General features: G+C 37.3%; 5 protein-coding genes and 1 long non-coding RNA gene across 11 annotated transcripts; 5 read left to right on the forward strand and 1 right to left on the reverse strand.

The window, feature by feature from the left end:
• The first annotated feature begins 309 nt into the window (after positions 1-309).
• capn7 (calpain 7) lies at positions 310-18080 on the forward strand. Its single transcript, XM_067405185.1, has 21 exons — positions 310-687; positions 902-1010; positions 3758-3915; positions 5702-5769; positions 6069-6275; positions 6529-6615; positions 7291-7417; positions 7610-7695; positions 7934-8027; positions 9112-9258; positions 9866-9972; positions 10253-10373; positions 10469-10613; positions 11135-11234; positions 11737-11872; positions 11962-12037; positions 12121-12266; positions 12354-12416; positions 12523-12653; positions 13351-13443; positions 15274-18080. The coding sequence occupies exons 1-21, from the start codon at positions 586-588 to the stop codon at positions 15416-15418; spliced, it is 2448 nt and encodes an 815-aa protein (XP_067261286.1). The 5' UTR covers positions 310-585; the 3' UTR covers positions 15419-18080.
• Positions 18081-18776: 696 nt separating this feature from the next.
• On the reverse strand, positions 18777-56039 carry sh3bp5b (SH3-domain binding protein 5b (BTK-associated)). 2 transcript variants are annotated; one of them, XM_067405272.1, is made up of 9 exons: positions 55582-56039; positions 36801-36863; positions 34094-34222; positions 25218-25382; positions 25010-25140; positions 22868-22910; positions 22144-22363; positions 21011-21325; positions 18777-20290 (listed from the first exon to the last, which is right to left on the reverse strand). In XM_067405272.1, the coding sequence occupies exons 1-9, from the start codon at positions 55615-55617 to the stop codon at positions 20088-20090; spliced, it is 1305 nt and encodes a 434-aa protein (XP_067261373.1). In that variant the 5' UTR covers positions 55618-56039; the 3' UTR covers positions 18777-20087. The 2 variants fall into 2 exon arrangements, with proteins under 2 accessions (XP_067261373.1, XP_067261365.1); XM_067405264.1 differs by lacking the exon at positions 55582-56039 and adding an exon at positions 37687-37995.
• LOC137026651 (uncharacterized) lies at positions 25742-27345 on the forward strand. Its single transcript, XR_010895899.1, has 3 exons — positions 25742-25857; positions 25947-26021; positions 26215-27345. It is a non-coding gene; the product is annotated as an uncharacterized lncRNA (long non-coding RNA).
• Positions 42204-55565, forward strand: mrps15 (mitochondrial ribosomal protein S15). The gene is made up of 8 exons (XM_067405312.1): positions 42204-42759; positions 48907-48969; positions 51841-51916; positions 52042-52090; positions 52282-52366; positions 52481-52539; positions 54966-55157; positions 55232-55565. The coding sequence occupies exons 1-8, from the start codon at positions 42606-42608 to the stop codon at positions 55343-55345; spliced, it is 792 nt and encodes a 263-aa protein (XP_067261413.1). The 5' UTR covers positions 42204-42605; the 3' UTR covers positions 55346-55565.
• A 24459-nt stretch (positions 56040-80498) lies between the features above and the next one.
• On the forward strand, positions 80499-92105 carry LOC137033139 (protein OSCP1-like). 3 transcript variants are annotated; one of them, XM_067405300.1, is made up of 12 exons: positions 80499-80826; positions 82696-82698; positions 83109-83147; positions 83633-83787; positions 84149-84316; positions 84658-84738; positions 84887-84990; positions 87379-87507; positions 87733-87802; positions 89801-89940; positions 90837-90900; positions 91141-92105. In XM_067405300.1, exons 1-12 carry the CDS (start codon positions 80715-80717, stop codon positions 91258-91260), a joined length of 1185 nt encoding a protein of 394 aa, XP_067261401.1. In that variant the 5' UTR covers positions 80499-80714; the 3' UTR covers positions 91261-92105. The 3 variants fall into 3 exon arrangements, with proteins under 3 accessions (XP_067261401.1, XP_067261384.1, XP_067261392.1); XM_067405283.1 differs by lacking the exons at positions 82696-82698; positions 83109-83147; XM_067405291.1 differs by lacking the exons at positions 82696-82698; positions 83109-83147; positions 89801-89940; positions 90837-90900.
• Positions 92106-94091: 1986 nt separating this feature from the next.
• On the forward strand, positions 94092-111694 carry stk40 (serine/threonine kinase 40). Of its 3 annotated transcripts, XM_067405326.1 has the most exons (12): positions 95142-95356; positions 96391-96423; positions 98025-98151; positions 98507-98592; positions 99965-100108; positions 101414-101638; positions 102634-102686; positions 107018-107133; positions 109271-109415; positions 110113-110232; positions 110491-110575; positions 111103-111694. In XM_067405326.1, exons 2-12 carry the CDS (start codon positions 96418-96420, stop codon positions 111319-111321), a joined length of 1326 nt encoding a protein of 441 aa, XP_067261427.1. In that variant the 5' UTR covers positions 95142-95356; positions 96391-96417; the 3' UTR covers positions 111322-111694. The 3 variants fall into 3 exon arrangements, with proteins under 3 accessions (XP_067261443.1, XP_067261427.1, XP_067261435.1); XM_067405342.1 differs by lacking the exons at positions 95142-95356; positions 96391-96423 and adding an exon at positions 94092-94221; XM_067405334.1 differs by lacking the exon at positions 96391-96423.
• The last annotated feature ends 29346 nt before the right edge of the window (positions 111695-141040 follow it).

Below are 141040 nucleotides of genomic sequence, written 5' to 3' on the forward strand. Positions count from 1 at the left end.
GTTTATTATAAATATTAATTATATTTAGTTTCAAAATGACTTTCTTTTTCAATAATTTTATGTTTAACATTAAAAAAAAAACATAATGTGGCCACTAATTGTAGATCAGTGCATTTGACTTTAATAGAAGTTACGTTTTAGACTAGAACATGTAATATTGGTAGAGGATGTCAGGCACCACGTAATGAATGAAATAAGAACCGGTTCTTTGAAATGAACTATTTGAAGGAACCGATTCGCTGAAGTGATTCGGACGGCGGCCGCTCTGAAAACGAATGACGTGTCGTGACACCAGTAGGACACGCCCATCGCATCCGGAAGTACTGCGGGCTTGAGCATTTGTTTTGCTGTCACGATAGCAAGTTAAAGCGTTGTGTGTTCACACCTTATTTAGAGTAACTAAGTTTGAAAGCTCTTTGAAATCAATATTGTTCAGTCTTGACTCGGAGTTAGAGGTCGGGAAGTTCACGTAACAGGAACAACTCAAGAAAGAATCGCAAATTCTCGGAGGAACAGCTGCTTATAAAGAAGAACAGGTTAAAATGATTTGCCATATACCCAGTTAAACGTCTTTAAACGTCAATCATGGATTGTACAGCTCTTGAGCTCGATGCTGTTAAATTTGCCAATTCAGCTGTACTGCATGATCAGCAGGGAAAATACAATGAAGCTGTTTTCTACTACAAGGTAAGCTACACACTCTGCTTTTTGACATTGATAGCTGATTTAATGTAATATTTACCTTAACCTGACGGAAAAGGCTCTATTATTTAATGGAAATGTCAGCATATTCCACGCTATAGCAATAAAAGCTGTCATTAAACAATTTTCACTTTGAGCTGGATGTATATTTGGATAAAACTCATATTTAATTATGTATTGTATTTTGGGTTCTGATTAGGAGGCTGCCCAGGCTCTCATCTATGCAGGAATGGCTGGATCCAAACTAGAGAACATTCAGGACAAGGTGAACGAGTACCTGGACAGAGTACAGACTCTACTCAGTGCCGGTCAGTTTACATGAACTAATACCAATATGACTTCATCATCTATTGATATTCAGTATCAAGATTTACACCTTTTAAGTTGATTCTCTAGGACTGAATTGTGTCTCTGTGGTCAATGAAAAAGTGAAACCTCCTCCTTCCCATTGCAGAAGGAAGAAATTATGTTCATATTTTCCACGGCCCAACCTTTAGAAAGCTTAGGTCATACCTCATTTGAAAGGGGTGTGACTAATGCAGCAATTGGGAATCACAAATGAATGCTGCCAGGGTTTTTTAATTCGCAGCTAAATGTAAATCTCTTCCTCCTTCTCTTGTGTTATGTAATTTGAGAACAACATAATGTTTGAGTAGTCTACATTAATGCTCTGGCATTAATTACTTACCTTTAGGTTGTCACAAAACTATGACTTTCTTCAGTGGAACAAAAAAAGGATACATTTTGAGGAATTCTACTGGTTGCTCTTTTCTAGTCTATGAATGATGAATGAGCACTGAAGCTTTCAGTCTTCAAATGGATGTAAAATCACAATAAAAGTGTCATGAAAGTGACCTTAACAACATATGTGCTGTATTCCAGGTTTTCAGAAACCTTATATTTGAACATTTAAGAATATCTCAGCCAGTATGAAGGGTCTTTGAATATTTGGAGGGCTTTCAAATCTAAAAGGTTGAGAACCACTGATCTGAATTTTGTTCACATGGAAAATGTAGAGTATAGTGACCTAAATTACTTTTTTTTTTTTTCCTTACACAAAGTTATTGTATAACTTCAGAAGGTTGAAGTCTTATGGATCACTTTTATTACGTTTTTGAATACAAACCCGATTGAATAATTATTGAATAATGCAATAATTTACAAATCTCATAAACTTATATTTTATTCACAATAGAATATAGATAACATATTAAAATGTTGAAAGTGAGACATTTTGAAATGTCATACCAAATATTGGCTCATTCTGGATTTCATGAGAGCTACACATTCCAAAAAAGTTGGGACAGGTAGCAATAAGAGGCTGGAAAAGTTAAATGTACATATAAGGAACAGCTGGAGGACCAATTTGCAACTTATTAGGTCAATTGGCAACATGATCGGGTATAAAAAGAGCCTCTCAGAGTGGCAGTGTCTCTCAGAAGTCAAGATGGGCAGAGGATCACCAATTCCCCTAATGCTGTGGCGAAAAATAGTGGAGCAATATCAGAAAGGAGTTTCTCAGAGAAAAATTGCAAAGAGTTTGAAGTTATCATCATCTACAGTGCATAATATCATCCAAAGATTCAGAGAATCTGGAACAATCTCTGTGCGTAAGGGTCAAGCCATACTGGATGCCCGTGATCTTCGGGCCCTAACACGGCACTGCATCACATACAGGAATGCTACTGTAATGGAAATCACAACATGGGCTCAGGAATACTTCCAGAAAACATTGTTGTGAACACAATCCACTGTGCCATTCGCTGTTGCCGGCTAAAACTCTATAGGTCAAAAAATAAGCCATATCTAAACATGATCCAGAAGTGTAGGCGTTTTCTCTGGGCCAAGGCTCATTTAAAATGGACTGTGGCAAAGTGGAAAACTGTTCTGTGGTCAGACGAATCAAAATTTGAAGTTCTTTTTGGAAAACATGTCATCCGGACTAAAGAGGACAAGGACAACCCAAGTTGTTATCAGTGCTCAGTTCAGAAGCCTGCATCTCTAATGATATGGGGTTGCATGAGTGCGTGTGGTATGGGCAGCTTACACATCTGGAAAGGCACCATCAATGCTGAAAGGTATATCCAAGTTCTAGAACAACATATGCTCCCATCCAGACGTTGTCTCTTTCAGGGATCTATTTTCCAACATGACAATGCCAGACCACATACTGCATCAATTACAACATCATGGCTGCGTAGAAGAAGGATCCGGGTACTGAAATGGCCATCCTGCAGTCCAGATCTTTCACCCATAGAAAACATTTGGTGCATCATAAAGAGGAAGATGCGACAAAGAAGACCTAAGGCAGTTGAACAACTAGAAGCCTGTATTAGACAAGAATGGGACAACATTCCTATTCCTAAACTTGAGCAACTTGTCTCCTCAGTCCCCAGACACTATAAAAAGAAGAGGGGATGCCACACAGTGGTAAACATGGCCTTGTCCCAACTTTTTTGAGATGTGTTGATGCCAAAAAATTTAAAATCATCTTATTTTTCCCTTAAAATTATACATTTTCTCAGTTTAAATGTTGTATTCTGAATATAATTTTGAAATTTGAAACTTCCACATCATTGCATTCTGTTTTTATTCACAATTTGTAGTGTCCCAACTTTTTTGGAATCGGGTTTGTACTTTTTGAAACTTGCAAGCTTGTGTCTATTCCTTATAATTGCTTTGAAAAGACTAGTACAGTTCTTCAAAATTCTTCTTTAGTTTTCTTGTACAAAAAGGAAGTCACATGGGTTTGTAACAACATGAGGTTGAGTAAATAAAGGCACTGATGTTTGGGTGAACTATTCCTGTAAGGCAGGGATGGACAACTCCGGTCCTGGAGGGCCAGTGTCCAGCAGAGTTTAGCTCCAACCCTAATCAAACATTCCTGAACCAGTTAATCAAGGTCTTTAGGATTAGTAGAAAGTTATAGGCAAGTGAGTTTTTATCAGGGATGGAGATAAAGTCTGCAGGACACTGGCCCTTCAGGACCGGAGTTGTCCATCCCTGCTGTAAGGCCTATCTCTGTTAGAACCCCTGACTGAATCTCTATAAACAGTTCAAGCACAGAGCAGTGACCCTCTGAAGAGTAAGCACCAGTTGGATCTGGAGAGGGCGTACTTTCTGGTGACACAGGCTTTTGAAGAGGATGAGAAGGAAAACACAGATGAGGCCATTGAACTCTACACTCAGGCAGTGGAGTTGTGCATTCAAGCGGTGAGTCGTCACATAAGGGGAAAACGCTTACATTAGTGTTCAAAAGTTTGACATTTTAAGAAGCTTAAGGACAAGGACAGCAAGGACACATTCATTTGATTTAAAAAATGACAGTAAAGACATTTATAATGTTACAAAGGATGTTTATTTCAAATAAATGCTGTTTTGAATAGACTTGTGCCGATATTCGGTAATGCGATAAATCGCGATAATGAATATGCACGATATTGTGAAAATCGTGGGCACTTCAGAATACCGTAAATAATAATTTATTACCAATTATTAATTTTTTTATAAAGCAATTAAGAATACTTTACCCATCAATCGTATAAAATGCACAACACCACTGTATTCTGCGTCAAAAGGACACGCGCTCAGATGTAAACAATCCCAACGTGCACGAGAAGCACATGGCGGAACAAGGAGACGAGCTGAATGAAAGTGCGCGTTCACTCTCTGACAGCAGAGGGCGCTGATGGAACAGCAGCGTGCAGCGGTTACCACGGAAACCGTGCAAACAAAGTAACTGCGCTAGTGAAGTTTTTAAAATGCTTCAAACAGCCATTCATTTTTTTGTAAGCTCAGTGTTGTTCATTACAGCACTAAATGCTGAATACTTAAAAAAGACTTAAAAGGATATTTATTTTCAAACCTAAACATTTTTATATTTTAATCTGGACTACAACATGCCCTAATGATTAGAAATGTTCTGATTATTTGTTATTGTTCAGTAAAACTTTGAAAACATACAGCTTCATTAGTTAACATGTTAATTCATTATCACTAAACTGACAATAAAAATTCTTATAAAGTATTAATTATTATTAATTAATGTTAATTTCTTAGTTACTGTTTAATAACATTACTAAAATCAAAATAACTTATTTAATGGACCTGAGATAAAACTAACAATGATCAGTTGTGTTTCTAAACTAACATTAACAAAAAATAACACTTTTTGTAACAAATGTAGCTATTGCTCAATCTTAGTTAATGCATTAAATAGAGTAAAGTGTTATCTGTTGTTCTTTATAGCCTAATCCTTTTGCATTTTAATCTGTTTGAAAATTTCAGTCAGTTGTTTTTGTTTTATTACAAAAAGTTCTTAAACCTGTTAAACTGACAAATTGTTTTGCAACTTATTTTAATATCGTGATAATACCGTATACCGTGATAAAAGCTTCATCAATTAATCGCAACATGAAAATTTGATACCATCACATGCCTAGTTTTGAACTTGAATCTTGAAAAAATGTATCACAATTTCAAAAATATTGGAAAAAACAACCGTTTTTAACATTTATAATGTTAAAAAAGGGCATATTAGAATGATTTCTGAAGGATCATGTGGCAATGAAGAGTAAATTAACTGCTGCTGAAAATTCAGCTTTGACATTACAGAAATAAATTACATTTTAAAATATGTTAAAATACAAAACAGTTGTTTTAAATTGGAATAATATAGTATTAGTAGCATTACTGTTTAGCTGTGTTTTTGATCAAATAAATGCTGTCTTGTTGTTGAGCATAAGAGGCTTCTTTCAAAAACATTAAAAAAAATCAGACCCCAAACTTAGTAGTATAAAGATTGCATTATAACTATACAGTGTTGACTCAGATACTAGCAGCAGTTCTAACGTAATAGTAGTCAGTCTTTGCAACAGGTGGTGGTGTTAAGTTGGTTATTCTGGTTTCATATCTCTGACTGACGCTTATACGGGCTCCTCTGGTAATTAGAAACGGAGCCGCAACACTAATCTTTGAACTCTTTCTCTCTCCCACACAGTCCAATGAGACGTCAGATCAAGCACTACAGGGGAAACTGAAGCAGCTTGCTCGGCAGGCTCTGGACAGGTTCAAATCAATTCAATTCACATTTATTTGTATAGTGCTTTTCACAATAGATATAGTTTCAAAGCAGCTTTACAGAGAATGCAATTCACATTACAACGAATCTGTTATCTGAGGTGACTGTCCAATGTATGTAATTTCAGAAATGTACATACATAATCATGCAGTTAGCTAACAACGTAATAATTTAGGCAATTTAATTTAGGTGCTTCACTGACTCACACATTGAAAATAGAATGATGTACAGTCAGTATGATGCAAAGTCTATAATCCTTTGTTTTCATCTCTTTGTCCTTATCCAGGGCAGAGGGACTGAAAGACTCTCTTAGTAAACCAGCAAACCAGGACAAGCCCGTCTACTCTACATCCAAAGGCCCTGCTCAGGTGAGGCAGTTCTTCCCGCTAGGCCAAGACTTCTCCCTCCACGACAAATCTCAGCCGGTCCGAGCAGTGCAGTCCAGTGAGCCGCAGGGTCAGCGTTACACAGCGGAGGAGATCGAGGTGCTCAGGTAGGCTCAGAGCAAACATGATGTCAGATATGTAATTGTGCATTCATTTAAATGAATATCTGTTTTTTTCATGCTGTACATTTATAATGTTGTAGTGCCTAAATTCACTTTTGGTATTTTGAATGATGTATTTTAGTTTTTAATGACTCATTTTTATTTTATTTGGACAAAATAGTACATACATTTTAGAATTGGATTTATTGGTTAACATGTTATGTTATTTATTTTTTCCCTTTTTTTGTGTGTTTTGTAGAAAGACCTCCAAGATAAATGGAATTGAATATGTTCCATTCATGAGTGTTGACCTGAGAGAACGTTTTGCATTTCCTGTTCCGTTCTCGTGAGTATTTATATTCTTTTGAGTGGAATTTATACAAGTGCAGCTGCTTCGCTCACATACACTGGTATTCTTGTACACTGCAACAGCTGGATTTTCTTTTGCACTTGCATTTACACTACCATTCAAAAATTTGGGGTCAGTAAGATTTTTTTTTTTTTTTGAAAGAAATTGATACTTTTATTCAGAAAGGACACATTTAAATTGATCAGAAGTGACAGTAAATGTATTTAAAATGTTACAGAAGATTTCTATCTCAAAAAAATGCTGTTCTTTTGAACCTTTCTAATTATCAAAGAATGCTATAAAAAATGTATCACAGTTTCCACAAAGATAATAAGATTATCAAATATTTCGTGAGCACCAAATCAGCATATTAGAATGATTTCTGAAGGATCATGTGACACTGAAGATGAGTACCGTAATGATGCTGAAAATTCAGCGTTGCCATCACAGGAATAAGTAACATTCTAAAATACATTCAAATATCAGATATAACAGTTTGTAATAATATTTAACAAAATTACTCTTTTTACTGTATTTTTGATCAAATAAATGCACCCTTGGTAAGCATCTTACTGACCCCAACTTTTGTTTTTAAGAGCAGTAGTCCTATAACGCTGAGTGAAATGTGGCATAGTCAAAAGACCTCAGTGACATGATTGCGTTTACACTTAGGGACAAACGTGGGAAACTGGCTCTGTCACCGAAGCAAAAAGCCATATTCTCACGCTGGGTTCGTCCAGATGACATCTGCAATAACCCCACCATGATCTTCACTGTGTCCAGCTTCAGCATCAAGCAGGTCTCACTTTATGCATCATTGACTAAGTTTGCTTCTCATTAAAACTTTGCCAAACTATTAACTGGAAACAAATGAACCAGTCATAGTAATAGCCTGGTGTTTAAAGCAGTTGTGCCATTCAAAAATCTCTGTGGTTTGCTCATGTAACTTTTAGATTACCGTACATAATGTTTTATTTGATCATGTTTGCAGACGGTTGTGTCAGACTGTTCCTTTGTTGCCTCATTGGCCATCAGTGCAGCATATGAGAGACGCTACAGCAAAAAGTTGATCACAAGGTACAGCTGTGTTAACACTTATAGTTTGACTCACCCTTGGATTATCAGGCTGCTTTTTGGATGGCTCATGGACTGAATCAAGCTTGTGAATGTAAGGTGTCATCAGGCTGAAATGTAAAAAATTCCTGAACAAGCACCTCTAATTTCCTGTAATTTTAATTAGTTATAACAAGACTTATAGGAATCAATGGGAGTTTCCCACAATTATATAAAAATATCTGTTTGTGTTTGTATGTAGCATCATCTACCCACAGAACAGGAAGGGAGAGCCAGAGTATAACCCCTGTGGGAAGTACATGGTGAAGCTGCACATTAATGGTGTCCCGAGAAAGGTACTCAACCTCTCTAAGCCCCGCCTCTTCAAATAACTTGCCTTTCATCTGTTGCCTTCATCATTGTTTGAAGATGAACAGGGGCCCGTTTCAGAAAGGAGGTTCAACCAACTCTTGAGTTAAAACTTGAACTCTGAGTTGACTTACTCTGAGATGGGAATCTCTGAGTTTTCTGTTTCAGAACAGTTGAATTCAGTTAGTTCAGTCGACTCTAAGTAGGTTGACTCTGAGTTAAGCGCGTGCACCACAACTATGAAAAGCCATCATCAATGGAGCTCCGATATTATGATTCACCACAGCAACAGCACGTGACAAAATGACGTCCGCATACTTCTGGGTCAATGCAAGTTTAATTCTTACCACTGTTATAATATCAAAGGTGAAAACTGGCAGAACGGCAAGTTATTGAACTAATATTCATCTTCATGGTATCCCACATGCAAAAAAGGAGAAGAAAATAATAATAATTTTAACAGGATGCAATAATAAGAGTGTAAATTATTTTATTATTATTATTATTATTATACACTTGTTAGGCAATTTACTTCCACTTTTAGAACATTTTCTTCATTTTCATTGAAATTAAATGCCTTTCTGATGTGATATGTGACGGGGAAAAAGGAGAATAGCAAGCTTGGCAGAAGGCAGATTCGAACCCAGTCAATCACATCACAAGTTAATTCTCCGCCCCCAACACACTACTGCCTACACCACTGCAGCCACAGGGACGTATGCCAATTTTAACCTGGTTGGACAATGGTGGGCGGAGCTACTGTAAATTTGTACTTAGACCGAAGGAAACTCTGGGTTTACCGAAGAAAACCTGCTCCTGACCAGCTTAGGTTCACAGAGTAAGTTACCATGGTAACTGACTCTGAGTATAAGTTACCTCTCTTTCAGAAACAGGCTTGACTTACCCTGCTTTCTCGGGTTTGACATACCTCCCATTCTGAAACGGAAAACCCAGAGTTTCCCTCATTTCAGGGTTAACATACTCAGAGTTTTTACTTAACCTCCTTTCTGAAACGGGCCCCAGGTTTTTGAGATTGTATTGTTATAGTTCAGGTATGTGTTTCTCTATCAGGTGATCATTGATGATTTCCTACCCGTGGACCGCAATGGCGAGCTGCTTTGCTCCTATTCCAGTAATCGCAATGAACTTTGGGTGTCGCTCATTGAGAAGGCTTACATGAAGGTCATGGGTGGATATGATTTCCCAGGCTCCAACTCTGTGAGTGGCACTTCAGATTCAGATGCTACTCTAAATAAAATATTTCTGTCATCCTTAAGTCTCTTTTACTCTAGGGCTACATTTATTTGATCAAAAATGCAGTAAAATTGTGAAATATTATTACATCTTATAATAACTATATTCTATTTCCGTAGATTTTAAAAAGTAATTTATTCATGTTACAGCAAAGCTGAATTTTCAGCATACATTACTTGGTGCCCTTATTATTGTCAGTATTGAAAACAGTTGTGCTGCTTAATATATTTGTGGAAATCCCTGCCACATTTCTTTTTTGGATTCTGTGATAAATGTTCAAAAAACATAATTTATTTGAAATAGAAATCTTTTGTGTTATTATTAATGGCTTTACTGTCTCTTTTGATTAGTGTAATGCATCATTGCACATTAAAAGTATTTCTTTCTGTCAAAAAGCAAATCATACTGACCTCAAAGTTTTGAATGGTGGTGTATGCTGTTTTGTATAATTAAACACTAACAACAATTATTTAGACTAAAATTAATAATTTTACATGCTACAAGTGAATTTAGGCAACACCAAAAAAACTGGGTGGGTGACACATGTTTTTTGTGTGTGTTTCATTTGTAGAATATCGATTTGCACGCTCTCACTGGCTGGATCCCAGAGCGTATTGCTATGCACTCAGACAATCAGTCCTTTAACAAAGATGACACTTTCCGCATGCTTTTCCAGAGGTAAGCACACATTCACAGTACACACATCCACTGGTATGTATTGATGTCTGACCACAGTACAGAATCTAAATGAACATGTGACCTTACAATGTAGCTACTTTAGTACTTTACTGGCCTTATTCCACTTGCTTGTCTTGATTGAACGCCAATGAACATTTCTCTTTTCTTTTTTTTTAAGTTTTTGATTTATTAAGTTTTCATCTTTCACCGAAAAAGACCCCAAACATTTTTAATAGTTTCAGATTTAGTTAACAAAAACAATATTGATCTATTCTGGCAGGTTTCACAGAGGAGATGTTCTCATCACCACAGCGACAGGGGTCATGACTGAAGAGGAGGGGGAGAGGTGGGGTTTAGTTCCCACACATGCTTACGCTGTCCTAGACATCAGGGAATACAAGGTGACACACATAACCCCTGGTCTGTGTTAAATATCTTCTGCATAGAGGGGTCTCATAACTGCAAAATCCTCATCATCTAATCCTTGTTCTCACAGGGTAAACGCTTCCTCCAGCTGAAGAACCCTTGGAGCCATCTCAGGTGGAAAGGCCGCTATAGCGAACGTGATGAAAAGAACTGGACACCAGATCTTCTCAAATACCTCAATTTTGACCCCAAAACTGCACAGAAGTTTGACAATGGTAAGCCAGTGATAAATTGACAACGGCCCTGTTTTACACCTGGTATTAAGATGCGTTTTGGTAAATCGGACCACAAATAGAAGAGGGAGACATGTACTGTTTACACCTGTTGTTTTAATCTGTCTCTTTTGTCCACTTTTGACCACTTCTGTCCTGATTTCTTCAAGGGGAGGGTCTACGGGTTGGTAAATGTATGGGTTTTTTTCAGATCTATCAATCTAATGGACAAGATTAGCTTACGCAATTTACAGATGAACGCAAACCGGAGAAAACAGAAAAACATACAGAGATCAGCAACTTTCGTTTGTGCTCTGACAGCCTTAAGACCACGCCGAAAGCTGTGAGTGAGTGTTAAATCAGGAATGGTGAGAGAACATTATGGTGCTTTTCCACTGTGGGGTACGACTCGGCTCGGCTCAGCTCTTTACGATCGACCAAATCGCATCTTAATTCCAGGTGTAAATAGCGCCAGTGACAAATTTTTTAAAAGTTCTTATTCACCTGTGTTTTTTTTCTTTAAGGGGTGTTTTGGATCATCTGGGAAGACTTGTGCCAGTATTACGATGTCATCTACTTGAGCTGGAATCCAGCACTGTTCAAAGAATCCTCTTGTATACATAGGTAACAAGTCTTTGTTGCTATATTATCAATAGAATCCTGTCAATGTCTTTGGTGTCTGATAGGATACGTTTAGACTGTGTGGCCCAATTTTTTTGCTCATATGTGACTCAGACTTTGTTTTTCATAACCATGTAAAACATCACATTTGTGCTCTTCCATATGTGGTCCTAGATCAGATACAGGTCTGATGTTTTGAAATGTGACCTCAGTCTGAACAGTCATGTCGGAATTCATGCGACTTTTAAAATTCTGCGCTGATGGGAGTCACTCCAAAGATTTTACATATCACTAGTTCTTTGGTCACTCAGTAAATATGGAAAACAAGTACTGGGGTTGACAGTGGAGTGACAGTGAGGTGTTAGAACTCACAAGTATTAAAACGGCGAGTTGTAAACAGCAACCACAACAAAAAAATGGATGAGTAATAAATCAAAATTGAAACTAAGACTTAAGTCATCTTATCAGATAATTAAAAAAATATATGTGCATTATGCTATTGCAGTAGCTGGGATGGCAAACAGGGACCTGTGAAGGACGTCTACAGTTTGGCCAATAACCCTCAGTACAAGCTGGAGGTGCAGTGTCCTCAAGGGGGCGCTGCAGTATGGGTGCTGCTCACCAGACACATCACTGACAAGGTAAAACAACAGATTACAGTGCAGTGCACTACAATCAGATTGAGAGTACTAGTTCTTACAATGTTCTTACTTTCTCATTCACTCTCAAGGATGACTTTGCTCAAAATCGGGAGTTTATTACTTTAGTAGTTTACAAGACCGATGGAAAGAAAGTCTATTATCCAGGTAAGATTAGAAATTATGTATATCTGATTTCTTTATGGTTCATTATTTACATTTTGTGTGCACTGGTTTGTGTTTTTCTGAAGCTGAACCTCCTCCCTACATTGATGGCATCAGGATCAATAGCCCTCACTACTTAACTAAGATCAAACTGACTAGTCCTGGAACTCACACCTTTACACTGGTGGTCTCTCAGTATGAGAAACAAAACACCATCAACTACACGCTAAGGGTAAGACACAATCAAGTGTGATTGGTTTTTATTTTCATATTGATGTAATCATATAACAAACTGTTGTCATGAATATGCCTTTTCCAGGTGTACTCGGTATGCAAGTTTAATTTCTCCAAAATCCCAACACCCTTCACCCACACCAAAAGAGTGAGTTCAAACTTCTACTATCACTTTTTATAGTGTCCATGGTTGTGGTTATTGTTCTGTTTCCAGATTGTTTAACATCTCTCTCTTTGTTGCTCCTGATGTATAGATAAATGGCCAGTGGAAGGGGGCCAGTGCAGGAGGTTGTGGAAACTACAGAGATAGCTTCAAGAACAACCCTATATATCAGTTCAACTTGGAGAAAACAGGCCCTCTGCTCATCGAACTTCGCGGCTCCAGGTCATACTGCTTGTTATTTTACTCCACACCATCAGAGGGCACATTTCCCGTGTATATTACATTTCAAAGGTTACAATGGGGGTACCAACAAATAGTAAGAAATGTATACCCTTTGACACCAGAACATCAAAACATTATCTGAAGGCCTTTATCATTTAGGAAAATATGGTATTTTCAAATATGTAATTTTCATAAAGGTTTGCTTTGATTAGGTGTATGTAAACTCAACTCAGACTTTGTTTTTCATATCCGTGTAAACATCACATTTGTGCTTCCATATGTGGTCCCAGATCAAATACAGGTCTGAATGATTCCAATTAAAATGCTGTTTTAGGATGTGATATGTGATTGTATAGTGTATATATTTAAAGTAAAGTAATATTTGATCATAATAAAGTAATTAATTGTTGTGTTTTATAAAATAAAATGACTATAAAGATGATTTGCTATAACATGCCCCAGAAAAGTTGTTTTAGCCATGAAGGGAGTGAGATTTCACAGGCTGTCAGATTTCCCTTAACACCAGGAATGACGCTGACAGGGCCATTCTCTGTAATCACTCCATCCTGGAACAAACACCTACGCACATTCAGAACCCTTCTGTCTCTGAGTGTGAGAGTGGTTTCTCAGTGATGTGAGGATGTATGACTGTGTGTGATATCTGTGAATATAAACGAGTTTGGCTTTCTCACTGCAGGCAGTACAGTGTGGGCTTTGAGGTGGTGACCGTTTCTACTGCAGGGGATTCTGGATCATCAGGCTCTCAAAAGAGGGGCAGTGGAGATTACCGGTAAATAAGTACTCTCTTTGTGGTGAAGAAAACTATATGTCTATTTTATTGCTTTAAAGATAATTACATTTCCATTTCCATTCTACGATTTTAGGCATATTGGCTGTGTTTGAGATAGAATACTAGTGTACTGCTTATTTGCATACTGCGTAGTATATGCTTAAAGGGTTAGTTCACCCAAAAATGAAAATTCTGTCATTAAATGTTGTTCCAAACCCATAAGACCTTTGTTAATCTTCGGAACACAAATTAAAGCATTTTGCAACAAATTTCAATCATTAGTAGGCTAAATGTCATTTCATGACCTCATTACATGCATATTTAAAGTGTCCCTTTTATGTTTTTTTCATAAGTAGTGTAATATAGCTGTTTGTGAATGTAAAAGGTCTGCAAAGTTTCAAAGATCAAAGCAGACAATAAAAAAATACCTGATTCTGAACTGCCTGAAACGAGTCCTCAGTAATTCCAGTCTTACTTCCTGCACGAACCTACTTCGGTTTGTAACAAATTTGCATAATGCCAGCCTATGGTCTTTATTGGCTGCCCAGGAACATCATCTTCTTTGACCCTCAATCACTGTAGTTGAGGCCTGGAAGAGTTTGATTTGTGTCGACATTTCGATAAGACACGGTTTTCTCCGCTGCAAAAGCAAATCCACTTTGCATGCACTTCAAAAAGATGAGGACTCTGCCTCAGATTTATATGGTAAAAACAATGCCATTATTAATGTTCATATTAGTGTGTATGCAAGTGCAAAGAGAGCTGAAATTTAGATATGAAATATTAGATATGACACTCTAAGCGGTAGACCAATCACAAGAGACTGGGTCATCTGACCAATCAGAGCAGAGTAGGCCCTCGGAAAGGCAGGGTTTAGAGAGACCAAATCTTAGTTGTTCTTAGTTGTATAATACACATTTTAGCCAAGGCCCCCAAATATGATTCCTTTTTGAGGAACCTTTTTAACCTTTGAGGTTTGTAAGTTTTTTTTTTTTTTTTTTATTATTATTATTTTTTTTTTAAGATTTTTTTATGCTTACCAAGCCTGCAGTTGTTTAATCAAAAATACAGTAAAAACAGGAATATTTTGAAATATTATAATTATAATATACTTTAAAATGTAAATTATTTCTGTGATGGCAAAGCTGAACTTTCAGTAGCCATTACTCCAGTCACATGATCCTTCAGAAATCATTCTGTTATGTTAACTTTAGGATTCTTTGGTAAATAGAAAGTTTAAAAGAACAGCATTTATTTGAAAAATAACTTTTTGTAACAATGTAAAAGTCTTGCATTCTTGCTGAATAAAAATCTTACTGACCCCAAACTTTTAAACGGTGATGTATACATTTTTCCACACCTATAAAAGACCCTTGACCCATTTGGTACTCCCTTGAAATCCCTTGGTATATATACATAAACTACTGCAGAAATAGCATGCTATTATGAACACAGCCTGGTGTATTTTAATTTTGTTATACTAACAGTCAGCTGGCTTGTGTATATTCATGTACATGCATAGACAAAACTGCAGGGGGCAGATCATTCCACTTTAGCATCAGCATGCAAAAGCTTGAAAAGCACAGCCTTGTCTCACAAAGAAATCTAGGTCCGACATAGTTGATCATTTGTAAAATAGTCATATGACTAAAAAATATGTTTGAAGAAAATAAATATATTTCATGGTTTAGCCACAGTCTCATCTTGATAGCAGTAGCATGGTTGTTAGCTTTGTTGATGGTCTGCATAAAAAGGCGCATTTATAATGTGTACTCTAAAATTGATTCAAAACAGTTGCTATATAACACAATCTGATCTCTTTATCCCCAGATGCGGTTTCTGTTATATGGAGGTTGAGAACTTTCCTGCTGGGATTTACAATGTGATCCCCACTACCTTCCTGCCCAAACAGGAAGGCCCATTCTTCCTGGACTTCAGCAGTGTCACTCCACTGCGCATATCTCAGCTGCAATAACAGCTCTAGATCATTGGCCCACCAGATTGTTCTGCATATATGAGACACTGAAGATGCTTTAGCCAATGCTCATTGCTCCCATATGTCACATTAGCGTGTGATAGATAGCATACAACTGCTCATGACAGTGCCATGCTCAGAGGAAGTGTGTTCAATCAGCCAAAAATGCACTCCTCTTCGTTCTGCAGTCCAAAGTTGCATTCAAAAACGATGATGTGTGTGTACACTTGACCTGAAATGACTGTTTTTTTTTTCACTCAGGAGACTTGCATTAAAGCAGGGATGTATATTAATGATGTCTGAGGACAGATCAGAGGGATCTGTTGCACAGAAATCTGTCTCCATATTAAGGGCTCTTCCTCTGGTCTGTTTGCTGATGTCTTGGTGGAAAGACTCAGTTGCAGGGCTGCTCTCTATAGTGGGCAGAGAATGAGTGCACTTTTATTAGATAGATAGATAGATAGATAGATAGATAGATAGATAGATAGATAGATAGATAGATAGATAGATAGATAGATAGATAGATAGATAGACAGATAGACAGATAGACAGATAGATAGATAGATAGATAGATAGATAGACAGACAGATAGACAGATAGATAGATAGACAGATAGACAGATAGATAGACAGATAGATAGATAGACAGATTTTCCCCCCAAATGTCAACTTAATTTGTTTATCAGTCACTATCTACCAGCACAGTTCTGTACGTTTACAAACATAACAATGACCTGGATGTTCTTACATCATAAAGGGTCATGCATGATTGAAGGTGATGTTCCGTATTGGGTATTGTACAAAAAGTTCTTCCGTCTGACATGCTTTTTGATTTCTGTTCATCTGCTCTGATGTATTTATTTACAGAGATTAAAATTAATGTGTACATGTTATCAGACATTATCACATTTTTATACCTTGGTAATTTTACAAAAACAAGTTATTATAATAACATAAAACTAAAAACTACTAGCATTTGTTAAATCTTGGTTAATTTCTAGATATTTACATTCATCCATTTGGCAGGTGCTTTTATCAAAACAACTCACAATGTATTCAAGGTTTATATATGTGTGTTACCTGGGAATTAAACCCCCTGAAATTGGTAGCGCCATATGGGCTCTACCATAGGCCTACTTGTTAATATATTTATATCTCCACTACCACTACAAAAGGTTGGGGTCAGTATGTGTTTTTTGGGAAGAAGACAATTATTTTATTCAGCATGCATCAAATTGATTAAAACTAACCAGTAAGGACATTTATAATATTGCAAAAGATTTCTATTTCAAATAAATGCTGCTCTTTTTAACTTTCTATTCATCGAAGAAAAAAAACTGAAAAAAACTGAAAAAAAAGTATCATAGTGTCCACAAAAATATTAAGTAGCACAACAGTTTTCATCATTGATAATGTTTCTTGAGCACTAAATCAACATTTTAGAATGATTTCTGAAGGATCACGTGACACTAAAGACTGGAATAATGGCTGCCATCACAGGAATAAACTACATTAAAAATGAGCATAACATTTAAAAAAAAAAAAAAACTTACCAACACCAAACGCTGTTTCAACTACATTATAATGGACATTTATGTCTGTATTAACTTATGTGCTAGCATAGCATACAGATAGCTGATTAGCCATGCATTTGCACTTACCCTATATGTTTTCACAATCAGAGATGGGCAGTATTTTAATTAAATGTATTTAAAATATGTATTTATTTAATTACTTTTGAGTATTAATTTGTATTTTCCTTAAAGAAAAAATCAAATTTAATTTGTAATTAAATACTTTGAGAGAAAGTATTTAGTATTTAAAATACTAAAAATACATTCAAATATTTTATTCTCACATTCAGTAACTTTCATCAACAGGCTTAAAGGTAGGGTAGGTAATTTTCGGAGAGGCTAGCAATAGTGAGCCAGCTTTGAAAGCATAAGATCCCACCCTCCCTTCAGAGCATCTCCGAAGCCACACCTCCTTCAGAACACATGAATGCGCACAGCAGGAAGCAAAGGCATCACGAGAGACGGCATTAAATTACCTCATGTCTCAAAGCACATTACTATAATGATAATAATGAACATAACTTAAAGAGCTCTGACCGGTACCACCTGACTGTTGCAGATTCATTTTGCCGTTGGTAGTGTTGCCACTGAAATGCATAAATTCGAGTCATGGGTTGCGATCTCTTAATTATGGTGTGAGCAGCAGAAAGCTCATTGTTTTGGTTCAGAAGGAACTGTAACGGTGCATACGCCGATCAGTCTGCGCAGTGCCGATGCATCACGAACAAGCATTTTAATTTCTGCCACAAGCAACGTGAGTGAAGCGACCCACAATTCAGTTCGGCAACACATGATGTCACCCATTCAAAGTAAATAAATGAGAAGAGTTAACGTCAATGTCCCGCGTGAATGCACCAGTGGTGTATAAAGTACTCGAAAACCATACTTGAGTAAAAGTAGATATCTTACCAGAAAATGACTTTGGTAGAAGTCAAAGTCACTGTTTAGAATGTTACTTGAGTAAAAGTTTATGTGAGTAAAAGTTTTAAAGTATGTGATATTTTTTGTACTTGAGTTTGAAATGTCTTTTTTTGATATTAAATGTACTTAAGTATTGAAAGTAAAAGTAGAAGTCAATGTAAAATACAAAAGGAGCAAAAAAATATAATTAAAATTGGTTCTATACAGTTTGAGGAGCAAGATTGTGTTCAGTTTTAACTCTCTTACATTTTGTTTCTTTGAATTAAAAAAATGGCTAAATGTTTATTGTAATTTTTAAATATAAAAAATACTAATATATTAATTATACATTGATCGTTCAAGTTATTATGCTGTGTTAACACTATTTTGTGAAGTAGCTTTTCTCTGAGTCATGGTAAAGCATGGCACTCGCAAAAAAAAAAAAAAAAAAAAAATTAGATTTAAACAATGACTAAACGTGTTGAGCTATATAACAATAATTAATGTATATAAATATATCAAAACAGTTGTTCCCTTGCCTATTAAAACATGTGTTTCCATGGTTTCTACAAAATAAAACAGGAAACAAAGGGTAACGCGGGTATGACGCAATTGACAGGCGACTCCATCACACGTTCCGGAGCCTTGGCTAAAATTGCAATTTCCTCACGTTTTACATGAATATTTTTAATTAATATAATTCATATATATTTAGGATAATCATTAACTGGCAGTTTGGGGACACCAGATTTCGAGGGAGGACCCTATTTGTCATGACACCGGTACTCAAATTTAGGTCAGCCAAAGTGGAACGGTGCTACATGTCAGAGCTTTGCACATGCAGTTATCGACTCAGACACGGAAAATGTTTTAGGGCAGAGACTGGACTTAATTGACATAATTATGCAGTAGGTATCATTTTATTTCAGTCTGAAAACAATTACACAAGCTTCGTAAACAAAAGACTAAATGCCATAAATCACTTAAATACTGCTACAAGGTTTCTTTTCTTACCATCGTTGTCAAAACAGAACAAATGGGAGGAGAACATTTGAGAAGGCAAAAAAAAAAAAAAGAGACAAGGTCACACACAAAAAAAAAAAAACACAGCCTAATGACTAGACCTGAAGCTGTGCCATCTGTCTCGAAATCAGTGTTTACTGCACAACACACAACAAGCTGGATGGAGCATTCAGTAATTTTCTTCTTCATCAGTGCGGTGTCCCCACCAAAACCCATCAAATGATTCCCATAACCTTTCTGCCACCCTTCAGAACAGTGCATGTACAGATCCAGATTTTTTTTATGCTACTTTCTGAACCAGTCTTCCACAAAGCCATTGTAAATCACTTTCTATTGCTCTATTCATATTGAAAATTATGATTGTTCTTTACGTAGAGAGAAAAAAAATGTGGCAGCATGCACACTGTCCACCCATGTCGGGAAGCTCACACTTTTGGCTTGTGAAGGAAGGTGAAAGCGACCTGTACGGATCAGCCTGTAGCTGCTGCAGGTCTCCAGATGACATTGAGAAGGTGACCTGCAGCTGGCTGGCTTCACTCTTCCTCAAGAGTCACAATGCAGCGCTGAAGTTCCTCAGAAGATTTTGCATCCTTTTTTAAGAGTTTACGAAGGACATGCAGGTGAGTCTGTTCATGTGCAGACGTCCTAGATATACAGTAACTCAAATGGTTGTAACATTATACTGCCACACAAATAACTCTGTATATTTTCCATGACAGTTACACAGGTTTTTAAAGACAACAAGTGGCAAATCTACAGCATAACTACTCTCTTGTGGATTTCTTAAGTCTAAGGACAAGTACATCTTAATTAACAAGTGCTAACATCATCCTTAAGTGTCTTCAGACTCTTAAGATCTTGACTGGAACATGTGGGAATGTTAATCTCACAATTGATGCATTTTATAGAGAGATTTGTCTTCTTTTCAAAGCTCAACCCAGTCCTATGCCCCTTCAAATGGCAGATTTGTCTCCTCAGCATATCGTGTCAAGGGTTGCTTTTCTCACTCCCGTGAGATTGAGTGAAAGTTCAGTCAGAGATGATGGAACATTCTAGACAGTGAGAGAAATGGGCTGGGATGACACTGAAGTGGAGGATGAGTGGCTGCCAGTGCTCTCGATAGCACACAGAATGTGGATGAATACATCAACGCCGGCGTAGCAGCCATTGTGGTCACATCCCATTGAGCAGGATTGTGGATTGCTGAGTCAAACCCAGGGGGTCTCGGCCAACGTTTTTTCTGCTTTCATTTCGGCCAAGTTTTAGAGATAGCAGGCGGAAACGGCTATCCAGGCCAAAGGTTGTTTTGGTGTTGCTGATGCTATTGTTATTGAGAACGTTGTCCAGTACGGCCTCGGCACCTTCTGCTCTGTCACCTGTACACAATGAAACCAACAGAAATCATAATGATAATTATAATAAATTAAAAAATTATATTACACACACACATATATATATATATATATATATATATATATTATATATATACATACATATACATACATATATATACATATGTATATGTGTATATATGTATGTATATGTGTGTATATGTATGTATATATATATATGTGTGTATATGTATGTATATATACACACACATATATACACACATATATATATACACATACATATATATACATATATATACATATGTACACATATGTACACATATATTATATATATATATATATATATTTTTTTTTTTTTTTTCAATACTTAATACTTTAATACTAAATTCAGTCATGTGAAAAAATAAATATTTTATATTATATAATATTTTATATATTATTTTAAATTTCATAATTATTCTTGATTTTTATATTCATGTGTTAAATTAACAGCCTTAATAAAATATCACATTTTACCTGATAAATTTGTTTTACACTTATTTACACACTGAAAAGCCACCCAGTTATCCATCAGTGAGATTAATGAACCCCTCTAGAGGGCACAGGTGCAAGCAGGCAGAAAACCAAGAAAAATGGCATCGTCTCACAGGAGAAACGAACAATCCTTAATACAATCCCTCACGTGCAAGTGCAGCCTTATTTGGGTCCCATCCATCAACGCTAACACACCTAAGAATATCTCACCTCTCTCTAGGTCGCACTCAGGGGAGGAGGCGCCGCTGCATTCGCTGCGTGGGCCGAGGATGGGAGACATCAGGCTAAAATCAGACAAAGAGATGGTGCTGGGCAGGTCCAGACTGCAGGGGCGAGAGGAGGGGGTGGGGGAGGTGGAGGTTGGAGAGGCAGAGGAAAAGGAGGATGAGGAGGAGGAGAAAGGGCAAGGCAAGTCCAGAGGGCTGTTCGGCCCGGAACTGAAGCTACTGTTGGACTGAGTCTCAGAGTCTTCCTCTGACATGGCACTCGTGCTGCAGTTTTCATCTTCGTAGGACCCAGATGCCACTGCAGGAAGACAGAAAGGAAAAATCAAATTCTGAAACAAATAGATATTTAATTTAGACACTTGTACTTTTTACTAAATGCACTATAATAGAAACAGAAATTAAAAAAGTTAACATCCAAAGGTTTAAGAAATTAATGAACCACATGAAACCATCTTAATCTGAATCAGGTTCGAAAGAAAAAACAACAACTAAAGGTTTTAGAATGACATGACAAAAATGGATTGTATTTGTATCTCATTCAACAGTTTTGGTGAAAAAAATAAATAAATAGACGAAAGAAAAAACAACTCTTGAGTTAAGTTTGAAATAAGAGCCTAAGAAATAGCAAACCACATTAACTGCTGTGCTGAACCTTCCCTTTCACTATCCCAAAAAGATCTATAAAAGATCAATCTCACACAGTATCTCTGCAGTACTGCTAAAGGAATAAGACACTGCAGTGCATCTACTTGTTACACAAAGATTTACACTACATGTAAGTCCTTTGAAAACGGTAGAAAAGACTTAGAATACTGAATTGTCCTCAATAAAAGACAGTCACAATTAATGTATTCCATCAACAACATTTTTAAATTATATTAAAAAAAAAAACTATTTATTGTAATTATCCATCCAAAATTAAATTTATTTCCCTTCACTCTTTCTGGCATCTTGAATGAAATTTGTTGCAAAGCATTCTGGGAATAGGGCCTTATAAATGCCCACAATGATTCTTAAAAGGCAGCATAATTTTACTGTGCTTCTGTGATGCCTAGAGTACTGTCAAGATATGTTGCATAAAGAGTTACTGCGTAATACAAGATAATCTGGACTCACTTGATATTCCATCAGACTCCATTTTGAAGGCAGTTAAGTCTTCACCAATGACACCATCACCCTCTGCACCCACGCCTCTCTCCCGTGGGCCTATGCCGCAGGAACGTCTGCGCTCATGGATCTCATCTGAGATCATCTCCAGGTTCCTGAGGGCTGATTTATATTCCCCTTTAGCCTGCGTCAGCTTGGCCTGGAGATCATCCACATTCTTCTTCAGTTGCTTAAGAGAGGAAGACAAAAAACTGAGTTGACATTAAACAAAATACGGAAGTAACATGGAAGCATGGCCTAAAATAGAAAAGGACAGAAAAATACAGGTAAACAGATTAAATTATTAAAAAAAAAAAATTTATATATATATATATATATATATATATATATATATATATATATATATATATATATATATATATATATATATATATATATATATATATATATATATATATATTCCATATTAATATATATGAGAAGATTTTATTTTTGAATATTTAATATTAAATTTCTTACTCCAATGGCAATGTTTTCCCTTGTTTTAAGCAAAAACCTTACAAAATTTCTTAAAATCGTATTCTTAAAACAAGAATTTTTTTGTCAATGTTAAATGTTAAGTAGATTTTTAGATATTTATATTTTTTAAATATTATAAAATGGCTACAAATGATCTTTTTGCAGTGTGTATTTAGCACTTATAAATGACTTATAGATGTTGCATGATAAGTACCTCAAGCTGCAAGTAATATTTTGCTTTCATTTCAAAGTAGGGCCTGAAAAAGAGTGAGAAAAAAGTGATTAGATCTACTGTACTGTAAAGGCCTATAAATAGCATCTTACATATCACCATGGCAACTGTTCACATATGCAGATACATTAATCAAACGATGAGAGACAAGATTAACAGGGTTCGGTAATAGAGTTGAGCCAGCTGAGTCACCATCACACGTGAGAAACCCACCTAAAAGGCGCCCCCACTGATATTTATGGGTTTAACATGAGTCTAGTCTCACAGACGGCTGACTCTCATCATAAACTAATTACGAGCAAAACCTGCCAACTAAGAAAGAAAGATAGTATCTGACTGACATATAAACTGACTGACCCAGTTTGTTTTTTGTTCTGAGACATTAAGACTATAAACATACTCTACGAAAATAGACAAAATCATAGACGTGAACAATTGGCCAATGCTCTGCAAGTGTGCAGTCACATTTTATCGTTTCATTCTGTGGCAGCGACATTTACGTTACATTTATTGAATCGCTTTTATCCAAAGTGACCTAAAGGGATAGTTCACCCAAAAGAGTTAGTCACCCTCGTGTTGTTCCAAACGCATAAGGCTTTCATTCATCTTCTGAACACAAGTGAAGATATTTTTAATAAAAATCTGAGCCGGTTCTGTACTCTCCATTGACAGTCCACGCAACTACCACTTTGACGCTTCAAAAAGTTCATAAAGAGATCGTAAAACTAATCCATATGAATTGAATGGTTTAGTCCAAAATTTCTGAAGAGACCCAACCGCTTTATATGATGAACAGACTAAATTTAGGCTTTTATTCACATATAAATATTGATCAGCGAACATAAACAGAAGCTCAAACAAACCCGCTTGATGCGCGAGAACAAACCTCTTGCGGAAGCTCAAATGTGCTGCGTAACACACGAGAATGAACCTCACTGGTTCTGGCGTGCTTCAAACATGCTTGAGCTTCTGTTTACCACAACTGATATGTGCATTGAATGTTGTAAGTGAATAAAAGTGGTAGTGCAGGGACAGAAATCGCCCAGATTTTATTAAAAATATATTCATTTTTGTTCCTCAGATGAAAAAAGTCTTACGGGTTTGGAACAACATGAGAGTGAGTATTTAATGACAGAATTTTTATTTCTGGGTGAACTAACCCTTTAAGCTTTCAAGGTTTATGATTTTACATGTGTGTGTGTTCGATGAGCGGAGGCGTAGCTAGGCTAGGGTAAAAACTTAATGGATCCCGGTGCAGTTTGTTGCACAGTACTCATTTGGGAGGGCATGGCCTGTGAATATGAGGCTCTACACGATCCCAGACGAGGAATAATGGTCTTATCTAGTGAAACAATCGGTCATTTTCTAAAAAAATAAAAATTTACACAAATGCTCATCTTGCATTGCTCTGTGATGCGCCACGCATTACGAAATCAAGTTGGAAAGATTGACCGTTACGCAGGCAGAAGTACCACAAAAAACTCCATCTCATTTTCTTCTCAAACTTCAAAATTATCCGACATCGTTGTTTTACCTTTTTTTATAAAGGCCGTTTGACACTTGCTCAGTACTTCCGCCTACGTCACACGCATGACCTTTCCAACATGATTACGTAATGCGTGGTGCACCGCAGAGCTAGTGCAAGACAAGCATTTGTGGTTAAAAAGTATATAATTTTTATTTTTTAGAAAATGGCAGATTGTTTCACTAGATAAGACCGTTATTCCTCATCTGGGATTGTGTAGAGCCCTTTGAAGCTCTTTGGACCTTCAACCTGTTGGTCCCCACTGAAGTCCACTATATTGAGAAAAATCCTGGAATGTTTCTTCAAAAACCTTAATTTCTTTTTAACTGAATAAAGAAAGACATGAACATCTTGGATGACATGGGGCTGAGTAAATTATCAGGTAATTTTAATTCTGAAGTGAACTAATCCTTTAACTATGACAACAAAGTAAAACCTTCAGTCCCCATAAACATACAACATAGCAACAATCCACTGACTGTTTGAGGATTCTCATGCCATTTCTGTGTGCAAGATGCAGACATATTAAGTAAAGACTATTACTAGCCTAAATGGTATCAGTGAATGCTTGTGTGTTTGACAAATTAATTGGTGCATACTTAGACTTGTTGATGGTGCGTTTGAGCTTCTTCTCCAGCTGTTTCATTCGGCTCATGGCGGCAGTGTATTTGGCAGCGGTCTCCTTGTGCAGTAGCTCACTGTGTGTTTTTATCTGCTCTGCCTCCATCACCTATAAACCAAAACAAGGATGTTTGAGTATTTCCTGGTACACCTCATTCTACCATCCGACAACTTCGCATTACTCACTCGCTGTGTTGCGTGATTTAGCATCTCCTGCCAGGCCGAGTCAAACTGCCTCTTGTCATCCTCCAACAGCCTCTGTTCAGCCAGGGCGATGGTCTCTTTGGCCGCCCGCAGTACCTCCGTGGCCCTCTGGAAGTCTTGCGTGGATCTCTGTGCTTCCAGCTGAGTCTAGGGGACAGGCAGAGGGCAATTACATAAACAGTGCACTACCAAAGTAAACAACATTGTGGATTATCCATGAAGCAACAGTACAAGAGATGAAGAAACTTTACTCATGCACAGAACTTCTTGTATGGTGACATATTAAAATCACCCTTGAACTTCCTTTATGGAGAATTAAAGCAAGCCATGCTAAATCGGTCCAAAACATAATCCTTTCCCATTCCTTCACTTTTGAACTCTAATCTCCACGTTACTCCCACTAACAGAAAAAGCCTGCGGAAACCTCTTAATGACTACTTAGCGAAACAAAACGGGATCAGTTTTGCAACCAGCGGCAATGAGGCAGTTTTTCTCTTTGAAGAGAGATTTACAGCATAGAGAGATCAAATAAATTAACTCTGAAATTTATATCATACCAGTATTTCATTCGAAGTTTACATTCTGCATTTAAACAGAATATTGCTTACGCTCTCTATCTATGGTATGTATCTATCAACACACATACACACACAAACATATGTAAAACATTATATGGTGCCCTTTGAAATGACAATTACCTTTATTATACAGGTAAAGAGCAGCGTGAACATTCATGTGACTATCATGATAAAACAACATTCTGGATATGTCTGTCACCCAGTGAAGGTGATTATACATCTCTACTATAAGACCTTGAATGCTACAAGACTCAGAACTGAATGTGCACTGTATCAAACACTGTAAAATGGCAGTCCCTTGGATAATCTTCTACCTTTCCTCCAATCTGTCCTATTATAGTTTTTCATTTGAGACAACTCAATATTTTTTCTTTTTTCTCCATCCCTTCATTCACACACAGGCTATTTTTAGCTCAGGCTTCAAAGTTGACGTGATGCTGCCGCATTGCCATGAAGAGCTGACAGCAGGGGATCACAGCAGATGGCAGGACAGACCTCCAATCCATCCAGGAAAAGACACAGAAGGATGGAAGGACTGGTGTAGCAAGTATAAATAAAATAAAATAAAATAATATTGATGCGTCATCAGCAATTACATTTTAGTGTGTGAACACAAAACATAAAAAGACAACAATCAAGCTATATATTAAAGGGTTAATTCACACAAAAATGAAAATTGTCATTAATTACTTGCCCTCATCCTCAGCTTGTATCAAACTGCCAAAGTCACGCCCCCCAATGGTGAACCACTGAAGTTTCGAAACACTTATGACGTAACAAAGCCTCGTTTACTGAAATCGAAGCTTCGTGAAGCAGCGTTTTGAAATGGCCCATCACTAGATATTGTTGAATAAAGTCATTATTTTGTTTTTTTGGTGCACAAAAAGTACTGGTCACTTCTTAACATTAAGGTTGAACCACTGTAGTCACATAAACTGTTTTAAATGTCTTATCTTTCTGGGCATCTGAAAGAGTTAATTATCTTGCTGTCAAAGCAGGCCTCACTGAGCCATCGTATTTTATCAAAAATATCTTAATTTGTGTTCCGAAGATAAACAATGGGTCTCATGGGTGTGGAACGACATGAGGATGAGTAATAAATGACTTTTCATTTTTAGGTAAACTAACCCTTTAAGGTCACTGAAGATGGCAAGACAGTAAAGGACACGGAAGGATAGAAGGGCTGGTGTAGCAGGTTGTAAAGTAAAGTAAAATAAAATAATCTTGAGGCATTATTAGCGAGTATATTTTAGTGTGAGAACATAAAACAACGATCAAGCTATAAGGTCTTTGAAATGGTCAGTACTCTTAAAAATTCAGCAGAAGTCAAAACTTCAGAAGCTTTCATGTTCATGCAGGGAAAAACTTGTTAAAATATTCATTCAAATTACACTCAGAAGTACTCTGAGGTCAAAAGTTATTTCCTGAGGAGTAGCGTGTTAAAGCTAACTGTTTCAAATCAGTTACGCAGCAAAGTGAGGCAGTGAAATAAACCACATCTAATATTTAACAAGCTGCACAAAAATCATCTGATTTAATCATTTTTGATGTGATTTAAGTTCAGAGAACTTTTACACAGAGAAGCTGATTATTAACATTATTGCAATTAAATAGACAGAAAAAGTACTTGTCTTTGTTTATGGAAAAAAATCCTATTGCATCAAAGCACTCCAGCTTTAATCAAATTCTGACCAAAAATAATGCAGAGACAGCCTCATAATGAGATGTTTTGGGTCCATGGTGACCCAGTTGACATGCTTTTTTGATGTCATTAACCAATTGTACATGTTGTGGCTTAAAAAATAAAGTCTTTTGCAATGCTTTATACATCTCGTTTGACTGGCATAAAAACAAGCTCATTTGTGACTGTTTTTGACATGAAGATAACCCCTCTCAAGACTAATGCTTTTATTGCTTCAATGCACACTGGGCTACTGGGACTTCGAACTTAAATGTGAAACAAAAGGGTTTCTTATCAAACATTTCTGTAGCAGAAAGTAAACCTTGTGAACTGAATTAGGGCCAAAAATACATTTTCTACACAATAAAACCCCCAATACATTCTCGTTAAAAAACAAAGTGTAGCTTAATCTTGTGATAAATATAGCCATTATGAAATTCTCCAAAGCTTATTGACTGAAGGCGGAAGGCAGCATAGGGGTTATGACTCATAAACTGATTTCAATAAATCTGCTTTGGTGCCATGCGGTCACCATTAAACATCTATAGCAGTTTACCACCAAACAAGCACACATACAGTCCAATTCCCAATTCTCCAACAGAGGTCACAAGGGCTCCTGCAAATGGACACAATTTTCACCTCAGTACTCTGGTTTATTACTTCCTACCAACACATATGCCATGTGAGGATGAGTACAGGACAAACAATCAATCAGACAAGAGAGGAAAAGAGGACAGACAGCCGTGAATGTGATAAAAGGCATTAACAACCATCCCTCCTGATTCACAGCCAAACACTGCAGAACATTATCTGAGGGATTTCACTGTTAAGCCTCAGTATGACTCAATGTTTGACTGCCAAAATGATGCAATAAAGCTGACAAACAAATTTTCCCTGTATAACAAGGCAACAGGGAACCACATTTTACACTGTTGCCAACAGCTTTTCAGTTGTTAGAAAGACCAAACCATCCAAGAAAGGCCCGTGGTCTAAGGCAAAGGTCCATTAATGCTACATAAGGATTCAGGATCATTAGGGGAAAGAAATGATAAATGTAATGCTCAGTAAATGTAACACTGGTAATAATTCAAATGTACAATGCATGTGCAATTCAATCCTCTACCCAAAATAATCAAGTTTCAGTAATGACTGACACAGATAAGTAAAAAAAAATAAATAAATAAATAAATAAAAAAGTTGAATCTTACATAAAAAATAAACTTTCTGGCCTGATTTGATAACATTATCATAAACATTTTGCAATGATGCCATTTTTATGAATGCAATGCTTTCCTGTAGTTCAGTCTTTTATTAAAAATGTCTCTTTGGGGTTTTTAGGTTGGGTTATATTAAAAAAGATGCATTTTCAAAAAAAAACCCAGCAAACAGGGGATGTTCTTAGAATTCACCTAACATTCTGGCAAGGTTTCTTTCAAAGTTATGAACAAACAGTTTTCCAATTATGTAAATAGAACATTTGTTCAGAATTATCTGGTCTTTAATAATGTTCTCAAAAATATTTATACATCATTCATTGAATGTTTCTATAGGAAGCAATGTTTAGTTGGATGTTCGTCTAATGTTTTGTAAATGTTACTACTTTTTTTGCAACATTTTGAGAAAATTCAAAAATGACGTTCCTATAATGGTCCCATAACCAAAAACATTTAAAAAAAAAAAAAAAAACTGGACATTTGGAGAACATTCAGAAATGGGAATAATAGCAAAACATTCTTAGAACATATTTTTGTTAGCTGGGAATGCTTCATAATGTCATAATATGCCTAGTGTTTAAGGATGTTTACACATACCATACATAAAATCTTATTATAAAACTTTTTACTTGCCAAGCAACATTGGCCTTTGTGTAGGCCGGCCTACTATTAGTCTAATTGTATCCAACTCAATCAATAAACTTATGTCATGGGTAATAACTGCTAATACGCTCTCAACAACAACAATATTTGAGGCTAAATTTCAAAGCTTTAAACTAAACATTTCATGAACAAATTAACAACATTATTTTTAATTATCCCATGACACCATACAACCAGGAAAAGCACAAACATTGCAATAATACTGGCCTAAGGAAAACACAAGGCCACATTTAGGACATCTGAGGTAGTCATAAAGCTTAAGAATTTATATACAAACTACCCATATTTTTATGAGAAGGCTGCAGTGGCCCTCTGAGAGAGTTCGATGACACCAGCACATAGCTGCAGGTGTTTTAGCTGTGATGAGCGGTTCCCGCTTCTTAAACTGAAGTGCTGAGCGAGACCATTGAAATCATTACTGGACATGACAAATCGCTGGCAGCATAAAGGTCCTTCTCTGTGTTCAAGTGCTCTGAGGACACATCACAGCAAAAAGGTTTCCCTTGTCTTCTAAATCAGAGCAGTTCAGTGTTGGTACTCATTTTCCACGCTCTACATTGCGGTTATATAATGATTACCTAAACATGAGGCTAGCAAATCATTATGCAAGTTATTTACATGCAAAAGTCTCAAAGGTACAATTGCAAAATTCTGTTTAATTCTTATTAGGATCAGAGAAATAAACACACTGGTTTTGCAATTGTACAATTAAGATCTCTATATGTACACTATCATTTGAAAGTTTAGGTTCAGTACATTATTTTTTTTAATTAATGCTTTTATTAGGCAAGTATGCATTACATTTGATCAAAAATGACATTAAAGACTTTTACATCGTTACAAAAATTATATTTAAAATAAATTATGTTCTTTTGAACTTTCATTCATCAAAGAATTTCATTCATCCTAAATCCTGTATCATGGTTTCCACAAAAATATTAAGCAGCACAACTGTTTTCAACATTGAGCAGCAAATCATCATATAGAAGACTTGAGTAATGGCCGCTGAAGATTCAGCTTTGCCATCACAGGAATACATAAAATTTTAAAATATATTCAAATAGAAAAGAGTTCTTTTTAACCATTTCAGAGCATTATTGTTTTTACTGTATTATTCATAAAATAAATGCAGTCTTGGTGAGCATGAGAAAACCATGCCGGCAGTGTAAATGGCCAAAACAACACTGGACCAAATTGACTTTCAAAAAAATAAAATTTGTATTCTGCAGAAAAAAAGTCATAAAGATTTGGAATGAAACAAGGGTGAAAAAATTATGACACTTTTCCTTTCTGTGTGAACTATCCCTTGAATGCAACCAAAATAATTGTGGTAAAATACGCAACTTCATTCATTTAATTCACCTTTTCACGGCTCTTAATAATGAATGATAATGCTGAAGTCTTCATAAATTATATTTTACAAAACATACTGGAAGAGCATTAAACGGAAAACTGATGTATATATGAGTGTATATGAGAATGAGTATGTGTGTGCATTATTCAGAAGAGCTCTTAATGAGAAATGTGTTCTGAATTATTAATATGAGAACAGTTCTGAAAAAAAATTCCATCCTTGAATCAGCAGACCAGTCATACGTGGTTCTTGCATTCATTATACCTTATCACTAATTCCATCTAAACTCCAGAGTCTTCAGAGCTGCCTTCAGAGCTAAAAGATTCTGACAACTGCTGAAGCCTTGTGATCCATGCATTTTGATGGTTGTATAAGTGCAAACTAGACTTTGAAGTGGGCCAATCCAAATGCAGAGTGCAAACAAATAGCACTTGTATGAGAAAATATACTCTCCTGCTAGATGAACAAGATGTTTTAACTTCTTAAAGTTACAGTATGGTTTCATGGTACATCAAACTGACCCCTTTTAAAAACAAGACAAGGCCTTTTATTCAGAAAGACAATGGAAACTTAATGATCTCTCCAGCTGCTTCTCTGAAAATAGCACATATAAATATATAAAGAAAAAAGGATGTTGTCTTGCAGAATTGATTTTTTTAAACAAAGAACAAGCTCAGAAGAAAACAAATTAGCTCTAAATAAGGTAACATTTGAATTTAGGGGGGATTTCCACTGATGCTTACAAAAAATAAAAGTGGCAAAAGAGGTCATAAGTGGTTATTTTGAAATGATTTTCTAAATATACTGGTGGAAATTCAGGGGGAGACTGTCAAGAGACAGTGCAGGGGTGGGGGGAGAGAGACATGGTAAACTGCAGAGATAAGAAACAGTTAAAGCTTCACTGCAGTCAAGTGTTCACTGCAGAGAGAGAGAGAGAGAGAGAAGGCACTGATCATGCAGTGTAAAGCCTGACATCTCTGTTACATATTTGATTGATAACCATAAATGTCAGTCTTGCCCTTCTGGGAATTTGGGTCAAAATATCCTGTCCACATAGACAAAAACAGATATTACATAAAATGGTATATCAAGCAAAGATTAATTATAAATATTATTATTACTAATAGTATTATTATTATTATTATTATTATTATTATTATTATTTCAATAATAAAAAGCATAATTGAGCATTAAGCAAATATTAATATAAGATAATTATGATGATGAATATTAATATTTTAATATTAAATTATTTTAATAATAGGCATATTTGTGCATCAAGCAATGGTTAATAATAATATAAGGCATGCTTGTACATAAGGCAAAGATTCATCATAAATATTAATCATATTTCTAGTAGTAGTAAAAAAAAAAATAATTAAAGGGTTAGTTCATCCAAAAATTTATAAAAATGGTCATCAATTATGAACTCTCATGTCTACGGAAGAGGATTAGGGCCAAGCAATATTAAAAAAAATAAAACCATCTCGAGATTAAAGTTGTTAAATTTCAAGAAAAAACTTGTTAATTTTCGAGAAAGAAGTCGAGATAAAATGTTGAAAATACACTCTAAATACATTACGAGAAAAAAGTTGTTAAATTACGAGAACAAATTCGTTAAATTATGAGAAAAATGTTGTTAAATTTCCAGAAAAAAGTCAAGATAAAATGTTGAGAATAAACTCATTAAATTATGAGAAAAAAGTCGTTAAATTCTGAGAAAAAAAAATCGTAATTTAACGAATTTGTTCTCGTAATTTAACAACTTTTTTCTCGTAATTTAATGACTTTATTCTCAACATTTGATCTCGACTTTTTTCTCGAAATTTAACGACTTTTTTTCCTCATAATTTAACGAATTTGTTCTCATAATCTAACGACTTTTTTCTCGTAATTTAATGACTTTATTCTCAACATTTGATCTCGACTTTTTTCTCGAAATTTAACGACATTTTTCTCATAATTTAACGAAATTTGTTCTCGTAATTTAATGACTTTATTCTCAACATTTTATCTCGACTTTTTTCTTGAAATTTAACGATTTTTTTCTCGAAATTTAACAACTTTAATCTCGAGATGGTTTTATTTTTTTATTATTGCTTGGCCCTAATCCTCTTCCATACATGTCAAACCTGTAAGAGTGTCACTCATCTTTAAGCCTAAATTCAACCTATTCATCATATAAATCAATCGTGCCTCTTCAGAAAATGTTGACTAAACCAGTAGATTAATATGGATTCATTTTACGATCTCTTTATGACCTGAAAGCATCAAAGTGGTAGATAAGTGGTTTAAGTGTCAATGGAGGGACAGAAATCTGTCAGATTTCATCTAAAATATCTTCATTTGTGTTCAGAAGATGATCGAAAGTCTTACGTGTTTGGAACAACATGAGGGTGAGTAATTAATGACAATTTTCATTTTTGGGTGAACTATCCCTTTAATAATAATAATAATAATAATAGCACACTTTTGTTTGTACATTTTGAGGAGTTTTCCCCCAACAGAAGCAGTTTATCATAGACGATGTAGTATAATGCATGACAAAACACTTTTCGCTTAGAGCAACTGGTGTTTCAAATTAGAATAACCTGTCAGTATAAAAGCTCATCCTTCAGAAGAACAAAATGTTTAAATGTTTAGTTTAAATGAATCATCTCCACATTTCTCATTATAAAAGAGCTTGACAACCTAGAAGGGACTGTTTCCATAAAAACACTTCTGTTTGTCCCTGAGGAAAACAATAACTAAGGGCACATCGCTCTCCTTCACCACCAAGAAAACTTCAAGTGCTTTGTCAGTGAAATTAAATAGGCCACTTACAATTCTTCCTTCAAGGAGTGAAAAGCATAACGCTCCTAAACTATATTGCCCCAGTTTCAGAGCAGGTCAACGCTACTGTTGTTACTGATTCAGTCAAATAAAGTTTACCAAGTGTTGTATAAATCTGAAGAACTTTGCCTTTATAAGTCAAAGCAAATGAGACATTTTACACCAACCCCCCAATGCCCCAGCTGCAACGCACTAACCGAGATAAACTGATATCTTCTCTTAGAATAGCACAGGCCTTTGAGAAAAGGGAACCGAGATTTGAGCATTTAAACATTCGCTCTCTCTCAGCAAAGTCTTTTATGCCTCGTTGAATGAAGCCAGCCACCTGTGACAGATCTACAGTTAATGCTTCCATGCCATCTAGCTCATAGCAGATAACAAGCTGATAGCACAAGAGTCTCCAGAGAGGGATAAAAGAAAACACACTGCAGACAAAATGGTGGAGTGCCAACTAAAAACAGATGCTGTGTGGGTAAAGTTGGCTTTAGGAAGATAATATTGGATTCTTGTTTGGAGAGATAATTGATTGGCCTCACCTGCCGTGCCACCCGCCGGGCCTCCCAGTACGGTTTCGATTCCTCCACCGCTTTCCCAATCTTCTTCACCAGTTCGTCCAGCTTTAAAGTGGCTTCCACCAGCACGGAACGAAACTTCTGCCTGGCATCCTAGAGATGGACAAAACATGAACAATAAAATGGATATGTTTAGGGATACACAATATATCGGTACCATTTTGGTAACCAGCAAATATTAGAGACTTTTTTTTTTTTTTTTTTATCGAATCTGTCGGTATTGGATATTTAATTGTAATTCACTAATTTGTCCTATTTGATAACCGTTTTCAACTAAAAACAAAAAACTTTATGCGTTTTGGCCATTCATTTACACGACAGCAACATTTTGGGGGCCTGACGACGCAAACTTTTGAAAAAACGGGTTTAAAAGTGCAAGCTTTTGAAAATGATACTGTTATCTTCTCCGTGTAAACTACAAAAACACAAATCTGTGAAAACGGTGACGTCAACCACATGCGAATAACATGTTCAGTCTATAGGCACGTAGTATTTCTTTACAAAGTGACATCGCCAACTATTGGCCTGGCATGCATAATACAGCGCTTTGATAACACTGTCATCTGTACGTGAAAAACGCAAAGGAAAAACATACATTTTTAGTGCATTATTGTCATGTAACCGTACTCTTAAAATTAATCTTTAAAAACAAATAATTAATTATAAAGATTAAAATATTATTATTAATTATAATAATCAAATGGCATAAAAATTGTACATCAAGCAACACAAAAAATAATAAATAAAATGTAATTGAATGTAATTTTTCTAGCAAAGCTAAAAATTAATATACATTTTTTCTACTGTACATTGGGGCATTTATTTATTTATTTTAAGTTCAGACAAAATATTATTATTTTAATATTGGCCATAACATAAAAAATATGTATTATCTTACTGGTATTGACCAGAATTATAATTTCAATACAGCATTTCTATTCTGAACATTGTTGATCAAAGGTAACACATAATGCATACCAAAATAAACTATATGCAGAGTTCAGATGGCATAAAAATCTTAATAGAAATTACCATATTGATTTATGCTGACAACATCTGAAATCAATTGAGTAATTGGAAACACAAGGAATGTTCCCAACTACATAATTATATTAAGTATATAATAAATGTTAAACATTCTAAGAATTGTACAGTGAAATGACTTTCATTTCAACTTGTCATGGCATTTGGGTCAACTACTTTGCACATCAAAAGTGCTATACATAAAAGGGGAGTAAAATCAGTTTATCTGTAATCAGATTTGCAAGAAGATCTGTGACTGTGAAGATGTCTAAAGCACATGGAAAAATACGCTTTTCTCTTGAGTTGTAAACAAGCTTTCTCATAAATGTAATTCAATCGTTATTTTCCATTTATTGCCCATGGCAAAGCAATTAGATTAAATCCCATTCGTCAACACACAGATTATTTGCAACAGACTCCAATACCAGGAAAAAGAGAACACCAAGAGTTAAATCTTAAGTCCCCGTTGAAGTGCAACATGGACAGTGACGCAAAAGCAACACTAATTTGGTTTACAGCCAAATAGCTCAATTATGGGATTCTTAGAACAATCATCAGAGTTGGAATGGGTCAAGAAAGTCTGCATAAACATTGACAACTATTGCTACTGCATGCACAACTTTTTGTTAGTACAAAACAATCCAGAAGCTTTCAATTGTGTTTTATGAAGTTTAGAGAAACACTAATCAATCTATAAAAATCTTCATTCCTCTTCCAACTCTTAAATTCCAATATAGTTAGCGCGTGCCCTTCTTTATTCATTTCATCTGCAGGAAACAACTTGCTAATTTGTTCAGTAAGGAAGACTGTGTTTTTTTTGCTTCAGGAGCTGGACTGCCAGAGAAATTGGCAAACAGGCAGTTTTGAGAAGCTTTGAGAAAGTATTTCTCCTTCGCCTCTGACTAGCGAAGTCATTTTATTTAATTATTACATTACAGGACATGCCCAAACAATGAACTCAATGGCATCGGGACAATTCAGTGTGACCAAAGTGACCACATGACTGAGTCTGACCAGCTGAGTGTGTTTTTGTCTAAACATGTCCTTGTTTACGGCATGCTGTATCTCTGAGATCCGCACTTGACTCTGCTAAAAAAAAATAAAAAATGCTCTGCTTAAAAAAAATTTAAAGTATATGAATGCCAAATATCATATTCCTTGTCATTGGATTTTGTTGCATAAAATAAAATGATCCAAACATAAGGTCTTTCATCAGTTTTTTTAAGTTTACTTTTTCAATGTGTGAAGCACAGAATTCACTTACTGATTTTACTGGATACAAGTTCCAGTCATTTATGGTGCTCAAGGAACACTTGATCTATTGCATAATCCTGACATTACACACATTCTGTTCCTTGGTGTGCTGTGGTACAAAATCCAAACTTAAGACAGGTGATTTCTATTAACAATTTACCAACATATATGATATTTTAAGAAGTGTGAAATCCTGGCAAAAAGAAAATACACATATTTTATATAATATGTGTGTGTATATATATGCATAGAAATGGAAAATTACCACTATCAATAAGCAGTCCAAATTGAAAAGGCATTCATTTATTAATCAAATATATTATATTTATTGCATAACTTTCATTTCACCATTCATTCAGTTGAAACTTTTGGATGTTGGTTTGTTCAGTCATACCTCAAGCTCAGTTTCACATCTATTGATGTCATCTGTGGACTGATTCAGCTTCTCCAGCTCTCCCTGTGAAGAAAACTCAAGAGTCAGAAATGTTAAATGGACATATCCCATTGAGGGATTCATTTTCATTTGTATCTCATAAACTGCAGTAGCGCAAAGAAGTGAGAGAAAACTTGGTTGATGCTACATATGCAAATATATTTAGATCTGTGAGACCTCTAATAAGCAGCAGGGCTCTAAAAGGCAACAACTGATGCCGTGTTGCCATTTCCGCTTTTTATAATCAACTATACAAATCATAAAGTCGATAAAATATGGACAGTGTCGGTTTGCGATTATTATTAGGCTATTACTTCTTCATTACTGAGAGTTCTTGGCATCCAAAGCATAATGAAGCATGATAAACCAGCAATAGCAGTTGTCACTTTATATTCGCTAGGCTAGTTTGTTTACTCAAGTGTAGAGTCTTTTCCCAGACATTCTTCAAATTGTGCATTTCAAGTTTATGCTACAATACATCAAATCGATTAAATCAGGATATTCTCTTGGCGATAAAAAAAAAAAAAAAACTGGCGTCGCTTCTTTCAGGCATATTTGTGTGTTTTGTCAGAGCAGGTGGCTTGTTTTTCCAACGACATCTGGCAACACTGAATTGGGGCACCAGTGCCGCAGACGAGCCGTCAATAAAAAGCAAGTTGCGGCGAATTAATCAATAATTTCCTCTCAGTGTCAAGAAGTCAATAATAGGATTAACATGCAGTGTCGCCGATAAGGAAAATGTGATATAAAACCCTTCAATGTGTAAATGAATAAGTGTAGGCTATTTGAAACCATCTCATTTGATACACTGACATCCATTTAAGAAAAAATATCAAGGACAATCTACCTGAATTCTCGGGTCTACCTCCTCTTCTTCAGGTGATTCAAATTCTTCATCCGACCTGTTCTCCTTGTCTGAGCTATCCATTTTATTTTATTATCTTGCAAAAAATTAATCAGATGCCCTCCTGTGAGGTGATTTCTAAGTATATGCGTCCGTTAGAGACTAATACACATCAATCGCAAATATCATTTCCCGACACTGTCCGGATTCCTGATTTAAAGAAAGAAATGAAAAGACCCACGCGCGTGTCTGAATGCCCGCACACACAGCTGTGCTGTATGGGAGCCGTGAAGACAAGGTGAAGTCTGTCCCCGCCCACTTCGCTTTTCACACTGACTCTCTCCAGCTCAACACGTAGCGGCAATGAGTGCCAAATTGTTGGCAATGACAAAAACAAAGAGCGCTAGGCTTCAAGTGTTGAACCTGAAAAGTGTACATGTGTCATTCCATTCATGTTGTGTGCATCATGCATATAAAAACGGAATATAAATATGAATAGCATTAGGCTATGTCTTTAGGCATTTTCCTGCAGATTAGAAAAAAAAAGGGGGGGGAATCCAACTTTAATTTATTTGTTTTCTTTCTTCATGAGGATGTATCCGATCAATGTCCAGAAGATGTCCAAGTTTTGATATAAAAATAAAAAATAAAATCTGGTATTTTTTTAAATGTATAATGTTTCTCTATATTTTTTTTTTTTTTAATTTCAATTATTATTGTCCCCATGTGTCCAACCATGTTATCATCATAACTCCACATTATTAAAATGATAGCCTATCACAATTTTTTTTTTAATTATATGTAAAAGTATCATAATGACATTATCTTATCTCATTTTTTATTACTTTAAAATCAGTCTGGGACCTTAAAATGTCACTATACAAAGATTTTGTACAGTAAACATCTGATTATTAAAACCAGGATATAGGAATTTCAGCATTAAAATCTCTAATCCCCATGTAGCCTCTTGTCCTTGAGGAAAAATCTAAATGTCAACCTTGTTAGTTTTTTAAGGCACAAATCCAACATACTCAATTTATTAGCACTTGAAGTCCTCAAGGCCTTTAAAAATATGAGGCACCCATTGTGTGGAATGATTTGAGAATGTTTTCCAAAAACATTCATCATTATCTTCATTGTATTATATCTCCAATGCCAAAATGTTCTCAAGGCTGTGGGTTAAATGACCAGTATTTGAGATAACATATGGCAGACAGATCTGTTAACCTTCCCAAAACTGACTGACTCACAACATCAAAATATATCATTAAAAAGGCACAGGATGGTTTGACTCGTGATTAAAGGTTAACTGAACTTTATTGGTAAAAAACACTTCAGGTCTTGATATAGTGTGATATCTAGTTTTGTGACATGAAATTTGTGACATGAAACTGTTTTACACCACAAGAGGGCAGCTGATGACGCAGTGATTGCTGCTTATATACACTCTTAATGATGATTGACAGGACTGAATGTTAAGGCTCCTCCCAAACCTAGGTTTGGAACTACATTGGGGTGCGTTTCCCAAAGAGAACTATGGTTGCAAGTTCCATCGTTACCAATAGAGTTCAATGGGATTTAGGACCATAGTTGGCTAACGATGCTTTCAGGAAACTCACCCCTGATCAGGCATAACATTATGAGCACTGACGGGTGGAGTGAACAAAATGTTCACTTGCTGCCTAATAAATCCCACTAACAGGTGCCATCACGGCACCTGTTAGTGGGATTTATTAGGCAGCAAGTGAACATTTTGTCCTCAAAGTTGATGTGTTAGAAGCAGGAAAAATGGGCAAGCGTAAGGATTTGAGCGAGTTTGGCAAGGGCCAAATTGTGATGGCTAGACGACTGGGTCAGATCATCTCCAAAACTGCAGCTCTTGTGGGGTGATCCCAGACTGCAGTGGTCAGTATCTATCAAAAGTGGTCCAAGGAAGAAACAGTGGTGAACCAGCGACAGGGTCATGGGTGGCCAAGGCTCATTGATGCACGTTGGGAGCGAAGGCTGGCCTGTGTGGTCCGATCCAACAGACGAGCTCCTGTAGCTCAAATTGCTCAAGAAGTTAATGCTGGTTCTGATAGAAAGGTGTCAGAAAGCACCAACAGTGGGCACGGGAGCATCAGAACTGGACTGCGGAGCAATGGAAGAAGGCGCCTGGTCTGATGAATGACGTCACATGGATAGCCGGGTGCATGTGCGTCACTTACCTCGGGAACACATGGCACCAGGATGCACTATGGGAAGAAGGCAAGCCAGCGGAGGCAGTGTGATGCTTTGGGCAATGTTCTGCAGGGAAACTTTCCTGCCATCCATGTGGATGTAAGCATTGTTGCAGACCATGAACACCCTTTCATGGAAACAGTATTCCCTGGTGGCTGTGGCCTCTTTCAGCAGGATAATGCGTCCTGCCACAAAGCAAAAATGATTCAGGAATGGTTTGAGGAGCACAACAATGAGTTTGAGGTGTTGACTTGGCCTCCAAATTCCCAAGATCTCAATCCAATCAAGCATCTGTGGGATGTGCTGAACTAACAAGTCCGATCCATGGAGGCCCCAGCTCACAACTTACAGGACTTAAAGGATCTGCTGCTAACATCTTAGTGCCGGATACCACAGCACACCTTCAGGAGTCTAGTGGAGTCCATGCCTCGATGGGTCAGAGCTGTTTTGGCAGCAAAAGGGGACCAATACAATATTAGGAAGGTGGTCATAATGTTATGCCTGATCAATGTGAATATCCCTATTATATGCTTAATTTCATATTATCATAAATAATTAACACTATTACACTTCTGTTGGTTTGCATATATTCAGTGCTTATTTTAGGAAGGAAATCACAAGTTTGTTTTCCTGAAATATTTGGCTTCTGCCAAAGATTTGTTGTTCATAAATTGACACTAATGGATGTTGAGACAGACAGATGTGCTTGTGCTTTAATAATTTCATTATTCAGATGGATTACTGATAATATCCATCATGCTCTTAAAGACACATAAACTAGTGTTATTTTGAATGATCCACTATCCTATGCTTACATAATTTGCTTTAAATGTCATGCCATAACAAAGAGTGTTCTGAAAGACGTTCTGATCTGCATGTTGTTTGGGGACTGAGAGGACCCTAGGCCTTTTAATAGCTGAAAAAAAAACAAACATAAAACCCCAATTCCAGAAAAGTTGTGACATTTTGTAAAATGCAATAAAATCAAGAATCTGTGATTTTGTTAATTCTCTTTCAAATTAATTTAACTGACAAAAGTACAACAAAAAGATTTTCACAGTTTTCACTGACCAACTTAAGTGTATTTTGTAAATATAAACAAATTTAAATTTTGATGACTGCAACACTTTTAAATGTTCATTTAAATGTTTGGAAATTGTTGAAGTTTTGCAAGAGGAATTTTTGCCCAATCTTGTCTGATACAAGACAGCTGCTCAGCAGTCTGTGGTCGTCGTCTGATTTTCCTTTTCATGATGGGCCATAAGAGACAGATCTGGACTGCAGACAGGTCAGTCAAGCACATCCCTTCTACAGTGCAGAGTGTCTAGAAACCACTCTGTTGTATCACGTGCAGAATGAGGCCTGGCACTGTCTTGCTTCCCAGGAAAGTTGTCATCTTGATGTCTATGTACAATCCCAATATACACCTCCACGTCAGTGTTACCTTCACACATATGCAAGTCAGATATGCAAGTTTGCACTGATGCACCTCCATACCATGACAGGTGTTTGCTTTTGTACCTGTCACTGATAAAAGTCTGGATGGTCCTCAAAGTAATAGATGAAACATGGATTCATCTGACCACAGCACACATTTCCACTGTCTTTGAGACCATCTGAGATGAGCTCCGGCCCAGAGAACTTGACGACATCTCTGCATTAAACAGATAGCTTTCTCCTTGGGTAACAGAGATTCAAGTTGCATTTCTTGATGCAGCAGAAGACAACAGTTTTCCAATGTACTCCAGAGCTCATGTGGCTGTATTTAACACAGTAGCATGACTGTTTCACATTTAATGCCATCTGAGGGCTCAAAGGTGACGCACGTTCAACAGAGGTCTTTTGCCTTTCCCTACACGGACTGAGATTTCTCTGGATTCACAATATTATGTATGGTATAGATACTGAAAGACCTAAATATTTGATGAGTCACACACACCAAGTCTTTGGAGGATGCTCCTTTTTTACCCAAACACGATACCCTCACATATTACCAGTTCACCTGCTAATTGTGGACTAAAAGAGTTTAACTTCGATATTCTATAATCTTTTCACTTTTATTTTGCCTCTGTCCCATCTTTTTGGAGTGTGTTGTAGTCATAAAAATCAAAATTTGTTTATATTTACAAAGAACAATTAATTTGGCCATGGAAACCATTGGAATATTTATGTATGTATGTATTTATCGGTCTATTTATCTATTGCTTACAATGTATTTTTTGCTAGGGTCAAAGGACAAACAAAGTTACAGAAACGTGAGCAAAGTAAATTTTAATATTAATAGAATTTGAAGTGGCAATATACAGCAAGAAAATCAGTTTCAACAGAACATTAAGGTTAAAAAACAAATTATGTCTCTGAAAGGACAAGAGCAGGGTGTCCTGGCCGTCACATGACAGAAGGCCAGCCAGATAATAGTAGATAATGAAAGTACAGTCATTGAACTGTTCTCTTTCTGTCATAAACAAAACGTATCAACATGAACTCAAATGATCACAAAACAATGCCTTAGGAAACAAAGGCCACATCGATTCAATCGTCACTCGATTGCTTGAATTTACATCATATACTTTACATAGAATTTTCTGCGCAGATTACTAATGTCTGTTTAAAGATGGCGACTTACTTGAACTGAAGGGGCAAATGCGTTCTGCAAGAGCATAAAGCTTACGAACTAAAGGCGATTTCTTTACATAAACAGAATGGTTTTAAAAAACGTTTTTCGATCTACGGCGTTGGGGTTACAGACATGGAGTGTATTTTCAGGCGCGAGGCAGAGCAGTATTGCCTTACCTGCTTTCAGGCAGTCTAAATGCAGCTCTTTTTCGAACTGGACGTTAACACGTAATTGTAAAGGTAAGTATGTTTACCAAGTCCAAGTCAATGACTAATGCACGGCTTCAACGAGCTGTCGTAGACGCATTCATAAACACTGTTATAGTGATTTTGATATTGATGGGTCATCAATAACTTAACCGGTTTTACGGTTGTAACGTACACATTAAGCATTTTGAGGTGGAGTTTTATTTATATTACCCTGGATGGGTGTCTTATTATGGTTGTATGTTTAATTTTGTACATTTTAGTTGTTTGGTAACATTTTAATGGAAGCGTTGCAGTTACAGTATTAACCTCTAGGGGGCTCTAAAATCTCATTCACTGAATTTCCTTACTGAATAGGCAACAAACCATCAGCGTTTTGTCATATGACCTTGATGTTTAGTCATGTCCACATAGGTTTAAGCTCTGGACCTGTATCCTATAATAATATCTTCATTTGGCTTCATTCACCGTTGCAAATAGCAAACCATGTTGTTTTGGAAAATCACTTTTAATATAGACTTTGTGAGGATAGTAATATATCACTATTTGCAATTAGTATAAACAAGATTTTAATGTTTGTAAAGACAAAATAAACAAATAAAGCCTTAATCCTATTGTACCACCTCACACTTGTGGTCCTCAGCAGTCAAAAGAGACAGAAGACTGTAATCGTAACATTTTATCTTTTTTTTTAATCAAATGAATGCACTATATTTTAGTTCAGTATATTTTCTAAATATTAATTTTAAAATATTATGAAATCAAATAATATTATTAAATAAAATGATTATTATTAAATTGTCATTAATAAACATTACTAATAAATATATCAATTATTTTATGGTACAAAACAATATTCACCTTTAGATTATACACAATATTTTTCTACATAAAATATTTTTAAAAACATTTTATGCCATTTTTCAATTTTAGACTTTTTTCTTTTTAAAACAGAGTATTGAATGGAGGCAGATTAGTGCCATCTTGTGGAAAAAATAAATAAAATCATATGTAATGCCAAGGTGTAACCTAGATGCCTGTATATAGCCCTATATATAAATGTATGTGTGTGTGTGTGTGTGTGTGTGTGTGTGTGTGTGTGTGTGTGTAGGCCACGTTCACACAGCAGCGGAATACGGTTGTCAATCCTGTATTTGAGTCCTTAATACGGTTGCGTTCAAACACAGTTCAGTTATTTACGGGAGTGACAACCGCATTCTATAACCGAACTCACACCTGTACATTTTACACACTTGCGCTGTGTGAGCAGAACCGGACTGGACATCTAGTTGTCTTTCACGTCATACAGTGCGAAAGATCCTCTCTGCGCTGCACAAACACGTGTCTACTGTGAGTTGCAGGTTTTCATGTGTCGTTTCAATAGCTTACAACGATGGAGATATGAGCTCATCTGAAGGTTCTAGATCCGGTCACTGTTCTCCACCGGTCCAGAGATGTGTTTGACTCAAATGCTCCGCATTATCCTGCTGAAAGAGGCCACTTCCACCAGGGAACACCAGTGTCATGAAAGGGTGCACCTGGTCTGTAACAATGTTTAGGTATAGGTGGCAAGTGTCAAATTTACCTCCACATGAATAGCTGGACCCAGTGTCTCCCAGCAGAACATTGCCAAGGGCATCACACTCCCTCCACTGGCTTGTCATCTTCCCACAGTGCGTCCTGGTTTCCATTCAAAAGGACTCATCAGACCAGGGGCCAGTTCTGACGCTCGCTTGCCTATTGTAGGCGCTTTCGACGGTAGACAGGGTGATGCACTGTGTGTTGTGACGCATTCCTCCCATAACAATCGTTAAAACTTTCTGTGACATAAAGAACACAAATGTGACTTTAAGACCACATTGCCTCTTGAATCATGTCCATTTTTGGTGTGTTCACATAGCAAGTCTCACCAAATGTCAAACCATTCAATGATGTGATACATTTTGTAAATTTCAAAAGGTAAAATTTTTCATTCTGAAACGACTGAAGACCACCGGAGGGTTAAAATAATAAAACGGTGACTGAGAAAAAGAGAGTGAGGTGAGAAAATAAGATGGTTGTTGTTTATGTATGTGTGAGTGAGTAGTGATATGACTAAGTGTGAATTGTCATGTCTCAGCAATGTGTGAAAATTAATGGTCGTGGGTCTAATTTGATGTTGCAGACTTGTTAGGGGGGCTGGTGTAAATTTGCTGTCTGAGTTATGGTTTGGTTCTCCCCCACATTAATATTATAATATTATCATCACAGTATGCTTCTAATAGATTAAGAATTGTTTCTCTTATTCTTCAGAAAAGCACTACTATTACTTACAGTGGCCTCCACAATTATTGACACCCTTAGTAAATATGAGCAAAGGTGGATGTGAAAATAAATCTGCATTGTTTATTCTTTTGATCTTTTATTCAAAAAATTCACAAAATTCCAACCTTTCATTGAAGGAAAACAGTTGAAAGTGGGGGGAAACTCACATTATGAAATAAATGTTTTTCTCCAATACATGTTTGCCACAATTATTGGCACCCCTAGAAATTCTTATGAGTAAAATATCTCTGAAGTATATTCACATTCATATTTACATTTTTTTAGCACACCAGGGTGACTAGGAGCATGAAATTGTTCAGCCTGTTCCACAGGAGTATAAACATGAGGAAACACAAAGGCCAAATTCCCGTAATCATTCATCACAATGAGAAAAACCAAAGAATATAGTTCTGATGTGCAGCAAAAGATTGTTGGGCTTCACAAAATAGAAAACGGCTGTAAGAAAAAAGCTAAAGCATTGAAAATCCCCATTTCCACTATCAGGGCAATAATTAAGAAGTACCAATCAACTAAAGATGTTACAAATCTGCCTGGAAGAGGACGTGTGTCTAAATCGTCCTAATGCGCGGTGAGGAGGAAAGTTTGAGTGGACAAAGAATCTCCAAGGATCACAGCTGGAGAATTGCAGAGATTAGTCGAGTCTTGAGTCTCAGAAAGCCTAAAAAAAATTATCAAACAGCACCTACATCCCCACAAGTTGTTCGGGAGGGTTTCCAGAAAAATCCTCTGCACTCATCCAGAAACAACCTCCAGCATATTCAGTTGTCAGACAAGACTGGAACTTCAAACGGGACCGGCTTGTATGGTCAGATGAAACTAAAAAAATAGCTTTTTGGCAGCTAACCCACCAGATGGGTTTGGTGCACACATGGATAAAAAGTACCCCATGCCCACGGTTAAATATACTGTTGCATCTTTAATGTTGTGGGCCTATTTTTCTACTGGAGGTTCTGGACAGCTTGTTCAGATACATGGCATCATGGATTCTATCAAATAACAACAGATAAAAAATCAAAACCTGACCACTTCTGCTGGAAATCTTATAAGATATATAATGGGCTGTGGTTGGATCTTCCATCAGGACAATGATCCAAAACAAACATCAAAACCAACACAAAAATGTGTCACTGAGCACAAAATGAAGCTTCTGCCATGGCCATCTCAGTCCTCTGACCTGAACCCTAAAGAAAATGAGTGAAGTGAACTGAAGAGAAGAAGCACCAACATGGAGCTGGGAATCTGAAGGATCTGGAGAGATTCTGTATGGAGGAATGGCCTCTGATCTCTTCTCAGGTGTTCTTCAAACTCATCGGGCATTATAGAAGAAGACTCAGAGCTGTTATCTTGGGAAAAGGAGGTTGCAAAAAGTTTTGAATAAAGGGTGCCAATAATTGTGGCCAACGTGTTTTGGAGAAAAACATTTATTTCCTTATAAATAAAAGGATAAAATTTGTTACATTTTCATTTGATTACATTTTAAAACATTACTTAAATTATTTTTTTCAGAATCCAGGAAAATTTAAACAAACCAAAATTTCTGAATAAAATAAATTTCATAGGACTTTATTATTCTAAAAGGTTTTAATAAATTACTGTTAATGAAAAGTTGTTAATCTAATCAAAATGAATTGATTAGACATTCTTTTTGTTTATTGAAAAGAAGTTTGTTGTAATAATGCATTTGTTCAACTAAAAAACCCTATCTGTTTTCATTCATTTAAGGGTCATTGTAACTAATAATTAATAATAATAGTAATAATTGATTGTTTAATACTGTGAATCCGTGATATTTTCTGAGACGGTTATCATACTGTGAAAATCTCATACTGTTACAACCCTGGTTTCGTGCTAGTGCTTGTGTTATTTGCTGACTTAGCTAGTTGTTGTCTCAAAAAGTTTACTTACAGTTTACATCCTTCAAGGCAGCATGTATTGTGTGGGATGCCAGACGGGTTATGAAGTAGCCATAATATTTATAGATCTCGATCTATATTTATGTTGTAGGTTGTTACTATTAATTGTCCTTTGCTTTCTTATTCAAAGTGACTTACAGTACTCTTACTACAGGGAAAGTCCCTCTGGAGTAAACGGGGATTACTGAGGAATGATGTTTCATGAATTATTCTCTTCCTGTGATTTAAACCTGTAACATGTTACCAGCCACACCACTTACAAACTCTTTTACACAATTAAGAAAGTAAATTACTGTTCAAAAGTTTGGGATTAGTAAATTTGAGTTTATTAGAACTTTCTAATCCATTGATAATAAGAAATCTTTCTTGAGCTCCCAAATCGGCATATTAGAATGATTTCTGAAGGATCATGTGACACTGAAGACTGGATTAATGATGCACATTAAAATAATTTAAATACATTAAAATAAAAAAGTTATTTTAAATTGTAACAATATTTATTCACAATATTTTTGATCAATGCAGCCTAATATATAGATAAATGCAGTCTTGTTGAGCATAAGAGACATGAGTAAAATCTTACCAAACCCAAACTTTTTAACGATAGTTGTAAGTTATTTATCAGATGCTTTTATCAAAGCAACTTGCAGTACAGGGACAGTCCCTCAGAATATGTGGGTACATCGTTCATGGCCCATTTTTTGTTGCAGCCTTCCTACTTGACCTGAGCTTTACAAGTTGCTACCCTTACATTTTTACTTGCACTTCTGTTCTCAGACATGTTTTCTTGTTCTTGGGGCAAAAAATAATGTGTGGGGGAAAAGTGTTGAATTACTAGTTCCCGCAAGGCTTGTGAACTTTTGAAAGAGTAGGTGTATTGGTTATTTAAAAAGAAAACATTTATTAGGCTTTTTTTGTGAAGCCATACTTTTGACATTTTCTCAAGTATTGAAGTTAAAACTCAAAACTCACATTTGCATAGTCATACTACAACAACAGATGTCTTAAGCATCAGCAAAATGCTTACCAGTTTTCTGGAAGTATTTTTCTTAGTAATCAACGATAACTAGGTCACTGGTATAGCCATCTTTAGCACATTATAAATTTCCTTCAGATATCCAGTACAATGCTTAATGGAATAGTTCACCCAAAAGATGAAGATTCTGTTATTTACTCACCCTCATGTTGTTCCAAACCTCTATGACTTTTTTCAATGGTAACCAAAACTGTTTGGTTACCAACATTCTACAAAATATCTTCTTTTGTGTTCCACAGAAGAAAGAAAGTCATCCAGGTTTGGAACGAAATGAGGGTGAGTAAATGATGACAGGATGTTTTTATTTTTTAACTCAAATTTATTTGCTTAAAAGATTCAATAAACGTAAAACTGTGTCCCAGTTTGAATCCAGTGTCTGACATTCTAAAGTTAAATGATCTGACACAATGCAACAGCTAAAAGTAAATTGCGTAAAAACACTGAAGTTACCTGGCTGTGATGATGGCTCTCTCTCTCTCTTTTTTTTTTTTTTTTTTTTTTTTTTGACGGGAGGTATCATGACAGTCTCACAGACGTGTCTTTTCCTTGAGTGGGTGTGCGGGAAGGATGTGGCGAGCCAAATCACCCCCACCCTTTGTGACACTTTATCACCATTGACGTGTCTCAAATAGTTTTGAGCTTCAGAGGAGAGTGAAAAGCTTTGTGACTTACAAATACTTTTAAATGTCTCATTAAAAGGGTTTGCATCATGAATAATTACAATTACTAAAGTAGGCCTGCAGTAATACAACAGACACCAAATGAAAACAGACTTGTCCTACTTGGTTCATATGTTTTTATAAATAAATCTGTAGTTTCTGCAGTTGTGCATTATTAATGTTTTTTTTTTTGTAAGCAATTTTAAAGTGACTTAGGCAGTACATATGACTTTATGGTTTGTTTCAGGTGATGAAACCCTTCAAAACCAACCAGTGAGGCAGTATGCACGACCCTCTAGAAAGAAACAAGGTAAGAAACAATTGGGCCACTACATACCAAGGGTCAGATTCACTAACAGCTTGCACCAGCACAAACCCTCTTTTGGCATTACATTACTGTCAGGATTTACTAAAGACACGCAGTGAGAGGCATGGACACAGTCGTTTTTGCGCCTGACCTTATTGCATATGCATGTGTGTGTGTGTTTTTTTTTCTTTTCTGTCAGACTGCTAAATTTATGGGTGGAGAATATTTAAGCGAATCATGTAATGTTATTTACTTTGCGGTAGTTTTTAGTGGTATTTGAGGCATTATTTAACACCCCCCAAAAAAACATGCCTTAACTGATTTTTGCACCTGACATTGTGAATTTGTGCATTCTCAGTAGATCACCCGCAGAATGGCACAGAGGAACGATATTGTTTAAATCACTTTCAGAACATAGACTGTACAAAAATATTGGATGTAATGTCCGTGACGTCACCCGTAGGTTTCTGAAGAGCATTTTTGAAGCCTTAAGTGTTTCGCCATGTGTCACTCCCAGATAACTAAAAATGGGCAAAGGGGGGGACGGGGTTGGAACTGAGGTCAAAGGCCCTTTTAAGGAAAGTCTGTTCACTTGGCGGCCATATTTGCAATGCCTCCGGGCAGCTATTTCGGGCATCCAAGACCAAGTCCTATTGATTTGAATGGGGGAATCCTGAAATCTCAAAAAATGCTTGGCAAACTCAAAATTAAATAACATATTTCAAATCAACTACAAAAATCTGACATGAACTGTCCCGTTAAAGTTGTTTCCTATGCTCAAAAATAACGTTAAAAAAGCTTATTTTTCAGGCTAGATGAGCCAATGCGTATGTGCAGTCATAAGCACGAGTCTCAGGCCTCTATTGGAACTGGAGCTTCTAACGGCAGCTGCAGTGATGCAATGACTTGATCAATCAGCAATTGGCTCTTTTACTTAGGAGGCGGGATGTATTCCGCCATATTGCGCGTTGCAGTTTCTCATAATTATAAATAATAGGAGTGAACTGACTATATCTATAGTCTTTTCTGAGGTGCCTGGTTGGTGAAACCATGCCCGCCTAGCTCGACGTGACCAAGTTAGCTCAGGCTAAGGTGCTATCTATCTATCTTAGATACAATCTAAAATATTAAGATAAGTTATATCATTTGAAATTTATAAAGGTTTACTGTCAATCTACGGTGTCTGTTTTACGATACAGATGCTTCAGCAACAGTAATATTGTCATTTGTGTCGGGTGTGCAAATGACAACATGCAAAATCTAAATGGGACTTCATACCATTAACTGCACAGCAAGCCATATTTTTTGATAATTGTATAATAATCACAAAAAAAGCACAAACACAGATGCCAAGTTCAGTGGCTGGAATTAGCTGAGGTGACAGACAGCAGACAAACGGCTAGTGACAGCAGTGACAATCCACCTGTCACTCAAGTGGCCACGCCCCTTAATTATGCAGAACTTTAAGGCTTAATATAATTTAACTGGATGAGTTATAAAAAAAAATTCACCCCCCTCACAGTTGTCATGAAGCAAAATTAGCTGTATAGACCAAAACCACAATTTGTGCCAGGCTGCAAATGTTTTTTTTTTTTTTTCTGCTGTAAAGTTGAGCATTTTAACATGGAGTTCAATGAGATTCTGCTCTCTTTTGGAGCCTGTCCCTAGTGGCCAGTCGATGAATTTGCAGTGTGAGTCACTTCCATATTGGCTTTAAAGGGTTAGTTCACTAAAAAATAAAAATTCTGTCATTTATTACTCACCCTCATGCCGTTCCACACCCGTAAGACCTTCGTTAATCTTTGGAACGCAAATTAAGATTTTTTAGATGAAATCCGATGGCTCAGTGAGGCCTCCATAGGGAGCAATGACATTTCCTCTCTCAAGATCCATTAATGTACTAAAAACTTTAAATCGGTTCATGTGAGTACAGTGGTTGAATATTAATATTATAAAGCCACGAGAATATTTTTGGTGCGCCAAAAAACAAACAAAATAACGACTTATTTAGTGATGGCCGATTTCAAAACAATGCTTTATGAAGCATCGGAGCGTTATGAATCAGTGTATCGAATCATGATTCAGATCATGTGTCAAACTGCCAACGGCTGAAATCATGTGACTTTGGCGCTCCGAACAGCAGATTTGATACACGGATTCATAATGCTCCGATGCTTCCTGAAGCAGTGTTTTGAAATCGACCATTACTAAATAAGTCCTTATTTAGTAATACGTCACTCCAAAAATATTCTCGTCGCTTCATAATATTAATATTGAACCACTGTACTCACATGAACCGATTTAAATGTTATTTGTACCTTTATGGATCTTGAGAGAGGAAATGTCATTGCTCCCTATGAAGGCCTCACGGAGCCATCAGATTTCAACTAAAATATCTTAATTTGTGTTCCGAAGATTAACGAAGGTCTTACGGGTGTGGAATGGCATGAGGGTAAGTAATAAATGACAGAATTTTTATTTTTGGGTGAACTAACCCTTCAAGAGAAACTAGAGGAGGTTGCTGCTTGTTTCAGATTCAGAATGTGTTTTTATTTTATTTTTTTTGAGCTGACGAATGATGAAAACACTGACAGCCAATCAGATTCCAACCTGTTCTAAGAGCTTGAGCATTTAAAGTGGCAGACGATATAACTGCAGCGCGGGCCTATAATAAACAGAAAGATATTGTGTGTTGGGTGTTGACACTAATGAAGTTATTGTTATAGTTATCTGTATAGTTATCGTTCTTGGTGTGAATGGGCCTTAATACTGAAGGGCCTTGATTTTAAAATGATGTAAGTCAGTGTGATAGCCTGCCAGTTTGACATCAGTTTTAATAGGACTCATTGGCTCTTTGCTTTATTTTCTTCCCAGAATTCCCAAGTCAGCTTCAAGACCTGCATCCATCCATGCTGAAGCATGAATATGCATCTGTCCCACTTGCTCAATCGTATGTTTTTTTTTTTACACTGTGATTTTATATTTATTATATATTGCATATAATTGTATGTATAAAAAAAGTACATGCTTTCTTCAGACTTCCTTTAGTAGCAGTATTATGTCATATCTTTGCAGGATTGACGATGTGGTGAAGAAACTGCTTACACTGGAGTTTGCAAATCATGTACGAGTTTTTGTTTTCTTTCCTAGTTCTTTATTGGATATTTTCATATTTCAAAATAGTCGGAGGAGTAACCTCAGTGGGCTAACATTTTAACCTATGTGGTTACTTTTTATTCCCTCACTTACTAAGGAACTATAAAAGGTGTTAAATCATATTTTAACTCAAATATCTGTCACAATGTCTTTCCTCAGAGTGAGAAAATGCGTTTGAAAGAGGAACAGCTTATTGCCAAAGTTCAGAGGGATGAGAATGACCGCAGCTCGACAGAAGTCAAAGGCAAGTTCCCTTTTTTCTTTCTTTCTTTAAACACTTGACAAAGCCACTGCTTTAACCATACTGGAATCTCAGAACATGACTCAATCATTCAGAATGTCCTTTTTTGTGTTACAGTGGCGATTATGACAGCACGTATTCGCAACATCCAGGAGCACTTGCACAAACACCCCAAGGTAAGCACAATGTTTCAATAGCATGACTTCTTCTTGGCCTTCAGTAAAGGTGTTAGAACATTTGTTCCCACTCCTTTTGATTAACACCCACAGAGAAACAGGATATCCTGTGCATACGCTCATGTGTTCAGTAGTAATGAAAACATATACACTACCGTTCAAAAGTTTGGGATGAATATGACTTTATTTTTTAAAGAAATTAATACTTGTATTCAACATGGATGCATTAAATTGATCAAAAGTGACAGTAAACACTTATATTGTTACAATAAATTATTTCAAATAAATGCTTTTTAATCTTCTATTCATCAAAAAATCCTGAAAAAAAAGTATATCACAGTTTTCACAGAAATATTAAGCAGCACAACTTTTCAACATTGATCATATAGATTTCTTGTCCAGCAAATGAACTCTGAAAGACCATGTGATACTGAAGACTGGAGAAATGGCTGCTGAAAATTCAGCTGTGGCATCACAGTAATAAATTACATTTTAAAATATACTAAATAGAAAACATTTTTTTTTAATTGTAATAATATTTCACAATATTACTGTTTTTACTTATTTTCCATCAAATAAATGCACCCTTGTTGAGCATAAGACTTCTTTCAAAAACATTAATAATCGTATTGGTAGTGTAGTGAGCTCAAAAAGTATCTGGACACTTATTATACACTAAAAATGTCTAAATGTATTTGCAATAGATAATAAAAAATATTATTACCATTGGCATTTACTAGGGGAAAAAAAGCACACTTTTTAAACATAACATTTCACAAAAAAAGAAGCATGTTATATATTATTCAAAATAAAGATAAAAATGATTTGGACTCCTCCTGGTTGTCTCTTTTTAGTGAAAATGTTCATAGTTAATCTGACAAACTGCCCTGTGGTTAAACTGTGTACTTGAGAGGAAATTACTTAATACCTCTGCTCACTTTTTACCAGGGTTAAACACTATTGCAAACAAGCCTGAAATAAGGAAGTTAATTGTGGGAAAAGCTCTAGAATTTATATAATAAATTTACATCATTTCTATTCCCACTTCTGTTATTTAAAGGGATAGTTCACCAAAGTTAACCTTCATGTTTTTCTAAACCCATAAGACTTTTGTTCACTTTCAAACAAAAAGAAGATATTATTAATATTCTCTCATCATACTTGTCCATCCATTGAAAGTCCATGCAACCAAAACTTCATCATTTGAAGCAATCACGTCTCTTCAGAAGACTTCCATATGGATTACTTTTACACTGACTTTTTGCACTTTTTAAAGCGTGAAAGTGGACTTATTTAAATATTATTTAAATATTTAAAATATCTTCATTTGTGTTCCAAAGATGAATGGAAATATCATGGGTTTGGAACAACATTTTCATTTTAGGGTGAACTATGCCTTTAAGAAAATAAAGGTATAACAATTGCTGCATCCCAATTTGCACACTATCCATCCTAAATAGTATTTGAAATTCTAATTTGAAAGAATTAGTGTGTCCTAAATCGTAGTATGTTGAAATGAGTATTTACCCAGATGGTCTACTTTTCGCAGTTAGAATGAAAAATGCAGATCCGTGCACACTCTAACGACTAATAATGCCCACAACCCTTTGCGCAATGGATAAGGATTCGATTAGAACTACAAACACAAGTAAAAAGTGTTAAAAAACTACAGACATGGCGGATTTGTGAGAAGTTAAAGGAACACTCCACTTTTTTTGAAAATAGACTCATTTTCCAACTCCCCTAGAGTTAAACAGTTGAGTTTTACCGTTTTCGAATCCATCCGGGTCTGGCGGTACCACTTTTAGCATAGCTTAGCATAGTTCATTGAATCTGATTAGACTGTTAGCATCTTGCTCAAACATGATGACCAAAGAGTTTCGATATTTTTCCTATTTAAAACTTGGCTCTTCTGTAGTTACATCGTGTACTAAGACTGACGGAAAATGAAAAGTTGCGTTTTTCTAGGCCGATATAATAATCAAGGAACTTTGCTGCCGTACCATGGGTGCAGCAGGCGCAATGATATTATGCAGCGTCTCTCACAAAGGTCTCCATGGTTGCAAGGCACGCTCCCTGTGCAAACATCCTGCTTCATTTCTCTATTAAATTAAATTAAATTAAATTAAATTAAATTAAATGTGGGTGATGTTAACTGTGACAAGATGATTGACAGGGCAGTTTAAAACGTGACAGGATGCACGTAACTAAGCGACAGAGCGGTCTGTTAAAGACACACTTATGTAAGTAGTATGTCCCAAAGATTGCCCTCTCTTCTGCTACACACTCAAAAATATGTACTTTTTACTTCTCAAAAACAGCACATACCTTTAGAGCATATTTATAAGTAGGTGAATTTGGGACACAACAAATTAGTCAAATTGGTGTACAACAGCATCAAACCCTCTGTTGTTATCTTACTTCAGGATAAAGCCAACAAAAGATTGATGCTCATGACCATCGACAGCAGGAAGAAAAAGTTGAAGTTTCTGAGAAGGACCCGGTATGATTCCTTCACGAAGGTGTGTCAAGAGCTCGGAATCACATACACGTTCCCTCCCGAATACTATCGGCGGGTCACCCGACGTTGGCTGGCCAAAAAGGCCTTTTGCAATAAGGTAACATTCTCAGCTCCCATTGTTATTTGTAGGGTTCAGGGTTTGTGTTTGACCCGTTGTTTTCTTCCTCTCAGGTCTTTAAAGAGGTGCAGAAACAAAAAGCAGAGCAGAGAGAGAAACAGAGAGCAGCTGAGGCTAAGGAAAAGGAGCCAACATCCTCTACAGAACCACAAGGAACTGCCCTTTAGAGACCTTGAGCCAGCCAGGAACTTGTGCTGACAAGTTCAGAAGAGCAATCTGATATGTCCTCTTTTGATTCATATGTGACATTCAAAGAAAAACGAAACAGAAACATCATGGTCCGCATCAGATCTGTATTATCTGTATTATTGTTTTTTCAATGGTAAAACATGCTAATTTCTCTGAAGTCTGTTATAGCTGCACCAAATAAAAGATCTTAAAATTGTTTGATTGGTTTTCATACCTCAAAGATGTGACGATTATATCGGAAAAACTTCATAGAAATACTTTGATGACATATTAGTTTCACACACTCAGGAGTTTTGGATCAGCAGCTGATGAAGACCTGTGTCATATGAAAGACTGATGCATTGTGGTTGTGTGGCTAGTGCAAATGGTTTGGCTGTTCTCAGTTCCTTGAACTCGATAATTTTACAAGAAATGCATGACAAATCAGGTGCATGATCTGAGGTCAAACTATCAATCCTTTACTCGTGTGAGATTATCCATTGATTGTTAAGAATTCTTGTAGGTCACATTTCCTATTACAACGCAGACCTCCCCCTGTGATCTGCTTGGTGTAAAACTTAAATGCGTGAATCGGAAACGATGCATACGAGAGTAGCAAGCGCGGTGTGTTGGTTTGTGTCACAACTTCCTTTTTAAGCTGCAAGCTGATCAAGAGGCTCGAAAGAACACGAGGTACTTTTTTGTCGTCTACTACTACTTACTTTATATTATAGAACATTTTTAAGGATTTAAAATAACAAAAATAGTTCTATAGCCTTAAACTCAAAGCTATTAGTTTCTTCTATCATGTTATAATCAACCAAATGATTTTATTTTATTTGTTTAATATTGGTTGGATATAGACAAGAAAAATCTGTTAAAGACTTTAAAAAAATATTTTTACTAACCCTCTACCTACCAGTATAACTTTTCAGTGGAACACAAAAAAGATGATATTTCGATGAGTGTTTCAATTGTTGTTGCTCATACAATAAAAGTCAATGGGGTCCAAAGTAGTATTGACTTTCACTGTTTGGAAAAATTATAGACATGTGTTACACACACACAAAAAAATAACATGGTACAAATTTGGGATGACGTGGATGAGTAAATAATGACAGAATTTTCATCTTGTGCATGGTGAACTATCTTTTCAATAGCACCAATGGAAAATGTTATGTAATAACATCAATTTTTCTTTCTAAAATGCTGTTTAATCTATAATTAGGAAGTGTTATGTGTGGCCCTGGACCACAAAACCAGTCATAAGTCGCACTGGTATTTACAATACATTGTATGAGTTAAATGGTAACACTTTACAATAAGGTTCATTAGTTAACTAACATGAACTAACCATGAACAATACATTTGTTAATGTATTTACTAATCTTTGTTAACGTTAGTTAATGAAAATATAGTTCATTGTTTGTTCATGTTAGTTTACTTAAGATTTTAATAATGTATTAGTAAATGTTGAAATTAACATTTAACTAAGATTAATAAATGCTGTAAAAGTGCAGTTCATTGTTAGTTCATGTTAACTAATGTTGACTAATGAATCTTATTGTAAAGTGTTACCGTTAAAATTATCAATTTTTCTTTTATGCCAAAAATCATTCAGATATTAAGTAAAGATCATGTTCCATGAAGATATTTTGTAAATTTCCTACCATGAATATATTAAAAATATATATTTTTGTGAGTGGATATGCATTGCTAAGGACTTCATTTGGACGACTTTAAAGGCGATTTCCTCAATATTGATTTTTTTATTTTTTTTTTGCACCCTCAGATTCCGGATTTTCAAATAGTTGTATCTCATTCAAATATTGTCCTAACAAACCATACATCAATGGAAAGATTATTTATTCAGCTTTCAGAGGATATATAAATCTCAATTGACCCTTATGACTGGTTTTGTGGTCAGTTGATAGATATAAATTTGTCATTCTTTTTACAAATCACCCAGGAAGAAAACATCTCGAGCCATTTTCTCGGCTTCCTTGCTGGACTGCTCATCGTTTTGATTGACATGTCAAACCCAGTCATCACTCAGCCTGGTGCCGGCTCTTACGGTACAAATGTGCAGACTGGAGAATGGAGCACTGGTCTTTGTTCTTGCTGCAGTGACCTACTTGTCTGTAAGTTCTGAGATCAGTCAGCAAACCATCCAAATTACATGCAACCCGAACTTCAAAATGATTTTATTGGTATATTTTAGCTGTGGTTTAATATTTAGACAATGAGAACACCGGTTTAGTCACTTTACTGCTTTTATCAGTGTCACATTGTTAACATAAAATGCATGGTCTTGTCTGCTTTTTCTCCACTGTCTAGGTGCTCTTGGCTGTATCTGTCCAATAGCTCTCAGCTGTTACACAGCAAACAAGTATGGTGAGAATGTATGTCTTGCATGTGTACCTGGAGGAATGGCTGCATTGAGGACACATATGCGACTGACCTATGGAATACAGGTATAGGCCTACTAAAAACTGAGGATCAGATTTTCCATATTGTATTTTAAGAATTCTTATCCATGCATTTATTGCTGTCTCCACTTGTACGTATTTCACAATGCCATTCTTCATTTTTCCCTGCAGGGCACAATTTGCAATGATGCTTTGATGGCCTGTTGCTGTGGACTATTTGAAACATGTCGAATGGCCAGAGAAATCCGTATCAGGAATGGAGAGACCTAGACCTCTTTACTATTTCAGTTTTAAAATTCTTTTATATTTTTGAAAGCATTCATATTCAACAAAATCAACATTAATTCATTCATTAATCAATAATCATACCTTAAGTCCAAATCGCCTAAGTATGGCAGGAGAATTAAAACCATAATAGAATCCATAAACATACATTCTTTGGAAATAAAAAGAGATGACCAATACTGTTTACTTGTTAAATAAAGTAAAGTGTGTTATATTACTGCAGTTAAGTCTTGAATTTGTGTGAATTTAAGACTGTAATACTTGCAATATTCATTATTACATTGTATGTGCTGACAATTTTGCTGTAATGCTCAAAATGTGCCAAACTGCAGCATTAATATGTTACTGTACTGTACAGGAGCTGTTTGTCATATTTAATATTCACCTCAAACACAATACAGTGTAATCGTCTATTATATGAAATAAAATAAAAAAACACCATCTTTTCACGTTTATTTATTTTCGAATTTGATGATTCTAATACTTTTTTTGCTTAGCAAACAACCATACAAATCATATATCTACCTTCACGTCAATACATAAATGAGATAAATGTACAAAAATGTTTATTGTATTACCTGCTTTTCATGTCGAGACGTATTGCGTCATCATCGCAAAGCAGTACGAGCGCATCTGATTGGCTGTTGTTGGCGGTGACCTGGCAACCGATAGAGGGCTTACAGACGCTTATTTTATTCTCCAGGATCTCCAGATATAGACACACAGAACGCAGATCGCGGCTTTTTATTGACAACCAGCGGTTGCTTACCGATACTAGCTGCTCTTGATCCATCTCCAGAGGAGATGTCGACGCGAACGCTGCCTCTTCTCTTCATTAATCTGGGTGGAGAAATGCTGTACATCTTGGATCAGCGCCTGCGGGCTCAAAATATCCCAGCAGATAAAGCGAAGAAAGGTAACGTTAGATGGCAGCTAGTATGCCAGGAAGTTGATAAAGCAAGTCTTTTCTGGAGACCCAGATTATGATATAAACGTTGTACTTATGATCATTGTGTGTGATCTTTCTAAAGGAAAGGAGCTGTTGGATCTTCTGCTATTGCTGTACATACTTAGCCAGTTAGCCCGTGTATTTGAATACAGTGATCCCTGGTCAGTTACATGCAGGAAACATGTCATTTTTGCATTGTTATGCCACCCCTTGTAGACGATATTATTTAAAGGCACAATATGTAAGATTTTTGGATTAAAATATCCAAAACCCACTAGAACAGTGTTATATATGTAACAGGATTAGGTGATTGACAGCAGTGTTTGCCTATCAGTGAATAGTACCTCCTATTTAAAGGCCGATTGGCTGTTACCTGGGATGCGTCACGTCCGTTTTCCTCTCTTGTTTTGGCTGTGTTGACGGTGGCTGTGGGTAAGTGTGCTGTGTTTTAATATGGTGACTTAGACATTGTTGGCGTGCATAATCTGAAAACTGTTTATTTAATTAGAGTGCAGTTTCTATATTCTGGTGCTGCTGCCCTTTTTGTGCTGCTTAGTGGGTTTTGATGACTGTTTGCCTCTCAGGTATGCAATGTTAATAGCTCGTTGCGTGGTTAGTATAAAGTGAGTATAGTATATTTAACATTTTTTTTGGTGTAATTTAGTATACATGACTTCCTGTACCCCATGGTGTTAGCGGTGGGTATGACGGTGGCAAGCCCATGCCTATGAAGCATTTTATTCGGCGTGATATCCTGATGGTAAGTATTTTTAAGGCAATTTATATCTGGGTGAGCATAATATTACTCTTTTTAACATCTCCTTTTGTTCGATGTAGGATTCTCCCCTCTCGTTCTATGTTGTGATTGTTTGCTGCCGTGATCGTTTATGCCGTGATTGTTTGCTGCCGTGAGCACTTGCTGCTGTCTTCGCGCTGTTAACAGAGCGGCGGTCCATACAGCCGCGCCGACGAAGTCATCAAAGTTTATTAAAGGGGACTGCTGGTTTGATTCTGTTACGTGCCTTTCTAGTGCCCTGCTTCACGTTTTGGTTTATTTTATTATTAGTTATCATGGTTAAATCAGTTAACCTTTTTCTTTTTCTTTAAGTTTGTGGACATTTGTTTGATGGTATTGCTTTGATTTTTCTTTTTTTTTGTGAAACTACAATCTGTCGATATGTGCATGTTTAATCTATGAATGCAATTCAAATCGTGTGGTGACCTACTGTATAGAAGTTGGTGTTTGTAACAATTTCAGGTGATTAACTATCTGATTTTCTGGTTACATTGTTGCTTCTCCTCACTTCTGTTTGTTGATACCACTTATGTGAGGAGTTGCTGCATTGATGATTATATTGCCATTTCTGCCCAGTTTGTTTTTATAGTTATTTATTTTCTTTCTGATTTATTGCAGGAGCTGGGGTCCCACGGGTGGTTTGATCTTTCTCCTTGTGGTGGTGGTTCTCCTTCATCGTGTGCGTGTGTACACCTTGAGTGTTTGATAGTGTGATTAGAGTGCACGGGTGTGTGTGCGCGTGGAAGTGTGCTCTTGTGAAACCAAACTCTACATTGATCCCAGCCGTTGGGAACCTCAGCCCCTGCTGGTATTACTCCGTCTTTGTTTTACATATACATACACAAATACATACTACCTCAAGTTGGTTTTGTTTGATATCTTTTTCTTTTTTGTAATTTGTGTTCTTGTGTTTGAAGTGGGGTTTCGTGTATTTTTCTGTGATTCATTGTTTTGTATTTTAATTAACTTTTGTATTAATAAACATTTTTGTATTTTTTTATACTCATGTCTCTGGCCTCATTTTGAGGGAACCGAACCTGTGTGCTATATTCCCCAATTTGGGTGGTTTGAGTATTTTCCCTGGGGTTAATCCTTAGGGTGGCGTAGTCGGACTTCATTATTAGTGAACAAAACCTTGGGCTTGTGTCTCAAAATTACACCGCCCCGCCACATTCTGGCGTAGTCGGCAGGGTCCCCTCTTGTGTAGTCCATTGTAGTGGGTTTTGTTTGTATATTTTCTTTTTTTTTTTTTTTCTCTCTCTCTCTCTCTCTCTCTCTCTTCTGGTAGGAACCAGACAACAGCAGTCCCTCTTTGCGTGTGCAGTTGCAGATATGGAGGACGAATTGCGTGAGTTAAGAGATTTGGTAGCTCAACTGAAAGCTGATAATGAAAGGCTGCGGCAAGAGCCAGTGTCTGTTGCGCAGCCAGGTCCATCTAATGTTGCTATTCCTGTGGCTGAAAATCCCCCACTTATTGGTGCTGGTGCATCGACAGCGGAGCGGTTTGTTTTCATTCCTCGGGATCGCAAGTGCCCAAAGTTTAGCGGTCGGTCGGGCATTGGCATCAATGAGTGGGTGGAGGAGGCTCAGGCCTGTATGCGGCTTCGCCATCTGTCTACAGCTGATCAGGCATTTTTCTTGTTTGATCATCTGGAAGGAGAGGCGAGGGAAGAAATTCGTTATCGATCGAGGAACGAGAGGGAGGATCCAGATCAAATTATTCAGGTATTGCGTGAATTGTACGGTTGTACAAAGTCTTATGTAGCACTTCAGGAGTCGTTCTTTTCCAGAAGACAACAGGATGGGGAGACGCTGGTGGAGTTCTCCCTGGCCCTGATGAGTCTCCTGGAAAAGGTTAAAAGTCAGTCACCTCACGGCATGCCTAACGCCGAAGTGTTATTAAGAGATCAGTTTGTTGAGTATGTTAACGATTGTGCTCTTCGGCGTGAACTTAAGCAATTTGTGCGTCGTCAACCTACTGCTACATTGTTTGACATTCGCAGCGAAGCTCTTCGTTGGGAAAGAGAGGGTATGCCTGGGGGGTACGTGGTCGGAGCCAGTCTGTTCCATCCGCTTATGGCATCCAATATGGGGTACAGGGACATCAGCATGTTAATAGTAGTAGTGGTTCAGTAACGTCAGAAATGAGTGAACTACGGGACATGCTCAGAAAGCAGCAACAACAATTAAATCAGTTAACCCAAAGTATGGCTCAGCTTCAAAATTCTCAGTCACGTTCACGACCATTTAAGGCTAACTTAATTTGCAGAAGGTGTCAGCAACCTGGCCATTTTGCCAGAGATTGCGATGGGGAGCGGAGATCTGCTTCACCATCAGCCCGTGTGAATTCTGCCGTAATGAAGGGTGGACAGTCATCCGCGCAGCCGTCGGAAAACTAGTTCCCACCGAGTTGCAGGGCCACAATTTGGTTGGGAAAAGGATAGGCTCTAAAACTGTAACTGATTTTGATTTTATGTCACGCCTTATGTCTACTTGTCCACAGCTTATTGTATCTATGGGTGGGGCTCAGATACCTTGCCTGGTGGACACTGGTTCTATGGTGTCCACCATTACTGAGAGTTGGTTTGTGACAAATTTTGGGTCGTGGGGTCAGGAACAGCTTAGATCGTGTCATTGGTTACAACTTCGAGCTGCAAACGGTCTTTCAATTCCTTATGTTGGTTATTTGGAATTAGATGTGGAACTCTGTGGGCGAGTAATTTCAGGCTGCGGCATACTGGTGGTCAGAGATCCTCCCGGTGGTGTGTGTGCAGAAGTTCCTGGGGTGTTAGGTATGAACATCCTGAGCCGCTGCTACCGGGAGCTCTTTGGCCAGCATGGCACAGCTCTCTTTGACTTACCAGTGGTATCACAGGCCCCTAATTTTGTTTTTCAGGCCTTACAGCATTGCCACCAGGTTGACGTTCAGCCAGTTTCAGATGGCGGAGGGCGAGTTAGAGTGCGGGGACGTCGGGCGTGGCGCATCTTGGGTGGCACCATGAAATTGGTTGCTGCAACCTGTTCAGTGCAATATTCGAGTGGTACAGTACTGTTTGAGCCACCAGTTTCTGGTCTACCGGCAGGTTTGCTAGCCTCTCCTGCTCTCTTAAGGGTGGACGGTGGTACAGTTTATGTGCCAGTAGTTAATGTGGGTACTGTAGATGTGGTATTGTACGCTAGCACTGTTATTGGCACTGTGAATAAGGTTGATGTGATTAGTTTGCCCCCGGAGGTCGCAGAAGTTAAGACCGTTACAGCTAAGGTGAGTACACAGTTTGTGCAGGTTTCCCTACTGTGCAAGAACAGATAGCCATGTTAGACTTATCTGTGTTGTCAGAAGAAGAACAGGGTAAGGTCAGGGCACTACTGGAGAAGTATGTGCCTGTGTTCTCTGCAAACGATGGGGATTTGGGATGCACAAATTTGATATCCCATGAGATCCCCTTGTTGGATGACATCCCTGTTAGGCAGCGGTTCAGGCGTATTCCTCCATCCGAGTATGAGGTGGTCAAGGCACATATCAATCAATTGTTGGAAACTCAGGTAATTAGAGAGAGCTGCAGTCCCTATGCGTCGCCCATTGTTCTGGTCAAAAAGAAGGACGGTAGTCTGCGCATGTGCGTGGACTACCGTCGCTTAAATTCAAAGACTAGGAAGGATGCGTTCCCTCTACCACGTATAGAGGAGACTCTGGACTCGCTGGCTGGGGCCCGTTGGTTTTCTACCATGGACCTGGCCAGCGGGTACAATCAGGTACCTGTAGCTGAGGGGGACAAATCTAAAACTGCTTTTTGCACCCCGTTTGGCCTCTTTGAGTGGAATAGGATGCCCTTTGGGCTGTGCAATGCCCCAAGCACCTTCCAACGATTGATGGAACGGTTGTTTGGGGATCAGCAGTGCCAGTCCCTCCTCCTTTATCTTGATGATATTGTTGTCTTTTCCTCCTCGGTAGATCAACATCTTGCCCGGATGGAGGTAGTCCTGAGCCGCTTGCAAAGTGAAGGGTTGAAGGCCAAATTATCGAAGTGTGCTTTTTCAAAAGGGAAGTGCATTATTTGGGGCATGTCATCTCTTCAGATGGAGTTTCCACTGATCCAGGGAAGGTGGAGGCGGTTGCACAATGGCGTTGTCCCACCAGTGTTGCGGAGTTGCGCTCATTTTTGGGATTTGCTAGCTACTACCGACGGTTTGTGGAGGGGTTTGCCAAGTTGGCTGCCCCTCTTCATAGGTTGGTGGCTCAGCTAGCAAATCCCAAGCGGCCGAAGCAGGGTGTTCAGGAGTTTGCTGAAGCCTGGTCAGCGGAATGTCAGTGTAGCTTTGAGGGGTTGAAAGGTAAGTTAACCACAGCTCCAGTGCTTGCTTAACATGCTGACTTTTCGCTACCTTTTATTTTAGAGGTAGATGCTGGTGTCATGGAGGACTAGGGGCAGTCCTCTCACAGGAGCAACAAGGTAAAGTACGCCCTATAGCTTATGGTAGCCGCAGTCTTAGGCCCACTGAGCGCAATACATCCAATTACAGTTCAATGAAACTGGAGTTTTTGGCGCTCAAGTGGGCCATGACTGAAAAATTTAGGGAATACTTGCTGGGCCATAAATGTGTGGTTTTTACTGACAACAACCCCCTCAGCTACCTGACTTCTGCAAAGTTGGGTGCCATGGAGCAGCGTTGGGCTTCCCAATTGGCATCATTTGATTTTGAGATCAAATATAGGTCAGGGAGAAGCAACCGCAATGCGGATGCCTTGTCGCGTCAAAACTTTTCAGGTACAGGGGTGGTACATGAGTTTTGTCCTGCTGTGGCTGTTCCAGTGGCATTGCAGCAAGCTGCCCAAGGTGGATTGGTGACCTCGGTCAATCAGGTTACCTCATTTCCTTGTACTTCAATTAGTGACATGAGTGCTCAGCAGGTAGCAGACTCAGTCATAGGTGAGTTGTTGGTTTTTTGGAGGCGCAAGTTGCCCCCAACTCCTGAAGAGCGTAAGAAACTCTCCAGATTGGCAGTTATTCTGCTCCGTCAATGGGACCGCCTAGTGGAGACTGATGGAGTGCTCTATCGGCGTGTATTGCGCTCAGATGGTGGAGAGGAAATCTTCCAGGTATTATTGCCTGCAGCCATGAAACAGGATGTCTTGATCCAGCTTCACCAACAGCATGGGCATCAGGGGGTAGAACGCACATTTCAGCTAGTGCGGCAGCGGTGCTATTGGCCTGGCATGTCTGCAGACATTACCCGCTGGTGCCAGGAGTGTGAGCGGTGCCAGTGTGCCAAAGGCGTCCCCTCTGCACCTGGTAGTTTCATGGGACATTTGTTGGCTGCTCGGCCAAATGAAATTTTGGCCTTGGATTTCACAGTGTTAGAGCCCTCAAGGTCTGGCCTTGAAAACGTGTTAGTTATGACCGATGTTTTTACAAAATACACCTTGGCAGTACCCACTAGAGACCAACGGGCAGAGACTGTAGCTCAGGTTCTTGTGGTAGAGTGGTTTTGTAAATTCGGTGTGCCGGGTCGTATTCACTCCGACCAAGGTCGGAATTTTGAATCCGTCCTACTTCAACAGCTTTGCAGTTTGTATGGAGTCGAGAAGTCACGTACGACCCCATATCACCCGGCCGGAAACGGTCAGTGCGAACGTTTCAATAGAACGTTGCATGATCTGTTGCGCACTTTGCCGCTTTCCAAAAAGGGTGATTGGCCACTTTGCCTCCCACAAGTACTCTTTGCATATAACACCACTCCCCATCAGACAACGGGGGAATCCCCGTATTTTTTAATGTTCGGGCAGGAACCCAGACTTCCGGTTGACTTCTTGCTGGGCAGAGTCCAAGAGCCGTTGGCCGGCAGCGTTAATAGGTGGATTCTGGAGCAGCAGGATCGGTTGCAAGTTGCGTTTGAGAGTGCTCGTGAACGTTTGGGTGCTGCAGCCGATCGGCGAAAGGCTCGGCATGACCAGCAGGTAAGGGGAGCACCACTGAAGGAGGGTCAATTGGTATACCTCCGTGATCATAGTGTGAGGGGTAGATGTAAAATCCAAGACCTGTGGAGTTCAGTGGTGTACCAGATCATGAGAGCACCCAAGGAAGGTGGGGCAGTATATACCATTGCTCCTACCATGGATTTGGGAAAAGTAAAGCATGTGCACCGGTCCTTGCTGAAGGCCCAGATCTGTCAGGATCTGCCTACTGGGTTGCCTGATAGTCCGGTGGCTGAGTCTTTGCAGCCTCCGGAAGAGGGGTATGATGATGAGGAGGATTTGTTTGTCTTAGTGCCAGAGACACCACAACTTGGAGGTAGGACGAGGCTACAGGACATTGGTCCTTCTCTTCCTCAGACCTCTGGTGTCCGGCAAGCTGTGGAAACCCCTAGGGTAACAGAGGTTGAGGTGGGCTCACAGCCAGTTGTATTGCCTTCCAACTCATTAGAGGTAGGTGAGGTTACGGTAAGAAGGACTGGGAGGAGGACGGCAGGTCAGCACTCTAATTTGCACCACCTCCCTCGAACAGTGGGGGCAGGTTCAGTGGCCAGTATAGTGAGTAGTACAGCTGGTACCCTGTTCCGGCCTTGGAACTGAGTTCCTAGGTGGGATTTTGTTTGATTCACCGTCGGGACGACGTTGCAGAAACTGGGGATGGAATGTAACAGGATTAGGTGATTGACAGCAGTGTTTGCCTATCAGTGAATAGTACCTCCTATTTAAAGGCCGATTGGCTGTTACCTGGGATGCGTCACGTCCGTTTTCCTCTCTTGTTTTGGCTGTGTTGACGGTGGCTGTGGGTAAGTGTGCTGTGTTTTAATATGGTGACTTAGACATTGTTGGCGTGCATAATCTGAAAACTGTTTATTTAATTAGAGTGCAGTTTCTATATTCTGGTGCTGCTGCCCTTTTTGTGCTGCTTAGTGGGTTTTGATGACTGTTTGCCTCTCAGGTATGCAATGTTAATAGCTCGTTGCGTGGTTAGTATAAAGTGAGTATAGTATATTTAACATTTTTTTTGGTGTAATTTAGTATACATGACTTCCTGTACCCCATGGTGTTAGCGGTGGGTATGACGGTGGCAAGCCCATGCCTATGAAGCATTTTATTCGGCGTGATATCCTGATGGTAAGTATTTTTAAGGCAATTTATATCTGGGTGAGCATAATATTACTCTTTTTTAACATCTCCTTTTGTTCGATGTAGGATTCTCCCTCTCGTTCTATGTTGTGATTGTTTGCTGCCGTGATCGTTTATGCCGTGATTGTTTGCTGCCGTGAGCACTTGCTGCTGTCTTCGCGCTGTTAACAGAGCGGCGGTCCATACAGCCGCGCCGACGAAGTCATCAAAGTTTATTAAAGGGGACTGCTGGTTTGATTCTGTTACGTGCCTTTCTAGTGCCCTGCTTCACGTTTTGGTTTATTTTATTATTAGTTATCATGGTTAAATCAGTTAACCTTTTTCTTTTTCTTTAAGTTTGTGGACATTTGTTTGATGGTATTGCTTTGATTTTTCTTTTTTTTTTGTGAAACTACAATCTGTCGATATGTGCATGTTTAATCTATGAATGCAATTCAAATCGTGTGGTGACCTACTGTATAGAAGTTGGTGTTTGTAACAATTTCAGGTGATTAACTATCTGATTTTCTGGTTACATTGTTGCTTCTCCTCACTTCTGTTTGTTGATACCACTTATGTGAGGAGTTGCTGCATTGATGATTATATTGCCATTTCTGCCCAGTTTGTTTTTATAGTTATTTATTTTCTTTCTGATTTATTGCAGGAGCTGGGGTCCCACGGGTGGTTTGATCTTTCTCCTTGTGGTGGTGGTTCTCCTTCATCGTGTGCGGTGTACACCTTGAGTGTTTGATAGTGTGATTAGAGTGCACGGGTGTGTGTGCGCGTGGAAGTGTGCTCTTGTGAAACCAAACTCTACATTGATCCCAGCCGTTGGGAACCTCAGCCCCTGCTGGTATTACTCCGTCTTTGTTTTACATATACATACACAAATACATACTACCTCAAGTTGGTTTTGTTTGATATCTTTTTCTTTTTGTAATTTGTGTTCTTGTGTTTGAAGTGGGGTTTCGTGTATTTTTCTGTGATTCATTGTTTTGTATTTTAATTAACTTTTGTATTAATAAACATTTTTGTATTTTTTTATACTCATGTCTCTGGCCTCATTTTGAGGGAACCGAACCTGTGTGCTATATTCCCCAATTTGGGTGGTTTGAGTATTTTCCCTGGGGTTAATCCTTAGGGTGGCGTAGTCGGACTTCATTATTAGTGAACAAAACCTTGGGCTTGTGTCTCAAAATTACACCGCCCCGCCACATATATTTTGTTGGTTTGTGTACTTACATTATCCCAGATGTTTCCAAGAATGTTTAAATCTAGAGAAATAAGCAATTTTAACCAGGACACGGACCGTGTCTGTGCGTCGCCTATCAATGACATCATACCTGCGTTACCCTCGATTTCCGGTTTTATTTTGTAGAAACCATTGAAACACCAAAGATGCTTTAATATATTATATGCTATCTTTTATTAGACAAGGGAAGAACTGTTTGGATACATTTATAGACAGAAAACTAATTGTTATATAGCTCAACACGTTTAGTCTTATTGTCTGAATCTCATTTTCTTGATTATATTAATATGATATTCTAATATTGATCTAGCTTACTGCATTGTGTAACAAGTGTCTCACAGCAGTCGCCGAGCGAACAAACAGAGTAACGTTATAACACATTTTCAACACAAATGTATCTTATATGATAAAAGCACTTCATTACCCCACATACGCTTGACCGGAAGAAGTGGACTGTGGCATAAAAAAGTCCCGCTGCTCTCGAGCCGTGTGTCGCGCTCTTCTCTCTTTACCCCTTATTTATACTGCACTCGTCTGCAGCGCATTACGGTTTTGTTCCATCCTCTACGCGGTGTCAACTCACACCAGGAGCATTTCAGAAGCGAAGCGGTTGGATTCGCGAGACCAAAAGATTTGCTTGTCTGACGTTGTTTTTACTTGATTTTTTGTGTGTGTTTTTATGGCTAAATGGTTATATTTTGTCCAGTTTGATTGTGTTTATTGCTACAGTATGCCATACTTTATTTTGCTGTAGCCTACATGCATAGTTAATAAGTATAAAAGTTTTTCAAGTTTTTCAACTTCGAATCTCTTGTCGTCAATTTCTGGCCTCTTAGTGATGTGAAATATGAGCAGGAGTCTACACAGGGTGATTATTTTGACTTTATTTTGTTTGACTTTATTTTGTTTGACTTTGTTTATTTGAGATGCGCAGCTTGGACGCGGCATCCATCAAAAAAAGACTATCTTTAGCGAAGTGGTGCGGCGAGCTGCTTCTGAAACATGCCGCGGCGCGGCTGGTGTAAACACAAGCATTGACTAGAGTGATCTCAATCTCGGCGTCATCAAGCTACGCCTTTGTTTTGAAAAGGCAAACTCTAACTGCGAAAATTTACATATTGTGCCTTTAAATGAGAAAAAAACATTTTAATAATGCAAAAGATGTCAAAAATTGTCCATGGAAAAATGCAATGGCCCCCCCTAAAAATGTGATCGTCTTTGCATTAGAAAACAAATATAACAAGTGATAGCACAAATATTACACTTTTCTGACAAAACATTTTACAAAAAAATTATATTGTGTATTAAATTAATAAAATAATATTAATCAAAATATAATATACTGTCCATATTTTTTTGCTTTTCACTATATATTAATTTCTAAAAATCTAAAATGTTCAGAAGAAGTTTTGAAAATGGAGGTGATGAAGTTTGTATGTTTCAAGCTTATAAAAAAATGAGATGTCAATTGGACTATGCATTTTTTCACATTACTTCTGTTGCATGCAACGCTGTGGCTTAATTACATTTGCTCAAGAGCTTGCCAGTATCATGGTTTCCTGTCTAATGTACGTTCCTGTGTCAGGGTTTCCTCTCTTATTTGCATTCTGAAATATTCTTAATGAACATTGTAGTTGTGCCAACACTGGCCTTTGGTATCAAAGTGGGCCACAGAGGTCACAAAACCAATTTTCTTGTAGCTTGTAGATGTGATGTATATATACATGTAGCTGATGCCAAACCTGCTATTTAGTTAACTTCCTTAAAGGATCATTTTAAATATGTCCTTTTCGATTTGCAATCTTTGTAGCCACTGTAGCAGATTGGCTAGAGGAGGACAGAAAAAGAGGTATTGTTAACATTCTGCTTGCTTTGCCACTGGCCATAGAGCAAAGTAGTGTGCGTGTGCACATGCCAGCTCACATAGGCACTTGCTGTGTAGAGGGAGATGGGGGTTTTGTGCTACTTTAATTGTAATTTCACATTTTGAATGTTTTCGCGTGAGAAATACACCAAATACACCCCAAAGATTCAGGAAGCAAATATAGTTATTTTTAGAACTGAGATATAACTGAAATCCTCCATGTGGCAGTATATGTTCCTAGCATTTGTGTTTTCCTCATTCAACATGTGATGACAATTTTCAGCTCGCTTCTCTGTGAAAACATCTGCCGATTTTGATTTATAGCCTATTATTTTTATTTATGTATCTTTCTTGGCAAAACAGCTTTCTACAGTACAGACTGCATTGTGTTGGCTTTGTTTTCAGCTTCATTTTTGCACAGAATTGTTTTTGACTCATTGCATCACTGTCTTTGTGTTTGTGTTGTGGTAGTTATGAATGATATCATTACCACCATGTTCAATAAGAAGTTCCTGGAGGAGTTGTTCAAGCCACAAGAGCTGTACTCCAAGAAGGCCCTCAGGACGGTGTTTGACCGACTAGCTCACGCCTCCATCATGAGACTCAACCAAGCTAGTATGGACAAGGTGAAAACTCAACTCAAGTCAAGGATGCGTTGTCATGTTCTTGAATTCTGAGAACATACGGTTTGCTTTATTTTTATTGGTGCAGTTCTTAAATATTTTCCTTGTAAGAACTTTCTACAAAACTCTCTGCATTCTTAGTAAACAAATCAGTTCTTATGAGTTTTTTTAGTTCTTTTCACCTGTAATATTTTATGTTGATCTTTACTTTGAAATTCTCTTTTGTATTTAATAATATTCTCTTTTATGTATAGATATATCAGTATATTTTAATAAGCGTAATAATGATAAATGGCTCCCTCTGGTGTGTAATATGATGATATATGTAATGGCTGCTTTATTTTGCTTTTCCCATGATTCACAGCTCTATGACTTGATGACGATGGCATTCAAGTATCAAGTCCTTCTGTGTCCTCGTCCTAAAGACATCCTCCTTGTGTCCTTCAATCATATGGATGCCATCAGGGACTTTGTGAAAGACACTCCCAGCATCCTCAGCCAAGTGGATGAAAAAAACAAACAACTCATAGAGGTAATACAGTCTATTCAATCTCTGTGTAAAGCAGTACTGCTCAGAATTACATTTTTTTTTAAATTATTAAATGTAATAAATAATTGTTTCATTGTTAATAACTGTTAATTTAATATTAATATTATTTAATATTTCATTATGTTAATGTTATTATTTAATGTTATAATAATATATTTTTTCCATTGTTTGGTATATTATAATAAAAATAATAATGATAATATATAATGTTGTTATTATTATTATAATGATTGTGGAAATATTTAGCTGTCATTGTCTTATTCTTTTGCTTGTAACTCTTAGATATATACCCCTTTATCTGGTGGAGAGTTTCAACTAATTAGATAAACACTCCTCATCTTCTTTCAAGATGTTTAGGTTTAGGATGTTTAGCTGTAGTGGTGAGGAGGTGAGAAGGATGCAGTTCCACGACGGTGGCAACTACAACGCCGCTCTCCGTGAGAGATCTTTTGAAATGTATGGTGATCGAGTCATCAAACTGGGCACAAACATGTGAGCATCAACCACTTTCTACACAAGGTACTTTTTTGTCATCTACAAAAAAGGATTTAAAGATTTAAAATAAAAAAATAGTTCTATAACTCAAAGCTATTAGTTTCTTCTATCATGTTTTAATCAACCAAATGGACCTGGACCACAAAACCAGTCATAAGTCGCACTGGTATTTACAATACATTGTATGAGTTAAATGGTAACACTTTACAATAAGGTTCATTAGTTAACTAACATGAACTAACCATGAGCAATACATTTGTTACTGTATTTACTAATATTTGTTAACGTTAGTTAATGGAAAATAGTTAATTGTGTGATACACCCATGTGCAATCACAAGGTAATGTGTCTTTTGGTATTAATATTTATTTATTTATACAGTTATTTATTTATTTATTTATTTATTTGAAGATTTTACTGTACACTGAGTCATTACATAAGGGGAGACACTACAGGCAAAACACTGTTTTTTCAGGCACCTGTCAATTTTGAGATTTTGTGCTCTTTGGCTTTTCATTAAGTGTTTTTTCAGACTGGTGGAAAGAAAACATCCAAAATACACTTTTAAGTGTATGTTTTATAGCACTTTGTCTATTTGCGTCTATAGATTTCAATTACAGTTAATATCTTTAAAGGCCATTTTCTCAAAATTATTTTTCTCTCCTGTTCTGAGTCAGAAATCTCCACTTCAGCAGAACTTGCATACACCAAACTTTACAGGTTTATTCCTATCTATATTCTGAAGGTTTTTACTGAGGGATTTGTTAATGTATGTTTTGCCGGATTTTATACAACATTTTATTCCTAAAAAAAATGGTGAAAATTAATTTTTTTCTGGCTGTTGATAGTTTGATTTATGGAGTGATAAAAAGAGATATCCAAAATTCCCTCTGTAAAAACCTTAATTTAATATGTCCAAAAAATAAAACGAGAATTTTGAACCTGACGTCATCCAATATTCTGATTTTTGTATGCAAATTAGCGCATATTTAATTAGATAACACCTCATTTGCATATTTAAACATAACATTTTAGAAAACCTGTTATACAAAAGTTTTTGCAATTTTTTATGTAATCAACCAGCTGGGGAAGTATTGTGATATCTATTAGTTAAAGGTGCTACAGAGGATGTTTTGTTTTATACATTTTTGCAATATTACTTGAAACTTTACTAGTTACTTTAATAAGAAACTTTTACCAGTCTTTACTAACTGATAAAAGACTATTTATTAGGTGCACTAAAAGGAATAATATTAATATACATCATCTGTGCACGAGGTAGGGCCTTAAAAACATCAGCCAATCGTTTACGCGATCATCGCATAAACGATTGGCCCTCTGGTTTGTCAGTCACTGCCATGACGTTCCTTGTGAGAGACGAGCGTGGCTGCGCTCTCCAGTAACTTTCCACACTCCACAGGTAATGCATGCAATGTTTTTGTCAGGAGACAGGAATAACAACTGCAGATTATGAGTTACCTGCGGTGAGTCCGACATAATGAATCCACTAACACGACACAGCGAATGCTGGTGGTAAACAAACACTCCTGCAGGAGTTTTGGGAGGCGTTCCCTTGAAATGAGCTGTGAAGGAGGGGGGTTGTTCTTACACATGCGCTCATTTCAAAAACTCACTAACAGTCTTTGGTTTCTTAGTCGACGAAAAGATCCTCTTTAGCACCTTTAATTTTTTTACCCTATTCACCTAGGGTGTACCAAGCGGCAACCTCCCCCTTTCTCTCGTGAAGCCAATACGGAAGTAACTTAAACTGCGATACATCGACTGGCCGCTAGGGACAGGCTCCAGCAGAATCTCATAGAGTCCCATGTTAAATTGGCCAAGTTTATAGCAGAAAAAAACATGTTTACAAGTTGGTTCAAATTGTGGTTTTGGTCTATACTGCTATTTTTGCCCTTCATGACAACTCTGAGGGGGGTGAATTTTTTTATAACTTATGCATTTAAATTATATTAAGCCTTAAAATTCTGCATAATTAAGGGCGTGGTCACTTGAGTGACAGGTATATTGCGCTGCTGTCTGTGAGCCGTCATGTTACCTCAGCTGACGCTGAATTTGGCAACTCAGCCATTTTTGTGCTTTTTTTCTCGATTATTTTATACAATTATAAAATATGGCTTGCTGCATAATATTCGAGATGTGTGTCGTAGATGTGCATGCATGGGGAAGAGACACAGAACACACGTTGTTGGATCGTGGCATTTGCTGAAAGTTTTGATTGCGAGATTTACTACAATGACAATACCAGGAGGATATACAACTCTGACAGCACTGCTTGGATTATAACTAAAACTGCTGCACTATTTTGAAAAAAATATACTTTGGACATAGGCTCATTTGTATGTTAGATACGATCATTGCTCGGATTGCATCCTTTCTTGATGAACGATGACAGAGAGCAGATCATTCAGAAGAAATGTGAAATGTTTTTTTTTTTTTTGTTTTGCAATGGACATTTATATTTTACCCAAGTGCCACAGATTGGATTCATCTCGCGATCTCTATTATAAAGGTATGAAGTCCCATTTGATGTTCCATGTTGTTATTTGCACACCCAACACAAATTTAGAACTTTCTGAGGTTAAAACTTATCTTTATTAATAATTTAGATAGTATCTAGATAGATAGCTTCTTTGCTTGCTAACATGGTCACGTCAAGCTAAGCGGGCATGGTTTCAGCAACCAATCACATCAGCGCAAACCACCTCCCCGCCTCTTTACCCATTTTCAGTTATCCGGGAGTGACGTGCGGTGACGCGCAGCTAAGATGGCCGCGGCCTCATTTTCGCTTCAAAACCAGTGCCCAAGGAAGTCGACCGGAAGTTGAAGTCAGCCGCATACTGCCATCTTGTAGCAGAACTTCACTTGCGTTAGCATCCCCATTGACTCCCATTCATTTTGGCGTCACTTTGACAGCGAATAACTTTACATCTGAGGCGTTTAAAGACTCCATTTGTCCATTATTTATTTCTAAAGATACACAACAATGTATAAAGGGCTCCATTACCTTCTATGTTACATTATGGCCCCGTAGAAACAGTTTTTGTAAAAATAAGCTAACGATTGCGTCATAACCACTCGACTCTCTGTCGCACAGTAGCGAAATTACCGTACAGACAGGAGGAGAAGCTCGCAGGCAATCGGGGAGATTATCTTAATATGGCGTACTGGCGTTACATTTTAAAATACTATACAAAATAATTAATCAGAATACTTACTCCTGCTCACTCACGCCAAAGAACTCCCCGCTCAAGCTCGCCGTCTCTGCAAGATTAACGATGGCAGTTTGCACGCACAGCTACTAGAAGATTTACATCTGTCAGACAGGTTGCGGACGTCATCAAGCTTAGTGTGAGTCTGCGCGTCAGAAACGGAAGTGCTAAAAATCGCTAAAAATGGGTTTCATTTGACTCAATTGAGTTCCAATGGGGTCGCTGTGTCCATTTCTTTTACTGTCTATGTTCAAAACTGCTGTTCAGAACTCTATGGGTGACGTCACGGACGCTACGTCCATATTTTTTTACAGTCTATGGGGTGTACACATGAAATCAAAATTGACCTTATTTATTTGGTTAGCTCAAATTGCTAGTTTTGTGGTGAACAGTTCATCTGTGCAAGTCAGTCCACACACAAAAAAAAAATTGTTTGGCTTCGTAATATTTAATAAAAATCTGAAAATGCCCTTGCCCCTTCTCTGATGACATCAGTTTGACGGCTTGGGTTGAAATCAAGCGGCAACCTCCCCCAGTTTCTTGTGAAGCCAATACGGAAGTAACTTAAACTGCGATTCATCGACTGGCCGCTAGGGACAGGCTGCAAAAGGGAGCAGAATCTCATTGACCATCATGTTAAAACGGCCAAGTTTAGAGCAGAAAAAAACATGTTTACACTCTGGTTCACATTGTGTTTTGGTCTATACTGCTAATTTTGCCCTTCATGACAACTCTGAGGGGGGTGAATTTTTTTATAACTCATCCGTTTAAATTATATTAAGCATTAAAGTTCTGCATAATTAAGGGCGTGGTGGTCACTTGAGTGACAGGTATGCCGCTGCTGTCTGTGAGCCGTCATGTTACCTCAACTAATTCCAGCCGCTGAATTTGCCATCTCAGCCGTATTTGTGCTTTTTTCTGGATTATTTTATACAATATATGGCTTGCTGCATACTTGAGACAGATGTCAGGCTGTGTACATGTGCTCGCATGCGGAACACACGTTGTTGGATCGTCGTGGCATTGGCTAAAAGTTTTGTTCCTGAGATTTACAACAATGACAATACCAGGAGGATATACAACTCCGACAGCACTGCTTGGATACTAGACTAAAACTGCTGCACTATTTTGAAAAATTATACTTTGGACACGTGCTCATTAGTTTGAGAGAACATTCGAGAGTTATACAGATATCTGGTACGTTACCTATATATGTACGTATAGAGTTTTACATTATAAACGATGTTTTATGTTTTGAAATGGACATTACCAAGTGCAGCGGATTGGATTCATCTCGCGATCTCTATTTCATTATAAAGGTATGAAATCCCATTTGATTTGTGTTATTTGCACACCCCACACAAATTAATTAGCCTACTGGTGTTAGAGCATCTATAACGTTATCTTAAAATCACCGTAGATTGACAGTAAACCTTAAGTACTTCCTAATGATATTGTTATCTTTATTAATATTTTAGATAGTATCTAAGATAGATATGTTAGGCGGGCGTGGTTTCAGCAACAAGTCGCATGGGCTCCAACTATGTCCCGCCTCTTTGCCCTTTTTCAGTTATCTGTGAGTGACGTGCGGTCACGTGCAACTAAGATGGCCGCGGCCTCATTTTTGCATCAAAACTGCTGTTCAGAACTCTATGGGTGACGTCACGGACACTACGTCCATATTTTTTACAGTCTATGGTTGAAATCGCTTAAACCACTCCCCTCCGACCGTTAGTCTGCTATGAGCGAGAGATGGAGAGGAGGAGCACTAAAGTAAAACTCTGCCCTCTATTCAATATTCCGTTTCACTTGGAAATACGTCACAGCACTGGAGAAAAGTCGTTTGCAACTTCCGATTCACGCGGACTTTAAGACTAAAGTTTTAAAAGAATACAACTGTTGCCACTAGAGGGAGTCCGTTGTGGGTTGCTATGGTGATGCGCGTTGTGTTTGCTTCAGAAGCTACATGCTGCCGCTGCGTTTGAGGAAAGCCACTGATCTTTTCTTGTGTTTACTTCTGATAATTCAGGTATATATATAAAAAAAATGAAAATATGTGCCATTGCCATTATAAGACATGTCAGTTCACATTTCCTATGTGTTTAAAACTAATAACTTGTTTGTGTTGAATGTGAAAGTAATCACAGGGTAAAACGGTTGATTGTTGTGATTGTAGTCAATTCACATGTAAATAATACATTTTATTTCAGTATCGCTAATTTATTAATGTAAAAATGACTCAGAAAGTGTTTATTTGTATATTTGTTCAGATTTAAAGGTGCTACAGAGGATGTTTTGTTTCATACATTTTTGCAATATTAAACTGTCTTTACTAACTGATAAAAGACTATTTATTAGGTGCACTAAAAGGAATAATATTAATATACATCATCTGTGCACGAGTTAGGGCCTTAAAAACATCAGCCAATAATTTACGCGATCATCGTGTAAACGATTGGCCCTCTGGCTTGTCAATCACTGCCATGACGTTCCTTGTGAGAGACGTTCGCACTCCAGTAACTTTCCACAGGCGCCGCCTGCAATGTTTTTGACAGGAGTAACAACTGTAGATTATGAGTTACCTGCGGTGAGTCCGACATAATGAATCCACTAACACGACACAGCGAATGCCGGTGGTAAACACTCGTGTTCCAATACTCCTGCGCGAGTTTTGGGAGGCGTTCCCTCGAAATGAGCTGTGAAGGGAGTATGAGGTCTCTGCGGAACAAAAGTGTCCGTTTCTGTATTTGTGGGTGTTTTGAAACTGGTGGGTGTTTATAAATCATTTGTGGATTTGTTGAAACTTCTAATTATTGTGATACAACATTTGCCTTGCATTTCAGCATGAAAAGTCAAACATTTCAGGTGAAGGATAATCCACTTCTTACCTTCGAGAATGTGGTATGATCTATATTATTTTTATTGTGAGTAGCTATTAGGCTTATCATTATTGCTGATCACTGTTGTTGTGCTATATGATATTATAATATTTACCATTCTATACTCCTCTGATTATATAAAAGTTTATTAAAGTGTCACTTCACAATACAATAGCAAAATATATAAGTAGGCCTATAGTATTTTTATGTTACATTTATACCCATTGTGCAAACTGTCTTTTTAATACCGCGTGGTTTATATACATATACATATCTTGCCGCTGATTGGACTGACATTTCTGACACACCCACCAAACAAGAGAAAACGTATCTCAAACCCGTTGCACACCGTTTCCAGGAAACATGTTGTTCAACCCGAAAAACGTAGGAAAACGTTGCATGCTGGTTTGAGCTTGAACATGCCCCTGTACTTGTGTGAAGGAGGGGGGTTGTTCTTATGCATGCGCTCATTTCAAAAACTCACTAACAGTCTTTGGTTTCTCAGTCATCGAAAACATCCTCTGTAGCACCTTTAAAGTAGTGTGTATGTATGTGTTATGAGAGTGATAGTGATCATTTTGTACAGTAAAACAGTTTCATTTTAAAAGATACTAATATAAAAGTAAAGACTACTGATGTTTTAATAATGTGTATTTTGTGATATTGATAAGTATAAAGTCAAGATGATATGATGTCAATAAAGAGACACTATAAGCTGCATTTGAGAAAAGCCACTGATCTTTTCTTGTGTTTACTTCTCCTGATAATTCAGTTGTTTTTTGTAATCTGTTTACGTGTTCCACACCCAGGACTCGTAACAATTGTTTGTTCATGTTAGTTCAGTGCATTAACTAATGTTAACAAGATTTTAATAAGGTATTAGTAAATGTTGAAATTAACATTTAGGATTAATAAATGCTGTAAAAGTGCAGTTCATTATTAGTTTGTGTTAACTAATGTAACTAATGTATCTTATTGTAAAGTGTTACCATTAAAATGACAATTTTTCTTTTATGCCAAAAATCATTCGGATATTAAGTAAAGATCATGTTCCAACAAGATATTTTGTAAATTTCCTATCATAAATATATATATATATATTTATGATATTTGTGAGTGGATATGCATTGCTAAGGACTTCATTTGGACGACTTTAAAGGCGATTTTCTATATATATATATATATATATATATATATATATATATATATATATATATATATATATATATATATAATACATTTTTTTATTTTTTATTATCATCAATAGAAAGATTATTTATTCAGCTTTCAGAGGATATATAAATCTCAATTGACCCTTATGACTGGTTTTGTGGTCAGTTGATAGATATAAATTTGTCATTCTTTTTACAAATCACCCAGGAAGAAAACATCTCGAACCATTTTCTCGGCTTCCTTGCTGGACTGCTCATCGTTTTGATTGACATGTCAAACCCAGTCATCACTCAGCCTGGTGCCGGCTCTTACGGTACAAATGTGCAGACTGGAGAATGGAGCACTGGTCTTTGTTCTTGCTGCAGTGACCTACTTGTCTGTAAGTTCTGAGATCAGTCAGCAAACCATCCAAATTACATGCAACCCGAACTTCAAAATGATTTTATTGGTATATTTTAGCTGTGGTTTAATATTTAGACAATGAGAACACCGGTTTAGTCACTTTACTGCTTTTATCAGTGTCACATTGTTAACATAAAATGCATGGTCTTGTCTGCTTTTTCTCCACTGTCTAGGTGCTCTTGGCTGTATCTGTCCAATAGCTCTCAGCTGTTACACAGCAAACAAGTATGGTGAGAATGTATGTCTTGCATGTGTACCTGGAGGAAAGGCTGCATTGAGGACACATATGCGACTGACCTATGGAATACAGGTATAGGCCTACTAAAAACTGAGGATCAGATTTTCCATATTGTATTTTAAGAATTCTTATCCATGCATTTATTGCTGTCTCCACTTGTACGTATTTCACAATGCCATTCTTTATTTTTCCCTGCAGGGCACAATTTACAATGATGCTTTGATGGCCTGTTGCTGTGGACTATTTGAAACATGTCGAATGGCCAGAGAAATCCGTATCAGGAATGGAGAGACCTAGACCTCTTTACTATTTCAGTTTTAAAATTCTTTTATATTTTTGAAAGCATTCAAATTCAACAAAATCAACATTAATTCATTCATTAATCAATAATCATACCTTAAGTCCAAATCGCCTAAGTATGGCAGGAGAATTAAAACCATAATAGAATCCATAAACATACATTCTTTGGAAATAAAAAGAGATGACCAATACTGTTTACTTGTTAAATAAAGTGTGTTATATTACTGCAGTTAAGTCTTGAATTTGTGTGAATTTAAGACTGTAATACTTGCAATATTCATTATTACATTGTATGTGCTGACAATTTTGCTGTAATGCTCAAAATGTGCCAAACTGCAGCATTAATATGTTACTGTACTGTACAGGAGCTGTTTGTCATATTTAATATTCACCTCAAACACAATACAGTGTAATCGTCTATTATATGAAATAAAATAAAAAAACACCATCTTTTCACGTTTATTTATTTTCGAATTTGATGATTCTAATACTTTTTTTGCTTAGCAAACAACCATACAAATCATATATCTACCTTCACGTCAATACATAAATGAGATAAATGTACAAAAATGTTTATTGTATTACCTGCTTTTCATGTCGAGACGTATTGCGTCATCATCGCAAAGCAGTACGAGCGCATCTGATTGGCAGTTGTTGGCGGTGACCTGGCAACCGATAGAGGGCTTACAGACGCTTATTTTATTCTCCAGGATCTCCAGATATAGACACACAGAACGCAGATCGCGGCTTTTTATTGACAACCAGTGATTGCTTACCGATACTAGCTGCTCTTGATCCATCTCCAGAGGAGATGTCGACGCGAACGCTGCCTCTTCTCTTCATTAATCTGGGTGGAGAAATGCTGTACATCCTGGATCAGCGCCTGCGGGCTCAAAATATCCCAGCAGATAAAGCGAAGAAAGGTAACGTTAGATGGCAGCTAATATGCCAGGAAGTTGATAAAGCAAGTCTTTTCTGGAGACCCAGATTATGATATAAACGTTGTACTTATGATCATTGTGTGTGATCTTTCTAAAGGAAAGGAGCTGTTGGATCTTCTGCTATTGCTGCACATACTTAGCCAGTTAGCCCGTGTATTTGAATACAGTGATCCCTGGTCAGTTACATGCAGGAAACATGTCATTTTTGCATTGTTATGCCACCCCTTGTAGACGATATTATTTAAAGGCACAATATGTAAGATTTTTGGATTAAAATATCCAAAACCCACTAGAACAGTGTTATATATTTTGTTGGTTTGTGTACTTACATTATCCCAGATGTTTCCAAGAATGTTTAAATCTAGAGAAATAAGCAATTTTAACCAGGACACGGACCGTGTCTGTGCGTCGCCTATCAATGACATCATACCTGCGTTACCCTCGATTTCCGGTTTTATTTTGTAGAAACCATTGAAACACCAAAGATGCTTTAATATATTATATGCTATCTTTTATTAGACAAGGGAAGAACTGTTTGGATACATTTATAGACAGAAAACTAATTGTTATATAGCTCAACACGTTTAGTCTTATTGTCTGAATCTCATTTTCTTGATTATATTAATATGATATTCTAATATTGATCTAGCTTACTGCATTGTGTAACAAGTGTCTCACAGCAGTCGCCGAGCGAACAAACAGAGTAACGTTATAACACATTTTCAACACAAATGTATCTTATATGATAAAAGCACTTCATTACCCCACATACGCTTGACCGGAAGAAGTGGACTGTGGCATAAAAAAGTCCCGCTGCTCTCGAGCCGTGTGTCGCGCTCTTCTCTCTTTACCCCTTATTTATACTGCACTCGTCTGCAGCGCATTACGGTTTTGTTCCATCCTCTACGCGGTGTCAACTCACACCAGGAGCATTTCAGAAGCGAAGCGGTTGGATTCGCGAGACCAAAAGATTTGCTTGTCTGACGTTGTTTTTACTTGATTTTTTGTGTGTGTTTTTATGGCTAAATGGTTATATTTTGTCCAGTTTGATTGTGTTTATTGCTACAGTATGCCATACTTTATTTTGCTGTAGCCTACATGCATAGTTAATAAGTATAAAAGTTTTTCAAGTTTTTCAACTTCGAATCTCTTTTCGTCAATTTCTGGCCTCCTAGTGATGTGAAATATGAGCAGGAGTCTACACAGGGCGAGCTGCTTCTGAAACATGCTGCGGCGCGGCTGGTGTAAACACAAGCATTGACTAGAGTGGCCGTGTCGGAGCCGTAATGCGCCGCAAATGCGTGCAGTGTAAATAAGGGGTTAGCAATCGATCCAGCAGCCTCGTTCAGCTCCCAAAGCACTCGGACCTGTTCTGCTTCATACTACAGTAACGTTAATGATCTCATACATGAACATGTTTTCTGCCGGTCAGATTCTTTTCCCCTGGCTGTGAGGTGAAGACGACATCTCCCATGATTCTGTGCTCAATCTCGGCGTCATCAAGCTACGCCTTTGTTTTGAATAGGCAAACGCTAACTGCGAAAATTTACATATTGTGCCTTTAAATGAGAAAAAAAACATTTTAATAATGCAAAAGATGTCAAAAATTGTCCATGGAAAAATGCAATGCCCCCCCCTCCCCCAAAAATGTGATCGTCTTTGCAATAGAAAACAAATATAACACTTTTCTCACAAAACATTTTACAAAAAAATAATATTGTGTATTAAATTAATGAAATAATGTTAATCAAAATATAATATACTGTCCATATTTTTTTTGCTGTTCACTATATATTAATATCTATAAATCAAAAATGTTCATAAGAAGTTTTGATAATGGAGGTGATGAAGTTTGTATGTTTCAAGCTTATAAAAAAATGAGATGTCAATTGGACTATGCATTTTTTCACATTACTTCTGTTGCATGCAACGCTGTGGCTTAATTACATTTGCTCAAGAGCTTGCCAGTATCATGGTTTCCTGTCTAATGTACGTTCCTGTGTCAGGGTTTCACATTGTGTCAGGGTTCATCAACATTGTAATTGTGCCGACACTGGCCTTTGGTATCAAAGTGGGCCACAGAGTTTCTTGTAGCTTGTAGATGTGATGTGTATATATATATATATATATATATATATATATATATATATATATATATATATATATATATATATATACATGTAGCTGATGCCAAACCTGCTATTTAGTTGACTTCCTTAAAGGATCATTTTAAATATGTCCTTTTCGATTTGCAATCTTTGTAGCCACTGTAGCAGATTGGCTAGAGGAGGACAGAAAAAGAGGTATTGTTAACATTCTGCTTGCTTTGCCACTGGCCATAGAGCAAAGTAGTGTGCGTGTGCACATGCCAGCTCACATAGGCACTTGCTGTGTAGAGGGAGATGGGGGTTTTGTGCTACTTTAATTGTAATTTCACATTTTGAATGTTTTCGCGTGAGAAATACACCAAATACACCCCAAAGATTCAGGAAGCAAATATAGTTATTTTTAGAACTGAGATATAAATGAAATCCTCCATGTGGCAGTATATGTTCCTAGCATTTGTGTTTTCCTCATTCAACATGTGATGACAATTTTCAGCTCGCTTCTCTGTGAAAACATCTGCCGATTTTGATTTATAGCCTATTATTTTTTTTATGTATCTTTCTTGGCAAAACAGCTTTCTACAGTACAGACTGCATTGTGTTGGCTTTGTTTTCAGCTTCATTTTTGCACAGAATTGTTTTTGACTCATTGCATCACTGTCTTTGTGTTTGTGTTGTGGTAGTTATGAATGATATCATTACCACCATGTTCAATAAGAAGTTCCTGGAGGAGTTGTTCAAGCCACAAGAGCTGTACTCCAAGAAGGCCCTCAGGACGGTGTTTGACCGACTGGCTCACGCCTCCATCATGAGACTCAACCAAGCTAGTATGGACAAGGTGAAAACTCAACTCAAGTCAAGGATGCGTTGTCATGTTCTTGAATTCTGAGAACATACGGTTTGCTTTATTTTTATTGGTGCAGTTCTTAAATATTTTCCTAGTGAGAACTTTCTACAAAACTCTCTGCATTCTTAGTAAACAAATCAGTTCTTATGAGTTTTTTTAGTTCTTTTCACCTGTAATATTTTATGTTGATCTTTACTTTGAAATTCTCTTTTGTATTTAATAATATTCTCTTTTATGTATAGATATATCAGTATATATTAATAAGCGTAATAATGATAAATGGCTCCCTCTGGTGTGTAATATGATGATATATGTAATGGCTGCTTTATTTTGCTTTTCCCATGATTCACAGCTCTATGACTTGATGACGATGGCATTCAAGTATCAAGTCCTTCTGTGTCCTCGTCCTAAAGACATCCTCCTTGTGTCCTTCAATCATATGGATGCCATCAGGGACTTTGTGAAAGACACTCCCAGCATCCTCAGCCAAGTGGATGAAACAAACAAACAACTCATAGAGGTAATACAGTCTATTCAATCTCTGTGTAAAGCAGTACTGCTCAGAATTACATTTTTTTTTTAATTATTAAATGTAATAAATAATTGTTTCATTGTTAATAACTGTTAATTTAATATTAATTTAATATTCATATTATTTAATATTTTATGTTAATGTGTAATGTAATATGTCAATGTTATTATTCAGTATTATAATAATATATTTTTTCCATTGTTTGGTATATAATAATAATGATAATATATAATATTATTATTATTATAATGATTGTGCAATTATTTTGCTGTCATTGTCTTCTTTCTGTTCATTGTCTTCTTTGTCATTCTTTTGCTTGTACCTCTTAGATATATACCCCTTTATCTGGTGGAGAGTTTCAACTAATTAGACAAACACTCCTCATCTTCTTTCAAGATATGCATATAAGAGTAAGTCTTTTCTCTATTTTGATTTATGTAAATGAATACAGAATTCATATAAATACAATAATATTGGTCATGTTTATGAAGGTGCAGAAAATAATCATTTTGACGAAGCCAAAATATATTTAAACATGATATGAATCTTGTTTTTTAGGTATCAATTTTCCTGAAAGACAAAGTACAGAACTCCAACGGACGATTCGTCCTCCCCACGTCAGGCCCTGTTCCGTATGGGACGCACACCCCAGGACTCATGAGGTTAGCTGGATAGGGTTAAAGGGATAGTTCACCCAAAAATGAAAATTTGATGTTTATCTGCTTACCCCCAGTGCATCCAAGATGTAGGTGACTTTTTTTCTTCAGTCGAACGCAAATTATGATTTTAACTGCAACCGCTGCCGTCTGTCAGTCAAATAATAGCAGTAGATGGGAACTTCAACTATAACAGTAAATAAAACTTGCTTAGACAAATCCAAATTAAACCCTGCAGCTCGTGACGGCACATTGATGTCCTAAGACACGAAACGATCGGTTTGTGCAAGAAACCGAACATTATTTATATAATTTTTACCTCTAATACACCACTATGTCCAACTTCGTTCAGCTTCCTGTTAGTGAGGTCAAAAAACGCGTTCTGGTGACGGAAGTGATGTCTCGCCCATATACTTCAATGAGCGCGAGACATCACTTCCGTTGTCAGACCTTACTAGCCGGAAGCTGAACGAAGTTGGACATAGTGGTGTATTAGAGGTAAAAAATGATATAAATACTGTTCGGTTTCTCACACAAACCGATCGTTTCGTGTCTTAGGACATTAATGTGTCGTCACGAGCCGCAGGGTTTAATTTGGATTTGTCTATGGAAGTTTTTTCGACTCTTATTGTTCAAGTTCCCAATCACTGCTATTATTTGACTGACAGACGGCAGCGGTTGCAGTTAAAAATCATAATTTGCGTTCGACTGAAGAAAAAAAGTCATCTACATCTTGGATGCCCTGGGGGTAAGCAGATAAACATCAAATTCTCATTTTTGGGTGAACTATCCCTTTAACAAAAAACACACATTTTCCAGTATTGATGTGACCAAAGCATTTAAAGGTGCCCTAGAATCAAAAATTGAATTTACCTTGGCATAGTTAAATAACAAGAGTTCAGTACAAGGAAAAGACATACGTTGAGTTACAAACTCCATTGCTTCCTCCTTCTTATATAAATCTCATTTGTTTAAAAGTCCTTCGGAAAACAGGCGAATCTCAACATAACACCGACTGTTACGTAACAGTCGGGATCGTTAATATATATGACCCCAATATTTGCATATGCCAGCTCATGTTCAAGGCATTACACAAGGGCAGCCAGTATTAACGTCTTGATCTGTGCACAGCTGAATCATTAGACTAGGTAAGCAAGCAAGGACAATAGTGAAAAATGGCATATGGAGCGATAATAACTGACATGATCCATGATTACATTATATTTTTAGTGATATTTGTAAATTGTCTTTCTAAATGTTTCGTTAGCATGTTGCTAATGTACTGTTAAATGTGGTTGAAGTTACCATAATTTATTACTGTATTCGCGGACACAAGAGCCATCGCTATTTTCATTTTTAAACACTTGCAGTCTGTATAATTCATAAACACAACTTCATTCTTCGTAAATCTCTCCAACAGTGTAGCATTAGCCGTTAGCCACAGAGCATAGCCTCAAACTCATTCAGAATCAAATGTAAATATCCAAATAAATACTATACTCACAGGAATCGCTGCATGCATGCAGCATGAATGACGAACATCTTGTAAAGATCCATTAGAGGGTTATATTATCTGTGTGAACTTTGTTTATGCACTGTATAACTGCATAGTCGAGAGCTCGGGAGGGCAGGGAGCGAGAGATTTAAAGGGGCCGCGCAGCCTGAATCGGTGCATAGTTAATGATGCCCCAAAAAAGGCAGTTAAAAAAATTAATAAAAAAAAATCTATGGGGTATTTTGAGCTGAAACTTCACAGACACATTCAGGGGACACCTTAGACTTATATTACATCTTTTAAAAAAAGACGTTCTACGGCACCTTTAAAAGGCTGAGAATGGCAGGATTTGATTTGATTTGAACATTATAAATAAATAGCCTCTGAATTTAATGCTGAAGTTGTGCATATGTTTGCTCTGAAATCACCAGACAGAGTCTGACAGTGAGGGTTTATAGATAATTGCATTAACAAGAGACTTGGGCATATAAGAGAGCTTTTCTAAGTATAGCAGGGTCTGTGTTTAGACTGTGACTGAAAGCACTTATTCTAATAGTGCTTAGGAATAGCTGACATATAACATGATGTTAATGAACTATTTTTTTATCAACATCAAAATTTAGCTTTATGAATTTATAATATGTATAATATGACCAGTTATTGAAAATGATCACCATTTCTTTTGAGCACCATTTGTACATCTGTTATGAGAGAAATTGACTTTTAAAGTTTTTTTTTTTTTTTTTTTTTATATTGCATTACGTCTCGGCATGTATAAAATAATTATTAAAGTTTTCTAAAAATATTAGATCATTTCTAATAAGAAATGCTGTTTAAAATGATTTTAAATGTATTCATTATTTATCAATTATTTTTTCATCTCTGTGTTTAATTCCCAGGATGTTTAGCTGTAGTGGTGAGGAGGTGAGAAGGATGCAGTTCCGCGATGGTGGCAACTACAACACCGCTCTCCGTGAGGGATCTTTTGAAATGTATGGTGATCGAGTCATCAAACTGGGCACAAACATGTGAGCATCAACCACTCTCTAATAATACTCATTCCCACTAATATTCATTAGTGGAATCATATGACTTACATCTCCTGTGGATCTTCAGATACAGGGGTGTAATTCATCACGTTTTATCTGTTTTATCTGTAGCAAAGTGTCATCTCTAATTGATTTGTGAATAATTTAGCTGTAAACCTGAGACAGGTAGCCTTTCACTGGAGCATTATCTGTTTGTTCTTTCAGGTACAGTGTGAGCCGCCCTGTTGAGACACACATGTCTGGAACCTCCAAAAACTCCTCACAGCACACCAAGGTAAGATTATAAATTAATTATACTTTTTTTGTTGTTGTTTAAATATCCTTTTTAAAGTGCCCCTATTATGCTATTTTAAAGAGGGGGTGTAATGCTATTTCATGTATTCTGACTTATTTACACTGTTAAAGAGTTGCATTCTCATGTTAAACATGGCCAAATTTTCAAAACACGAGTTGGGCGTATGACAGAGTATTTCTGTGCCAAATATACTACTTCTGGTTGTGGCATGGATTTCAGGATTTTTTTTTTTCGAGTATGGCCTGTATGACGTCATAAAGGGAGAAGTGCCTATACAAGGAATTCCGCCCATCAACGCGTTTCATTCGGGATACAGAAGCCGAGAGATTTTTCAACAATGGCTGTGTCCCAATTCAGGGGGCTGCACCCTTTGAAGGCTGCATACATCATCGAGTCATTTAAGAAAAATAATCGTTAGATTGCAAAAGTAAGAAAAAAATTACAGTATTTTACACCTCACAATGAATATCAGTCAATTTTATTATGGTTACGTTCTTAAATATGACATTTTTGATCACGTATGTAGGCTTCAAATGCGACCTCCGGAGGACGTAGCCTCCAAAATGAGAAGCAGCTCCTGTCAACATAGGAGTGTGTTTTTGTTTGTGAGGGAATGATTACCTTTTTCAGCTTCGCAAAGACCCCAGCGTTAAGGGAACAGTGGATGAAGTGTGTTTTTCCGGGGCAGCAACGGAGTTGTGCGCGTATGTATGTTTGTTTCCCGGGATTTCAGTGATGAATGCTTTGTAAACAAGTCCCAGTTCGTCATTGGATTTGTAGATCGCGTGTGGTGAGTAAAGCTGCATCAGATGTCTCTGTTTCTTTGGCAATTGGCGTGCAAGTGCATATAATGTCAACAACACGAACATTTTTGTTCCATTTTTATTTTGATGTCACAGCTTCTACGCAAAAGCTGCGCACGCTCGTGACTCTTTAGCTCCGCCTATGGCACTAATGGCAGACACGCCTCTGGGAGCTCTGTTTTTTTCGAAAAGACTTGGTACAGCGCATCTATCTTTTATAAATATTTATAAAACTAAAGACTTTTCGGAGATATACTATTCTATATGTACTCAAGATTAACATGAGATTGCAGAAACTGTGTGATACCCCCCCCCCCCCTTAAAGGTTCTTGATTTTGTTTTAGAGGTCTCCTGCAATAGGTTTACATGCATCCAAGGGCAAAAAACACTTCTCATAATATACATTGCATCATTGCCTCTTTTCTCACAGTGCCTGAAACGGTTCAATAAAGGATTCTCTCTCTCTAAATCCCGCCTTTCTGTGAGCCTACTCTGCTCTTATTGGTCAGATGGCCCAGTCTGTTGTGATTGGTCTACCGCTTAAAGCGCATATTGGAAATTAAACAGTCATTACCATATCTGAATTTCAGCTAGGAGGCTTCCTCAGTGCTTGTATACACAGTGATACAAAAAGTAGGGATGGCGTAGGTTTTACCATATCAGAAAACGGCATCTTCTCGACTTGTCAGCAACACATACCAAACTCTTCCAAGCCTCAGCTACAACTACAGCATTTGAGGGTGGGTCAAAGTAGATTTTGTTCACTGGCAGCCAATGAAGACCAGGTAAACATTATGCAAATTTGTTGCAAACATACGTAGGTTCGTGCAGGTATTAAGATGGGAATTACTAATATTTTAGTTTCAGGCATTTCCAAATCGGTTTATTTTGGGAGACAGTAACTTCATTTATTGTGCTCTTTGATCTTTGAAACCTTGCAGACCTTTTACATTCACAAAATGCTATATTTCACATCAAATGAATGAAAAAAGGTAATGAAAAAGCATAATAGGGGCCCTTAAAATAAGGGTAATTTGCATCCTCTTCATATATTCAAATCTTATTTAAAATGTTTTAGAATGTTGGTTCATTAAATGCATCATGAAAACTAATGGACAAAAATTGTGTTATGTAATTAGCATGCATATTTGACTAAATTCATACAATCCTGAAGGTCAACACAACTCCGAATCCTTTGGCAAAAGAAGAGTTAAACCTGCTTGCTAGACTAATGGGAGGTCTGGAGGTGCAGAAACCAGCCGGCACTGACTCCGGCTTCCGTGTCAACCTCTTCGCCACTGACGAGGAGGAAGAGTGAGTTTTTATTTGAGTTATAGTCTAAATTGAATTTGACTAGACTGTCACTAATAGATTTAAAGCTGCATTTCTCCCCAAAAACAAAATAGCGCCTTTAATGTAATATGTCATGATATTTTACTCGCTTTTAGTTATTATTCTTCTCAATAATGATTCTTATTAGACTCACTTTTTTGCAATATATTGTTTGGGGTCAGTACATGTTTTATTAAAGAAATGTGTACTTTTAATTCAGCAAGGACAAATAAATTAGTCAAAAGTGACAGTAAAGACATTTATAATTTTGCAAAAGATTTCTATTTCAAGTAAATGCTGTTCTTTTGAACTTTCTATTCATCAAATACTCTTGAAAAAATATATATCATGGTTTCCATAAAAATATTAAGCAGCACAACTGTTTTTAACACTGATGATAAGAAATGTTTCTTGAGCACCAAATCAGCATATTAGAACGATTTCTGATGGATCATGTGACACTGAAGACTGAAGTAATGATGCTGACAATTCAGCTTTGACATTACATTTTGATAAAAAACCTTTTAAAATATATTAAAATGGAAAAAAGTAATTTTAAATTGTAAAAATAATACAGTTTATTAATAATTACTGTTTTTGATCAAATAAATGTAGCCTTGGTGAGCATGAGATCTTACTGACCCCAAACCTTTAACATATATATACTGTGTATATATATGTGCTCATGTATATAAAAAGGGATATAAAAATATAATTGATGACTTTATATTGTGGGGTAAAATGTGACCCTGCCATGTTCTTGACAGGTTTCGTGATTTCAAACATGAAAGTGCAGCTTGGCATGTCAATGAAATAGATGTTGTTCGTTTTTTGCATGAGATTTCATACATAAATTGAAATACAGCTTATCCCCACAGGGAAGCTTTGATATCAAGACCGGATGAGCTTTCTTATGAAGTTCTTAATATCCAGGCAACAAAGGTAATGCTTAATGTTTGTACGCTTGTAAAGTAATACACTGTTTCAGCACAATACTATTTGATCCTTGGCCTCAGAAAACATTGTAATGCCTGATTACCAGTGATCCACCCACACTGAGACAAAGCTCTCAGCTAGTCTAATTGGATTTTGGCAGGCTAAAGATTTTGAGTCTTAAGTTAACTTTAAACTGCCAAAGAGGACCATGGGAGTAACAATACACCTCTGGCTGGTTCGTTTCAGGACAAACAGACCAATGCTGAGCTGGCTAAGATCATGGGAGAGTTTGGAGAGATGGGAGAACCTTCCCCCAGTTCCAGCAGCAAGGGTGATGACCTCCTGGCCATGATGGATGGACTGTGACTTAAACTTGGTGTTCCCTTTGACTGAGGAGAGTGATTGAGCTGTTAAGCAGGATAAAGTGCTACAATGTCTTACTCGGCAAAGAGGCCTTTTGTCTGGAGCTGCAGTGACAACCATATATATTCAGAACATCAGCTAAGCTCAACAAGAAATTCTTTCTTTGAGAATTTCATGCAATTTTTGTCTCCTGCACCCACTGAATGCGAGAAATGCAAATAGCAGGTGTAGAAATGTATTATGCGTCTTGCTGTGGGACCATATTCGTTTTTCCATATTCATTCTGTGAAGATAGTTTGGACCTACTGAGGCGGCAAAGTCCATGTCATCACATATTTCAGCAAATGGTTTGATATCAGTCTTCACTGTAGCGTCTGCCGGCAATGTGGGCTTTGATGCCACAGACACTTCTGTGACATTTAGATCAGTGGACTGAATGAAACTCCTTGTCTTAGTTGTCTAAAAGGACAATAAAAGGACAAAATTTAAATCCATTTGATGTGCAACCGAGAGGTGCGGGATATGTATCCACTTAGCAAGCGCTGCTCTTAACAGGGTACTGGAGGAAACCGAAGTGCACTTGAGGTAAATGTTTAGCACAGATCCCAAAACTGGTTTACAGGAAGCCCCAGGACAATTGGTGTTTGTTTGTTTTTGCCTTTATTCAAAGAGAGTGCAACAAAGTCAGGTATTTCAATGTCAAGAAATTCAAATAAAATGTCTTAGAGTGTGCAACTGTTGCATTATGTTACATGACAATGTATATGTGAAACCACCTTCCATTGAAAGAAAGCAATGCAATATGTATGGTGGATGAAATAGTTTCTATTTTTCATAAGCATAATAGAGCTTATTTATTGAAGTTAATGTACTGTATATGAATGTTCATTTTTGTCTGTTTACTGTTTCATTATATTGAAATAGATTTGAATGTGAAATAAAATAGATCTTTTTGCAAATTAATTACTGGTCAACATACCAAAGGATTCTATTTTATATATTGGTTGATATTTTTACACAACATATTAATTTCAACAAAGCATAAATACTATTTTCTTGTGAGGTGAACATAAAAAGAAAAAAAAATTGAAAGTGCGATCATGAATTAAAGGCTAATGTCACACAAAGTCGAGAACGTTAGGGCTTCTTTGTGAACACTAGATGGCGCGATAGAATAATGCAGCATTGTTGACAGCATTGTAAACAGAAACAGATCGGTATAGTTATCACAAATATAATGCTTTTCACATTAATATCTAGAGTTGTCACTTCAATGTTAGCTTGTGCAGTTTATGACACCACAGTTTTAAACATTTTGGACAACCAGCACAGAACTTTGTAATAAGTGGTTTTATGCGAAGAGAATGTCAAATTTTATGAAAAGAAGCTCCTGTTGTTTAATTTTCCCCCTAACTCTCCAAGTCTCTCTGGCACATGCTGTTTAAGCACTTGATCTGTTATGACTTTTCCAGACCAGCAATACTGAAAACCCCTGTGTTCATTTGAATAGTCGTGGGAGACGTCTCTTTCACCCACACAGTTATGAATGAATGGCTGTCACATTTGTTCCTCCATGGGAAAGAGCGTCTGATTTTCATTACCTGTGCTTTTTTAACTCCCACAGCGCAAAATATTTTGACATGGTGTGACTCTGCACTGCAGTATTTGTGGGACACTGCATGATTACAGCATTATATTAATAACAACAACATTTATTAATTTAAAGGGAAAGTTAACTCAAAAATGAACATTTTGTCATCACTAACCCTCAAGTTGTTCCAAACCTGTATGAGTTTCTTTCTTCTGTTGAACACAAAAGAAGATATTGTAAAGAATGTTGGTAATCAAGCAGTTGATTGACCTCCATAGTAGGATTCCGTCAACTGTCTGGTTACGAACATTCTTTAAAATAACTTCTTTTGTGTTCAACAGATAAAAGAAACTCAAGGAACAACATGAGGATGAGTAAATGATGACAGAATTTTTGTGAAAACTATCCCTTTAAATCTTTCCACCACATATAATTGCAAAATAATAATAATAAAGTGGTAAAACAAATTAAGTGAATCTGTATTTAATTAATAAAAAAAAAAACAATGGCTTTCATATGTATTGACATGGGTGCATTCTAGTCAAACAACATGAATTTTTCAAATATGAATCGTTTGAAAGAATCATTTAACAAATAAGAATCATTTAAAGGAATAATTTGGAGAAGTCGCAGATCTCAGTACACTAACTTCTGAGATATAAAAGCGACTGACTCAAAATTTCTTGGAAATATTGTGAAAATAAAATACATATGAATCATATTTTGGGAAACCGATAGAATATTCATATTCATAAACCCTCCATGTTATAAAATTGCACACGCACATGCACACACACATAAAGCACCATTAACATTTGTCTGAGAATTTGTTATTTTACATAGTAATATTTTAATAATGACACAAATAATCTTATTCTTAACATTTTAAATGAATTGTTATTCCAGTATAACAAGAGATGGGTTATTTGAAGGAAAGTAAAGAACTAGAGGTAATCACGCTAAGTCCAGACATTATAGTAAGGTTCATGTCCTTGTGAAATTGTCCTTGCAATCTTTTTCAATACCACTGTTTCTTTATCAGGCATGGGCACTAGTAAAGCATGATTCACAGTTTCCACCCCACACACCGTGGGTTGGCCAATGTTTAGCCACAGGCTTATAAAAGTGTTTCATGTGGTTTAAGGCAAAGGCCATGCTGAGTCAAGACAGGAAGACAGCACAGCCTTAAATCAGTTACTGCCCTTTAAAAACACTCTCTGTTTGACATGCAGTCCTGCACCAGCCCACTAAATTGAAACTTGCTGTTGTGGGTGAAGCTGGTTAGTTTTGGGGGATCTAAAATTGGATACGATCTCGAGGGTCTTGTGCATGCAAGAAACCCCCAGAGGTTTGCTGTGCTCACGTGAACAGAGGTAGTACATCATTATTTATCTATTAATTTACCCTTTAGTCTTGGTGTAATCCATGTGCCATGTTTATTTCACCTGGCACTGATTCTTGACATACATCAGCTTTATCTGCAGTTTCTTAAAGTGACATTTCCACTTTAAAATTGATCAGACATATAAGAATGTTCTCAACACAAATGCAACATTATATTTTATTGATATTCTCCATTTGATATTGATATTCTCTAAATTGTAATGTTGACATGCATTCTCTGTAAAGTTGCTTTGAAACTATATGTATTGTGAAAAGTGCTATACAAATAAATGTGAATTGAATATTATTTATTTCAGCACAATAATGGTATGACTCATAACCTTTATATCCACCTGTCTGCAGTTCATATAACTCAATTTAGATATTAATAGGCCTACACATTAATATTTTATAGAAGCATCCCTGCTATGTCTGATAATGATGTTTAATTTTTGTAAATATAAGTGAATACAAATAAAAACAAACGTGAGGAATGGAAGAGTTCGCACGTTCTGTAAAAACTCTGATTATGTTCATATTAATCCAAAATAATTTCTTACATGCATAAACATTGTCAGTTTTGTAACTTGTTTTGTGCAAGAATGAGTGTCTATTTCGTTAGTAATGAGTGAATTTTAATTATGCCTAATTCATTCCTTGTATATGGCGACGGATTTCCATCGTAATACATCAAATTATTATTTTATTCCACAAAACCGCACATTTATCAAAACTTGACTGGAGTTATGCAGTAGTACTCTACTGCTCATTTACATAGTGTGTACGTTTTTCATTCCACACCAAGCGAAGAATGCCAATCTCAAGAACGCACGTAAGGGGGCGGGAACTCCAAAGAACATTTTCTATTGGCCGCGACGCTCTGTCACTCACAGCATGTGCGTCATTTCCGTTGTCAGGTGGTGCTGCTATGGAAAGATGTGATCAGTTGTCCTAAGAAGGCTTTTCCCTCAAAACCTCTGTCGGTAATCGTGAAATTTCTCCAGTTCGCTTGAAACAAACCGCTTCGTGGTGGAGTGTAAATGTCGGTGCGTCCCTGCTGAACGTTTAACCGGCCAGAAATGAGTGAGAATTAGTCTACGACAGAGGATTCCCTCGGCGGTTTTGGTAAGTTGTTAAATGGCCCTTCGGTCGGCTGAGGAGATTTTCACAGGCTGTTAAAGGGACACGGTGAACTCACTGGCTTTGTGGTGTTTATTTCTGTCTTGAAATTCAGACTAACATGCTTTTGCAACGGTTAAATTGTCGTCGGTTTAAATATTTTGAGGTATAGACTATACAAGCAAGAATGCAAATAGAAAATAAGCTTTCTATTTAAGTTTCGCTTGCAAATGCTAAGACGAGTCAAATAGGCTCGTTCTTTTAATAAGTGCACGAGCTTTGTTTCCTTATACACACACTTATTTAAGCCATTTATACTAGTGATTATTGTTATTATTTTTCTTGTAGCTGGTTGACAGCGTTCGTCGGTGTACGCCGTGTACTCTGTTGTGATCACACTGCAGTGCTCCAGTCTCTATTCCCTCTGCTGTTGTCTAACTATAAATGGAAACATTAGTCACTTGTTTTTACACACCACAAATCTTAGACATCCAAATATCAAACAAAACGTGTGCAAAACGCGCATCTGATACGGGTTGCGTCAAACTGCCTGCCGGTGGCTCGAAGGCTGCCAGGTTCTCAAGTTTGTATGCAGTGACAGCTAGTATATTTAGATCTAATAAAATATTAAAATGTTCTGCTACACTGTGGATCAGAGCGTTTAAATCATGCAGGGATGATATTTCACTTCTCCAATGACTGTGATGTGTGCATAATGCCATAAGATGACCACACTCTATCCATTCATTGCAATGCAGTATGAGTAATCTTTCATATAGCATGGTTTCATCATCATCAGCATGTTGTCGTTAAAAGGCATAGTTCATCTAAAAAGAAGATTCTTTCATTGTTTACTCACAGTCATGTTGTTCCAGACATGTTTTTTTTTTCTTCTTCAGTGGAACACAAAAGGAGATGTAAAGCTGAATATTAGGCACTGACACACTCGGTCACCATTCATTTTCATTACGTTTTTTTTCCATTCAATGAAAGTGAATACTGGCTGAGATTGTCTAGTGTCTCCTTTTTTTGTTCCACAGAAGATCGTCATCCAGGTTTGAAACAACATGAGGGTGAGTAAAAGACATACTTCCTGAGAATTTCATTTACTAGTGTTGACATGGATTCAATATTGTGTCTTTGTATGCATATGTGCATCTTAGTGGCAGCGCATTAATGTTTGGCATGGCCTAAAATGATTGCAGATGGTTTAATACCAACCCATAGATTAATTCTTTTTCTTTCAGGTTGCAGGTCAGATTTTCAGTCTTGGCTGTGCCAGACACAGTCTTGGTGTTTTTAAGATGTCAAATCTCCAATAATGCATAATAAAAGGGTTGATGAGAAAGAAATCGCGTCTCTCACCCCCGTCTGTCACATTGTCAACAGTCTGGGTCCAGAAAGACAAAAAGCTGCAAACGTGTAAAATGATCTGCTATAACAGCCAACTGTACCCCCTCCTACGTCCTCGAGACAAGCTGTGTGATCTGTTGCAGAATTACATTTGAATGTCTGTTTCATTCAAAATTACAATTCAACCAAGCTTATAGCTTAAATGTGAATCACAACTGTCTGGTGTAACTCTGAATTCAAAATTCGGGTGCCTTTTTAGCTCTGCTTTGCATATATTCGCTATTAGAGCACAACGATTGATGTTTTATTACTGGGATTTCATGCCCAGTCTCTGTATTGTCCCTTAATTTAAACAGAGTTGAGATTGATTTTGAAGAGCTCAAGGGGCGCAGAACTGCCCGCGATGCTAAATGCGCTCCCCCACTCCCCGTTCGCATCGTGATATGATGTCTGGAGGCTGCGTGTGTCATGCTACCATTGGTGTCAAACAGCAGCATTTCATATTTCTGACAAATTGCTACCAGTGCAAACCTCAGGGTTTGTATGAATCACACTATATCTGTCTGTAGAACCACGGATACAATTGTCAGATTATACAAGAACCCTTTATCCAACAAAACAAGCAGGCCTCCTATAAAATCAATAAGTCTTTAACGTAAATATTTGGCCATAATTATTGCACTTCATCGTGATGTCTGAACATTTATGCTTTCGAAACGTTTCCTGTTACATACCGGTCAGTATGAAAATCTTGTAAAATCTAGATTACGCCACAGAGATTTGCAGATAAACCCATGCAGATTAAGGAACGGAAGGATTACAAATAGTGAAAGGGGGGAAACATGAGTTCAAGAGTCAGGGTTATTTTAGTTAATTTGAGCTTGAGAATGGGTCTGTGGCACCATTTGTGAATGGGCTTCTATTGTCTATCACGGAAGTCACATCAACGGTTCACACCTGCTGCTAATCTTTGCTCATGCAAATGCATGTGGATCTGATGGATCATTCATACAGGGGCAGAGCTGTTAATGGTGTCTGACCGTTTTGAGGTGTCGGGGAGGGCATGGCTTTTGCTAGATTTCCTTCCCCCACCTGTTATTTGCCCTCTTTATAGCTCACACTTTTTTGGCACTGTATTTAAAGACCTCATTGGATTGGCTATTGTCCCTCAAGGCAAGAATGCAATGAATCAGTGTCCTAGGGTTACATTGTTTGGGTGCGCTTGGAGTTTTGTTTATAGTCAAGAAGCCACGGTTGCATGTAAGATTGTTATATCGATTTTATTGTATTGACACCGTCTTAATGTTTTTGACTTTTTCAGATCTGCAGAATGTCCAAACGCCGTGCTTCGGAACGAGGGGCTGGAGAATCATCCGGCAGACCCAGCAAGCTCCTTTGTCCTGGGATATCTGGCAACAATGCTAAGAGAGCTGGTCCCTTTGTTTTAGGTAAGCCACCAAGGGTGAATCTTCAATACTAGCCCAGCCCTGTCTTTTTGTGTTTTTATGCAAGCAAGCGAAGGAGGGGGTATAGAGTCCGTTCGGAGGCCTCTGTTTGAAAAGAATTGCAGGAATGTTTTGAATTGACTGCTTCACTTCTGAATCCTCAGGTCTTTCCCTGTATGTCACTATCACACTGCAGTCTTGCCTTTGAAATGCACCCGTCACAGTGTGACGTGGTAGTGCAGAGCACTGTGATAAGAGTATTTATGATTGGCTTCAAAGGAAATTGCTGTGCTCTACACTGACTGTACCTTTTGCATCCGTTCACACTCCTTTTCTCTATCCCTCCCCATCTCTACAGGCCCACGGCTGGGAAACTCTCCCGTGCAGAGTATAGTTCAGTGTCTAGCCAGAAAAGATGGGACGGATGATTTCTACCAGCTAAAAGTAAGTACTCTTTTAGGCCTTGTTTACATGGTATTAACATCAAGTGGTCAGGCGTGACGGTACACCATTTATATCTGGTCCCAAATTCATCTCTTGTGACTATTTGTGATCGGGTTGCATTAAGTGGAAAAATTGGTTGAGGAATACGGTCAAAAAACATCAGTGCAGGGTATCGATACAGATTTTCTGATTCACGTTCAAAAGTTTTGTGTCGGTAAGATTATTTTTTTTTTTCCTTGGCTGCATATATTTATTTAAAATGCAGTGAAAACTGTAATGTTATGAAATATATAAGCACAATTTAAAATAACTCTTGTGTTTTAATTTGTTTTGAGAATCTAATTTATTCCTGTAATGGCAACATTTTTAGCAGCCCTTACTCCAGTGTCACATGATCCTTCAGAAATCATTCTGATATGGTGATTTGGTGCTCAATGAAATTTTTTTTTTTTTTTTTTTTTCAACGTTGAAAACAGTTGCTTAATATTTTTTTGGCAATAAACTTTTCAGGACATTTTGATAAATAGAAAGATAAAACGGCATTTATTGGTATTCAGCATTTTTGTTGCCACTTTTGATCAATTTATCGCTTTGCTTAATAAAAGAAACAAAATTCTGACCCTACATTTTTAAACTGTGTCTTGTATGTATGTATATATAAAATGTAATGTTTATTCAGTAGCTTTTCTAGATTCAGTAAGTTCATTCAGTGAAGAATCCATCAGACTTCTTTCTGAATATCTTGATTAGTGAGGTAAAATTTTTATTTTTTTTTTTCTCAGCCCTACAAACATTTTCATCCCTGTTTACATATGTATTGGGGATCGGCTCAACAAAAATGGCTTTTAATACCAGATGTAAACTGTCTCATTCTGTATCACCTCACAAAAACCCTCCCATGTGATTCAAACATGTTCTGACCAGGGAAGTGAGACTGCTTCTGAACACAAAAGCCCCTGTGTGTCCAACTGTTTGCATGAACCTTTGACCTGCTTCAACAAATCTCTACAATCCCGTCCAATTCATGACCACCTCTGGTTCAGAGATGACCATCAAACCTTTTTGTTTATGGACCAGCCTGTTATGGGCTTGAACGAAAGGTGCTTGTCAACCTGGAGTCTGACCTTTTTGACCCTACTCTTCCTTGCCCCTGAGTCTAGTGTCTCTCAGATCGTTGTCCAGATGTGTTGAAGGACATGGTTGGGACTTATCTTTGACCACTCTGTAGATAAAGCTTTTAATGGACCCTCTGTATTGCCTCAAGATCGTTGATAGCTTAGTATTCTATCACATTGAAGATAAGAAACCCCCAGGAAGGTTTAAAACAGGATCTAGTGGCATGGTGTCTTCTTACCTTTGACCTTTGTTGTAGATTCTGACCCTGGAAGAACGTGGGGACACGGCGGGAGAGACACAGGAAGAAAGGCAAGGCAAAATGCTCCTGCATACAGAGTATTCTTTACTGTCACTGCTCTCCAACCAAGAAGGAGTGGTACACCATCACGGCCTCTTCCAGGTAAGAATGTGTAGAATGTGTCATTACAGGTTTTAATGTCTATCAAGATGCATTATTTGTGCAGTTGCTGGAATTGTTTGGCATCTTGTACATCAGGAGTGGGGAAAAGTGATTCATTGATGCACACTGGTTCTGCTTGGAGCTACACAAATAGTATTTAATTGTGAATTAATGATTGTTATGAAAAAAAAGAGAGCAAAATTTAGCATCATGCATTTAGATAGGGTTGGGCGATGTCTACCAAATTGGCATCAGACGATGTCCACCGGGAAATATCACGATGCCGGCTCAAACATTGTGATGTCTGTCAGCCACCGGCTCTACATTTACACAGGACAAAATGCATCACATTATTGAAAATGTATCATTCTTTCACAGAAAACATGCTGATTAATCACAAAATTAACTGTTTTTCTCTAATGGTGCATTTCATTTTTTCAGAGCTAAGCCATCTCTTCTATTTTATCTCTTTCTTTTTTTTTTTCTATTTCTATTTTTGGATGAGAGTACACAGTCTGCCTTGACTCACCAAAGATTTGTCTTTTAAAATTTGAAAAGCATAAACTTGTTTTGGAATCTGGCTGTGACTCTTTGAATCAAAATTGAGTCGATTTGAGACGCTTAAAGATTCCCTCCCCCTTCTCTATGTCCTCTGTCTCACAACTTAATTTGTTCCTTCAGTTGTTTTCATTTTCATCACAAAGTGCTCGCAGTGACTCACCACTTACTTTCTCTTTAAGATGCTTTTTTTTCCCTCCCTCTCTTGCCTCGGCTTTTTAACTATATCATAGACCTCTCCTTTCTTCCCCGGTGGAAATTGTCTGCAGAACAAGCCGTACTGTGCTGTCAGGGCCATTCATTGAAGCTTGCAGTATTGATTGGTTTATTATAGCTTGTCTCTAGAGTGGGCCAGTTAATTATGGATCGCCTCTTGTGTTCGGAGGCGCAGTCATTGCAAACACAAACCACACTGCCGATCGATTTGTGCCCCTTGTTTGACCCCGGTCTCAGGTGACCGAAGGAGGGCTTTCATCATTCAAGCTGTTGCACATGGCGAGTCATACAGGAGAATCGCTGCTTTCCTTTTTTGTACCACCGGTACATTAGCGTCATCTTGTACTTGAAACACTATATTTTCTTCTCCGCTCCATTCAAAAGCTTAATGGTGTGGTTATGTATCCATTTTCTTTGTTAGACACTGTTAAATGCACTGCTGGGTTGGCTGAGGTAAAGTCTTTTATGCTGTCCCTGCAATTATTGTCTGTGCAAAACTTTTATAACGCATTATCTCTTTCTCCATCTCAGGACCGCTCCTGTGAGATTGTCGAGGACATGGAGGCCAACAAAGTGCGGAAGATGAAGAGACGAATCTGTCTGGTGCTCGACTGCCTCTGTGCCCACGACTTCAGCGACAAGACTGCCGACCTCATCAACCTGCAGCATTATGTCATCAAAGAGAAACGATTGAGCGAGCGCGAGGCCATCGTTATCTTCTATGATGTGGTGAGAGTAGTGGAGGCATTACATAAGGTGAGCTGCCATGGTGAACTGGTTTTAAAGCCAATAATAAATCAAAATTGACAATTTTTTTTTTTTTCGTTTGTTTTTTATCAGATTTTTTCCCCCAGCTTTTTCAATTAGCAAAAATGATTTTTAGTTTCATTATTAGTTATAACTAGTGCTGTCAAAATTAGCGCGTTAACGCATGCGATGCCCATTTTGTCGAGTATCCGTATAAGAGCAGTCATAAATTAGTTAAATAACATCTTAAATGAACTTAAAGAGTTGTGAGAAAATGAAATGGTTATCAGATCCGCATCATATTCAGCAGGGGTAGGTCTTAAAGTTACAGCAGCCTAATAAACAAGTTGCTGTGATGTCTGTCATTAATGTTAATCAAATAACAAGGTAACAGAGTAAATTGTAGCTTTAACAAGGATTAATCTATTTAATTTGTCATTTATGCAGTGAAGACTGTAACGTGTTTGACAACTTTGACAATATCTTTATATTTCCTGTTAGACAGGTAGGATGGCCGCAGGTAAATGACATTTATTATAATGGGTTTGTGTGAAGATTGTTTTGTTAACTTAAATTAGTTATTTTTTTGTTTTTTATTCACAATTAATTACAGAAAAAAATGTGCGATTAATTAGTTAATTTTTTTTAATCGATTGACAGCACTAGTTATAATTTGATTGCAATGCCAGTCACATTGGATTCAGTTTATTTTTATTTACCTATATTTTTATTATTTTGCTACTGTGTTTTTTTTTTTTTTTTTTTTTTTTTTTACTATGGTTTCCAATGTATAAAATGTTTTCCTCATTGAATAGTTTGTTTTTTGGGAAGTTTGTCGTTTTGCAGAAGTAAAATGAAAAACACATTAAGTTAATGTGGTGAATGATGCATGTCAGTTTTCTGTAATATACTGCTATGATGATTTGTCAGTTTGCATGCTTTCCAAAGTGTAGCCCACATCTTCAGGTATATGTTGTAACCGTACACTGTTCTTACCATTGTAGAAGAACATCGTGCATAGAGACTTGAAGCTTGGAAACATGGTGCTTAATAAAAGGTAAGATGTCTTTCCTCTTCCTTTTACCTGCTGTGCTAGTGGAGTTTTCTGTGCGCTCAGCTCTCTGTTGGGGTTTCATGGAGCACCGTCTGGCCTCATTGACCCGTCTCCTCTTGAGCTCTTAGTGCGAGTGTGATTCATCCCCACAGGCTGAAGAGGGAGGGGAGGGAGCAGCGGGAATCTATCCCAGTTAAAACGAACAGGCGTGGAACGTGCCCCTGGTTCATTCCCTGGAAAAAAGGAGAGGGCTATGGAGCCAGGGAAGGGGGGTAAAACCGCACATGCTGGCTTGAAGGCATCTGAGGTCGGCAAGCATTGTGAATCAGATAGGTTTGGTGGAATTCCCAATCCCTCATCCATAAAGACCCTCTCCAAACACCATATGTGCCGTGTGCATGTGTATTTTCTGCCGTGCGTGTAGAAAGGGAAGGCTTCTAAACACAGCTCTGTTGTCTCTGCCATTTCAAATGTCCTGAGGAACAAGAGAGTTACTGACTAATTGAAAATCCTCAGTTCTGCCTGTCACATTTGCCAGCATGTGCTGCTCGCCACTGAGTTGTCGCATATTGTAGCTTGGTCACATAAGTGCCCAGCTTGTCTAATTACGAAACCCGTCACACCATATAAGCTCAGTGGCATTTGTAGAGAGAAGAGGAGTAGGGCTAGTTTCTTTCATCTTATCCTCTCCCTTGTCTCTTTACAGGAAAAGTCTGGTTCATTTGACCAGACCATTTGATTTCATTTAACCATCCCTGGCCCTCTTGAAATGGTGCAGTTGGGCTCGGTGTGCATATAGTGTAATTGCTAACAACGCTGGAGCACAGAACAGCTACTACTTTTGTGTGCGATATTGTCATCATTACGACAGCAAACATCTTCTATTACTACTTGGATAGGGCACTTTTAAATTAATTTAAATAAATCGAGTATATTTAGGTTTATAGCAGGTCTGGTTCTCACTTTATTGATATACAGGAATTGTAGTTGGCAAGTAAAGCTGCAAATTCCTCCATCAATGTCAGCTGTCTCCATAATATTCTTTTGATACGTGCAGCACAATCAAGTGAAAATCGCTGCACGGCATAAATGAAAAATCTCTTAGGCAGTCTATTAGCACAAGTGCTTTTCTTTCGGTTTTCTTCAAAACAAAAAGTTGCATCATAAATGACTTAAGCATGCTCCGGCCAGGGCACGGTACAAGGCAAAAAAAAAAAAAAAAAAAAAAAATATATATATATATATATTATATATATATATATATATTTTTTTTTTTAAAGAAATAAGTAAAAGTGACCGTAAAGACTTTTATGTTGTTTAAAAAAAAATGCATTTAAAAAAAAAAAAAATGGATCATGGTTTCCTCTAATACACTTAAAATTGGACTAATGGCTGCTGGATATTCAGCTTTGCCATACAGGAATAAATTACATTTTAAAATTTTTAATTGTAATAATATTTCAAAATATTACTGTTTTTACTGTTTTTGATCAAATAAATGCAGATTTGTTGAGCATAAGAGACTTCTTTCAAAAACATTAAAAAACCTTATCAACGCCAAAATAAAATGGCTTTTTAAAAAAAAAAAAAAACTACCAAGATGCAATTATAAATATTCTCAGAAGAGTTGGGAAGTTATGAAATAAGAACATTGAGTAACACGTGAGTTTTCATTTATGCCTGGTGTTTTTTTATTTCCTTATTTTTTCTTTTCTTAGTATCTTGCATGTGCCATTGTTGAGTCAAGCATTTTAAGCCTTTTCCATGGGTGTCAATTAAGATGACCAGTATTGCATTGCTGAACGGCAAAAGAAAACATCCACACGTATGCATACTTGTCACTGGACCCTATGGTGATGAAACCGAGCAGTCTGGTCTGTCTGCTTCAGTTCAGCAAGAGAGCAGAACACTGTGTCCCAGCTGGAGATAATACAGCCCTCTGCCAAAGGATTCATAGCTCAGAGCTGAGTCACACTCATGTAATGCTGGCAGACCTCTCTCTCTCTCTCTCTCTCTCTCTCTCGCTCTCTCTCCCCCCTCTCTCGCTTTTTCACTCTCTAAATACCCTTCTGATCCTACTGTCTGTGTGACCCTGCCCAGCCGGCAGACTGTTGGATTTGGGTGGAATGGAAAGTACTCGGTATTAGTCATAAGTGGTCCATGACATGATACTTGGGCCTTCAAAAATGACTACTGAATCTGGTTCTGACATGTAATATCTGTGGAGCTTTCTGCATCTCTCCAGAATCAACCTGGGAAGGCTTTGTTTATTATCAGCATTTTGTCAATAACTGGCATGTAGTGCAGAAGCTTCTTTCACATTTCACAAGCATTTGTTGCCATCATTTCATACCTCTTTTTCACTCCTTCACAGCTTACACACTCCGCTCTTCAGGGAGCACCATATGGCTGTCACCATCAAGACTCTATAAAAGTGAACAAATTGCCTGATCTGCACATTTGCTTTCACTATTAGCTTTGTTCCTCTTACAGCACAGATTGCCCAAGCAAAGGAACTCCAATACCAAACAATTGCATCAAAATCCCACATTAACCTCACCCAGCAGAGGCAGTTCTGACCGGATTTCAACATCGAGACTTCCTCTTGCGCTTAAACCATTTAACTTTTCCCATCAACAGGGGCTAATTTTAGTAGCACTGAGAGACCGGGAGGCTTCTTGGTCTCTTCACTTGAGCAGGAAGAGGAGAATGAGCAATGAGAATGTCCTGAGGAGAAACACTTGCTGACTTTTTTTCTTTTTATTTCGGGAATCAAAGCAGTTAAAACAGTCATGATGAAACCAGATAAAAGCTTCCATTTAGGCTAAAACGTTTATGAAGAATAAAACTAGCAGGAATTTGATGCTGCATGTAAAGAACGACATGTAAGGCAACCAATTTGTGGCATTTAGGAGCATGTCATTTGAAAACATTGACAACACGAGAAATTGCCATGCAAAAACGACGTAGTCGTCTCCGTGCAACACAAAACTATTTTATGTATTCAAATGCTTTAAAACGCACAAATTGTCGAAGAGTGTGAGCTAACTGGATCTTAGTGGATCCAGTTCATAAAAATACTGTTGATTTTAGTTATTTAAATTGACTATTTATACACCATTAAAGGTATACTGAAAACTAACTGGTACAGATGCTGTGTAGAATGTATAGCATTTTTCCCATATAGTCCATTGTGACTAATTTAGCCTCCGTTTTCACTTATAATCTAATTTAATCATGACCCTCCTTTTTAAATGAAGATAGTAATCAGCCTTAAACCAGTAAGAAATTCTTCTGGGAAAAACGACGCTTCTGAAACAAGCCTGTTTGTAACTGTTAGGCGTAAGTGTGACAGTCACTTTCAGGGTGTGAAAGTGAGAGCTTAACTGGGGAAGCATGGGAAAAGAGGATGTAGCTGAGAGATGTAGATGTTTTTTAAGAGGGTTTTTTTTTTTTTTTTTTGACTGAAGGGAGATTACAGCTGTTGACTGTGTGAATTCTCACATTGGAGGTCCCTCGGTTCAGCTCTGTCAGCTGATGCGTTAGTTTTGCTCATTGTAAATGTGAATGCATTTTTTACATGAAAGGGTCTCTGTGTATGTTGGTGTGCTTGTTTTCATTGCATGCCTGTCACTGAAAAAGTGCTGTTCTTTCCTCTCTGAGGTACAAAGATTAGTCATCCCTGAGCTTGTGAGAAGCCACAGGTGACTCACTTGTTTGTCAAGTGCAGTCACGGTGTGTTCTGTCATGTTAGGTTCTGCTTTCTGGAAAGGCAGAATGGCTCCCTGCCACAGATTAGATTTAATGACATAGACAAAAATATCATAGGCATGTTTGCACAGATACAAACACGACTCGCCTAACAACAGTTAGAGATTCGTTTTGATAAGCATAATATAGTGTAAAAATGTGTGTGTTTATGTATATGTGTGTATTCCGCACTAATCCAGACAGCAGAAATTAATTTTGCGGGGCTCTTTGAGGGTGAATCTAAAAACGTAAATATATTTGAATCGCAATCCAAAATTCTAATTAATTTTAATTTAATTTAATTTTTTAGCATAAAGAGAATTTATGCCTTTTCTTTAGTACAAAATAAGTTGTCATGTAATGAAAATGTTACGGTGCAATGAAGCTTAAAATTTCTAATTTTCTTTATTAAATATAATTTTGTCTTGTTTCACTTTTGATTTTGTGGTAAATTATGACCTGGACTTGTTTACATAGACACATTTAGATTTCACAAGCTGTCTTGTTAATAAACAGAGCGACCTTATGCGGGAATTCATGGATGTTTTTTGACGTCATCGGTGTGTTGTGTTTGTGTGTTGCAGGACCCATCGGATCACCATCACAAACTTTTGCCTTGGCAAGCATTTGGTGAGTGAGGAAGATCTGTTAAAGGACCAGCGAGGCAGTCCAGCCTACATCAGTCCAGATGTCCTAAGTGGTGAGAATCCAGCTTCTCTGCTTGAGCGTGTGTGTGTGTGTGTGTGTGTTTATGTGTGTGACTCACATGACTCACCCTCCATGTCACCACTGTAATCAAAACTCATAAACCCAACCACCTACACGGCCCTAATCACAAACCGTCAGCATAGATGAGCAATAGTTACATTTATTAAAGTCATTATTTGTGTTGTGTGCCGCAAGACATGACCTGTTAGCTCATCAACGACTCAATACCAAACTCTTCCTTGAAGCTTGTTGTCATGGCCTCGGGCAGATCTTAGCAGCACAGCGGATAAAATTAACAGCGGTCATATCACAAGGTTTATCTTTCCAAATAATCTCTTTGTGTGGAACTGAAGCTCACTCAAGTGATATAATTTCAGTACATGGGATTCACTGTTTATCTTATCTGTCAAACATTTATGTAGTCAAATGAGGTTTATGTATGTTTATAGGTATAGGTACATTTAAGTAGTCAAAAGAGGAAATATTTGGACTTTTATATAAAATTTTTAGTTTCTAAAAACACATGTACAGAAATACTTATGGTGGATGTCTGTGGAGTGTTGTGCGTTTTCAACGTGCAGCTTCATTGTAAGTACATAACTGTCAGCACATTTTTATTGTTTTTCACAATCTTAAAAGTGGCTAGTCAATATTGTTTTTTGCTGTCAATAGTTCAGCTTATATTTTATATTTAGCTTATAATATAAAATATTCAAGAGTCTTCAGCAAGTCAAATGTTGTATCATCCTAAATTGTTGTGGAAAAAATGGAAGTTACTTTCAAGCCAAAAAAGCTTATACTAGAAGCTAACATTTCAGCTAAATATCTCATTGTCCCTCCCACAATAAAATGTGTCAAGTACAATTAAAAAGAAATGTAATTATATTAATCTCTTTGGTTCTTTACATTGCATAGCAAATTTGCAATGAAACAATTTACAAAGTATATAAACATATTCATATGGTTTCAAAAACTTGTGCATTGAGGCATCACGGGCTTCTCTCAGGGTTGCCTCCTGAGATACTTAGTTTTTTGCCTAATTCAAAGACTGCACCAGCTTAGTGAAAAAATAAATGAAGCGTCATTTATAGTTAATTCAATGCTGAAATGTCAGTTAAACATTTTTAAAATTACTATTTTAAGAAAAAATGTGTGTACTGTGTACATTTATGTCCCATGAACTGCGTGTGCTGAGCGCTATTTATATGAAAAGTTGAAAATCTCTGCTTTCGAATCTTTTTCGTTTCGTTGATGCACTAGCAAAAATATCTGACAACACGACCTTTCCAAAACTGTCTTTCGTGTTTTCGGGGTTTTTCCGAGATCTCTGTGGATGTAGGCTCTGGTTAGATGGTGCATTCCGAGCATGCATGTTAAATAGAGGTGCAGTCGAGCTCTTGTTTGTGGTCTCCATTCACAGTAAAATGACAAAGATACTGGGAGTAAATCAGCCAAATATGACAGCAGAACAAAGGGAGAGCTGCTTCAGTGAGTCATCACAATGAGTCATGCAGAGAGGAACTACTCTTCCTGCTCTCTCTCCCTATCTCTCTCTCTCTCTCTCTTCCTCTCACTGTTTTTCCATCGCTCACTCTCTCTCTCCTCTACCTCTCTTTCTCATATGTAGGGTCAAAGTAGAAAGAGAATGTGTACCTTACAGAAAAATATAGCATGCAAATCAAGCTGTTTACCAAACAGAAATGTACCCAATTAACTCTTTTAAAACAAGTTCCCATGACTCATTTGTGCTGTTCATGCATGTTGTTGTGTTCTGTTGCCCATTTATGGTGGTAAACAAACCAGCATGGTGAGTGTGAATAGGTTTTGGGGGACTATAAAGATGTATATATATGCTCTGCTTTATTAAAAAAAGAAAAGAAAAAAAATGGTATGTTATGATTGAATGTTCTTAAGGTAGTTAGCTCATTGCTTGCCAAACAAGTTCCTTTCAGTTGTCTTGTCAGACTAAATGAGTCTTGAAATTTGATACTGCACCAAAATATTTTTGCATTCGTATCTATGTACTTGTGTAGCATTTGTTACTGCTCCAAAATAAAGTTCCAGTCTGACTGAACAAGCAAACTGTTGTAGAGCTGCCTGCTGAAAATGTACTTTGTGTTTCCATGTAGGTCGTCCATACCGCGGTAAACCCAGTGATATGTGGGCGCTCGGTGTGGTGCTGTTCACCATGCTCTATGGCCAGTTCCCGTTCTATGACAGTATACCTCAAGAGCTCTTCCGCAAGATCAAAGCAGCAGAGTACTCCATCCCTGAGTGAGTCTCTCCATTATCTCTGTGCTTTGATATGAATCAAATGTGTTTAAACATGTTAATTAGCAAATATTGTGTTGGCCCTTGTTTAAAAGGATAGTTCACTCAATTAGTGTTGTCAAAAGTACCGACTTCAATACCAAGTCGGTACTGAAATTTGAAAAAATGTGAAGCTTTGAGCGCTGTTGAGCGGATTCGTAAACACCTCTGATTGGCCATTGTTCACACGCACAACATATTTATATGTGATTGGCTACTATGGCTACAATGATTCTCTTTACCGAGAATTTACACAGATAAAGCATTACACAGGTAAATCGTCCGGTCCGCTGATAGATGCCTACTTTCAAACGCTCCCAGTGTTGATCATTGTAGCCAATCACAGACATATCTGATGAGCATGTGAACACAATGGCCAATCAGGTGTTTACGAATCCGCTCAACAGTGCTCAAAGTCTGTACTTTTGACAGTACTACACTCAATAACGAGTGTATCAAATTTTTGATAATTTTATGGTTCTTTTGCACCCTTGAAATCGCCAATACATTGTTAAAAATGTATTTGTGTTCCACAGAAGGAAGTCATACAGGTTTGGAACTTGGAACCTTTTTATTTTTGGTGAACTATTCCTTTAAATGAAAGCTGTGAAAATGTTAATGGAAATGCTTATGTGTCTTTGTGCCTGTTTCGTTTGTGCAGGGATGGGCGGGTATCAGAAAGTACGGTGTGTTTGATCAGGAAGCTTCTGGTGCTCGACCCCCAGCAGAGACTCACTGCCACCGAGGTGCTCGAGTCTCTGAGCGCCATCATCGCATCCTGGTGCGTCTCATCTGATCTCAGCTTTATAGTTCCAATTTTCGCCAAGAGTTTTTTTTTTTTTTTTTTTTTTTTTCAGAGTTCACATAACTTCTTAGGAATTCATGTGATGGGGTGATGTCATCTTGGGTCAGCAATGTTGTCTCACCACATTTTCGCAATCCAGTGCAGTTTTCAGTTATGCATTTAAAGGCCCTTGGCTATACATCTGAAAATTCCCATTTGTCATTGAAAGTTTTTTTTTTTTTTTTCTTTAAACAGGCAATCTGTGTCCTCGCTGAGTGGCCCTCTACAAGTGGTGCCAGACATAGACGATCAGCTTAACCATCCCGAACATCTTCAGGAGGTCAGTACCACTCGTGGGATTTAGAAGTGTATGGAATTTTATGGTTGAAGGGCCTTTTTTATGAGAAACAAGGGCTACAGGTTGACTTAAAATGATTTAAAATAAAAGAATATTATATTAAAACAATCTAAAAAATGTAACTGATTATATATTATAATTGCATATTAATTATAATTTATTTATTAACTGATTTTACTTGTGTCTTATAAATAAGGGCCAAAATGTATAGTTCCTCTGGTAGCAGTGAATGAAATGGTTAAATACATATTTTCAAACAGGTTTAGTGAACACAAACTCTTCCACTGGTCAAACAAACTGATAGTTTCACACTAAACTCAGACCATTCCTTGGTTTGCTCTGCTTGATAATCCTGCCAAACTGACAATGTTTTGAAAGTGCCAGTGTTTCAGCCAACCAGTGGCTTGCTTGCAGTTGTCTTTGCTTAAGCTGGAATTGATAATAATAGAAACTCTTTAAACAGCATTACTATGATGAGGTTCTTACAGGCTCTTATTATATATCCTCAGGTGAAAGTGACAGAAGAGTCGTCTCAGTACGAATTTGAGAACTACATGAGGCAACAGCTCTTGTTGGCAGAAGAGAAGAACACTATCCACGAGACCAAGAACTTCCTCAGCAAGAGGCATTTTGGTAACGTGCCTCCGGTGAGGCGCCTTGGCCACGACGCTCAGCCCATCAGTCCTCTGGATGCAGCAATACTGGCCCAGCGCTTCCTCCGGAAGTAGCACTGCCATTCTGTCACCGGGAATGGAGCGAGCCTCGGAACTAGGCACACACCTGTATGTACGTTTGCGTGTGAGAGTGTATATGTGCGTGTTTGTGAGCACACAGCACGAGTCTGGCAGACACAAACAAGGGCCAAGGAACAGCTCAGTGCTCTGTTGCTCCATTCATCGACACAGGACACAGACTCTGCCTATGGGTGGCACACAGGTCTAATGAGACTCTGACCACCAACACCACCTCCACCATGCCAATCCTTGCCCAAATCTGACACACACACACTCACACACACACATTTTCAGCAATACCCCAACAGAATCATGTAGCAGATCACACACAACCACCCCTCCCCACCCACCTCTCCCCCAGCACTTTCTACAGAAACGCCTCGGATCACACGATCAACCCTTTCGTTCTGTTCCCCTCAACCAGTTTGTCTGTTCCGCTCCCATCTGTATCTATGACTGCAAATCTACCTCTTACCATTTTTCTATCTCTCTATTTCCTTCTTTCTTGGTCAGTTTTTAACAATGCTCTCCGTTCTAATGAAAGCAGGACTCCTTATGTTGAGGGGGAGACAAGCACAGGCTCAAGAGCATTAGCATTGTGGTTGTGTAACTATTCTGTGTCAAAACCAGTGATTGGTTTTTCCTCAATCTAAATAAGCTTTTTCCATCCTCTCCTACAAAAACGGTAGCATTTTAAGTAAGATTATTCACTTTTTTTGCCATTGAAGATGTTAAGTATCACAAGTTAGAAAGCTAATAACCTCATATTACTGAAATCATAGCAGCGCATGTTTCTCGTTCCTCTATTTGATTGGGTTTCTGTTGGCAGCTAGCATCTGTCTCTGGATGCGTACAACCAAAAGCTTAACTTGGCATCCAAACCGGCTGATGATATGGTACGTTACTCTCCCCTCTTGCTTTCGTCCGTTCAGAAGGCAGCAGAAAGCTCAAGGCTACCATTTCCTGTGCGTTCGCCCAATCGTAAACAGAAATGTACATTTAATCATGTGATATGCCACTACAACGGACATTTAAGAAGCTGAGCTTGGTGGTACTGTCATGGATTTTGGTGTGTATCACATAGGGACTCGTTGCGGGGTTGTGCTTGGAAAAAAGATGAGGTATGGGACAGCTGGTGATGGGATGAAACTGTCAGGAAGCAGGGCGGCTGAGCCGGCAGTCATGCGGAAGTCTAAGCCAAGATAAGCCCCATAAGCACAGCCCTTAAACCCTCCTTTCCTTTTGTGTCCCTCCGTCTAGAGCGCTCACCCTCTGATAGCATGCCAAGCCATCAAAGTGCATCTTCTGCCATGTCCTCTATCTCCGGTGCTTTCGTTCCCCACACAGATTTCAGCTGCAGCTCAGGGATCGAGGATTGGCCGCTGGGGGACGTTTTTGGCCACAGTGATACAAAGAAACCCGTTGCATAGGGGACTGTTTTGTTTTTCAATTTTATTCCCTCACCTACCCCTCATTTCCATGTATGGTTATTAAATATTTCAAGCTCATCAGGAAGGAAATGCCATCAAACTCACTCCTCTTAATCCGTTTCTTTTGTGCGAATATTGCAAGGAAACCGATTCTTAATCTCATTCGACTTTTCCAATCCCATTTAAGCTACCCCATTGTATAAAGCATAACTGTGGGATATCTTGCCTTAGATTATCGACAGATTCTCAATTCAACAATGAGCAGTGAATATGTACTTTTGATGCTAGAATATATCTTAGTATACTAGGCGGTTGGCTTGCATGGACCTGTGGCTTAGTTTGCAATGCCTTTATGTCTGGCTCCACTCATGTCATTATAGATGAAAAGGTCATTCAGTACTGTAGGTCTCTGAGCTCATGACTAGCAGCTTGGCTTGTCCTTTTTTAATCTCCACTTTAATTTCCTCTCTCAAAGACATACAGCCTGGTAGTACTTTAATACCTTTGTTTTCCTTTTAATTTATTTGCTGTTTTAATTAATCTGCCATAGTAAATGTAGAGATCATATATCACTCGAAAGCATTGCTGTGATCTCTCACGTTTTCCTTCTATCTTCAGTGAAGGTTTTGTCTTATTGACTCTTTCCTTTTTCTTTTCTTTTTCTTTTTTTTTTTTAATAATTATTGCAACAATCCTGTCGGTATATTAAGCTACACTAATTAGGAGACTGACTTTGCATAGCTCTATTTTAAGTCAATGTGCACATTAGCATGACATGTAGAATCGATGTAGAGTTTATCTTGCGAGGTAAGGATGATACCGCACTCTGGCCAGTGTGAAAGACATCGTAATGGCGAATGGGCGTCAGTAGTGCAAAACCCAGTACAGGGTATTATTATTTTGAAGAATCGCACCAATGTTTCCACACAGGCCACCTTTGAAAGCATTAGTTTTTCCCATCTCAATGTGAATATATTTGGTTATAAAGCAGTATTGTAGTGGATTATATGTGTGACTTGATGGAGAGGAACTATTTGTGAACAAATCAAAGTCCTTTCCTTACAGATACAAAAAGGAGTGCCTCAAGGCTATATCCTAGGTCCACGTAGATTTTTCACAAAAGCCATTATATCATAGCAAATCTGTATGGTTGCAATATGACTGCTGTTGATGTGGTTGTTTAGTCTGTACCAAAATCCTAGATTAAAGAGTTAAATTAGTAAAAATTTCTGTTTAATATGCCCCTTACCTAAGTGACTGCAAACAGTGCTCCCCACCCCCCTTGCATAGACAGTTTTGTGATGTCCAAATTCTGTCTGCAGCATGAGAAGTGTACTTTGTTGAGCTCTGTATACAGTTTAAAAGCAATTAGTGCATGATTCTAATTAGCAAGACGTGCCACAAGATGCAGCAGAAATTGGAGTGGATGTGGGTGTTTTGCAAATGATGACTACAAAGACAGTGCAAGGGAAGATACTGAACATTAAGTTTGACTTAGAATTTCTTTTCTCTTTTTTTTTTGGCCACTTTGTGCAGATGTTTCATAAATTGGGAGATTTCTCTGTAGAGTTGTTACTTTTTTGCATCTTTTACTAAAACTGGAAAATCTAAATCTGATGTTAAACAAAACATGATGAAACTTGTCAAAAGCCTGAACGTTTGATGTTGTAAGCTGCTTGGTTAGAATGGTGTCAAAGAAAAAAAAAAAACTGGGTAATTGTACAGAGATGAAAAACAAATTTGTATAAAAGACATATTTTTGTACTTCATCAAATCTCTACATGCATGTCAGCAATAAAATTTGATATGGAAAATCTTTGTCTCTAGTTGAAGTGTAAATGTTTTTATTTATTATTTTGGTGTGCATTTAAATCTCTTTTTTTTTCTTTAGTAATAACAGTATTAGACTTTGTTCCACTTTTAGTTTTTATTCATTTTAATTCTTTCTCAATATCTTATTTTAGGTGAAGTTCTCAGTATGTGTTTTGACAGTCTGAGAGCAAAAAGCTCACAACTGCATTTTATATGCAGTTCTGCCCTCTTGTGGTAGACATATGAAATTACATGCACAACTGTCTTCTCAGACTGTTTTGACTGAATTAAATTGATTTGTTTGGGTGATGTGATTACTGAGAGCAGTTCTAAAGTGTTTGTTGTAATATCCAGACTAACCCTTAAAATGTAACTGTGTGTATAAGTGTGTGTGTGTGTGTGTGTTTTAAAGACTAATCTTTATCTTTAATGTTCTTTTCATCAGTCTGTTTCCCCCCTTTTACAGAAGACTTTTACTCAAGCACTTAGCCTGTGTTTGTGCACATTAATCATCTGAATGTTTGTGTAGATGTTGGAGCTCTAAGGTTGCTGGTCACTATTCACCTGTGTGCCAGAATAAGCTTTAATGTGGACCAAACCTTATTAGTCAAATACTTGGACACATAGAACTAGTTTGAAGCAAGCCATATCAGTTCAACACATGAAAGTACATCTCCCAGTAGAGTTGCAAAACCAACTATAGCCCAATAGTTTACAAGTCCCTTATCTGTTGAAAGCATATTTTGATAGCAATCACTCCCCTAATATATTCAACACATGTCCTCCTGTTTCATTGAGCGATTTTTAAATGGCAAGAAACATTTACAATGCACACAAGGCATCCATATGAGCTGTTGAACAAAACCCTGCTCACAAAGCAAATTCTTCAGCTGTTTGTTTTCATTTCGCTGTGCCTGTCCCTAGTGTGCTCAAAACAACACATGGGAGTTTACATGCGAGCTCTCCAGAGCACATTTTTTTTGAACATCCTTTATTGATGATCTGATTTCCTGTGAAACCATGCTCAGAATATGATACGTGTTGCTCCGGCTCCTTTATAAGACTCTTGTAACAGCTCCGTCTGCCTCGGGTTAATGTAGCTAATTTGAAGTGTTTGAATGATGTTACTGAAACCCTGGGGTTCAGTACGAGTTTTACGACTCAAAATCAGTTTCATTCAATGTGTGAACCGCTACGCCTTACAGCAATGCCCACATTAAAGACAGAGAACATTGCTGGCTAACTCAAGACACTGGGGTTAAATTGGAGACATTTATAGTGAATGCTTTGGTGTGGGTTGTGAAGCTCTTGTCTTCTGCAGACAGAAAAGTTTCCTGTCTTTCCTATCTCGTCTTATGAAGATCAGTTAGCAGTGGTTAATGTTTTATTTTATTTGTATTTTTGTTTGGTTACATTAAAATGTTTTAATTTAAAGTAATTTCCTAAAAATAGTTTTATGCTTATTTTATATATAAATCATCATTTTATATATGTATTCATTTATTTGGCTACATGTATTTAAAATTATATATTAAAATATTTTACATGTATTTTATTATTTAAAGGCATAATATGTAAATTTTCGCCACTAGAGGTCACCTATTCAAAACAAAGGTGTAGCTTGATGATGAAGAGACTGATATAAACCATATGTTTAACTTATCCATGAAAGAGGATGTATGCAGTAATGTTATAAAATCATATAGCAGAATAAAAAATATATATATATATTTATTACATTTTAAGATATTTTAATCACAAATGAAATGGCTGTATTGGCCTTTGGACAGTTAAACTGAATGAACTTTTGACACTTCAGAATCTTTAAAATACCTTTATTTGTAGCAAAATATAATTAAAACCTTTTGGATTCAATAAAAGAGATCTAGTTCCTTTGGATGGCATACCTTTGTTTTTATTATTATTAAAGGGATAGTTCACCCAAAAATGAAAATTTTATGTTTATCTGTTTACCTCCAGGGCATCCAAGATGTAGGTGACTGTTTCTTCAGTAGAACACAAATGATGATTTTTAACTCCAACGGTCTGTCAGTCTTATAATGCATGTCAATGGCAACACAATTTATAAGAGTAAAAAAAACATGCACAGACAAATTCAAATTAAACCCTGAAGGCAGTTGGACATAGTGGTGTTTTAAAGGTAAAAAATTATATAAATACTGTTAATTTTCTCGCACAAACCAATCGTTTCGTGTCTTAGGACATCAATGTGTCGTCACAAGCCGCAGGGTTTCATTTGGATTTGTCTGTGCATGTTTTTTTGACTCTTATAGATGGAGTTCCCATAGACACGCATTATACGGCTGACAGACTGCAGTTAAAAATCATTTGTGTTCTACTGAAAAAATACAGTCACCTACATCTTGGATGCCCTGGGGGTAAGCAGATAAACATCAAATTTTCATTTTTGGGTGAACTATCTCTTTAAGGCCTTTGGACAAAAAAAATGACCTGTCACGTCATTGAACCAGACAACACAGAGGTGGATGTAGGACAATAACTAAGCAATAGCTCTAAAGGTATAATATACCAGAATGCACTATAATAAAATACACTATTAAATTCTACATACATTTATTATGATTATTTATTTATTGTGTTATACATTGGTTTGTGTACTTAATGCAATAAAGAAAAAATGCATGAAAAAGGGGTAGTATTACATAATTCAAAATTCTTCCTGGTCACAACACTAAACCATCCTTAATCAGGCACTTATGATATACAGTTACCATGACATCATCATCATTACAGCAGACCTTACCTTTGCTGTTACAACTATGTTGTCACAGTCCTTCGTTCGGAATATAAATAAATCCTGCACCCATCCATTAGTGAAATGTCTGTGGGCTTCGAGGGATTTATAGTTTTAAATTGTTCACTATATGTGCTTATACCATAAACAAGATAGTTTACAATATTTAAGAATGATGATTTAGGTAGAATGCGGGGTCAGCACTCCAACTTACTGCAGTCAGCTCATACAGATCTATGTTATGAATGGATGACAACTTCTCCAAATAACGGTCCCTGGCATCTTTGGTGAGTTTATCGCAGTTTTCCTGTGCTTCTCCATTTTTGCGAGTTATTTACTAGTTATCTCCACTCTTGTAATCTCTTTTATTCTCGAACGGTGCGTTTCAAACGGGATATATCGCCCTCCGAAGGGCACTTCGGAATGAAAACAATCATGGCCGCCATTTTAAAGGGTCGTTCCAAACCGAAGTGCTCAAAACTGGCCACTTAAGGGCCCTTCTGAATGAAGGATTTCGAAGGGTACAACTGATGGACATTTCGGGTCTCCATGATCCTTTGCACAGGGAAGTTGTTTGACGTCACAGAACGGGTACAGGGGGCTCGGAGTTCGATTTTACCTATAAATGAATAGTATTTTTCTATACTACTGTGTAATATTTATATGAGTTAGATTTGGTATACATTATAACTGTATGGTGAAAATGACATTGTACTTAAAAATACTTTACAGCTACCTTTATCAGTCCATTCAAATATTCAAATACATAGATACAATATAGGCTACATTATATTTAACGTAAATAAATAAACTAACATTAAACAAAATGCGTGTTTTTGGGGGGTTAACCAGCGTACAAAATGTGCGACAAAGGCACTTCCTTGATTGTCTCTTTAAGATGACGCAGAAGTGCATTTCAAAAGAAGAGTTTTTTCAACCCCTACACCCTTCATCCCTTCAAAGCTCTCACTCCGGAGGGTAAACCCTTTGAAGTGATTAGGGCATAGAGATGAGCCCTTCCGAATGGAACGCAGTGACAGTCAGCAGGGATACCACAAATATGGTGCCGCGGTGACGTCACACACAACAAAATCACGTGTCTGACAAGGACCGATTTGGTCGATCACATGTGCTTTCATTCTTCTTGAACACAGGATGCAGGGGATTCATGACAGGATACATTTGTTTCCCCCTCAGTGGAGTTTTGTGTTGTGTAACTCCCTGAATATCTGTCTTGGTGACAGCTGAACTAGTATGTTGTCTCTTGAGTGAAGTCTGACGTCAGAGGGTCTTAGTGATTTCTATCAGACCATTCTTGTACCCAATTAATCACATATGATGACATGATGATGCACAGTGATCAGTCACAGTCCCTAATCCCCAATTTTTAAGTGTAAACGAGAACATTCGCCTCAAATAATAGTTTTCTTGCTTTGTTGAATCAGGAAGGTCGCCAAGCTGTAATTGAAGTCTCTGTCATGATCCTCCAGAGAGGATCATCTTTGTTGTCCATTCCATTCTTGTCTCTTCTCAGTACCCCATTCTGAGGCAGTATCCTCCATCCGACCTGAGAACCCCATTGATTCCATTATCCGCTGGATGAGATCCAGACTCTGTCAATTAAAGCCTTCTGCTGTAGTGGAGGACGTGCTGAGTAACCTGCTGTGTCTCCATCTCTGGGGCCTTTGTATCCTTGACCTTGAGTGTATGAGATATGACCGCTCTCACTGCTTTCCCAAAAGCTTTGACACTGACTTATCTGCCACCCTGTAAGGATTGAGCCTGTTTGCGTATGTGTATGTATCTACCAGAGCCTCATGGCCCACAAGCTTCTTACATGTTTGTTTCTTTATTAAGCTGAGGAATCCAAACTTAACTTTAACCTCATCTATGGCCTCCAAAGCCTTCCATGAATGGGTTACACGGTGTTTTAAGCATTGGTGGCACTACATTTCATGCACAAATTATATTAACAAGAAAAATGAAAAATGACTAAAATTAAACAGCTCGTATAGTATTTAGACAATCAACATTTCTGAAGGTTTTTGTTCTCCATTAATGTAAAGCACCATATTTCGGCAGAAACTGTATCTTTCTGAACTTATCGCAGTCCAGGTACACTCATTCTCCTAAGTTTTTTCTTACCATGTCTGCTTTTAATGTACGTCTGTATATTTGAGAAATTGAAAACAGGCTGAGAGTGAGGCTGTCTTTCTGCACTTGCCTGCTTACTGTGAACATCTGGTTTTGGGGAGAGAGTGACCTCTTCAATGGGAGCCCTTGTCTCCTCTGTCAACACTGAGGGGTGCCAGAGCTGAGCGATGGACAGGGATGCCTATATGACTGCATATGTGTCAGAGTGGATGGCCAGTGTGTTCTGTATACCCTGAGCATTCATTTTTTGTTTTGTTTAAGGACGCACTGGGAATTTTCAAAAAAATTCTCCCTGTTCTGGGTAATCTCAGAAACACCTAGCAGCTCAAAAGATGCTGTATTCGTATTATTAATATGAATGATAATAAATCGTATTATTAATCGTAGTAGTGGACAAAAGTGGTGTCTGGCCTAGAAAAATTGACATCTTTACCCTTTATTCAAATTATTAAAAATTTTGTAAACATATTGTGTAGTTGTGCTTGGAGTCATTTGTGATGATAAAATGAAACATGCCAAATTGTGCGGACATAATTTTTGGTCAGGCTGTCATGCAAAGAAATTATGAAAGCATACAAAAACAAGAGAGAACCAACAAAATATTAATAACTGGATTATGTATTCTTCCTGTGAGGTTTTTGGTTTTTCTATGAAATTTTTTATTTTCTTTTTTGCATAGAAAAATAATAAACATAGCTGTTTTTTTTTTTCTGTTTTTTGCCAAATAATTTTGTCAATTTTGTTAAATTCCTTAACCAAGTTTTGCTCTTCCCTCATATTTAAAAATATAAAATGTTTTCCTCATATTTTCATGGTTTAATCAAACTTGTTGAGTCATTAAAAACAAATCCCTAAAAACAAATATAATAAGTTATTATTATAACTTTTTAGAATGAATGAATATATATTAATAAGCACTGATTGGTCTTTTTTTAATTCCAAAGAAAATTTGGGTGGTTGCCAGGGCATTGCTATGTGGTTGCTAAGGTGTTCGTAGTGGTTTGGTTGTTTACTGGTCAAATCCCCAAGATTCCATTATATTATGGTCCCTTTATATATAGGCTGGGATCACTCCTTCAGTGTGAATCTATGATCATTTCCATTTATTTTATTGTCCACAAGGGAATATCTGATTATTTCAAAAACTAATAGCATACAATAATAGACCACTTGTTTTTTGGTTGTTCATGTCCACAGCACAAATTGTAATGCTGAACATTTATATTTAGGGTTAGATGTTTATCCAAATGTCCAGATTGAATATTAATACTATACAGTAGTTACCTGGTCATTTTTCCTGTTTAACAGGAAAACAGCAACTCTCTCGATCTCTCTGAACATAACTCATTGAAATCCTTTAGAGGTTACAAAGTGGCCAAAAGTGTGTGTATGTGAATGTATGTACTTTGAGAGAGAGAGAGTGATTACGACTATAACAGCTGTCCTCCCTTATACAGGGTAGGCACATCTCTATGGAGAGACTCAGAGGAAGCACAAGTTCAGTTTCCAAGAGAACTGAAGAAAAAAAAAAACATAAGGAAAGGCATCTAGAGCTCCATGTTGGATCAATCCTCTCACCGCTGGGAGTCGAAACAAACTTTGGCAAAACACAGCATCGACATTCCTTTCAAACTGAAGGCAGGCAATCGTTGATGTGCAATAATGTTGTAGCCATGAGATGTGTTGAAAACAATGTTCCGCCACACCCGTGTCATTTTATACCCTGGCAACTGATAGTCTGTTGTTGTCATTGCCTTTGGCTCCTGTGCGAAGACAACTGTTGATTTAAACCGATGAATGACTGAAGATCTTGTCTTCTTTAGGGGAAAGAAAACACATTTGGTAAAAGCATTACACTTAGGAAACTGGGTTGAAATGAAACATGATTTTTCTTTCTTTTTAATCCTCTATTTGTTCCACGGGTTTCCAATGATGTCTTATTGTTTACCAAGGATGTCTTGCAGTAAATTATACAAAAATGGTGAAGCATTGCTAAAATATGAACAAGCTCAGACGTCTATCATTTGAAATCAAGTCTTGCTGTGTGGCAATGATTGCCCTGGTAAGCCTTTAGAATTTCCAGTCCTCTGCTTTTCCACGTACTTGCTTCCTGTTCTCCTCGGTCTCTCCCGAGAGATGAGGGGGTCATTATTTAAGTTTCCTCTGTATCTTAAAGCAAGCTTTGGTGTGGGTGGCTGGAGAAGCCTTCCTCAACATGCTATAATCAGAGAGCTAAACTTCAGAGAACTTCATAATCTTAGTAAAGCCCATCTTTATAGGACATCAGACGCTGACAAAGAAAACTGTGTATGTGTTTGTTTCCTCTGAAAGAGTTACTCAGCACCACTTCCAGTATTGGCACTGCTATGACTTACCAAACAACCCTTCCAGTCTTTATGAGTAAAGCTTCCTGTTCTAAATCACAATGTGGTGAATATTGCTCTCATTTTGACTAAGTTGTTTCTGTTTGATTGTTTGTTGCCCCTCATGTAGCCTATTATAAAGTCACTCCCACTTTTCTGGAATGCTTTTTGCACAGGAGAGAAAGAGAGGGAGTGCTTGGTGACATTGGCCTATACACCAGCCTAGAGAGGAATGGCAACTTATGAAGCTTTGTGGTAAACAGCTATTTTTACTAAGCTTTTCCTCTCCGGCCTCTCAGATACTGCTACATGCTCATCATGGGCTTATGTGGGAAACGCTAAATAGTGACGGGAGCTGTCTGGTTTTGGCCAAACCATGTTGAATGACAAACTGCCTTGCAGGGTGCAATTGTCCCTCTCCCAGCCTCACCACCATGAAACCAGGGTGGAGTACCAATGGCTTCTTTTGTCATAGTTTATGACCAGAGATGCCATTGTGACCTGCTTTTTGCCAACCACTGTGGAGATAAATTTAGAGTCCATTCCGGTGGTCTGGCACATAGAACTGATGCCTATTGAGCCTGTAGAAACAAATCCCTGCAGAATAATAATAATAAAAAACATTAAATTACATGTTGGTGGTTCCCAAGAAAGAAGTTATGTGGTTGCTAAAAGTGTTTTGGGTAGTTGCCAGGCTATTGCTAGTGGTCTTGAAAGTTAAAAAAGGAAACTTTTGGAAAGATGTTCTGGTGGGTGCCAGGGTGTTGCTATGTGAATGCTAAGGTGTTTTGAATAACCGAGTGTTCCTGAGGCTAGTCTATTTTTGCAATTGGTTTTAATGGGAGCACCGCATTTTTAAAACGGCAGCAGCATGACGAAGGCGCTTAGCGATTGGTGTTTTTTACCGGTCGCTGAGGGTTGAAAAATGTTGAGTAAAACGCAGCACTAGTCATTGTCACTTTTTACCCAGCTGTCCAATCACAGTGGACGAGGGGCGGGACAAATACAACACTGACTAACTTAACAACGATAACAAATGACAATAACAAGCACATGTCTTCATCCAAAACTAATGGCAGAGCAAGTACTTGCTCTGCCACTAGTTTTGGATGAAGACATGTGCTTGTTGTTGTCAGAGCAAGTACTTGCTCTGCCACTAGTTTTGGGTGAAGACATGTGCTTGTTGTTGTCATTTGTTATTGTTGTTAAGTTAGTCAGTGTTGTATTTGTCCCGCCCCTCGTCCACTGTGATTGGACAGCTGGGTAAAAAGTGACAGTGACTAGTGCTGCGTTTTACCCCTGACAGCAACATAGTGTCGGCCCACATCTGGTCCGCATGTAATCCACATGTACCATGTGTGGGCCGGATCTGGGCCACATTCTGTTGCTGTTGCATTGTGTCGACAATTTTAGAAATCAGAAACTGGTAATAGTTCCGCGGATATTCTGTGTCATAGCACATTTAGCTTCTCGAAAGAAAAAAAAAAAAACACTGTGCCACTAAAGTGCTCTGAAGCGCCCTAATCAAGGCATTTTCAGGAAAGTGCTGGCTAAAAATGCTTTAGTGGACACATGGCCTGTTGCTTGGGTGTTCTGTGTGGTTGTCAGTGTATTGCTCATGGCTGCTAAGGTGATTTGAAAGTTGAAAAGGAGTCGCCAAGGAGTTATATGGTTGCTAAGGTGTTCTGGGGTTTTGCCAGGGGGTTGCTATGTGGGTGTTAAGGTGTTTGAAAAGTTGTAATGTTATTTTAAGTGGTTTAGATGGTAGCTATGTGGATGCTAAGGTGTTTTGAATGAATTGTGTACTCTGTATGGTTTTCAGGGCATTGTTAAGTGGTTGCTAGGGTGTTCTGGGTGGTTGCTAGGTGATTATTTGATTTAAAATGGCTCAGATGCTCCTTTAATGTCAATAAATGTATTTTATTGGGGTTTTTTTGTGCAAATTTGATTGTCCATCAGAGAAAAAAAGTAGGTTTGATTAGAAAAGTAATAGCAACGGGATTTGTGGTGTCATACATATTTCTAGCACAACTATGAGCAATAATAGTGATGCTAGTCATAGCATGGAAAAAGAAACCTGAAATATATGTGCATAAAGTATATATACTGGGGAGCTGAAACAGTGAATGAAAGAAAAACCGTTCATATCTGCTTCTGTTGGTGAGTTCAGTCCAAGTTTTTTTCCCCAAAGGTTGCATATATACTCAATAGAAGCATATTTGTGTAATGTGAGAGTGTGTGGGAGAAGCCAGAACTCTTTTCTGGGTGAGATATATGAAACACCATAAACCACCATCTGCTTAGATGGGATTTTTACTGCATAATATTATGGGCTGTAAAAAATAAGTCCTGTGAGAAGTTAACAATACATTACAGAATTGACGGGTGGATGTCTATACCACATTCTGCCTTCTAATTCACTGCTGTCACAAAATCTTTTTTTGTAGACTCGCCTACATTAAACTGTAATTCTTGTCCCATCTCAAAGCAAAGTCCAATCACTGTCTTTGGGGTATTAGGCAATCGTTCTGAAATCCTGTGAAATCAATAGAAGTGAAATCCAGTTCCTATGATGAAATAGCAGTAACCATAACACAATAGGATTTCACAAAGTGTCCCTTGAGCACCCAGAGAGCTTCAAAGTGTGCAGTCATATTCACGTTACCTCTGGGGTCATCGTCATGCTTTTGAGTCATTGGAAACATGTCTGTGTGATGAAGTTTTGGACCCTGGGACCCTTTTAAAAAAAATAATAATAATAAAAAAAAGGTTTCAGTTGACCCTAATAACTTGTGTGTGTGTGTGTGTGTGTGTGTGCGTGCATCTAGAAAATTATGGGAAAAAACAAGTAACAGGAGTGAGGTAAGCTTCTACACGCTCAGAAAAAAAAAGGCACAAAAGCTGTCACTGGGGTTGTACCCTTTTAAGAGTGCATAATTAGTAATTCAAAGGTACATATTGGTACCAAAAGTGTACATACTTAAATGCTACATATTAGGGTGTCGTCCCATACAGCTAGGCAATAATTTTTCAGATTTCCAGATTTGTGATTTCAACTGAAAATAGAACAATGCATCTTTAATTACAGCCATAGAAACATGAATTCTACAAAAGCAGTTTGATGACACAAAAGCTGTGTCACGTCAAGGAGAGGAAATTTCAAAAGTTGAACAGTTTATAATTTCTCATAATTTAGAAGAAAACGTGTGTTATAATGACTCCCATTTGAAGATTTTATGTTGCAGCACAAAATGTACATTTTCAGAAATCAGGAAAAGATTGAGCCTTATGTTTAAACTATTTTTAACATTTTGTAAAATTAATAGTATTTGTATTGGTATAATTTTGACAGTCTTCCCCAAAGCATCACACAGTTTAAAGCGAAGCAAAGTTTTGACAATTGACCTCACAGCATTTGAGGAAAATGCTTTGTTTAATATTTCACGGTTATTATTTAGCCATGTGTGTGAATGGTATGTATTTTTAGAACTGAATAAATGACAAATAAATATGAATTATATTATACTGATATAAAAAATAAATCTCATTTTACTTGCCATGTAGAAAATTTACTTTGCCATGCAAAACAATTTTTAGCATAAAAAAACTTAGCAGTTTTATCCCGAGAATCTAGCAATCATGCAGTCTTTCTAAATATATGTTCATGCGACACAAATTATATGCAGTTTGCTAGATCACCCACTGACACATCTTACCCCAGTCTCACCTAATTATAGGCCAACTTGTTTTTCTGGAATGGTTGTATATTGCCTGTATATCATTTATGGGGTTGTTGCTAAAGAAATGTAACTCATTAGTTTCTTTTGGATATGAATAAACTTCTCTATTTTGCCAGATTATTGACTGTGCCATGTGCTTTTGCAAGGATGAAGATTTTGGAGATACCTACTCTGAAGAAAAAGGTATCTTTCTTTCGGACTGCAGGGTCTGTTGTATTTCTCATATGCAAACATAATATTCCTGTTGAATATTGAAGTTCTGAATGAAAATGTGATTTTGTTAATATCCTCTGTGAAGGGTGTTTATTTTCATATTTTTAAAGGCTAGAAGCTGCATTCATTTGTAAAAGATCCCCTTAATTTCCTGTCATAATGCATGTATTTGAAATATGTGATGGCTACAGTATATCTGCAGGGTTTTATGGAAGCTTTGCATAGTTCAGATTAAGAAGTCTGAAATAACAAGGATAGAGGAACTGTTTCAGAAGTCCATAAAATTAACCCGATAACATCTTTTCCTGTGTTAATTCAATTCAGCTACCAAAATAGGGTGCATTTTTTGGAGTGTGCAGAAATAAAATATTTTGTTTGGATTAAATCGCAAAAGAATTTAATACAGTGGAAAGTTCAGCTATAACAAGAATGAATATGTGATTTATATTAAGCTGGACCAAATACGCAAACAATTTGTCATTGCACGATGAAGAAATTTGCAGAAGAGAGAACCAATGATACTTTTGGGAGAAGGAATGGAAACACATGACCTTTCTAAAAGGGAGGCAGCGAACTCTTAGCATTAGCCAGAGTCACAATTATTTTACCTTCTCCTCTGGTGGAATGGTTTTGTCACTTGGCTCCGGCCTTGAACTTGTATTGCACAGCCTGGGCTTTGGTGTTGAAAAGCTTTGCTGTAAAAAGAACTGCAAAGGATGAAAGTGGTCCTTCTGTTATATATTAGCTTCCTCACATGCCTTCATCTTCATCAACATGGTGGTATTTTAGCTGCAAGGGGAGTATTTCAGAAACCTGAAACTGTTTAATTCAGTGGATTCATAGTGTATTAGACCAGCAGGACACAGAAATAGTTCACAATGAGACCAGAAATATCTATTAAGAAAGCAAACATTCAATTCTAATTTTATGCTGACTTTAAAGTGTATTTTAGGACATAGAACAATATTAAAAGAAGTGGATTGAGGAAGTTTGGTTGTTTGTTTCATCTGAACCATGTATGTTGATGTCTGCTGCATGTGGTTTCCCCTCATGTGTAGTTGTTTATAGCTGGTTCTGAGTCAATAGATTCCAGACAGGTGGAAGGAAATGTCCTTTTTTCCTCTTTTGCATCAGCTGTGTTTACACTTGAACTCATAAATGGGCCACAAACCCATCTGGAGGTCTGGATGAACATAAACCCTGTAATATACCGGTCCTAGTGCTACACACTTTGTGTTTAAAAAGCATTGGTCTTGAATAGATCAGAAGTTCCAAAAATGTCTCTTTGATTAAAATTTATTTGAAACTGTACACAGTTTTTTTGACTAACCTTAAATGATTAGTTCACTTCAGAATTAAAATTCCCTGACAATTTACTCACCCCCATGTCATCCAAGATGTTCATGTCTTTCTTTCTTCAATGGAAAAGAAATTAAGGTTTTTGAGGAAAACATTCCAGGATTTTTCTCCATATAGTGGACTTCAGTGGGGTACAATGGGTGGAAGGTCCAAACTGCTTCAGTGTATCTTCAAAGGGCTCCAGACGAGGAATAAAGGGTCTTGTCTAGCGAAACGATCGTTCATTTTCTGGAATATACTTTTTAACCACAAATGCTCGTCTTGTACTGCTCTGTGATGCGCCACGCATCACAGAGAGGTCAGAAAGTTCACGTGTGATGTAGGCGAACTTCAAAATCGTCCAACATCGTTGTTTTACCTTTTTTTGTAAAGGCCGTTTTACTTAATTCTTTGCACATTCGCTTTGCAGACACTGGATTGGTACTTTCGCCAACATATTGTTTGACCTTTCCAACGTGATTATGTAATGTGTGGTGCATCAAAAAGCAGTGGAAGACAAGCATTTGTGCTTACAATGTATATAAATTTTAATTTTTTTTTAGAAAATGACCAATCATTTCACTAAATAAGACCCTTATTCCACTTCTGGGATTGTGTAGAGGCCTTTGAAGCTGCATTGAAACGGCAATTTGGACCTTCAACCCATTGTACCCCATTGAAGTCCACTATATGGAGAAAAATCCTGGAATGTTTTCCTCAAAAACCTTAATTTCTTTTCGACTAAAGAAAGAAAGACATGATGACATGGGGGTGAGTAAATTATCAGGAAATTTTAATTCAGAGGTGAACTAATCCTGTAAGCACTTATCATTGCTTTAAAAATGCATTTCATAGCATTTTATATTACTTGTTCACTTGCTTATGAAATCTATCCATTTTAAATAATGCAAAACCCGCAATCTATTGACTTTGCAGGGAAAATTCAAGCAAATTAGCTTGTTTTTCGATTACATTCCCAACCAGACCAATCATTTTAAAATTAGTGATGGGCACAAAGGATGCTCATAAGAACTGGAATGCCCATCATTCATCAAATTCCAAATCTCCCTGTCCATGCATGTTTGTCTAATACAATTATTATACAATTATGCTTTCAGCTACCAAATAAATCAAGAGTACTCCTTTCAACATATTTTTACTCATTTTAAATCCATTCTGTAGAATTCCACAGATTTTCTCCACAAAATCAGTCAGAAAATGCGATTAAAAGTCCTCAGATTCCATTTGGGCCCTCTGATGGGTTTTAAATGTGCAATAGAGCTAGTTTCATGGAAAACATAGTCATGGTGATTGGATGAGGCTGCTCTGTGCCGCATGTGAGCTGAACCATCTGCTTCATCATTCCACAGTGTGTAAAGAGAAAGAGTGCTGCTATCCATGACTGACCTGTGTGATCCATCTAACCTCTGAACCACAGCTGTGCGACTGGAATGAGCTGTGAACGAAGACATGTCTGTCACAGTCCTTTGGAGAATTTCAGGTTTGGAATCATAAAAGTATCCTTGTTAAATTGTACAGCGACAGGATTGGGTTATTTGTGACTGTTCAGTCAGTATGAGTTGAAATGCCCCATTATAGCATCTCTTGTTCATGACCATAGAAAGCAACAGCATATGGTGACTGAAAATCAAAAGAAGGGCTCATGGTTGATAAATGGTATGTCGAAGGTATTTTTCCCTGTAAGATAGCAATGTAAACAGCCTGTCAGAGTAAACGCAGATTACAAGCCAAGAAGATAAGTTAACACGGCTGCAGAATTCCGCTGACCATATTTCTGCATTCCACTGTCACTGAGTGTTTCTTTACTTAAAACAATACAGCTCCAATGCATGCTTAAAATGAACATTTCAGTCTAAAACAGAAGCTCTGAATAAGTCAGCTGGGCATGTTTGTTCTTGCTGAGTAGTTATTTTTTCAGATGGAGGGGGGAATAATGATTAGTCTTTTTATATAGAGACTAGAGTGATGTTTAAGGTGTCCTCACCTGTGAGAAAGCAGTGTTAAAGGAGACAGTGGGTTTGACTGATGTTTTCTTCATAGACAGATGTGCAGGCAAATGGCACCCTTTCAAAAGAAACACGAAAGTCTAGGTGTGTTCAGGTAATCACAGGCTACATATGCGTTCTAACCACCATGATTTGCATAGTATCACTCAGGAAACTCATATAGTGTAGCAGCACAAAAAGGTTAATCATTGTAAAAACAGCCTGACATTGTGTTTGTAAGCCTCTGTATTTCAATAATGTGACATTTCAGAGTGAAACAGGATATAGGGTGAAACAAATGCAGGGTGTGATTTGATTTTATCCTTTGGGAAATTATTTGATTTTAAAAAGGGACATTTATATTACAGGAACATGGAGAGAAAGGGTTGAAATAGGGCTAGACGATATGGCCTGAGTTTAAAATATTCTAACTGTCCCCCCAGAGTGAGTTTTTTTAAAGCGACCGTTATTTTAGAACGTTTGCCTTTAATGTTTCCATGGCGACGCGTCATGCGTGTCACGAGAGCTGAACACAGCCACAATAACACTGTATGACAGATGGATCGCTATTATTTTGTTATTCCTTGTTTATTTAAAATATTCACAAACTTGATCTGATAAAAATCTGATATTCCGATCCTCAAATATGTGTAAGTGAGTGTGTTTTGTCGTTTAAAGGCCTTTATAAAATGATCTTTATCTTGATCTATAAAGTGAGATGGGCGCCGCCATCTTAGTTTGCGCTGCAGTTCACAGAGTCCTGTCAGTCGGATTTACAGCAGGTGAATTCATCAGTTTCTCCCGAAATACATGCAAGTTAGTGGCTGGTGAACTGGAAGAATAATAGAGTAAACTTTGTAGTTACTTGGGTCCATTATGTGTGTCTGATATGAATAAATGTCGGCAAATTACATTTGAATGGACTTTATTGCTCCTTCCACTGATGTCTGACACCAGTGTGTATTTTATAAACTCTAAATATATTGTTTTAATGGTGGTTATGCGTATTTAAATGTCTGAAACCTTAAAAGAAACGTTATTTGGCTGAAAACACTGTATATTTGTGATATATGACAAGAGCTGCGAGCGTTTGTCTCACAGCCAAAGCGCGCAAACACAGTTTGAATCTGGCAGTTATGTGACGTCGCTGAGCGTTCGAAATCCCATATGTGGGACCGTACCACTCAAAGGGTTAATTGAACATTTTACCTCCATTTACGAATTAATGAACGATTATTTTGTTTGTTTTTTGTTTAGTTTTTTTGCAAAAAAATAAAAAATAAATAAAAAAATTACGTCGGTTAGCGGTTCTGAATTTTGGTTTCGATTATTTTTTGAATAATCATCCAGCCCTAGGTTGAAAAACAGGATAAAATAAGTTGTTTCAGAGGTAAAGCGGATTATTAAATTTTGATAAAAGATTTTAAATTTAAACATTTTATTCTTTTGGAATTTTGTGAAATTACAGTACTGGAAAAAAAAAAAAAAACAGAAACTTTAATCTGCGACTCATTTGTAGGGTTTTCTTTTGATGCGGGAATTAGATAAGTAAAATGAAACAGGCCTTTATGAGAGAAGATACCTTCGGTTTTAATTATAGAGAGACTCCAGAGAGAACTTAACCACAACATACAGTAATTAACTGGCAGGGGCTAATGGCCGTAGGTTTACTGTGTGGTTACAGCAGTCCCAGAGTGCTGTGGTCCAGCTCAGAGTGTTTGTTTTAATGAATGTTGAGTCAGTTGTAAAGGAAGTAGGACATAGCATTGGGTCTGACCGCATCATGACACACGTTCCTGTTATGTGTAGCAGGAAGTTACTGTGCAGATTATTCAAATGTGCATCTACAAATGTGCATGTTTCTGTGTGGACCGTAGCTTGAGTTCTGGCTATATACCCTAGAGCAGAAAGTGGAATATCCCATCAGTCTGTTTTGTGCCCTCAGGCAGCACAAGTAATGCTGCTAACCTAACGCTAACCTGCAGTAAAGCTGCCATCCTGGCTCTTCTTGACTCGCCCCATCAGCACACCCCTGTAATATCCCAAAAGAACATTGTTCACACACTGACTGCCCCCTGCCTGCCCTCGATGACCCATAAATCTGCAGCGCTGCTCGTCTTTTATAGTGCTGCTCGAGACTAAACATGCCACATGCACAGGATTTAGCTTAAAACACCTTCTGTTCTTTCTTTTTGAAGTTGTAATTTCCTGCATTTGCTTATTTGAGCAAAGTCACTTGCCACAAAATAAGTGACTTTCTGATTGCACAGGCTTTATAGTTTATGCTGAGCTACAGGTCAGTGCTTCTGAGAAAAAAATGTTGAATACCAAATACTTTAAACTCATTTTCTTGAAAAAGAAAGAAAAAAGAAGATTCAAGGTTACAGTAGGCACTTACAATGTAAGTAAAAGGGGCAATTTTATATTAAAAAAAAGCCCTTGCATTAATTATTTGGTTAAAATATGTGTATTAACTGAGTTGTGAAGTTGTTCTTATCATTTTTTGGTCATTTTAGAGGTTTGGGTCACATGTTGTCATCAGTGTTGCCAACTATTTTCAATGGAAATTAGCTGAACCCTGCTTAAAGTCCTTAAATATCACTAGATGAAGTAACTGACTACATGTTGACCATGTAGTCCAAAAAGTCGCTAGATTTGTCAGTAGTCGCTTTTTTGAAAAAAGTCGCTAATCTAGTGACAAAGTTGCTAAATTGGCAACACTGGTTTTCACATTAAAATCATGTTAACACTGTTATTGTTTATGTACTATTGTAACTGCACTGTTGAAAGAGTGAATATTTTAATGTTTATGAATTCGTCCCATTCCCTTACATTTTTTTTTACCTTTTTTGTGGTAATCAACATTATGCCAGAAATGCTGTCAGTTGAGCTTAACTTTTACTAAACTAGGAATACGCCTTTAATTTGATGTGGGGAGTATTAGCGACATTTCTCATTTATAAATTCAACATGCTTTTCATGCTCCAAGAATATGTCTTCTCACATCAATTAATTAATAAAAGAGAACAGAACCTGCCAGGTATATAATTACATTCTACATCTGTAAGAATACCCTTTGGGCGACATGAGTCAGACAGTAAGTCTAGCTCCTTGTACATACAGCGCGCTATAGCACAAAGGAAAGGATTGTGTGTTTTTACAGTGAGGATGTCTGTGAGGACAGGCATCCTTCGGGAGGAGAGTGGAAACCAGGAAGCAAAGCAACAGAGCAGCAGAGCATGGAGGTTGAGGGTGATCTGTGATGAGAATTTGACATCTGCTAGCCAGGCTATGTCCCATGGGGGCATAAACAGTCAAGATTTGGGGTTTTATTCTCAACAAAGCCCTGTTAAAAATATAGTTCACTTTAAAATTACAATTATGTCATTATTCATTCATTTTCAGGAAAAGGTTCCCTTTGTGTCCTCATAAATTACTACTGAGATAATTATAATAAAAATTACAGAATATTTTTAGATTCTTTTTGCTTCTAATGTGCAAGGACTTTTACATTATTCGTTAATTTAATTTTAAATGCAGGCATCAAAAATGTAACAATAAATAAAATTATTATTTTTTTAAATATACTTTTTTATTGAAATTTAAATTGGTTACCATGGCTTTGGAGGAAGATTCAGAATTTTATTTTGTTCTGTTCTATCTTCATTTAAAAATGTTAATTTACATTTAATAATGATAAAAGGATGATTTTACAGACATCTTTTTGACCACATGGTTCTAATAGTACGTTTTTCTTATTCTTTATCTGTATCTTAGAATATCAGTACTTACATCAGCATTGTCAAGCTAAATATTCTAAAAAATAAGCCTAATTATCAGGGTGTAAGGTGTAGTTCTATGTCTGTTTTGTTTTCATTGTGTTTTGGTTCTGTTTGCCCTGTTCTGGTTTGCCTGAGTTCTCTATGCTTTTTTTACACAACAACGATGTACAAAAAAATGGAAAGTTTTTTCATTGTCCAGATGATCACGTTGTCAAAACGATCCCTGCTCACACGGATCCGCGGAAATGACTAAAAACGCTGTATTATGCTGCTAGGCCAGTAGTTAGCAAGTAGTTTACTGCTCTCACAGTTTTCACAGATTTGCGTTTTTGTAGTTTACACAGAGACGATAACGGTATCATTTCCAAAAACTTGCACTTTGAAACCCGTTTAAAAAAATTCACGTTTTCAGGCCGCCAAACTATATAAATGAACGGCCAAAATGCATAATCCGTTTTTAAATGGTGTCATGTAAATGGCCCCCTAGTTTCCATAGTTCCTAATATACGCACCTGTTAAAGATATTAAAGACATCGATTAAAATAGTCAACGTGACTAATAGCAACACTATTTTTGTGGCAGAGCTTCAGTGTTTACGTCCAAACAGTATTTGCCGGCTCCTGTGTCAGCATCACACGGCCAATACTGAGCCGCCGTTTGGACGTAAACACTGAAGCTCTGCAACAAAAATAGTGTAGCAGTATGACAGAGGACAGACAAATTTGTTGAATAAAGTTATTTTTGTTTTGTTTTTGCACACAAAAAGTATTCTCGTCACTTCATAATGATAAGGTTGAAACACTAGTACTATTTGAATTGATGAATTTAATACCTCTCTGCCTCTGTGTGGATCAGACACCCTCGGATTTCATCCAAAAATATCTTAATTTGTGTCCCAAAGACAAACGACAGTCTTACGGGTTCAGGATGACATGAGGGTGACTCTGTTATTGTGTGCTTTATTGCAGCCACTTCACCCATTACCCGTTAAGTTTTATTTATTTATTTATTTTTGTTCAATACTTTGATTTGCTAGTGAAGTCCATTACACTTACCTTCAACTCTCCCCATTTTTCCCTGAGAATTTCAGACACAAATGACACTGTTTCCTGAGAATGGTCCTCATAATGCAACCTATTACGCTGCTATAAAACTGCAACAATACAACAAATTGTAATGAGTTTCTGCAGAATGGCTGCCCTGATAAAGGTAGTAGCTGATAAACAGGAACATTAGCACAGAACTCAGTGCAGTAATTGTTCCTGTGGGGCGACTATGTTAACACAGATGAAAATCACTTCCTTTAGGTAGCATTTGGGTTTTATTCCGCAAGAGCCAGAAATAACCAGAGATTTCAAACTAACTTGCACTGGTTTCTTACTGGCAGACTAACTTGTTTACTCTTTAACCAAATTACAGCCCAGAACGCCACAAGGCACCCACAGACGGTGTTTCCTTCTGAGTTGAGACTTAGTGACTCCCAGCTGTGGCATTTTTAGGAAGGTTCATTTTGAGTCCTTATAGCTCTTTCTAACAGCGCCGTATCACAGACAGGTCAACTCTTAGGGAATGAGAAACTGTCTCCGGTGCTACATGACAATGAAATCTGCCCTGAGGCCTGCTAGTGAGCTCTGTATGAACATCTTGTTTGTTGTTAGTGGTATTTCACTTTTCATGATGCAAATATGGCCTTCTGGTAAAGACAGGCATGGTTTTATTGACGAGTTTCTCCATATGTTTCAGATTTAGGACCTTATTGAATTTTACCTACTTATTATATGTTGTTTGCATGGCTGAAAAAATTAATTTTGCCTTAAAGCATAACATTTTAATGCAAGGTTAGACCAGGTAACTATTGCAAAAGCTGTGGGACTTTCAAGAGAAACATATGCTTGAGCGTGCCAAAAATATTTTATTAAGGATTGAACTGGGTCCATTGATAGTACCATTCATTTGCATCAACTCTCTCTCCAGAGGAATCATGCAAATCAGATAACAGCACAAAATCTGCTTAATACAATTTTGCATTTCCCAATCTGTATATACATGATCATTATTTGATGAATAACTGCTGCCGTGATCAATAGAAAGTGTCTACAAATGTATTTTAAATTAAATTCTGCTACTTTCTGCTGATGGTAATAGTGCCAAATAAGCAATATTATTACTGTAAAATAGTGTTCATTTAGTGTTAATTTTAAGAGCTGTGTTTGCACTGAAACAAATGGCAATGGAATACAAAAAGCTGCTTTATATATATATATATATATATATATATATATATATATATATATATATTAGAGATGGTATTATCAAGAAAAATACAGAAAATTGGTGTAAATGTGTCCCAAAGCCAGTTGGTATATAACATATTCTAGTATCATATTTCAGATCTTCTGAAATAAAACAAGGATGTGTCAAAAATATCACGAGAAGTTGTTAGACAGAAAGACAGCTTTGTTCGCAGTCCTCATGTCACTACCCTCTGGCTTCTCACAAGATCTTCTCAAGAGAAAGTTGGTCTAGATGAGGATGGAGTCACATGGCTGGCTGCCCGAGGCTAACTTAAGTATTAGCCCTCTGTCTCTTGAGACTAGCAAAATAAATATATATATATAACATTTATACCAACAGAAGAATCATAGTTGAGATCTCTCATGTGCTCTGTCACGTCACACAAAAAGAATAGAAACGATAAACATTTTGTTCAAGTATTTGAAGCTTAATGTGAAGCATCAGGTGTAAAACTGTGGATGTTGATGATTCACTTCTAAAGACTGCAGTCTGTCAATACACCATCGACTGCCTTTCCTTCATTGCTAGCATAATTACTGGTTTAGCCTTGTGAGTTTGTGACACCAGAGCCCCATTAAGTGCTGATAATGGCGGCCCCAGCATTCCACAGGGGCTGAACTACAGCTGGAGCCTCAAGGCTGACTGGAGAACTGGCTAACTACACACACAGCCTCCCTGAAAAACAATTTCCATTGCGTTTTTAAAGTTTCTATGTGTCTTCTGTGGAATGGATCTGTCAGGTCATGCATTTTATCACACTGCCAAAATGTAACCTTATGAAAACATCTTGGGGCAGTGTAATTGGCATTCAAGCACTCTTAAGGGAACATTGCCTTAATGCCTTATCTAGATTGTAGATGTTGATCTTGTGCATGTGGTTTGTATTTTGTGGTGAAGGATCATTAGTGAGTTAGTTATTTATTAATTATTTTATAAGTTCTGTCTTTGTCCATCAACATTTGAAAATGTTCAACAGCTTGAACACAAAAGTTGGTCTGAAGTTCATATCACTATTAAAGGGATAGTTCACCACAAAATGAGAATTCTGTCATCATTTACTCGTCCTCAAGTTGTTCCAAACATGTATGAATTTCTTTGTTCTGCTGAACACAAAGATATTTGGAATAATGTTTGTAACCAAGCAGATCTCGCACCCATTGACTACCATAGTAGGAAATATAATACTATGGCAGTCAATAAGAGACGAGATCTGCTTCTTTAAAAACATTCCTCCAAAAATAAAGATTGTTTTTTGACTTGTCCATTTGATTGTGAAACTTGTCCTGCGCTGTTTGTATTACGGACTTGAAACGTTGAATCAAAATGTGTGACTCTTGTACATAACCGTTCAAAGGTTTGTGGTTTGTAAGATTTTTAAAATGTTTTTAAAAAGTCTCTCGCAAGGCTGCAGTTATTTAAAAACGGTAATATTTACAATTTCAAATATCTCTATTGTCATACATTTCAAAATGTAATTTATTCCTGTGATGGCAAAGCTGTTTTTTTCAGTATCATTATTCCAGTATTCAGTGTCACATGATTCTTCAGAAATCAATGTTGAAAAGCTACTTTTTGAGGCTGTTATAGATTTTTTTTTTTTTTTTTTCAGGATTGTTTGATGAAAGATAAAAAGTTTAAAAACAGATTATTTGAAATACTTTTTTGCCTTTACAGTTTTGATTAATTTAATGTATCCTTGCTATAATAATAATAATAATAATAATAATCTTACCCAAATCTAACCCAATTTAACCCAAAGCATCATAAACTTATTGTGTATAAAGCAATAATATGTTCATTTTGTTTTTTGTTTTGTCTTTAGTCTTGTTTAATTTTACCATAATATATGGCACCAAGTGAATGAGGACTTTGTGGGGTTTATTTTGTAATAATTGTTTAAAACAATTTTGTTTTTCTTTTCTTTTTCAACCAATATCATCTTGATGTTCCCAGAACATCCCAGTAACCCCATAGCAACACTCTAGCATCTTAGTGGTTTTCCATAAAAAATCAGCACTCATATTTTCTTCAAAATAATATTCAAAATCTATTTCTTAATTGTAGCACCTTTTTTTCTTATACCCGTAATGCACTACTCCTTGTGTTAAACTCAAATTCCCTAACATCAAAATGTAAGAGCCTTAATATTCTGAAGTCTTTCAGAATATCTTCACAATCAGAAAGGAAGGAACTCAAGGAGGGTTGTGAAAGTACCCAATATCTTTCAGAAGCTGTGGGACTTGGCCCGAGGACTCAACGATGCTTGGCTGCTGGGGTGTTGAACTGTTTATATAATCCGCCCAGCCCATCACCCCTCCCAGCCTTTTAGTCCCACTCAATCTGGTTTAAACCTTGTACACCCTTCTTCCCCCTCTTTTAGCATGGGGAGGAACACTGAGGCCTTGTACTGGTCCAGGCTTGGGGTTCCGGGACCGGTGCCGACCACAGAGGGACCACGTCACTCTCCCCCGAGCCATTTCCTGTCTTAACCCTCCCATCTAATACCAAACAGACCTCATTCTGCTTGCGTCCCCGACAGGACTGAGCCAACGGGCGTGCCAGAACCCTCCGTGCTCTTTGCACTTATCAAAAACATCAGAAAACAGAGAAGGTCAGCATGGAGTGTTAAACAGTTTCATAGTTTCAGTCTCGCTGCAGCACCATCTACTCTTTCATATTTGTTGAGGGCAATGAGTTTTATCACTTCTGCTATAAACAAGATCTGTTGATGAATAGGTGTGGCAGTTTCTCATAGGAACAGTGGGAAAATCTTATGTAGCCTATTTGTTTGTCTCATCCTTATATAAGTGGGTGGAGGATTTACCTGCAGGGGAATGTGATCAGTCCTTTGGCATTAATGAGGTTCAGGAATTCTCCGACACATATTTATGCATCAAAACATCATTTTCCTATCCCAAATTGTATTTTCAAAGACTTTAGTGGCATGATGACATTCAAAGATGCTGCTCTTGTCTAGGACAGTCACAATTTTGTTTAGCTGAAAATGAAAGAAATTGAAATGGGTCTTAGAAATATTCTCTTTGTATTATGTTGGTTTCATATTGTTTAAAAAAAAAACAAAAAAAAACTTATACTCTTCCAGACTCTAAAAATGTAGTCATGTAACCAAGTAAACAGTATTTTTCAACATATTTTCCTTACACCTTGATTATAGTTAATCTTAATAATTTTTATAACTTTTTTTAAATTACCTGGAAGGTTCTACTTATTTTAATACAGAAAATTAAACATAAACTCATCAAAGGTTTCCTTAAAGTAATTTTCCTTAAAGTGATTGTGTTGTATTTTTAACAAATGAACAGATAAGATGAAAAAATTAGCGATACTGGTTTGCAGATTTTATATTTCTCATCTTTTTCTTGATTCAACAGAGCTGTGTTGAACTCTCTCCAGGAATACTTGGCATTCGTCTCAGCACATGGTATTTTTTATGCAATAGAATTAGGCAATTCACTATCTTGCTCCTGTTGCAGCATTTGAAATAGCATACTTATTCTTTGCAGCTGTAATTATCAGATTAGTGGTTGGCTGGAAAACTAGTGACTTCTTTACAGGAAATTGCTTTCAATTACGTACAGTTAAAGGGGACAGTATAGTGGCAAAGATGTATAGGAACTCTCACAGCTCACAGCATTAGTCAGTTATATTGGATTCAATTGGTTAAATTTGCATGTCTTCGGCTATTTTACTCTGTAGCCATATAAAATTCGAGAGATTACCATTTCAAATTTTGGGGTCAGCAAGGACACATTATATTGATCAAAAGTGGCAGTAAATACAATTACAATGCTACAAAACATTTCTATTTCAAATAAATGCTGTTCTTTTGAACTTATTTTTTTTATCAGAGAATACTGAAAGAAATGTATGATGTTTCCACAAAAATATAGAACAGTACAACTGCTTTTAACATTGATGATAGTAATAAATGTTTCCTGAGCACCAAATCTGCATATTAGAATGATTTCTGAAGGATCATGTGACACTGAAGACTGGATTAATGATGCTGAAAATTCAGATTAGCCATCACAAAATTACATTTTGAAATATATTTAAATAGAAAACAGTTCTTTTAAATTGTAATAATATTTCACATTACTATTTTACTGTGTTTTTGATCAAATAAATGCAGCCTTGGTGAGCATAAGAATCTTTCTGAAAATTCTTTCAAAAACATTTAAAAAATAAAATCTTACCAACCCTGAACTTTTCAGACAGACAGACAGACAGAACCTGTATAGATCTCCGTCCCGCATCTCAATAGGGTTAACTGAAGTATGACTTTCATGCACATTCATCAGCTAACACACCTGGTGAGCTTTATCACCTCATTTCACCTCGGTTATGGTCTCAGCAGACAAGCACGATCTTGCCTGTAATATTCTCCTGTCTCCACAACCCATTACAACCTTCTCACATGAACACATTTGTTCATCTTCCGTCCTAATGGTCTGCTTTTGACAAATATGCCATTGATCGCCCTACTCGTTTTCTAAGCTTTGGATGTTCTTGTAATTTACTCCTGTGTGTTAAGAGGGAGCGCTGGGTTTATGTAGGACAGGTCCAACCTAGACAGCCTTTGCCTCCCCCATGCTCCTTATTGGCTTTGAAGAGCCGCTGGAGTGTAAATCAGCCCATGGGACAGGTGGAGATCTGCCAGCTGTGTGGAGATCCAGGCAGGAACGTCATCTGGGACTTCTTTAATAGGGGAGGGAGAAGTAAAAGTAATTGAACTGGACAAACATCATTCATGTTCTCTATTACATCAAATGTGTGTCTGGCAGATAACAATAAGTAGATTTCTGAAGAAAATGGGAGTGGTGCTTGAAGTCAATGTTGTAGTAATCGAATCCGGGCAAGACCTGACTTGGAACTTCTAAAGTCCAAATTCAAGACCATTTTACTATGAATAGTCAAGACCAGCTCATTTGAGTCAGAGTCCAAATGCTCCTAAATATATTGTCTTGGACTTGGATTTGAGTTCGAATATGGTTTTGTACAGACTCGAGTACCACAACAGTCGCTGTGATTTTTCCAAGTAATTTCAGCTGATCCTGGAACTACAGTACATTTCTGTCAGAAAACATAGTCCTATCCCTACCCCTAAAACTAACCAACTTATCCCATATTCAGAGGGAAATGATAGACAAATGTAGAAGCACCTAACACTGGTCATAAGCCTAAACTTGACATAAACTGTAAACTTGTCCCTAAAATCTGATTGGTTGATTGAAAGGGTCCAGGAACATGTTGTACTTTGTGAAATCACGTTCATGGATATTAAAATGTAATTTATTCCTGAGAAGACAAAGTTGAATTTTCAGCAGCCATTGCCCCAGTCTTCAGTGTCACATGATCCTTCAGAAATCATTTTAATATGCTGATTTTGGTCCTCAAAAAACGTTTCTTATTATTATCAATGTTAAAAGCAGTTGTGCTCCTTAATATTTTTAAGGATCCTTTGATTAATATAAATCATTTTTTTCAAATAAAATCTTTTGTAACATTATAAATGTTTTTCCTGTCACTTTTGGTCATTTTAATGTGTCCTTGCTAAATAAAACTATTCATTTTCAACTATTCATATTCTGCTGACCCCAAACTTTTGAATGGTAGTGTATATATCATAAACATGTTGTCTTTGATCAGATTTTCTTATCTTATTTAATAGTTATTTATTAGTTTGAGCGACATGCTCATTGCTCCTAGACGGGCTTTTACTCACTCTTTTGTTTTGCTACATACCATAGCAATGTATAAACCCAAATATTTAAAACCAAACC

The sequence above is a fragment of the Chanodichthys erythropterus genome, chromosome 2, assembly GCF_024489055.1.
Source record: "Chanodichthys erythropterus isolate Z2021 chromosome 2, ASM2448905v1, whole genome shotgun sequence".
NCBI lineage: Eukaryota > Metazoa > Chordata > Actinopteri > Cypriniformes > Xenocyprididae > Chanodichthys > Chanodichthys erythropterus.

Coding starts and splice junctions, on each gene's coding strand:
- capn7 (XM_067405185.1), top strand. CDS start 586: ATGGATTGTACAGCTCTTGAGCTCGATGCTGTTAAATTTGCCAATTCA. Junction 5,770..6,068: donor GCTCGGCAGGCTCTGGACAG/GTTCAAATCAAT, acceptor GTCCTTATCCAG/GGCAGAGGGACTGAAAGACT. Junction 9,973..10,252: donor TTCCGCATGCTTTTCCAGAG/GTAAGCACACAT, acceptor CTATTCTGGCAG/GTTTCACAGAGGAGATGTTC.
- sh3bp5b (XM_067405264.1), bottom strand. CDS start 37,767: ATGGATAGCTCAGACAAGGAGAACAGGTCGGATGAAGAATTTGAATCA. Junction 25,141..25,217: donor TAAATCACGCAACACAGCGA/GTGAGTAATGCG, acceptor TTTGGTTTATAG/GTGATGGAGGCAGAGCAGAT. Junction 21,326..22,143: donor GGAGTCTGATGGAATATCAA/GTGAGTCCAGAT, acceptor GTCTTCCTGCAG/TGGCATCTGGGTCCTACGAA.
- LOC137033139 (XM_067405300.1), top strand. CDS start 80,715: ATGTCGACGCGAACGCTGCCTCTTCTCTTCATTAATCTGGGTGGAGAA. Junction 84,991..87,378: donor CACACCCCAGGACTCATGAG/GTTAGCTGGATA, acceptor TTTAATTCCCAG/GATGTTTAGCTGTAGTGGTG. Junction 89,941..90,836: donor GCCACTGACGAGGAGGAAGA/GTGAGTTTTTAT, acceptor TTATCCCCACAG/GGAAGCTTTGATATCAAGAC.
- stk40 (XM_067405326.1), top strand. Junction 98,593..99,964: donor ATGATTTCTACCAGCTAAAA/GTAAGTACTCTT, acceptor CCTTTGTTGTAG/ATTCTGACCCTGGAAGAACG. Junction 110,233..110,490: donor AGCGCCATCATCGCATCCTG/GTGCGTCTCATC, acceptor TTCTTTAAACAG/GCAATCTGTGTCCTCGCTGA.
- mrps15 (XM_067405312.1), top strand. CDS start 42,606: ATGGTTTTAAAAAACGTTTTTCGATCTACGGCGTTGGGGTTACAGACA. Junction 51,917..52,041: donor TCTGTCCCACTTGCTCAATC/GTATGTTTTTTT, acceptor ATATCTTTGCAG/GATTGACGATGTGGTGAAGA. Junction 52,367..52,480: donor CAGCTCGACAGAAGTCAAAG/GCAAGTTCCCTT, acceptor TTTGTGTTACAG/TGGCGATTATGACAGCACGT.